Below are 144,179 nucleotides of genomic sequence, written 5' to 3'. Positions count from 1 at the left end.
GACACAAAGTTAACTTGACATTTAGCCTCAGTGCAGTAGTCCTCGAACAAATTTATTACAAATGGCACGGTAAAAGTATACAGGAATACATGAAAGGGAACTTACCTTTTCAACACAAACCAATATAAGGGAATTCCTTAACTTTTGAAACAAGTAATAACCTATTCTATACATATATCTGTTTAATAGAACACTTAAATACAAGTGTACTCACTGCACACTATTTCAGTCTTAAGTGAAGCAGTCCTCGTACACCCAGTTTTGATCTAATTAAACTGTATAATTTTCTGAAACTAAACTGAAACCACTCCATATATAACTTGTATCATAGTTTGGGGACCTTTCTGTTGAAAATGTGTCAGAATTAAATCGTATCAACTTGCATGCAAAGTGGGTTAAGGTAGTACACCCCTAATGCACTATCTCGACTTTGTAGAATATTCAAAAAGGCTAGAAACACTGTTTAGTGAAATGAAACTGAGTAGCGTGTGTTCAAACACCAGAAGGGGCAACTTTTTTTCTTTTTTCTTTTTTTTTACATTTTTTATGAATTTCTCAATTCCCTAATGGAAGAAATAAAGTTTTTCATTTTAATTATTTAATAATTGTAGGTATTTACTTGCTAAATAATGCAAAATTTAATAGCAAATATGATACCAGATATTTTCAAAGTTTAATAAAATAAAAACTACACGGTAAAATTATTTTATATTTTGCAAGACCAACCAATAGTTTAGGCAAATTTTGAAAACAACCACTCATTTTGGAAAAACTTTAGAGATATTCTAAATCAGGCTTTTTACGTAGGGAAATGGTCAAATAAGTGTTTAAAGTGGGTGGGGTTGTGGTATTTTTTATACATATTGAACACATTTCGTTTAGAAACAATCATTTTGTTCGTTCAATTCGTTACTTAAATGTAATTACTTGTTTCTTAACAATGGGCAATAGGGGGAAAAAATTCATAATGATGATATTATAGATTATTAAAAGTTCCTGCATTTCTGAAAAAGGCCCTTCTAATGGCAAAGGTTTAGTTCATAAACATGTCCATAACTCATAAATCACACGGATCACATTGTTTAAATTTTGCATATAGGGGAGACTTTTAAGGCATATAACTGTCCTATGTTGACAATTTTATAGTCCCTTACTCTGCCCATAAGGGGTGTACTACCTCAACTGGAGTGAAGGTTCCCGCACTCCAAAGCATGTTCGATCCATTGATTGGTTCATTTTTGCTGGGTTTTACTCATTATGACGACAGAGAAAGGGAAAGCGATAGAGACATCACTTCATTAGTTACTTTTTTCAGGGGTTTCATATTATGACAACAGGGAACGTGTTTTTATGTTTGACTATGATGAAACATAAGAGAAAGAACATCAAAACACTCGGCAATCTGATTAATACTCGGGGCTACGCCCCCTCGTACAAATGAGATAGCCTCGTGTTCCGATGCTCTTTCTATTACTAAACTGATTAAATATTAGTGTTTTTTTGTAATTAAGTATAATTCATTTTCGGTCACATAATACTTTTAAAGTTATCAAAAAGGTAACTAAAACAAAACAATTATCTATCCCGCTGAACAATACATCATTCAACTATTTTTAGTTCTAATGTTTATATGTGAACCCAATTGGCATACAGGTCTTTTTGGTACTTATACACAGAAACAGTTACAAAAAAAGTTTGTTTATAATTGTTTAATACATTGAAAATTTTCAATTGCAGTTTTTATAATGCATATTCCAGATTTTATTGAAGTCTAGACAGTCTTAAAGATCATTCAGCAAGACATTATTGTTGTGCTTGTGGTATAATAGTTCTTTGTATTTGGCTATTTTCTTGTTTGGTGATTCCAGTATTCCTCACTCGAATACTGTTGAATCACCCTTAGAATATGTTACCTTTTGGTTCAAATTTGTCTTTTGACGTCATTTCTGTGATATGCAGGCTGCATAACCTATGATTAACATCTTAACATGTTACTTATTTTTGATTGAAAATGTTACCGCTGTTAACCTTAGAGAGTTTTAGACTTTATGATTTTATTTAGTCTCATGTTTAGACTAATTGTACAACAGAGCGTAGCGTGTTTAAGCACACATACTGTTAAATGTAAGAAAGTATTGTTTTTCATCGTTGTCTACATTTATATATTTTTGTTGACGGTATTCCTATCTATTTCTACATAATACGTGGGTGTCACATCCCTTATCGTTATGTCTTCCTTCCCATTCTAATTTATCTTAAACCCCATTCTCCCACATATTACTACATTTGTACTTAAATTAAAGTTCCCTATCAGTTGAAAATTTAAACCTCCTATGTCCGGTTTGTCAGGTCTGTCCCTTAAGTCCTAATAATGGTCACGTTTTGAGAGTTTTAATTGAGCACTTAATTGTATGTTTAAGCAGAATGTATAAAAGCAAACACTTTTCTTGTATGTAAGAATACATACCTTAATGCATTGTCCTAATTCATATGTCCAATTTATTTTCCTATAATTGTCCGTTGGTGTCTTCTCTCCTTCCGTTTTTTTTTTGTTTGGCTATAGCCCTTTTTTAACTTGCCTTCAACTTATTTCTTGTCATATTTTTTCAATTAACATACTTAACATAATTCCTAAATTATTATTGACCCTTCCTTCCCCGTTTGTCTTCACTGCCCTTTAGATGCCAATTCCAGTCCTATTGCTTGATTTTGGATATTGTAAAGGGTTTGGGGCGTTTGCTGCTTTCCCCGTTCTTTGCTCTTCCTTGTTGATTTTTTCCTCATATATGATTTTCGCGTCAGACTTATAATTTAAACATTCCTGACCTCAATTGCATCCCCTCCATGGCAGTTCGCTTTCCCCGTTCTTTTCTCACCCCTGTTGATTTTTTCCTCATATATTACATTTGACTGCGTATTTAACAATTTTCAATTTTTTCCGTGTTGGACTTTCTTTAGGGATTCTTATTTTCTCTATTTTATACTATTTTATGCAGATAATTATCTTATAAACTATTGTTACAGTTTTAAATTGTATTGACATTGTATTGATTTAAGAAAATTGTTTTTCACTGGGTATAATAAACGATCTTTTTATTGTTATGAATGTGTCTTGCAATCTACAGATTGCTGTGAGAATTAGAAATAATATAACACATCTGATACATCAATTCTTCATATTGAATATCGCATACAAATCAGAAACATATCACTTTTGAGCTCAAAAGAAAATCAATATCAATAGTCCAATTAGTGATGAGCAATATTTTGTTTATTTGTTTTTTTTTAATCTAAAGATGTAGTTAAAGTACTTTAATTGTATGGAATAATTATGCTATTATTTTGTATTTAGGTGTGTAATCGCTGTTCACGTTATAACTTGCATCTATGGTTGATCAATAATAAATATGTTAACATAGGCCCATGTTCAGTTAGTTCGTTAAAAAGTTTTGCATGTCTCACACTCAATACATTTACCCTGTGTTTACCTATTTAAACTTTTATCCCAATATTTTTTAATCTCTGTTTTATATTTTTCTTAATAGTAAGAGTAAAGTCTCCGTTCTACCCGGGGTTTGACAAAATGGAAGATAGATAGATAGTTCAGTAAATTTTAAATAAAAATATCGACTATCTGATCGTTTATTTCTAAACATATCTCATGCACTTATTCCATTAAATTAAATGTGGTTAATGGAAATTAGGTTTACTTCCTACTGACCGGGATAACATTAAGCAAATGCCACTTAATTTTATCGTAAAAAAATAGAATAAGTTACTAAAACCGATTGTTTTGCGATTTATTTTTGAATTTCTGGTGGTCAAGTTAACGTTTGTTCAACTAACAGGCTTTCTGGACAAGTCCTCTGAAATGGTAAACGGTAAAACGTGTAATTTAACCAAAGGAAACTGGTTCGGTTGATCGACCGCCAAGTTATGACTAACAAACTTTTTAAATGCTACTTAAAAAAATCATTTTGTTAATGAATATCTATTGGAACTTTTTTTTTAAAAGATACATCATTCATTCATTTTATTATATGAAATCAAGTCACGCATAGATTAAACGATATAGTATAAATATATGGGAACCAAGACCATCATGTTCATCATACTTTTGCAATTCATTCAAAATTTCATTACAGTAAAAACTGATAATTAAGTTAGTTTTTATAACATGCTTATATCGTAAATGTCAACGGGTGAGTGTATAGATTTCCTGGTGAAAGGAGTGTCCTGGTGATAGACGTTTTCTGGTGAAATTTAAAGGAGTGGAAGGAGAGCTTAGGTTCCCCTTCGTGCATAATTAAGGACAAGGTAACGCACCTGTGCCAGATACACCCTCTGCCTGTAAGTTAAGATCGATTGGTTCCTCTTATTGTATGTCTCAAAGTTCGTGACAGGATACACTCACAGCAGTGTGATGCAAGTTGTTTGGTGTTACTGACCATAACTACTAAGTCACGACAGCCCCTAACTGAGAAGGAATACAACTGATTAATATGCCTTGTACGAAAATCATATCTACAAGCACACATGAGAATTCTAACATATTCTAACACACTATTCCCCCTATCAGAAGATAAGGCAATCAAATGCACTATTATAAATTTTGATACATGCACAGCATAACAGTAAAATGCTTATACAAATAAATCGAATGACTTTAGGTACATCACTTCTTCGCTCAATGTAGGTCTACATATTTTTTCATCAATTCCTATTTTGGTAATGTAAGAATGATTATAAATATTAATTTGTCTTACATATATAGAATAATGTTTCAAATGCTTCGAAATTAATCAATCACTCAGGTCTATTGAGCTTCGTGATTATATAAATGCGCATTTTAACAAGAATCTTAAAATTATTCTAATGCGATTACCCTAAACATTGATATCTATTTCCTAAATAATACATAATGATTATGACATTTTTTTTAAATATTTCATTACAGGTTAATATATTAATAAATAATATACTTTCTATGTAGAAAACTGTAGAATTTCAAAGACAAAGTGTTGAATCCAAAGAAGAAAACCAATTAAACTGCACAATCAATCAACACTCAGCAAAGAATCACTTTACGCATTATAAAAGATACTGTAGTTACTAATTGCATGTCACAAAAATATTACTAGCACGCAATATAATATTGAGGTAACCAATTTTTTTTAAAAGCTATGAACTTTAAGTCACCACAACTTAACCATTTTAACATGTCAAAATTGCAATTATATGTAACTATGTTCATGACAGTTTTCTTAGAAAAAAATCGTGTATGCCATTAGTTGTCAGGCAATCGTAAGCTTTTAAATCATTTCTTTTAAATATTGTCCTTGCTTTTAACACAAAAGTAATATGAACCTTCAAAACAGACAATATCTATATAGATCTATTCCACATTAATCAGATAGATTTACTGTTATTTTAATGATGTAAATATTTACATCAGGTATTATACTAGTACAATGCTCACACCTTTTATAAAGCCTAGTCAAAGGTAAAATCGTTTAGAGAAAAACAACATTTAATGGTATTGGAACGTTAATGATTGTCAGGGACAACGAGATGTAATAACGAATAAATTATGAATTATATTTATTTAAGGTTATTGTCACTATTTAAGTAATGGAAATCTACCACATCATGAGTTTTTATCTTTCAAAATTTAAAAATGCTACTCTTAAGAAGTGATACACTTGATATAAGGATTGCATGAATATTAGTCTTGAACCTTTTTTTGACTAACGCCAACGCCCCATAGCTCCGGCTTAAGCAGAGCTCAACATTTAAACATAAAATGGTAAACTTTTGAATTTAGAAACATCCGCAGAGGTGTTCATACGGCTGTTATCACTGAACCTTCAATGCGACACTTCCATGCCATTCCATGAAAAGCGGCAAATGTTCCCCAAGTAAAAGTAAGCGTGTGCCCTAAACGAAAAAACAATGGGCGAAACTAACCAAAATGGAATTTTGAAAGGGGATCAAGTTGACATGCAGAATATCATTTGCTGACAAACATAATACACTTTAAGATATCACTAAATGGCATGTTCAATAATTAGTTTGAATTGCAAAAGGAATCTGTCTGCACAGTCAAATTCTTTCCGTGTAAACACTAATGTGTGGTTTGAAATGCTGTTTTTTATAAAACGTTAACACGATGACGTTTTCTGAATATGTGCTAAACAGCATAAACTTAAAGCACTTCACAGAGACTTTTTAACATAATGGGACTGGAAATACATGTTCGGGAATAAAGTTCAGTCTGATGTAGATCTAGACCATAAACTTGTTTACAAAATATAAGATTGACACTGTTTTTGTAGAATTATTCTTTAAAAAATGACCCACAATTAAATGGCAGTTACCTGAAACTGAAACTGTTCTATTTGCTTAAACGCCTATTTCTACACATATTCAGTGGCGTTGTACAATATCACATCAGAACATTAAAAGTAATAAATCAATGTAGTTTAAGAATAATAAAACAATTAATTCTAAATCTAAATCTAGAACATGGTATCACAAATAAAAGAAAGTAATGTTATTTTAAATAATTAAAAATATGGCTATATTATTAAAGGACATAGTAAAAGAATGTAACTTTTACTTGGATAATAAATACATTGTAAAATCAGATATTCATCACAGAGTTAATGCGCAGAAAAACATTGTCTCTTAGTTTCTACACTTTACTGACTTTGACTAAAAAAGATTAAAATAGTCTCTGAAGAAATGAGTCTTCAAGTGTTTCTTGAAACTATCAACTGATGAGCATTGTCTGATATTTAATGGAAGATCATTCCAGAGTTTCGGGCCGATTGTACTGAAACTTCTGTCACTGAAAGTTTTACACTTATTAAAAGGCACTTCATAACTGTCAACTGAAAATGATGTTTATCTCAGAGAACGTTTTTGAACTTTAGGTGTAAGCAGGTCGGTCAAATAAGTTGGTGCATTTCCAACGTGACAGCTGTACATATATACAAGAATCTTGAATTGTATTCTGGCCTTGATGGCCAGCCAGTGTAGATTGTATAGCGCCTGCTTAGAACTGTCACTTTTCCTACGATTCAATACTAGTTTGGCACACATGTTTTGAATTCGCTGTAGTTTTGCAATATCACAGTTTGAAATACCATACAGAATCACGTTGCAATAGTCTAAGTGAGAAATAACGAGTGAGAGTCCAAGAGTTTCTGTTGCATCTTGTGTGCGGAATTTGCGAATATTTTTTATGCGAAAAAAGCTCAACATAGCTGTTCGACACTTTATCTTGATGTGATGTTTGAAAGTCAGATTTTCGTCCAAATATGCCCCTAAATATCTGATCGTATTTTGTCGTTTGATCTTATCACCACAGATGTTAATTTCATCTTTAGACAGTTAACGCAACTGAGGAGCACTTCCGAAAATTATGTGTCCAGTTTTTGAAGAATTCATTTTTAATTAATTACTGTTCATCCAATCATTTGCTTGTGTTGCGAACTCTTCTAGTTCCGCAATGGATTCGGCCTCGAGAGCGGGTGTAGGTTTGAAACATTTGCTGGCAGTATGATCGTCGGCGAAGCCGTACACGGAGATGGTAGGGGAAACAATGTCAAATATGGTCCCTGCATACGCGAGGTAGAGCCACGGCCCTAAACAGCTTCCTTGGGGGACACAGCACGTAAGATCACGCGCTGACGACATTAAATTGTTCACACTTACGCGACATCTCCTGGGTCGCAGGTACGAGTCCAACCAGTCGAGTGCAACTCCACAGATACCATACTGACGATTGAGAACGTCGAGAATGATGTCGTGATCGACGGTATCGAACGCTGCACTTAAGTCCAGTGCTATTAACGCAGTTACTTCTTGATTTTCCATGGCAGCAAGAATGTCATTTACAAGACGAAGTAATGCTGATTCAAACGAATGATGCTGTCGGTACGCTGATTGGTTCTTGGGAAGGAGATTATGTTCATTTGCATGTTTGTTAAGATAGAACAATGCTGCCTTTTCAATTAATTTTGACAGAAATGGTAGGTTGCTCACTGGTCTGTAGTTAGAAAAAATGAGTTGGAGTCCAAGTTTTTTCAACAATAGTCTTACTATTGCCTGTTTCCAATTTTGTGGAAAGTCACCTTGCGACAACGAAAGATTCACTAGTGTGGTAATGATGGGAAGCAGTTCAGTCACAAATGACTTCAACACTTTCGTTGGCAAAACGTCAATTTCGCATGATTTTGTTTGCATGGAATTGATTATTTTTTTCACATCATTTTCACTTAATGTTCCAAATTCCTCGAATCTTTTGGCAATGGTTCATAGTTCTTATGATGTTTAAGGTTGTCTCGTATTGTCTCAATTTTGTTCATGAAAAAATCTACAAATTTATCAGCTAAACTGTTTTCGTTTTCGACTTTCTGACGTTGAGATCAGTCACGAAATTGTAGAGTTTCTTGGAATCTCCCTTGAATGCGAGCACGTTCTGACTAAGTTTGCGTTTCTTTTCAAGATTTAGTTCATAATTGTATTTATTCCTTGCATTTTTGAAGAATTCAAAATCATTTGGATTCATGTTTTCTCCAAATGCGCTCAGATTTGCGCAGAATACTCTTTGAGTGTTTTATACTCTCAGTAAACCATGGCTTCGGATTTCGACATATAACTGTATTTTTCAATTTCAGGTGCATGTTTATCGACGATAGCTTTCATTTCGGATTCAAAAAGTTCCACATATTCAGTAATTGATTCACTTTCAATTTTTATATTTGTAATATCACTGGCAAATTCTGAGCGATCAATATCTTTAAAGTTTCTGTATATGATGGATTTGCTGATAATGTTCTCTTTTTTCACTTTTGTGACGCTTTTCACTACACGATGGTTTGAAAGAAATGGACCAGGTTCACATGAGACTAGCTCAACACCATTTGCGACCTCTGTGATCACAAGATCGAGACTTTGACCGAACACTAGTGTGGGGAAAATGTACATGTTGTTCTAATCCCATAGCGCACAAACAGTTATTAAATTCTGAAATAGCACCGGTGTCGTCGTGTATATGAAGATTGAAATCCCCCATCGTCAAGAGGTTTTGATATTTTGAAACAATGTCCTCCATAAATTCAAAGAAGTCTTTCACAAATTGCAGAGGAGTAGCTAATGATGGGGGTTTATAAATTCCTACACAATTTACGGTAATGTTTTTGAAAACCAATTGCCATATTCCGTACTCAAAAGTTTGGGTCGCGTCGGATTCCTTTTTCCGCATATTGATGGTACTTTTGCATGTCAAAGCAATACCGCCGCCGACACGATTTTTACGGTTTGCAACACTGAGTTTATAACCATTTTGGTTTAAATCTGATGTTTCAAAGTGAGATTGTTTGTCATCTGAATACCACGTTTCCGTCAAAAGCGCAAAGTCAATATTGTCCTCACGAAGCAATTGTCCGACTAGTACATCTTTGTTGACTACTGAATGGCAACTTAATGTTAAACATGTCACATTTTCTCTGAAATTACTTAGGTCATTTTGTCGTTTTGGGTATACTAGGTTTGAGATATTCACACCACATTGTTTCCTTTTGTGGTTTATTATTTTTGGATTTTTTGGTTCCAGATCTATAACTTCTAAAGTTCAAAAAACCCAAACTTTTTAATCTTGCCAAGAATTGCTGATCAGGTAAAATCCATTGTCTGGGCATTGATCTATATTTCAATAGCTCTCTTGCACTGTATGTCTTGATACCTTTGGTTTCATTCTTTGAAAAATAGACATAACTGTATCACTAAACTTTTATTTAAATTTTCTAAAAACAGCGTTTAATTTATATATCACGTAGATATGATCAAGGATTTTTTTGTTTGTTTTAAACTTTTGTTGACAAGCCAAGGTTTGTCATTTTCTTGATCAGAAATTTCTTCTACTTAGTCTATTCTAGTCTCTATTTTACTATCTACGATGTTTGTAAAATCATGTTATAACGCAACATTTCTTACGTTTATCGCCGATTCAAATATGTAATGAATGCTTTATAGTATTCCCTGTGCTCATACAATATTTCATCATAATACTTTTTCGTTTGATAGCTTTGTTTATTAAACTCACAGCTTAATGTATTTTAATGTCCCGGTTGTTGTTATTAGAAAAGTGTGGCTTATTTGAAAAATTCATTTCTCTATTTATTCTAACTTTTGATAAAATCTTACGCATCAGACAAGAATTAATCCTTTTCTCCTAATTGCGATCTTAGGACTTAAATTATTGAATGATTATTAAATGAGTTTATTCAATATGCAAAGGAAAAATAAAAGATGTTGCTATATTATGAGAAAAGCATTTGTATTACCGCACAAATTCCCGAGCGAACAAAGCATTTACTGTACATAATTGTTGTGAAAAGTCTTAATTGTTCGTTTTTAATAATTTAATAATATTTTTATAAACACTTATTTTTGATATGAAACATATGAGTTACGTTTTGTCACGATTATTGCCATAAGAGAATCATAATAAAATCTTGCTTTCTTGGTCTAAGCTATTAAAGTTACATTTACAATACAACAATACAATTCAGTCTGAGATATTAAATGTTTCTTGAATTCTAACTAGAATGCAAACTGATGCATTTAACAATTTTCCATTCATCTTTTGTCATTTTACGTGTGGACCAATGTCTGTAAGCAAGAAGTTTCTTAAACGGCTGTGAAAGTGTTGTCGATTAATTGTCATATTTAAGAACATGAATACTGTAAATCTAAAAATTAAATTTAATTAGTAGTAATCTTTCAAATGATTTTACGCGTCAGCTATAAAGTCACTGAAAGAACAATGTACTTACTCATTGAATTTGCAGGAAGCAACACATTGATGAAGAATAAAGACAGAAAAAAAGGTTCTATTTCTTCTTCTTTTTTGTTTTAATCAGTTTCAATTTGTATAAACCTCTAGCATGCTAGATAAAACATATGGAGCCATCTTTCAATCTCAAAACAAAACATATGTTTAAGGGAAAATTTCAAAATAGATACTGGCTTAATAAAGAACGCTGCAGACAATGGTAAACCACTACAGATGCCAATCTTAGACTGCACTGGTCACATAGGTAGTTGCATTCTGTACCCACCATCATCTTTGGGCTAATGATATGCTCATTTGTTAATGGTAAAATAATAGTTTACATGTTTTGAAATATTCAAGTATGAACACGTCACATTTTGATGCAATAATTGTTTAATATTCACAGTCGTTTGTTCAAATTTTGGAACAAAAGTATTTGAGCATTTCATTAATTATTGCTTTGCTGAATGCAAGCTAATTTATTCCGACCCTCGTATTCTAAAAGAATATACTTGAAAATATAATGGTTATGGTATACAGGCACTTGAGGTAATTGTTGGAGCCCCTTTATTATAAAATACTACATGGCAGTTTCAAATTATATAAACATACAAGGACTGTATTACATTATCATGTTCCTGTAAAATCACGGATATCTTATACTAAAAATACAACAATCATTAATGATCCAGACTAGCAACAAAATACAACTCTGTCTTTACCATTTCTGTATGATTTACGTGTATAAATGATATATGAATCTCAATACAATGCAGCTTATAAACAGTTTTTTTTTTTTTTTTAAATTGACAAATAAATGTGGTATTTCTTTTTCATGACCTTTAAAAATATCCTATTTTCACGTGTTGTTAAACAAAGAACAGACACAAAATTAACTTGACATATGAGGAAAATTAAATGACAATTCTTAAGAGCACATCTTAAACTAGATAGACGATATCATTTTTTTTTGTCTGATAACTAGGGCAAACATTCAAGGAACGTCCTTGAGAACGTTGTATTGAAAAATAATAGCATGAAATGCTTACAATCGAGAATCAGTACATTTTAGCTTTATTCAGTATTTTGATTTTTCAAGAAATGTGATTTATTATTAAATATGACATATGACGTAAGGTACAGTCAACCACTGCAAAGTATGATATTATGAGAATTTTGTCAGTATATCAGTATAAAATGAGTGTCAGGTACAGGCAAGTATATTTTATATAATGAGAAAATGTTTCATTATTATATCAAAAGTGTTCATTTTAGCATATGACAGAGGGAAAATTTAAACTTTGAAATTATAAGACATAAAACTAGTCATTTATATAAAATGTGTACATATAAGACGAGACACAATGAGGTAATCATTTATGCTTAGAAATTATTAGAAATATGTCTTTAAACGTAAATTACAGTCCTTTATAATTAAGGATATCATATTATGAGAAACGTGACATCATATTATTAATATGTTCATATAAGCTTCAGATACAGTCAAGCACTTCAATTGCAATGTCTCATTGATTAAGGTTATTATGAATTAGATGATTTATCTAAAGTAACGGTTAATGATTTCAATATTTCAGGTGTTAAATGTAACTTGTAATAAGTTTAATTTTATAACATTTATATAGCTAGATTACAAATCTTCCTTTTATTGGCAACCCAATGATCCACATCAAAATTGTAGAAAAATTGTATCACACGTCGATATGACCAGTAATAGTTAAACGCTTACTGATGGTGGTAATTTCCAAAAGCGTCAGTCTGTAAAATGTTGACGCGATTTGACGGAGTCTAATAATCAATGAAATGAAAGCTTTTTTACATATCCTATTTATATGTCTAGAATTAAGAGGAATCGATTTTTGTCTTTATCGATTAATGGTGCTTGGACAATTTAGCTTGAATGAGATAAAAAATATGCTAAAGATAACTATTTTCTGCCGCATATCACATCATCACCCATTTAATGAATCTAATCTAGTGAAAATCTGTTTAAGTATCGGAGGGCAATTATGGATACTCAATGTCTTTTTATATGCCGAAATTATTAAGAAATTAGATAAATTTATTTGCATTATTTACATATCTTTGTATCATTTTACTTTAGATTCTACCGGATATTTCCCCACAAATTAACATCTATACATGAAACTTATTTGTATTAAAAATATCACCGCTGTCCTCTTTGACGAGTTTTGTTTTAGAGTATTATGATTTTTTTGTTTTTGCTTATTAAGGTTTCATGCTTAGAATTTAATCTAGCAACCTTAATTGTACATTAAAACGTAGCGTATTAAAGCACCATTTCGTTTTATCTAAGAAAGCATTGTTTTGCTTCATCATCATTGTCTAAATGTATCTGTTTCATGTTGGCGTTCAAATCTTTTTGCACCTAATACGTGGGTGTCACGACCCTAACCGTTATGCCTTCCATCACTTTTTTATTTCTCTTAATCCCCATTTCCCTACATATTTCTACATTTATACTTAAACTAAAGTTTCCTATTAGTTGATAATTGGCACCGCCTATGTCATGCCTGCCACTTTAGTCCCAATTTTGTTCACGTTTGGAGAGTTTTAATTAAGCCAACTTAATTATACAATTAAGCGGAACGTATTGTATGTACGAAAACATGCCTTAATGTATTGTCATAATTCATGTCTTTTGTGTCGCCGTTCCAATTTGTTTCCTGTTGTCCGTTGGAGTCTTCTTTTCTTCCGTTTTGCCTAGTTGCCCCTTTCTAACTTGCCTTTTTCCTACCTTTTTCTCGTCACATTTTTACACTTAAAATTTAATATGAGCTACCTTATTTATTATTTATCCTTCTTCCCCGTTTGTCTGCCCTCTCATTTTGATGCCAATTCTTTTGCTTGATTTTGGATATTATATATATATATATTGAAAAGGGTGGGGGCATTTCCTTTTTGTCTCTGAACATTGCTGATTTTTATATATTTTACATATGACTGTGTATTTACATTTGTACATTTGTACTGTTAAATGCACATAAAATATTATTGACTCGCATTTATGCGTTTTCCTTTCTTTTTTATTAGTTCTGTTTTTTTTTATTCTTTATAGGTTTTCGCTCTATATAAACAATTTTTTATTGTAATGAATGTGTCTTGGAAAGCGATCTACATATTACTATGAGAGTTAGCAATAATTTAACACATCTGTCACTTTCATTCTTCATATTAATAAAATATATGATGAGTCGCATAATATTATTTTATAAAAGGAGAACTAGCTCCAAACTTATTACTTATGAGCTCAAAAATTAATATCAATAGTCCAATTAGTTATGATCAATATTTCGTATATTTGGTTTTAATTAAAATGTAAAGAGGTAGTTTAAGTACTATAATTGTATGCAATAAGTGTGTGATTATGTAGTATTAAGATGCATACTGGCTGTTAACATTATAAGTTGATTCTATGGTTGATCAATAATAATTATGTTTACATTGGCCCATGTTCGTTAAGATCGTTAACAAGGTTTGCATGCCTCTACCTCAATACATTTGCCCTGTTTTTATCTATTTAAACTTGTATCTGCCTTTCTCATCTCTGTTTTTTAATTTTTCTTAATAGTAAAAGTAAATTCTACGATCCCAGCCGGGGTTTGACAAAATGAAAGATAGAAAGATAGATTATAAATATAAAATAAGATTTAAAAACCTGAAATTGAATATAAATAAATAAGTAAATAAAATGTGAATTATCAAACATATTAAACTTACTTGCCCTAAAAGTAAGATTAATGTCTAAGACAAATGAATCTGTAAATGATCATTCTGAATTTAGTTTACTGTAATGATATGAAAAGGAGAGAGAATATCTCTCGCAAGTTAAAGTTTGCATGAAAAGAGTTGTTTGCGGCAATGATTGTTACAGTGTACTTAAAATAAAATTATGGTAATAGGAATATTTATAGATATTTGTTTTAAAGACCTTTTTTATTCATCTTCTTTTCTTTTCGCAAGAGAATCGTACATACATTTAAAAAGAAGGAAACCTTTTAAATGCAGTATTTGATACTCTTCTTTGCATTGATCAAAGAAAACTGAATTGTAACTGTTTGAATGAAAGGAGCAAAGTAAAAAAATATTTTGTGACATTAAATCTAAAAAAGATATTCTGACAATAAATCATTGTACCTGTTAAATGAAAATATTGTAGTAAAACGATTAGCATTTAGTATTTATCGTTCTTATAGTTTTTGTTTCCGTCAACTAAGAAGTGTAGAAGGCCGTGTTTATATTTAAATTTTCACATCACTTCAATCTAGCTTATCATGCAAAATGTTCAATTTTGTCTTTTTTGACTTTTTAGGGTTTCTATTTCTCTCTATTTTACATTTTTAAAGCTTTTTAATAGCTCAATAACAATAATTTGGTTTTATATTCTCGTCATTATATTTTCTCGACTTTCTGAATTCGTGCATACAACATGTTGTTATTCTTTATTTCCATACTTTGTTTTTAAAAGCATGTTTACGCGTGGATTGGATCATGAATATATTTCTTGACATGAAATCATAAATGGTTATTCTGGGTTAAGGATTCCCAGGTGATAAACTAAACTTGCAAAAGGTTGTTTCATAAGTGAATTCAGAATATCTAAATTTTCTTAAGATGGCGCTGGGGTCATGTGTAATAGTTAACTTTAACCACTGCCGTTCCTGAATTATGTGAATTTGCTTATTAAATAAAATCTGCAACATTATCTTGTTTCGGTGCTGGATGTTCTTTAATGTGTAAAATATCGTATCTGTTAATCCATGTAAATGTACGTGAGCAGAATATTCTGTCAATGTTAGTTACTATACTTAATATACAATATTAATTCGACTAATGTAGAATTTATTTATTTCGATTGTGTAGGAAGTTATGCTAGTTATAAGCTTTTAGTAGAAACCTTCACGATTCTATTCCTAGAACTTTCCAAATCTAACAATAAGTGTAAATGTTCTTGCTCAGGGAGACAACGGCTTTATCCACTGCAGGTATGAGCGTATATGACACGAGATCTTGAGATGATAAAACGATACGTTCACCACTCAGCAATACCACAACATTACTATAATTTTCCTTTTCTTGGTTATATTATACATTTAAGCAGAATGAATATAAATTTCATGGCTGTTTTGTTTGTTTAGAAATAAAACTGAAAAATAGATAACTATTACGCTTGCAATACTACAAGTATTTAGTTTCAATTGGTTAATGCACACGCAATTCCCATTTGTATCATTTGCATTTTGTTTCCAAATTAACTATAATTTATTGCTTTAAAGCTACAATTAAATTTATCTTTTGTTTGATTTATTTATGACAGTGCACAGTTCTTCAGATAAACAAATCAAAGAAGATCAAATTATTTTAGTCAGTACGCTGATCCTTTGACAAAGATTGTAGTCCCACAAAAAGCATGTATTATCTTTGGCGGTGTATCGCTTTTACATTTTTTTTCTAAATGCAATTTAAATATACCACCTCAAATAAAAAAAATCATTTCTAGATATGAAATATTTGACAGGTTTTACGACAATTTATAGATACACGCCCCTCAGATACCACGCGACATAATTTCAACTACATATCATACTTTTGAGTTTCCGTTGCCTAAAAAAATGCATAAGGTTTAAGGTACCAAACTATTGAAATTTATACATAAGAAATATAAATTTCACATTTACAGGGCGAGATATTATATCAGTTACCCGATTTGTTAAGAAACACAAGTAATGACGGTAAAATATCATTTTGTGAACTATGATTAGAAGTTTAAATAACCTTATGTGTACATGTACATGTGAGAGTTTGGTAATAAAAGAGCGGGTCATTTTGAAAAATAAAACATTAAACGTATTAAATAAATAAGAGTTACCATTATAGGTGTTTCATGACACGGAACTTGTATTTGACGCGATTTGATTTGACACATTTTGACACGGATGTTTCTAAATTGGCCCGCCCTAGGGGTCACTTGATTCATGTAGACTTATAGTTTGTTTGTTTTGGGTTTCTCGTCACATCGACACAGAGTATTAGAAATTATAGAAAAAACACATCTCTGACTAATTGTGTGAAACTATGATGCCGAGAGCTTAGATATTGGGCATGCAACCTCACTTTGTGGACCACAACATAACTCTTTGAATCATGTTCCCGGGTCATTAAGTTAATATGTTTTTGTCTTTGTTGCTGAAACTACGATTTCTAGTTGCATAAATGGCAAATATCTAAACCATGTTGTCTTTTTGTGGATAAATCGTATGCCTGTATATTTGGATTATTGCCTGGTTAAAGGATTTATAAATCATGCACTTAGGGGAAACCATGCCCTCACGTTGCAGGTCACACATCAGCATAAGGATAGTTAAGATAAAAACGTTTTCAGAAAAGTTTCTTTATTGGGTCTCTATACCAATTTAAAGATCATTTTTGATAACTGAAACAAATTAACATTCGGGCGTTCATTGCAACGCCTTTGCGGAGCACTTGTTACATATTTTGTCTAACTTACTATTCTAATTAATAAAACCAAATATATTTGGTAAACATTCAGTATCACACTCGAAAGTGATATAGGTTTGTTTGTCTGTTGGATGGTATTATATTACATCAATGCATTTGAACTATTATCATATATATTACATACATTTGAAATAAAGTCATAAGTCATTATTTTTGTAATCTATTTTGTATTTTCAGAGAAAATTTGATTTGTCTGACCAGTTAGACGATAATAAGACGAAAGAACAATTTAGCATATTAATTAAATTGAACACATTCAAATAACATTCAGCATCTTATATGTAAGACTCTACAAAAACAAAAAGTATAATACAACCAATTATATTTTTACATGTACAACAACTGATTACGTATCAACTTTCAGTTAATTATAAATGACTTACCGAAATATATTCTTCAAAAGTCTGAATCATTTCTCAAAATACAATTTGACCTATATTTTTGGCGTAAACAATAGAAATGTAGATATTAACATAACAAATTAATTATGCCCGCAATTACCTTATGTGATTGTCTTTCAAAAAGGTTATTTTATTTTTACATCAAAGTAAAATAATAAGACACACAAGGTACATATTTAAAAAAGAAATATATCAAATAACTAACTATTAAATATAGCACCATGTTTCCAATGAAAACCTTACATAGCTACAAATACATCTTAAAAAGGGACATGTGCCCTTCATTGATTTTAATTTCGAATTAACATACAAAAACAGTATTGAGAACTACAATGTAAATTCTAAAACTGTTGCCACATTGCTTCATATTTATAAATACACATTTCCTTGCTTAGTTTATAGTTTGACTTCTAACGATAAAATAATTTTCCTTTGAATATTTGCCATGAGTTTTAATTAATTGGCATAATTATTTTCTTTTACCCATGCGTACGTGACAGATTGATGTTAAAAATCACAAGCTCGGCAAGGTGAGTTTGTTAATCAAATAAAATTAAATGGCATGTGTACACTAATGTGAAAATTATAATTGGTAAACAAAATTAGTCGACATATAGAAATTTCGTTAGAGTAAAATAAGATCCTGAACTTGCTGTCGTAGTAAAGGCATATTTAGGAATACATTTTTGAGTTATCATGTTTTTCATTTTTAGTTTCTTTTATTCTGCCTATTTCATGGCTCCTTCTTTCCAAATATTTAATTACAAGTATATTTACGTAACTATTATGTATATTTTCTACCTATATAGGTGCTCATTCGTTGACTGGTTTTGACGTCGATACAAATTATAGCAAATGTATTTGTATGAAAAATATCGTCGAAACTTCTCATTACTCGCACTGTATAACAAAAAGTTAACAGCAAAATTCGTGTAATAAATCACTTGAAAAATCTGTTGAGCATTGACTAATATAATGTCCTGATTCTCATACAAGTTATTTATCATTATATAAAATCTGATTCCGTGGCTTGGAACGTTTGTGATTAATAACACTATTGACACAAGCGTAAATGTACGAGTAATCCTCATCTGTGCTTTTGAAACGGTGTTGATCCTCAATAAATGTGTGTTTCGTTGTTGAACGTGTCGAGAATGAAAACGTTTTATTGATATGATCACAACCGTGTTTAACAAAAATATAATGGCAAACGGTATGATAAATGTTAAAGCGGTGTCGATGTAAATAAATATTGTAAGCACGTGTAGCATTGACGATTTCTCTTGGACTGAACAATGGTCCCCGTGTACTTCAGCCGTCACGAAGAAGTGACTGTTAAACAATAAGCTGAAAGTCGTGACCGCCAAAGTTGCCATGTTAGCCCGGCGTTTTGTACAAAGCTCTGGTACTCTTAGTGAATGACAGACAACAAGGTATCTGAAATGATAACAATGTATGTTCATTATTTTATTGTTTCAATATATATACATAAATAACATATACAAGAAGGTATCAATATTGTTCTATTGAATATCGAATCAATTTTCAGTAAAAGTAGCTTTGTTTCGAAAACTGCAGATTACCACTTGTTAAGATTCTGGAAGAATTTATTTTAACCTGAATTAATTCCTAAATTCACACATTTTCCGTGACTTAATAAAATAGGGCTTAATTACTGTAAAATTGAAATTTTATATAATTTTTATTTTCTCAAGTATGTTGCGGAGTAGTTTATCATCTTTTTAGTTAAGATTCTGGAAGAATTTATTTTAACCTGAATTAATTCCTAAATTCACACATTTTCCGTGACTTAATAAAATAGGGCTTAATTACTGTAAAATTGAAATTTTATATAATTTTCATTTTCTCAAGTATGTTGCGGAGTAGTTTATCATCTTTTTAGAAACATGTGAAAATAAACAATCTTTATATTTATATCCTAGACACAAAAATACAGATTGCAAAAGTAATTGATAACAAACCTAATAAAAAATACATCAATTTATATATTACAAATACTGAAATACTTATGATCAATTTTTTTCAGTATACACTGTACAAACAGTCCCATTCTATATATTTGTACAGCCATATCGCCATATGTAACAAATACTTTTCTGAGATTTTCTGAGATTTTCGGGGAATACTTATTTTAAACAGCTTTTTATATATTAATACATTTGAAATGAACAGCTTAAGGATAAAAGGTAGTAATAAACTGCAAATTTAACCGGCCCAGCTGTATTTGACGGATTTAACCTTGTCATTTCTACATTTGACACAAAAATGGCTATTTAGCATCAGGGTGCTGTCCTGATATAAGTTCTTCGGTATATTCTTCGGTATATTCTTTATTATTTTGTATTAATTATGCTTTATCGTTTTGAATTTTATTTGATATGGATTGCTTATTTTTAAACTAAAATTTAAACTCTGAAAATATGATAGTATTAATATATATTTAATAATAATTGTAAATATACTGAACGTTTTGCTGTTCTCGAATGAAGAAATCGTATTCATAGAAACTAAATAGGTTAAATATGCAAATTTCTTCTGCTTGTAATTTGGTTAATCAGTATTACCGCCGATCCGAGGAAAAATGAGTTCGTCGATGAAATTAGTTTAAGCTGACCTCGGCATAATTGAAAGTGTCGTAATTTAATTTTGATATCTAATCTAAAATTAATTATATCGGGACACATTGTCATTCTTTCGTTTAAAATCAGAGACAGTTTGTTTTTACAAACAATCTTGAAGCAATTTTTTCATACTGCACAATGTTAAATGGTAATGCAAAGTATAACGTAACACATTTTTTTTCTTTTGTCTGAAAGTTATATGTTAAATTCATCTTTTGAAATTTAGATAATATTTAAAGAACTTTATGATTAAAAAGAGATTTATAGACTGATTTATATAATTATCTTTTGATTGATTCGTTGAATGCTTTAATTTTAAACTGTTTTATAGTTCATATCAATCATTATTATTCTTGTAGCTATTTATTTAAAGTAATATGCTTTTACTCTATCAGTATTCGTAAAATTTTCATATCAATTCAAATGAAAAGTTGTTCAAGCCAATTTTTACTCAAACCCGCTTGCTTTGCATGAATGCTCTCTTTCCTTAACTCATCCATAAAAATATGTAACAATATATTAAATATAGCAATAATGAACGTCTTACAACATAAAGCTTCGATACTAACCATCAAGTAAGCAAAGTAACCTTAAAAAAGAGAAAAACAGAATCCCTTAATCACGCTCAAACAGGCAAACTCGTAAATGTTTGGTTTAATTGAGCCTGTGTATGGATGGAATTGGTAATTTTCAAACTACCACTCACGCCCTATATAACATGAAAGAGGTAAAATTTTTGAATTAAGAAACATCCGCATTTTGATCGCACAGTTTTTTTAAATTGTAAGAATTACAGAAAACTCTTTAGGAAAAAAAACTATTTAATTAAGGATGTCGTTAAACATGTAAATACAAACCTGTCAATCATAATCAGCACGACGTACCAGACTGATAGAAAACTGCAGACGCTTGTAACGTAAATCATCGCCTGGCACCAGTGACCACTAAACAGGAATCCAAACGTCCCATTTCCAAGCCAACTTAGAAACAGTGACAGCAAGAAACAAGAGTCTGAGACGCTTAAAGCGGCAATATATGCACTTGATGAATGGTTTCTAAAACTTTTAAATACAAACACTCTGAATGAGAAGATATTCCCTACAATGCCGAACACGCAAATCACAGGAACTCCGTATGCAAACAGAATTTGTGTAAAATTGTCGGACGATAGAAATTGCGGTTCTCTTGAAAGGTTTGACGATATATTCATCATCAAATTTGAATATCCGAACTAATGTGCTACTTTATTTCAAATCAAAGATAAAGTGAATTTCCCAAATATTTCGTTTAAGTCATTTCTGTTATTATTTAAACAAATAACAATAAAACACTCATGGAATTTTCTGGCAATATTCCTTAGCAGAGAGCATCGTTCGTAACCCAACTAAATACCCAATAAACTGAACGTTGTCTGTTTCTCCGCTTTATATAGAGACAAATTTATCCGATATGATGTTCAGGCAAATTGCGAATTTTAGCGACAACACTGCGAAACCTAAAAGGCACGTAAACTAAAACTAGTAGTAAATTAATAAAAAAAAAGGTTTATTAAAGTTGACTTAATTCTTTAACACAAAGAAAGATCAACAATATTCCAAAGGATAAAAACATTATAAATGCTTAGAACGTTGATGGATTTGATTGTTTGTGTGTTTATGTTGCAATAATAATAATAATAATAACTTCACTACTGTTGGAATTAGACCTCATGTACCAAATATTGTACAATTTTAAACAATAACTGACACTAGAGTAGAACCACCGGCGTTCCATAAGTAAGCTGGATAGCTTCTCACATATCAGAATCAAAGTTCCTCGAAGGACTCCATTTTGGCGTATTGGTCTCGAAATTGCATCCAAATTGATGGGAAAAATGTTCTATGTGACAAAGGTTTTTTCGATGTTTGAAAAACAAGAATATTTGATAAACACTGATAGTTTTAGAAAATGTGTTTACTTTTTTCAGAATTATTTTATTAACGGTTCTACAACAGAATTGCCAAGGGCTATCATTTAAATAGATCACCATAATGTGTGTAATACCTCAAGGAATTTTACGCTATAGTTCTTTAAACGAATATCAATTTAAAAAGATCTGGCTCAGGATCGGGATCATAATCTAATTGTTCTATGAAACTAACATTGATCATATAAGGCTAAAAGAATATAGTACGTAAAACATATGAAGACTCTGATTTGCAAAGAACAACCCTATTTTGGTAAATGAATAATAAATGAAATAAAGAATAAGGAGATAAAACTAAAGATCAATTATAGTTGCAAGCTAAGTATTTGGTTCAAGAGATAAACACGCATACCGGTATCTTGTAAAACAATATTACAACATGTATTTTAATAACATTTCATACATTGGTTAACTAAAATCAAGTTTTCTTAAGTAAAAATTGAAAATGAAATCTTTTTTTTTTAATACTAATAGATAGAGATTCTTTGTGTCCTACTTTGTTTAATCTTAGTAAATACGAGTCGTACATGATAAATATATTTCATAATGTTATAAAAAATCATAACGTTAAATCAAGATGTCAGACTCACGTGACCTTTGCCCTTTTAGATTTTAATATTTAATTAAGATAAACGTTTGTTATCCAGTATTAATAAAATTGAATTTGTCTGGTTCGGCACAGCCGTGCTACTGATTTATTGAGAAAAATACACTTAACCTACTTAGTTTCATGTTATTAGTTTTTTCTCTGCCTCATAATCGTTCGTCAAATTTCATATATATGCGATTTATATATGTAATAGATAAACGATCGTTCACAAAAGTGACAAAGTAATAATAACGCCATTCCTAAAATATCTAATGTAATCATCTTTATACTGCAACATCTTTTCCACTTGCGATAATTGATCCGTTAGTAGAGCTTCTTTTTTGCTTCAAACCTCGGTTAATACATTTAATGTTGTAAATCGTCAGGACAAATTATTTTTAACAGGCAAACATCTTTTTAGTATGATCTTAAATTTATCGTAAATGTTTTCGTCATAGGTCATAACTCTTTTTCCTTTAAATGTTTTGGAAAGGTTTTGATAGTATAATGATGAACTGGGTAAAGGTACTAAGAATAAGATACTAATGAAAATGATAGAATAAAATATATATATATGAAAAACCCTTTCCCAAGCTTGTTTACCCGAGTAATGGAGGGGAGATATGTTTTTCAAGACACAAACCTTACCGATTGCCTTAAGTACAGGTTTTTCGTGCAAGTTATTGTAAAAATAAAAGAATCGTTATTAAAGGGAGATATCAGTGCTGCAATGGTCGAGTGATTTACGAGTCAGACATATAATTTAAGCATTTCTGACCGCAAATGCATCCCCTCTATGGCAATCCGCTTTCCTTTACTAACAGTTTGTCTATTAGCTTAAGCAGAATAAAACAAGCAGAATGAAATATATTCTGAGTGTTTATTACATTTAACAGACAGACATACGTGAAAGAAAATGATAATATATAGTCCTTGTATTGACATGTTTAAAATGCAAAGGACTTATATTCTTTAATAAGTGCATATGTTTTAAAGAATAAGAATAAAGTGAAGACTAAATGAAATTGAAAATGCTGTAAATTAATCATTATCGTATGGTCTTCTTTCAAATAGTATGAAAAAATTAAACAACATTACTTTAGTTTAAAAAAATGCATCACATCTAAATGAGGTCATATTTGAAAGGTTTTTGGTATGAACAGGGTCAAAACAATAGAAAAAACTTGCTATTCTTATTGTTTTTACACATTTTATTTAAAAGTAAAATATTATATATGAGCACTAGATATCAGTTAAATATACCTTTTGGCAAACACAGATCATTACTTTGATGAAACAGGAAAAGGCTTTTATTCAGTAGCCAAATTCAACACTTCTTCTTTTACAGCATAGAACCCCCAAAAACGTGTGTTTAACCTGAGTGCAATAGCTTTGTAATTTTCACCGTGTATATCCAGAAATTAACTTAGGAACGTGCAAATACCACAGGGGTTGTTCGAAAATAACACAGAATCGTGCAGTTAAGTGACTAAAAATATCACAGCGATAATTAATTTGCCAATATATTTATTGTACACCAAATTTAGAAAAAAATGTGTTGGCGTTATAAGGTTGCTGAGACATTATACTATAATTAAACTCATCAAGAACGTTGACATAAAAATGTTCATTTTTCAAGAACATTCTTGAACATGACGAACTGACTAACGTATTGATGTCGATTTTTAGTTTCGTTGATTTCTTTGAATTCAATAACGTACATGTTACTTTATGTTACTTTATGTTTTTTTTATACATTTAGTGTACTTGAGACATGTTCCAATCTACTCGTGTTATATTACACTTAAGTTAGCTGATAAGACGTGATTGAGACCATTCTTACGATGAAACACCGAATTCGGGAATGAAGCACTGGAACAACGACGGTTATCTCATTAACAGTAACTACATCCTTTTTACCCAAGTTCCTAACACATATCTTAGGTTTACAGAATTTGAAAAAATAAAGTTTCATATGTGTTAAATGTTCATGTTTATTTGACGAAGCACAAAAGTTAACTTCAAAACAGTAATCCATTTGTCTTTCTCACGAATGATCTAAGAAAGTACACATATTCCTAAAAAAATAGTAATGCTGGTTGAAGTATAATGTCGTTTCAGCCGTATGCGCTAATTCATTTTATCTAATTTGATTTAAAATAAAATACATGTGTATATTGGTTCGTTTACTTACTGTGTTATACGTTTTGGAAAAGAGCGTTGCACAAATTCAGAGTTACTTTTGCGTTTATTGCATTCCTGCGTTACTGGATATGCACGGTTATTTTGCTTTCCACTTGCACTTTCTAGTACTGTCCATGAACAGGCTCAATCAAACCGAGCCTGCGACATTTTCAATTTTGCCGTGTTGGGCTTTCTTTAGGAATTCTGTATTTATCTATTTTATGATCACATCCGTGTTATTTGTGCCGTGTGGCGGCTGTACAAAGTCTCCCCGTACATTTAATCAATGATGTTATATTTTCGATCCTTGAAGATCGTTCAGCAATACATTATTTTAGTTTTCACTTTTCGGCATTTTGTAGTTGGGTGGTTCCAATATTCCTACTTGAATAATGTTGAATCACCCTTAGGATATGTTGCCTGCTTTTTAAATTTGTCTTTTTGACGTCTTATCTGTGATACGCAGGCTTCATAACCTCTGATCCCCTTTCAAAATTCCATTTTATTTAGTTCCGCCCATTGTTTTCTCGTAAAGGGCACGCGCTTTTTATTACTTTGGGACCATACGACATTTTCAATGGAATGGCACGGAAGTGTCACATTGAAGGTTCCGTGATAACCGCCGTATGAACACATCTGCGGATGTTTCTAAATTCAAAATTTCACCATTTTCGTGTTAAATGTTGAATTCTGCTTAAGCCGGTGTTAGGGAGCGTGGACGGTTCCTTGCACGTTCCAGTACCGTCCATGATCAGGCTCAATCAAACCGAGCCTGCAACATTTTCAATTTTGCCGTGTTGGGCTTTCTTTAGGGATTCTGTTTTTATCTATTTTCTTACCATTCACTCATTGGTATTATAGCTGGTATGTATACAACACGTATTAACACTAAAGTACTTAGCAACTATTTACCACAGCCACATTTCTCTTGGTACCAGAAGTCAAAAGTTTAAAGATATCTAGGAACTTGGGAACTACTGAGAGCATTGAGTGCAACTACAGGTACTTAAATTATCTTTTGTTTGTTTGTTTCAATTTATGCCTTTTCCCAACAGTATTTAAGTTATAAATAAACTCGTTTCATCTGAATGGAAAGCAAATTGGGACAATGCTGTCTTTAATAAACTTCATGATATAAACCCATCTCTTGATGTGTCACCATCTCTGTCTTTGTCAAACCGCCATGATCAAACAGTTCTTCTTCGATGCCGAATTGGACACACTAAAGTTACCCATTCTTATCTCCTCACGAATAAAAATTCCCCCTATCTGTGTAGGTTGTAATGAAAATTTTACTGTCAAGCATTTTCTTCTGGAATGTCATGATTTTTCACAGACCCGTAACAGATTTCATAATGTAAACTCACTCAAAGAACTCTTTAGTACAATTCCATCAAAAAACATCATCGGTTATTTGAAAGAGATAAACTTGTATTCAAGGATCTGATTGGCTCTTTTTTATTATCATTTACAAAGTTTTACATAATATTTTAAGCCTATTATAGCATTCGGCACGATATGGCCATTTATGTGTTGACGTGCCGTAAAATCCAAACAAACAAACAAACAAAAATTTCAGTTATATAGGCGGGTAGTTTCCTAACCATCTTTTCTGGAGAGTAGCACCAGACTACCTTCCTCCGCGCTTACTTACCAAAGCATCTCCCGGGGATCGAACCCATGCCACAGAGGTAACTGGATTAAAAGTAATCGACTTTAACCCCACAACCACGGAGGCGGTAACTTAAATTATCTAAATGGAGAATAAGAAACAAAAAATGAGTAAATGATAGGAAAAAATCGCAAATATAGCAGCCCTAAAAAAATCCAGTGTCATACACTTGCAATGAAAATAAATTAAAACACGATATCTGCAAACAATTTTATTCGGTTTGATTTTATCTTGTGCAATTATAGATATATAAAATCTCTTCATATAGTGCTACTATTATACTGTCTCTCTTAATATTTCTGCAATATTGCAATATCCAATGATTTTTTGTGTGCGTTAACTGAAAATAGCAATTTAATATCAGGTTATTGTTTCATTTCTCTTAGCCCACATATTAACTCCAGATGTTATTTTGTTTGATATATAAACTCCAGACACTAGCTTGTTTGTAACGATCTATACTTTGAATAACTTGGTTTGCCGAAGATAGCAAGGTATGAAAAATGGGAAGAAATAAGTTTATTGGTAACATAACAAACGTATTAAATACAAAAATAAAATAAAGTAAAAACGTTCTCAAAAGAAAAAAAATTGTTCATGAGCTTGTTTTTGTCAAAACAATGTAATATTTTTAGACTTATGTCACGAATTACATCAATAGGTTCAACTCATAATTTACAAGCATTTAAAAGCAAAAAACATATTACTTTTTAATTGTTTGGTAGAATTATTTTCCATTACTTTTTTTCTTTAAACGTCTTTATCTCATTAAAGATTTTTATTCAACTTAAGTGGTTGTTGACGTAAAAGTGTCTACAAAGTACGTCAAAATTAAAGATTAAATGTGTTAAATTATATTTTATAGGAAAGCTCGCAAATATTGCGTTCAGTGACATTTGTTGCAGGGAGTATATGCTCAAAGTTCAAGGTCATTATGAACAAGGACTGCCTGATGTGTTTTGTTTTGTTTTAAATGTACTTTAAATAATTAAGTACTTTAGGTTCTTCATTTTCAATATAATTTAAAGTCAAAACTGACAAATAATTTCATTAAACATTAATGTTATTATTAATTTAGTTATAAATATTTCTATGAAATTTTGGAAATTCAATATATTTTTAAATAAATCAATCACCACAAAATAATTGTTATAAACCTATTAAAGTTTATATAAGTTTATGCAAAGCTTATAAATAAATAAAAGAAACAGCATTAATAAAAATACATAAAACATCGAACATTGAGTTAACGTAAAAAATACTTAACACATACAATCTTAATTTCTTACATAGATCAACTTGAACGCTTGAAACAAATAGATTTTTTCAAAGATAACTAAGTAATATACCGGTGCTCAGTAATAAAATGAAAATCTTAATTAAGTGTTATTCTTAGCCCGACTTTGGTCATTTTCAAAATCAGAATTATCATTATTTAAAAAGAAGAAACAGCAAAATGAAATAGAATAAAAAAGTTGAATAAAACCGGACTGGACGATCTGAAATTTTTTCACACAAGTGATGGGTCTAGACTTACATCAAATAGAACATTAATCCCGAAAAACTATATCCAGTCCGGTCATTACATGTCAAACGTCCCTTTAGATATCCATGTATGTAAACCATAATAAGATTTAAATATGCAAATTAATATATATATGTCTTTGGTTTACATTACATGTCTTTGACATAAAGTAGACTGTTATCTCATCAATTGATACTATGTTTGAATAACTTGCTTTACCTATAGATCAATCTATTAAGTCATCAACCTTATATCTTTGAAATTTTAATGTTATATTATATTGATATAATATGTAAAAATTATTTAAATATAGCTTTAAAATGGTTAAGACGTATTATTATTATTCATTTCGCTAAAAAGGAAAATAATAAATCAATATTTCTTTATATTCACTGTTTACGTTTTTTTAAAAGAATATTCACCGTAGAAATAGATTTTCTAGAATTCCCCAAAAAGGACAGCGAGGATACGACGTGACGTCACGCCCAGTTTGTCTTTTGTTATCTTTCTGAATAAACGTGACTGTATTTAAAATTCATAGAAGTCTATTTCAAATGGCATCTTTATGTTTATTTAAGAATTCTGCAAGAATTTGGTGTTTCCATGCTTCTTTTAGAAGATAGGGACCAAATATAAAAAACAATGTTAAATGTTAATTTGCAACTATGGCAACTATGCCAAGTCATACAAAAGCTTTATGTGACTTGATATATACTACAAGAATGATATTGACATATCATAGAAATCACATCTTATCCCACCATCTAAATAGTCCATATTTGTGCAACATGATATTAATTGTGATTTACCAGTGTTATGCCATTTGCTATAATGATTCATTTAAATATTTAAAATGCTTTTAATTTGAAATAGACATCCAGGTCTATTGTAAGGGTGATTTTGATTGTGTTTTTATGTTTTATGTAAATGTTAAAACAGATATATTTGTCACTGAAATACTATCTGCCAACCTACATTTAAGTATAAAAGGGACTATATTGAAGTTTTTCATTTAAGGGGAGCGAAAATACTATTCCAAGAATTCATTAGCCGTTAAGTTCGAGACCATTTATGTAATCGCAATATAACTCATTCCGTTTTTCCAGAATTATATTTTTTTAGCAAAATGACCCAAACATGTAAAGCCTTGTATGTATACAAAAATCAATTTTCTTTCAAATATAGAGTATACATCTTATCTATCTTTTGCACGTGTGTCCTTTAACAGTAAATCAGTTGATTTTTTAGAATTTTTATATTCATGATTTTAGGGTTTTGGACCTTAGTTTAGTTCCTTTTAAGAATGTTGTGACTGACAATTAACTAAACAATTAATTGCTGCAAATTATATATTTATATATTTAATTCTATCAATTCATGAGAATAAAAGGTTTTCTAAGACCATAAGTGCAGCATCTTAAAAATGACAAAATCTCAGACAGAATAGACGTCTAACTTTTGCTCCACGCTAAATAAAGCTATGCAATACATGTAAGGATTATATACATAAAAATAATATAATCACAAATAACCAAACGAAGTAAAACAATAATATAATTGTTTCGATAATGAGTTGCTTTTATTGTTATGATAAAGAACAATATGATCAAAAAAATAAATGTTAAGTATCAACTAAATTAGTCTCGAAACAAAAGAAATCATTCTTGTCATCAACTTGGAATTATTTCTATCAATCAGTCTTATTGACATAGCCTTGCATGTGGTTTTGTGTCATGTATCAATGTCTGTCACAGTTTTATTGTCTGTTTACAGAATTGGAGACTTGGAACTTGGCAACATAAATATCACCCGCTATGGTTGAAACATGTTGGCTTAATCACAACATTTGTTATTTCTTCAAAAACTTAAATATATAATGAATTTTACTAAAAAGTTTAAGATTTAAATTTATATCTATCCTTTACATTATTATTTATATTGGCAAAAGCTATCCTTTCCATTTCATGTAAGAACTATCCATAACATGCTACTAAAATGTTAGAATAGCAAAAAAACTATCCTTACAAGTACAAATGTTGCTGCAATGCAGCAATTGAGAAGCTCCGCGCAAAAATGCACTCATTATAGATACCTAACCAAATTATTCCTACACACATGTCATGTTATATTCAGTTTAAATACTATTTTAGATTTTTTTCCGAATGTTTTGTAAATCTTTTTTTGCATAATTTTACTTATCTTATGCACTGTCCATAATTAAAAAAGGGGCCAGATATTTAATATGAAAAAATGCTTTCACTGATGCCTACCTGGTAACGAAAGTAATTCCATTGAATACAAACAAGACTTGTAAATGTTATGTGACATAACTGTACTGTGTTCTGTTTGTGTCACTACTGCAGTCAGTAACATAAGATAATAAAAATATCAAAGTCTATTTTTTCATTATTATAATTGTAACAAATATACAAATAGTATCAAAAGGGACTTATATTATGATATAGTAATACAAATGTATTACATGCATTTTTTCATGCCAAATTAAAACAAAATGGTTTCTTTCAATACTGATAGAAGACTGTTACCTGAATTTAGGCAGGTATGAGGAAATTCACTATACGAGTCAAAGATATAAAAAGCTACTTGACATTGGTGATATATAAAAACCTATTGTTAATTGATTTATTGGGAGATCAATACACTTTTTTGCTGAATTGCTTTAAAACCATTAATAAAAAACAAACAATTATCATAGTATCGCAAGCAATCCATAAGTGCCCTACCGATTAGAACCCCAGCAACATTCTGAAAGCCAATGGCCATTCTCTTATGTTTCTATTTTAAGTAAATTTGTTGAAAAGCTCTTTAAAAGTGATCACAGAAAACAGTTTTTATGTACAGACAGACAGACGGACTGAAGGACACTCTAAATTTATTTTTTTAAACATCCCTTTTATCAAACTATAACATTTTTAAAAGCAGAATTCTTAAAAAGGAGATAACTCTTGAAATAAAGATGCAAGACGTCAAACATGATTTGAGTGTAAAAAGATTAATTAGTATTGAAGGGGTGTGTTGAAAAATGAATACTTATTTTTGAATTTGAAGTTAAAGAAAGTAAAAAGTATGAATAAGAAACATTCAAAGTTTTAAGGAGGAAAGATAATTCTGGAAATATGAATGCTAGATTTAAAACCCTTGTCATATTATTATGATGTGGAGGTTTGAAGAACATCCTATATGATTGAAGAAGTTGGAGTAAAAATTACCATTCTCGAAAAAAAAGTCTAAGTTCAAAAGGGCATAATTCTGAAAATGGAATTGCTAGAGTACTGAACTTTCTCACAAATGTTTAGTGGTAATAAGAAACATATTTATGAAGTTTGAAGTAGATACATTAAGAAATAAAGAAGTTATTATAAAAAAATGAAAATTCTAAGTTCAAAGGAGGAAATTCTGATAAATTTTGTGCTAGAGTTGTAAACCTTGTCACATAATGATGTGGTTGATGACTAGAATTATATTTAAAGTTTGAAGAAAATACCTTAAGAAATAAAGAACTAATAGTGAAAAACCGTAAAAACTAGAATCAGAAATTTTGAAATTCAGTCTAGTTGTTGCCATAGCAACCAGAATTTTCAACATATGAGGAAAAGAAAAGGATGTGCATAATTTCCAGACTGCAATCTACCTAAATTTCAAGTTTCATAAAAATATATTACCATTACTTTTTGCGTTATCACTGAATACAGGTTATGTGTAAAATTTACCATATTTTCAGTCTATTTGTTGCCATAGCAATTAGAATTTTCAACACAGGAACGAAAGAAAAAGACGTGCATAATCTCCATACTGCCATCTTTCCGTATATCAAGTTTCATAAAAAATATTTCCATTACTTTTTGCGTTATTGCGGGATCCAGTATTGTGGACTGACGGTTGGACAGACGGGCGAAGGGTAAACTTAAAGTCTCCTCCGGTAAACGGGTAGGGGACTATAAACAATACATCTCATGTTCAAACTGCAGTTCAAAGTTTCTGTTGTTACAAATGATGCGATCTATCTATCTATAGTTTATGCTTAATGAGGGTCCATCCGCCCGTATGGGCATAAAATGCAGCTTTCGCTGTCGAGTACGGACCCTGACATGTCACCAGTCATGCCCATGAAGAGTTTATTTTGAAGCACAAAGTGTTGATAGTTTACCTCCGTGCATCACCATTGATAACAATGAATACTAAGGTTATAATTATTTCAAAACAACCAATATATCAACAGGTTATTATTAAACATTTAGTTACATAAATATAAATTAAGAATAATTATCAAAAGCAAAATTATTAAAGTCTTTTGCCTGAAATCTTCTTTAAATTGACAAATTCAATCACTAATAGTATACTTGATATGCTGTGTGTAAATGTAATTCAAAATGTAACAAATTATAATTCCATGTACTACTTAAAAAGGGAGATAACAAATTTATAACCTAAGTGTCAAAGAACAGAACATTTATAGCTATTTATTGCTTTAGAATTCATGTACAGCAGAACTGCTTTCCGGTTCTCATTCATTAATATGAAACGCTGCGAATCACCGAAGGGGGAACCAATATAATAATCGAAAGGAGTTATTAAATCCGAATTTATTTTTAGCTGTAAATCGAAGGGATCAATTGATAAAATCAAACCCCTGTTTACTCGCAAAATACTAATTTTAACATTTTTTAACTATCTTCTTGAGTGTAAAGCAGATGTATATGTATTAACTGTACTATCACACTTTTATTGTAGAAGATAAGAAATATGAAGATATGAAGCGATAAGCTTTTTTCTCCATAACCATACATTTATAACCAATACCATTTTTACTCCTTTTTCTTATTTTTTCTTTTAAAAGAAGCATAAAATAACCCTTAAGTTACCTTATTCCGAGTCTTTCATGATTTTGTACAAGACGCACGATTAACTGTGGAATGACACGATGTACCTTCCAAGTCGTCAATTAAAATTGAAAGAATATTAAAACATTCACGTATGTCAGCTTTACAATTCAGGCCAATATAAATTTCTGGCTTTGTAGCAAAACATTCATATTTACACTTTTTCAAATGGAAAAACTGTGTTTTCTTATCTCCATATAAAAATAATGGACTGTGCAACAGCAAGCAAGTTCGTTTTAAAGAAATCTATCATTTTAAGGTTTTTCTTGTTTTCTTTTGAGATGATTTCAAAAGTACTGGTTTCAAAAACTTAAATAGACGCCTTTTATATAGTTAAGCTTGGTCAAACGCGTGCTTTTTTATTTTGGTTGCTTTGGTAACGAGTCTGATACCTTTAATGTCTTATATACTACCCAAATTTTATGTTTTATCGTTGGCCATTTCCTTACTTAAAGTTTATATATCGTTTAATCGGGATATGATTAATTAATGATTCATGCATTATGATAAACCATTACGAGCATCACTGTCTATATATAAATAAGACACATAGTGCCAGATTCTTGGCACATTACGACATTGACTGAAGCGTACCCATCCTGTCACAGTATAAAACGAATCCTACTAGTACGGACATAACGGAATTTTCGTTTCGTAACGCTTCCCCTTTACTTTCAACAACTGTGCAGATCTAAACAGACATTTGTCTAGGTAGCATTTTATTCGGCTCTCCTGTAGGTATGCAGTGCAAAGCTTACAATTCCTTCACAGTCATTTTGCGCGTGCGTAAAACCTCGCTTGTTGTATATTAAAAGCATCATCATCTTACTTAATGATTTGTGAAGGTTTTAAAACGGAATGATTATTTTGTTCACGAATTCATGAAATTTCAGCGTCGTATCATGACACCCCTTCCATTTAAGTGCAAACAGTCTCAATACACAGTCTAATTAATCTCAATTTTCATGCAGTAGTCAGTTTAATTTATGTGTAATAACCCAGGAGTAAATAGAATAAAAAGTCTCGTTTTGAAACGTTTTGATGCTGATATAATGTCTTAAAGGTCATTATATTTTCTTGTTCTCAAAGTATTGTGTTTTTTTTTTTTTTTAATTTTATTGCAACATACGTTATAAATATCCACTACATTCACACGTATTCAGCTGAAATGTACTACTGATTCTTATCAATTATATACATCATACTTTTTAGGGTGTGTTTGTCTATTTAAAAATGTATTTTTAAGTAAAATTGCCTGGTTTTGAATTCTTCACCGGTTTGGAAAGCATTTACTAAAACCTGCTGATGGTTAAAGTAATCGCATTGATAATTATGACAAAAAAAAATACCTTTTATGGACTAATCATGTTATTAGTTTTGGTATTGCATAATATAGGTTTATAAATTTGGACTTGTATACGACTGGAATTATCTTTAGACTCGCTTTTTTCCTGCACGTTTTTATTTTGTATTTATTCAATACACTTGCAAATTGTTATTAAAATTTAGGGTCATGCAAGAAATATTATTAGACAATACGTAAGACGTGTATTTTTGTGACTAAAATATTGGGTCAAATAATCTAATTTACAGTAAATATCCTTAAATGACAGACATTGTTAAAGGTTTACATTCTGTTACGGTATCAATTAGTAATATTATAACAAAAGTATGCCATTTGTGATACATTTGATTTCAGCAACATACTCAACACATCAGTGACGACAATGATAACATATAAGTTGTTTAGTCATGCAACGGTAAAGAAAAAAGATATGGAAAGTTAACCACACAACTTAAGTAAGAAATAGTATATTTGGAGGAAAGTTCTTGTCATTTATGACACGCGCATGTCGTCAAATACTTTGAACGTAAACGATCATGTTTTGTAACGTCTAATGATTGGTTGAATAAAATATGTTTAGAGTTTTAACAACTATATTTAACAAATTTTAAAGAACTCCAATTAGATGTCCCAACATTACGGAACATGGAATAAATTTTTTCGAGATTAATGTTGCATTACATGTTCGTCTCAACAAAAACTTTTTTGCAAATTTTCAGATCCTTCGCTAACCCCGATTTTTCAAAATGATTATTTTATTGCAATAAATGACTCAAAATTGAAAAGGGGTGCAACGCTTTTCACCCTAATTGGATTATGTATGGCTCAAAATTGCGATTTTTAGTTTATTTCTGAGCATATATCTTAATTATCTCTCTTATCTTCTGCATATTACAAACTTTAGCTGATTGATGTAAAAATTCAAAGTTTATGTGTTGTTCCTTTATTGCATCAGAAGTGTTTCTGTCATATCAATTAGTATGACAAAAAATAATTTCCACAACTTAAAAAGTTTATATTACTAAGGCAATTGTTTTTTGTTTTTTTTGTTTTTTTGTTTGTTTTTTGTTTTTTTAATATTTATTGTTTTGGGTAATCAAATACATAAAATCTCATTTTGAATGGTAATCACTTGTACGAATCTTTGGAAACAGAGTAATTCATTCTTTGTTTCTGTTTCTGGAATATTTATTCAAAAGTACAATTATAAATAATTAGAAAATTAACAAAACGCCATTAAACAAAGTACATATAATTAACATCTGTTTGGTTTTCATAATTGTTTTAAACCAATTAAATTGCATTGTGTTTTTCTGATGCGCAATTTTTTTTATTAAGTTCGATCCTAAACGAGGCAAAAAGGTTTATTATGCAGAGAATACCCTGTTGAAATAAAACAATGTGTTATACCGCTGTTTTGAATAATGCGTCTGTCATTTTTACATATTAAAACTTTAAAACCAAGAAACATCAATTATATAAGCAACTGTCTATGCATATTTGACATGTTAACAGTTCTTTACCACTTGCAATGCATAAAGCAGTAGCACGTTTCCCCGAGACTTTTGTTGTATAAAATCTCCATTAATTATTGTAATAGAAGTATCATCAATTATAAATGAATTAAAGGAACGTCAAGCTCCCGAAACAAATAATTGTTTCCTTCTTTAAAAAGGGCAAACATGAGTTTTGTAACATTGAAATAATGGTATTAGAGCATTTGAAGCAATTAGCGCTAAATTTGAAATACCATAAAAGGAGCAAAAATGAAATCGAAATAGTAATTTGACCTCCGTACAAAATACTTTATCTTATAACTGTACAAATTGCCAAAAGTCAGCAGAAGCAAAATATATTTCGGATAAGATGCACATTTGTAACGTTTAGAAACTATAAAAGGTTAGCAAAGATAAAAAGATTATGAAAAATGAAAATAAAAACATTTTGTATCATGAGCTATAAAGGAGCTCTATTTCGGTCTAAAAGTCTTAAACATTAACGGTTACTTTAAAATCTTAATATTTTGTTGATTAAATATAGTGAAGCACATAAAATGGAACAATATGGAAAAGATCGTTAGATACATAGAATAAAATGGAATATCGATATTTGTGCACTTCCTTTTTAAACAAATCTTTGGAAATTAATTTACACCAGCCTCCATATCTCGAAAAAAGTTCTTTGAAGTCCTTTTAATTATAGCGTTTTTATATGAAGAATATTTGTTAATATACCCGTAAAACATAAATGTATGGTTCGTGTAACTAGCTAACAAAGTATGCCCTTTTTATAAAGGTTGCTTTAAGTGTATATGTGTCTCTATAGATGATGATAAAAAATCTTAATTACTTTGTACTCAATGAAGTATTTCAAGCATGTAATTCTTTCATACTATTATGTGTATGTTTTTATAATGCAGTTTCTCCCTAAAACATATGTTAAGCTAACATTTGGTGTACTGCTTTCACGAATTATAGTCTTATGTACAAAAGGAAGAACTTTAAACAAGAGGACGGAAGTTTCTTTAACTCTTCATTATTAATGGAAGTCACGATTAAAAGTATTCATGCATAATAAATGGAAGCCCCCTCAACCAGTGTTTTAGGTCATCTGTCACTGAAAGGCAAAGTATGAACGTTTAATGACTAAATTTCATCGTGCTTTCTTATAAACTATATGTACAGGTAATAAAACAGAGCACACGTTTTCTATAAGGGAATGTTGTACAAAGTGAATACTGCTAATTTATATTTCTTCATCATTATGCATAAGTTAGTTTATGTAAGTAAGCATTTATGGAATAAGATCTGGAATTAGATTTGTCTAGTCCGGAGACTAATTAGATAAAACTTATGCTAACGTTGCAAACACTAACCTACTAATTGGTTGAATTATGTTTGAATATTTATACAGAACGAGTGTTAAGGACAAGTTATTGTAGATTAAATACAGAAATATATCTCATCAGGCAGAATACGGACGTCAAAATGAAATAATTTACTTTTTGTGGAATAACTGTGAACATTGTATTGAATAAAAGAGATTGAGTTTTTTAAAATTCAATCAGGACATCTGAATCAGATATTTGACCCAAATGCAGTAGCGTTGTTAGTTATGTTATTGTTATATTATTTAAGTTTAAGGGTACTTTCAGTACCCAGTAGCTAACTAAGAATAATTTTTATATCACATTTTTGAAACATGGATGTTCTTTTTGTTGTGTGTTACGATTAATGGACACTGATTTTAATTGTTTTAAGCATGTATGAATTTACGAGATGCCAAATTTACTTAATAATTACATCCTTACGATAAAGCGTCGATAAGGGAAGATTTTATGTGAATGAGTTTCAAATTTAATTTCTCTTCACTCAGTTGAAAGTCTTTAAGGCACGGGATAATATTTATGGACTATTGTAAGAGCCTAATCAAAGAGAATCGGAACTTTTTATTGAAGAGGATATTAAATTACACAATTGAGCTGATAAGTTCCTGTTAAAGCAAGAAATTATATTATTTGTTTTAACGGCGCTCCAACACAGTACGTCAAATGGCGCCAAAACAGGAAACATCTTGACTTTGACTAACCTCGAGGGTTACAAACCACGAGACAAAACCATCCCACCTGCTAGAGCTAAGATATACAAATACTTTCATTATTCAAACCCATTTAGTCGCCACTTTCGATAACGCAAGGATAAACGATGACTGCAATTCTTATGCCTTAACCTTTTACCCACAAGAAGCATAACTTACTGTATTGGGTAAGAATACAAATGCGAGACAAATTATTTATTAAAATACAATACTGAATATCACAATACATGTAGCATTATTAAGATAGAATATGTTCAACCAAACACTGCTGCATTTTGCATTTCATCGCGTTGTAAAGCTAATATTTAAGTTGAAAACGCGTCGAACTAGTAATCTAAGGAACGCTATCCATCCACTGTGGATTCGAACCCCGCCAGGTAAGTAAGTAAGCTATCAAGCTAGCTTATGGACCGTCGGTGGTTCTTCTATAATTCAGTAAACCTAGGAAGTCGCTATATGACATTCAAAATTGTCGGTATGACTTATCTGTTGTGTTTCAAGATATAACAAACGTGCGCGAAACGCTTGGAATATGCTTATTCAGTAGTGCATATTTAACAGAATCATATAGATACTTTGTTATAGATTAAATGGTTTTCAATTACGTTGTAGCTTTTATGATTGTCATATGAATAACGTTCGGAATAACGAGCAAACGATAACAATTGAGAAGTGGTATCATTTTTATTGATGAATATAGAGAAATACTACCTTTTAAAGAAAATTCGTTTGAACTCTTATCCTTAAAGATTAAAGGTTTGCTTTCCATACATTAATTAAGAATTCGACCTTTTGATTTAATGAAGTTAATTTTTATTAATGTATGGTAAAATAAGATATAACAAACTAAAAAAAGAAGTCAAAGCCATAGATATATCAATATTCCATAACATTTTTCCAAATATATCTTACGTTTTGCTAATAACATTCAAAGACTGCTTCATATGGCAACTTATTAGCTAAAATTTGCGACAATCTTACATACATATAAATAGAATAAATAAAATTTATCTTGGGAAAAAATTTCTTTTCAATTTAGGGATAAAAACAAAAAAAGTTTAAATTTTTACAAATTATGTTTCTTTTTAAATGTTGTTTTTTTTCTAAAAAAAAATTTTCTTTTTTTTTGATTAAATTTTTTATTTGTCCCAAAAAAATAAAAAATTTTGGAAAAAAGGGGGAAGGGAATTATTTGAATTTTACACACAAGTTATCATGACAGATCAAATGGTTCACAAATGTCGGTTACTTCGTGTCAAAAATGCACTGATCATTTATTGAGTCTGTTATTAAATACATTACCTAACGTAAAAACTTTTTTCTGCGTACTTTCTAGCTAAAGGTCTTCAGCGTACCCGTTTATATACTATGACATGACGTGAACGCTGAAGATAACCCCATAGGGAAAGTCCACCAATAATCGTGCCAGGAATCTGACACGCTCGTATTTATTCATCGAACATGCCATGAAGTAAAGTGAAGCATACCTTGATAAAACTATATATAATCTGTTGATAAGCCAAGGATGGACAAATAAAAATCTTATAACGAACATAAACTACCCAATAGTTTCCTACAGGTAAAATTTTCGGCACTTGGCCGCCATATTGCCAAAATGTTTGATCACGTGATTACGAGATTGACCTTTACGAACCCAGGTGCCTCCAATATTTTTATAAATTACTTTTTTTAAAGATATTAAAAAAGGGGATTTACTGACTTTTATATTCAATACAATCGTATTTAAGTACTAAAAAATTAATGAAAATAAATAAAAACATTTTCTTGAATAAAAGTATCGAAATCATGTCAACACAATGTTCTAAATATAGTACACGACTCTATTCAAATCTGTTCCCGCGAATGACGTCATTCGAGATCTCGCGTGGCACCTGAATGTCATGGCCAACTGTAGTCGGCGTAAATTGATATTTTACAGTTAAATAGGCAATTTTAATGACGGTATTAATATTTTGATACTTTAATTGGTATAGAATGATATTAAAATGATTGTTTTATCGTAAAATGCACAAGAATTGATTGGGTCAAGTGTATTTGCAAGTGAAAAACAAGAATAAATCAACTTATGTTATTCTGGTTAGGTTTCGTAATGGGTCTAATCCAAAACTTTAATGCCGCATCAGATGAAAAACAAAAATGTTAAAGAGCGGCTTATAAAGTTTTGGAAGCCAGAACTACGTACTTTCTCGTTACAAAAGCCCTGGATCGAGGGCAACTCACTCAATGTCAATGGTTTAAACAACCAAGCCATTGAAATTTCGCTTACCCTTTTATTGAACAGATCATGTGCAGATTAACAATGTCCCTTTAGGCTCCTTGCTTGTTTGTCTGGTTTTACTGCGTTGTGTTGGGGGATGCGTTCATTAAATGCTACTATCCTTTCTTGTTGATCTTTGGTTTCATATTTTACAAACAAACTGGTTTAAAAACACAATGCCGATAAATATATATAAAACTCGTGTCAGTATATTTGTATTCTTCACTTTCTCATAGACTATAGACAATTGAATTTCATAATATTACTAAACCATTAAGTGTCTAAACGTGAAGGAAATCTTCCATAAAAAGTCTCAAAAATTGTGGACACTTTTAAAAGAAACAAAGACACATGCCGCATTTTGTGACCTATATATTTACTGAAAATTGGGGAAAAATGTCACTTTAATTGTGTCATTAATACTGAACACACTTGCGTATTGTACAATAATTTACACTTTTGTCCATAGAATGTAAACGAAAAAAATGGAATCACTGTAATTGCAAGGAAAGAATGACCGTCAAATTAAGATAACCATGATGTCCGTTGATGTATCATACTGCTACCGTTGTTGCATGATTTCTGTGTGTAAATATTATCTCATTGAGGACAAAATATACACTTTAAACTTAATATGTTCTAGATATGTGACATGTTTAACATTGATGTTTATGTATTAAAATGATATACTTATGTATAAGTCTAATAAAATGTCTGCTCTATTCTGTTCTGTTCACGAAATCGTCAAATTTATAACATATGAATGAGAAGTTATAAATTTGCATTCAATTTAATATCCATTTTCAATATGTGTTCTGAATTCTGAATTTAAAGTAAAATATGTAAAAATATTTTGCCGTCGGCCTAAAAACTAAGCATTATACAGTTTCATTAATCTTTTTAACAGCATTATTGTAAATCTCATCAAATATTGTTCATAAATTACAATTTTTAACGGAAAACCCCACGTCAGCACTAAAGTTCGCATGCAAATGAAGACTATAATCTGCGTGTGTACGGACACGGCAAATATAAGATTTTCTTGTGAAAACATACTTAAACCGTTTTAGCTTCACGGTGCACTAGACTTGGCGTCAGAAAAAAGTAATCATCTCATCAAAAAGATTAAATTGTAAGAAAAAATCCGTTACAATGCCGAAATATACCGTTAAATAAGGACTGCTACTGATAGTCATGTTTGTTAATTTAATATTGATCTACGGATGATCTGAAGGCGAAGTTTCACATCCAAACAGAAATTGTACTTCCGATTTCGCCACAATGAGGTTGTAGATTTGATGCTTATAAAACTTATTTTGGTTGTCTGGACACCAAAATAAAATCTGGAGTCGATGTGAAATCCAATTTATTAATGAAATGTCGCTATTTCTGCTTTTATGAAATTTATTAATTGAAATTATAAGTTAAATTAAGCTCAACGTGTTAGTTTCCAATGATGTCTGAACTGAATTTCATTTCATCGAGAATATTGATTATTTTTTTTACAATATTGTAATAAAAAATAAGTTTATCTGGCAAACAAATGTGGATTATATCTATTTTAGAAGTGCGAAATGCTATTTTGCAAGAAATATTGTTCTCTTTAGCTAGTCTATAGCTTATAATAGCATTTTATTTATACAGCCTTTGTTTGTGGTTGATTGATGTATTTTCTATTCTCCTCGAATAAACAAGCATTTTTCAGACGGAACAATACCTCAAAAAAGTCCTTGTGAAGAACATCCTAAATTGTGTACTCACATAATTAGACAATTGTTTATTACAATACTTGATCTTTTACAACCTTGTTCCTGTTTAAAACTTCCTTAATAACGAAGATCACTATTATTTTATGGTACCTTCTTGTCAAGAGATGATAGTTAATTTATGGCTCTTCGTATGATGTAAAAGTGTATATATGCCGTAAAATTGTTGTAAGATAGTCTTCACGAGGAGTATGCCAGACCATCAACATGACGAGTAACGGACATTTGATATTGCGTTGTTCTCTCAGCTACAATAGAGAAAATAAGAATTCCTTAAGACAGCCAAACACGGCAAAATTGAAAATTGAAAATGTTGTAGGCTCGGTTCGATTGAGCCTGTTCATGGACGGTCCTGTCAAGTGCCAACTACCGTTTCACCCCCTAGCACCGGCTTGAACAGAATTTAACATGAACTTGTACAATTTTGAATTTTGAAACATCCGCAGATGTGTTCATATGGCGGTTATCATGGATACTTCAATGTGACACGTAAGTGTCATTCCATGAAAAGCGGCATATGGTCCCAAAGTAGAAAAATGCGTGTGCTCTAAACGAGAAAAAAAAAACAATGGACGGAACTAAATAAAATGGAATTTTGAAACGGGATCTGAGTTTATGAAGTCTGCATATCACAGAAAAGACATCAAAAGACAAATTTAAAAAGAAGGCCACATATTCTTAGGGTGATTCAACAGTATTCAAGTGAGGAATGTTGGAACCACCCAACAAGAAAATAGCCGAATAGAAAGAACTAAATTATGACAAGCAAAACAATACTGTCGTGCTGAACGATCTTTAAGGATCGGAAATATAACATCTCTGATTGAATGTACGGGGCGACTTTTAACAGCCTCCGCGCGGCACAATGCTTATGTGGCTATAAAATAGAGAAAATAAGAATCCCTGAGAATCGTCATATTGTGAAGTCGTAATACATGTAAAAGCTAAATGATTGTTGAAAATATATTATTCATGTCACTGCTTAGCTATTTCTTTGTTATTGCTACTGCTGTCCTACTGCTTCTGATGTGCTACTGCTGTGCTACTGCTGCTGCTGTGCTACTGCTACTGCTGCGCTACGGCCACTGCCAATTTCACGTTTATAATTTTGCTACTGCTACTGCCAATTTCACGTTTTGTGATTTTGCTAATGCTTCTGCTGTGCTACTGCTTTTTTCACGCTTTATAATTTTGCTACTACTCACTGCTACTGCCAACTTCACGTTTTGTTATTTTGCTACTGCTGCTGCATCTGCCAATTTCATGTTTTATATTTTTGCCTCACTGCTACTGCTACCTTCCTACCGGTTTGTATACGTCGTATGACGCGTCACAGACGACTATCTGAAAGAATACAAATGTTGTTTAAGTAATTAGAAATGTTAATGGCTCAAAGGCTATTTTCACTTGTAGATTTGTTTGTTTGTTTTTGTTTTTGTTTTTTGTTTTTGTTTTTTGTTGTTTTTTTTTTGGTATGAAATATCACTTCTGAACTGTTAACCTAAGGATGCCTGCATATCCTAATTGGAAATTTTACTCTTTTTATTTACCAACCAAGGAAAAAATAAAAACTTAATATCTAAACTAGTGCAGATATAATTTTCAAATTATATATGTTTTAAGGGAATAATAAGGTATAATATATGTATTATGGGAGGGATGGGGATATTAACAATTCTATTTTCATAGTTATCTGCCCCTGAAAACGAATTTCATTGTAAGGTCACGCATACCTATAATTAATTAATTTTTCTTCATTTTTAGTAATTGTGCAAAAATTTAAACAATTTTATGATTCTGAAATATGCTTTTCTACACTTCAATGAGTAAACATGTGGCATTTTTGGTAAAAAGGGGTAAAACTCAGAAAAATGTTTCACATTTCGTATAAATAACTATGAAACAAAATCTCTCGCATAGAAATTCAGCAAATAGTGTACTCTGACATAAAATAAACTTACGACTACGAATGTAAAATAAAATGATGTGTTCCTTGCCACAGTTTGAGTTAAATATCCTTTAAATTACCTAACAAAGCAAAAATAAAACTAAGGGGGAGATATCTTGGAGAGAATGATGGTTATCAAAATTGTTTTTCACCAATTCATTTCATGCGTAAAATACTTATTATCGAGATCTGGGAAATTCAAACTGAACATGTTTAAATCGCACAAAATGTGTATTGAAAGCTTCATTTTATAGTACATGTCAGATTAAGTTGCCGAGTACCCGCTAAACAGTTACCTCGTCTGTTACGTTCTGTTACGGCAGACGGTGTTTGATCCTTTTTTTTGCATATTGCATAGAAATCATATTTCGGAAATAAATTTAAAAAAACTAATATTTCTGTGTAGCTTTTTTCATATAGTATTAATTTACAACTTCATTCATAACGGTACATTAACGTCATCCTAAGAACGCAATTCATTCATAAAAGGCGCGTTGGAATGACGTCATTCAAAACACGCGACTTGTCTTATATGGGAATGTAATACAGGGTTTTTTCTAGCACCGGTGTTAACAGTAGATAATCCTGTCTGATATGCATGAAATTAACTTTTGTTCCTCTGTCGGATCAAACCACTGATCTCGTTAATTTTATTGTTTAATGAGACTTCTTTTTCTGGACGTTATCGGAAGCGTCGTTTCGTTAATAACGACGCTAACCCTTGTTGGTCATTGAAATATAATAATGAGCTCCGGAAATAGCTGGAAATCTTTTGGTGCAAGGACACATCTGAAGTATGTGAAAGCAGCGGAAATTCAACATTGTTTCATCCGACCACATAGTGTGCGCTGTATCGGCCGGGGTAGATCTTGATAGCATTTACGTTGTCAGGAAAAGTGGTACATTGTCAAGTACAAATTGGGTAACAATGAAAAAAGAATATAGTAAACAATAAAACAATCCAACAGAGCACATGGCAGTGAATAATGCATATTTAAGTGCATAATCAGCCAAGAATGCAAATGGACATCGTTATTATTGCATTTTCAAAAAGTACAGTTTATTTCAAGAATATTAAAAAACTTTTAGCAAGCTTATTTTACTTTAGGAAATTACCTATTGATTTTATAGGAAGGAAATTACTATTTAATAACCCTACAATAAATTATTATGTAATTGTTATGCATTGCTATATGACTTTGCATGGAAAACTAAGAACTAACATATGCAAGTTAAGCAGTTTACTTCAACCGAGTATGATTTTTAAAAGATACTTCTTGGTTTTTTGTGTTGTTGTTTTGATGATATGTTGTTTTTGCTGTTCTTTTGTTGTTGTCTTTGCTGGGAGGGATTATTAGTCACGTGTTTATATATAGAAGGAACCTACATCATGATTTAAGAGGGGTGTTTTTTTTCGTTTTTTTTTCGTTAATTACATTTAGTTTCATTCGACTTTTCCCTGTCTAGCCATTTGTTATTTTTATGATATTTATAAGACAAGACAATTAGATTAAAACGAACGTGAAGCAGCTGAAAACTCCCCGATTTAGTGAAAACATGCAAAGCAACACAGCAATTCTATTTGAAAAATGATTGTTTGAGTAAGAGAAATATTAGTGCTTTGATGGTGTTGCAAAATTCATGTGGTGATTTTTTGAAAGAAAACTATAATATGCCAAATCGGATGTTCCTTATGAGAAATGGATCAACACTAATATGAACTTACACCAAAATGTGTCTTTTTCTGTTTCTTTATTTTTTCAGTTCCAGAGCTGACTCGAAGTAGAAGACATTGATGCCAAGTTATTTTAAAATTCTTTTATACAATACAAAGTAACAGTCCAGACACAAAAATGTGTACCTATAATCTCTAATTGTGTAAGTGTGAACTTTCAAAATGTAAGACTTGACCTCTAATGAAGGCCATAGCTTTGTACGCGACACAAAGAAGTGATGTGGTAGAAATTTGTGCCAAATTGTTTTAAAATTCCTCAATGTATGACAAAGTTACTTTCCGGATACGATTGTTGTGTAAGCATTGACGGACTGTTGGACATGAGCTTTAGCCGTGACACATCGTCTTTGTGCCAAATTATTTCAAATTCCTTCAATGAATGTTAAAATCCGAACATGAATGTCCAAACACTTCTCGAGAGAAAGAGGTACTTTCAAAATATAAGTGTGACCTTGACCTTAGAGGTAGGTACGTTATTCTTTGACGCGACACATCGTCATGGCGTGGTAGACAGTTATTTTAAATTTCTTCGATGCATAACAGAGTGACAGTCCGGACACGAATGTGTGTATACCTACATGTATAAACACTAATTCTGATAATGTGAAACTTCAAAACGTTACTGTGACCTTGACCTTTGAGGTAGGGACGGTGAGGTGAAACAGTACATTTGAAATTCTGTTAACAAACATTAATACGATTGGAGCGATGTTCTTCTGCTCTTCTGCAATAATGTGAAGGCCACACAACTTTAAAGTGTTTCTCGATGCATTATGAAATAATCGTTATATAATACATCCAATTTGCAAACAAGCGTTTGACCGTAAACCGTAGAGATACAACTGCTCTTTCATTACATGCCAAAACATGAAAGGAGGACCAAAATACTTCAATCAACATTTTGAACAATATATATTCTGTACAAATCATACTTTCTGAGCCATTGAGAAACAAATGAGAATAAATAATGACTGCACAGTATAATCTTGAAGAAGTCATCAGAATAAATCACTCATTTCATGATTTTCTAATCAATTATATTGAATGGTGATAACCACAAGAGTTCGGATACTGTCCAGACAAATTTCCTTAACATAGGCTATCATATCAAATTGTTCATATGTTAAATCAATGTTGACAGAAATAAATGTACTAGAAATGACAAGAAGACAAGCAGTGCCATCAACAACATTTCGGTTCTTGTGATTTATTTCTGTTTCGTTTGTATGTGCGTTTGATGATATTTCTATATTAAGCGTCGAAGAGAGACTTGCACAGTTCACGTGAGCTGTATTTAGGGGATTTTCAGTAAGAAAAATAAACAAATAATAAATTTAAGGTTTAAGTCTTTGAAATTGTATACTGGTTACCCTCACTAGCATTATACCGGCATGACACATGGATCTATAATGAATATAATTGTTAGTTCAAGAAACCCATGCCATGCAAGATAATACTTTATCATCATATCAATCAGTCACCTGACATTTGCCTAACAATCTCAGTTGTTTATGTCATTAATGATCGCAGCATGATAGGATGTTTTATTTTCTTAATCTTTTATTCCTCCTTGGATTTAAAATAGTAACCCAATTCTCCTGGAATTTTTAAAGCATATTTTTCAAAACCAAAGAAGAACAAGAACATTTTATCAACATCTACAGGGACGGTTGAAAGGATGGTTGCAATGTGGGTACAGCCATTTTTGAAAAAAAAAATAACATCAAAACTGAGATAACCAGAAACATCTATTATTACAGGTGAAACAAAAGACATACATTTAGCCTTTAAAAACATTTTACAGCATAATTATTATGTGTTTTATTGTTTCCAGCCTCATACGATCTTCGTGTTATATCGAAAGTCCGATGAAATTATGATAAAAACCTCCGGTTAGGATTTTATGATATTTTAAAGTCACGCCAACAAATATGTGTTTTCTTCTTTAAAAAGGTCAAACATGAATTTTGTAATGCTAGAATAAAGGTTTAAAGAACGTTAGATGCTTATTACCTGAAGAAAGTAGTAATAGATGTAAAATATTTTGTCATGAAAGTAGCAAAATGTAAAACAGGGAATCAATTTACTTCGATACAAAATACTTATCACTCTAATTGTGTCAAAAACCACAGATGAAATAGATGGTTCAGGTAATTGGCCAATAATTAGTAACTTTTTGGAAACTACACTGACGGACTTTTTAAACGTTTCAGTTGGGTTTTTGTTCTGCACGTACTACACCTCTACGAAATGTGAAACAACTTCAAAATGTTTTTGAGTAAGAATGGAATAATATTCCACAACATTTAATTGCTCCAAAAATTATGGCAATGAGACAAAGGAGTCTTGCTTGCATTTAGGCTAACGTGTCATACATTAAGAGATTCTGAAATGCCTCATTAATTAGCTTAACAATAAATAAAATATAAAAAATAATGTTAATTATAAAAAGAAAACATAAAACAAACAAAAAGCCTACTCCGACGCCCTGACACATCAAAGTCAAGGAAGAGAGGGAATATGTCGGTTGTGATTTTTGTGCTGTGGATTACCGTGCGTTTCCGACTAAAGCTCAACAATAATACAGTAACATTTTAACTGAGGATTTATCTAAAAATCGAATATATGCTTTTCCCTTTAAAAAAAAAGCAACAAAAAAACAAAAAAAAAACACCAACTGATGCGTTTTCAAATTCCGCCAGTGTATGAAAGTACTATAAAAAAGCTTTCGAGAAATAAAAGTAAAAGCATTTTGTCAATTAGTAACAAATACAGTTGCTCCAGTACTTTTCTCCTACAGGCAAATGTATGAGAAGATGTCCTCAAATTAAAACAATAATTTACTGAAATAAGGCGCAATGATTTATGAACAAGAATAATTAGATATGACAAAGAATGATATGATATTGTATAAAATCAAGAGTAATGCTGATTTTCTGAGAGAAAAAGATATAGCAGGTTAGTTCTTGAAGCAATGGGATATTGTTTAAGAAATCCATAAATTCAGGAAAAAAGTTTATTTCAGATGTAACTTTGTAAGTTGTAAGCGTTGGTTGAAAGTCAAATCATGACATTATCTAAAACAAAACGATAACAAAGTAAATTACATTCATTTGCTGATTAACTGTTGAATTGAATATATCAACAACAGTAACAGGTTAATGTAGTATATGACACTAGATCGTAAGTAATATGATAATACAAGACTTAGTGCAATCTTATTTCAGACTTGTAATTTTGTAATACTTAATCGACATAGTATTTAATTTCATAATCAAAAAATGGAAAGAAAATTTTTACATTACTTATTTATGAAAATTACTTCTAGAGTTGTGCAATAAACCTTTAATCTTTATTCAGCCAATCGATATGAAATACTTAGTTTTAGCATATTAATGTTAATTTATTAGTATAGACTGTAAAAAAAGATACTTTTTGCTTATTTAAACAACTCTCGGTTTTGCTTGGTGTGAACCGTCTTCGTGTAAACTGTCTAGGGAGTGAAACGTCTGTCTACCGTTCTGCTTCCTGGAACAAAACAGTACTAGTGGCATATAAGGAACATGATTATGACATTATCAGGGTAAGAACCCACGATCCCTAGATTAAAAGAGATACATGGACATCGCTCCCCAAAATGATGAATTTAACTCGCATCATTACTAAAATAATTATATGTATCAAAACAAATTTGTTTAAGGTATAAACATGTTGAATATATCGTACATTATTGTTAATGAAAATATTAAAAATTGTTTATAATGGCAAGAGTGGTATTAAGGTATTTCTGATTTGATAAATTGATAGAAAAGTAAACATCTTTAATTATCAAATATGTTACATGTACATAATATTAACTTGATAGGATGATACCTTTATTGCTCTTTTCTAAAACTTTTGTAAGAAACAGCGTTTGTCAAGTACTGTTGAAGAATATGTCAGACCCGTCTACATCTATCTAAGTCTTGAAAGCAAGTATCATATTCTCTTGTCACATCCTACTTGAATGGCATTTATTAATATTCCCCTGTAGGTAGCCAGATGTATTTGAATCAGTGTTTTCTTGAATACAATTTTAAACATGATAAAAATACTGAGCTCTGAAAGGGAAGATTACCTGAAACAGTGCAAAAAAACAACAACAAATAATAAAAAAAATTTGAAATCTCTGTATAGTAATTTTAAGTATAATGATAACATTTAATCTTGACTGCAAATGTTTTGATTTTCAGTAAACAGTAAACAATAACTGGAATATTTATTAAATACACTTAACTACGTCTTCTGCATTGTACTTATATAATGTATATACTGATTAACAGCTTGGTCACTTTAATATTTTTGTTCTAAGACTTAAGTCTTGTCTAATCATATCTTTATAAACTTTTCGACATTAAGTTAGTATTAGTATATAAAAATTAACTTTGTTTAATAGGTTCATAAGCATAGAATTTTACTTTACAATCCATTTCTTTCTCTCACAACTGCAAAAAATGGTTACGCTGGACAACAGTCAGGTACAACAGAAACTCTTATAGAATTTTCCATTAGAACGACGTACGTAAGAATCCCGCCTTGAAATGTGTGTTTTTTAAATAAGACTAACGTATTTTATGCAAATGCAATTTTGATTTTGGGTCGAAAAGATGTAAGAAATTGATTCAATGAAAGAAGACCAATCTATAACACGGAGTTGGAACGCATATGGATCTAAAAATTGAGCATCGGAAAAAAGATATATTTCAGTTTCTGCTGCTCCAGATGTGCGCTTTAAGGTGAAAATAAGTCAATAACGAGGTAAGTTTTCAACGTTTTTAATATTTATATGGAATTTAAAACTTTTTTTAAAAACATCAACATGTGATTCGACCCACCTGGCTTTCCTCTATATTTATCCTTTTCTGATCGGATTTTATGCAGTCTTCATCGTGATAATCTTTCAGTCGTGGGTTCTGGTGTTATCAAAATATGCAGTGCGTATGAAGGAAATGTCGCTAAACGGTATACAAATAGTGTAAACAAAATCTTACCAACAAACTGCTTAACATTCAAACAAACACTTATTAAGACATTCATTGAGATTGGACTCAAAAATAAGGAACTGTTGGTTAAAATTACTCATCTGGAGCAGCAGCAATTCACATATATGTTTTACCGATGCTCAATTTTGAGATCCATATGGGGTTCCACCGCTGTGTATTATTGGAACTTACAAGCTTAATAGCGAAACATAAAACTAACAGATTATATTTTAAGGCATGTGCCGTAAAACTTGACATTTAAAAATTGTTTTTCGAGAAAATATTATTATTAATTATGTAGATAAAAACATGGGATAAAGTCGACTTCAAATTTATAATGGTTCCAGGAAATTAAGTATACGAAGTTGAACTGTTTTTTTATTTTATTCAAAAAAAGAATGGTTTGTGTCAATATGAAACAAATAATATGTAATGATTACAAATATAACTTTCTGTCAGATAGCATGAACTAATGTTCTGTAACTTGCACGCAGGAAGCAATACACATTGAAAATCTAAGGAAGTTCTGAGAAATAGTTGCAACAAAGGCAAAAACCAACTGATGCACGTGCTGATTTTGATTAAAGCAAGAACATCACATATTACAAATAGTACATAGCAGGTTTATAATGCATTGAGATCTTATAAAAATCATGATAATGAACCAAGAAATGTGAGACATAAATAGTGATCTAGTTGTTATAATTGCTCTCTTCAAATGTTTTGCCACTGATTATTTTATATATCTACGTCGAAAATTGCATTAAGTAAATTATCAAACCTCTAACAAAAGAAAGAAGATTCACAGTTTATCTTTATATGATTATATTATATTGATTAACCATTTTATGACATTTAATTTAAAAGCTGCATGAAGCTTCATGGTCACTTAGTTCACCAGTTTATTCATTTTACTTAATAAAGTTTCAAGTTTTGTCCTTCTGAAAAGCATATTGCTTCTGAACGATCTTTTAAAATCTAATTAATTTGATTGATTTTTCAATAGATGTACTGAAGTGGATATGTGGTTTATATAAACTATTTCGAATACATTTAACAATAAATAAGTCAAACATCTTTCCATTTTACAACTTTTAATTTTCATCTATATATACCGATATATGCCGATATACTTATATGACAGACATTGAAAAAAGAGCTGGATGTATAAAATGATTGTTGTTCTTCGCGCGCGTGTGTGTGTTTAATGTTTATGGTTGATTACATTTCCACCTTTATGTTGTTACATTGTAAATGACAGACAGGCGACAGCGCAATTATTGTAGCTTAAAAATCTGCAGTTTAATATATTAAACACAATAATTTTTAAATGTTATGTCTAATCTACGTGGTTGCTGCGATTTCTTAAGGGCACAATTCAGCCTGTTACATAAGTAGAATGCAATACAAAAATATTCGATTTTCAATTGAAAAAAAAAACAACAACAACAAAACATTCAATGAACTTTATTCGTTTAGTATGTTTATTTATATGAAAACGTTATAAGTAGATATTATAAAAGGAAGGAAAAGCTGAAATTAGTTGTACTGTGTAATCGCACAAAAACATAAGACATCTGTCATTCCAGCTAGGTTTTATACACGGTACCACAGAGCTTATTTTAAACACCTACATCTAATGTACAATCTTAGCTTAACGTTTGGAAGACTAGTTCAATCCGTTCCCAAACCTCCTGTATATTAGTGAATTACCATTCATAAACATTGTTTGTGAAATCACGCAGTAAATTATTAACCACAACTAAAATATCAATAGTTTTTTGATATTTGTTTGGTATGTTCGTGAGAAAACAAAAACCTTAAGCTTTTTATCAAATTTCGTGGGTACAAATACTTAATTGAAAACAAGTGATAAGCAATCGTATCATGTACTATCTGAAATTCATAAATATTTGTCTTACTTTTGATTTATGAAAATCAAATAGCTTTATTTTATGAGTTTATCGGAAAAATATATGTAGCTGAACAACGCAATATTCAACGTAGGACCCCGTTGTTAAAACCGAAAAGTTAATTGCATGTTGAAACGTTGATTAAATATATGAAAGACAAAACGTAATACATAAAAGTGTTACAAAGAAACTGCTCTTATATACTTAGAATTATATTGATTGGTAGGGCATTTCTTAGAAGTGTATTCATTACAAGGAAATTACTTTTGTACTTTCAATGATATTGAATAAATGTAAGGTTTGTAATATTTTCAACGTTTATAACAAAAAAAATATTTTAATAAAGACATTCTTGACATAAGAAGGTACTAAACTTCATAATTAGTTTACTGTGTCTGATCATGAGAGTTAATGATAGAATCATCATTTCTCACGAGCAATATCATCATTTCACACGAGCTTTATTTAACCTTCAAAGTAAAATACATGAATCATTTCAATTACAACACAATTATGGACAGAGAATGAAAGTGATGCTTCTATCATCAGTGACTGTCATTAAAATGTAAGTATGTAAAATGTGCCAAGAATTGAAAAAAAAGTGTTAACTAGAATTTTCATTGTTCATATTGTTTTCATGAAATATTTTTTTATGTTGACGAATCTCTTATTCTTATATACGTGTTATTATGTTAAAAAGAGCATTTTCCGTTGTTTTTGTTTTTTGTTTGTTTGTTTTTTTAAACAATGGTCATATCTCGTCGTGCGATATCTTCTTTGCGTGATTTTTGAAATTGAAATAAGAATTTACTTATTTTACAGAGATGTAGATTAAAAAGGCAACGCTATGTCTCGTAAAAAATATGTTGATGGTAGAACTCAGGTGCCTGTTTGTGACTGGAATAATGCACGAAGGAGCACAACATGAGCTCTGCGTCCTATTGTAAGTGCTGGAAAGTTGCCCCTTAACCTTTAATGTATTGGTGCGGCATTAAAGGGGCATAAAAAATGCAAAATACATTCCTGTTTATGTTAAATACATTTAATTACATCTCCCTTTGAATATTATCCGATGCCTTAAATCCTATTATATAAATATATATAAACAGAAATGATTAACAAACAGTGCCAAATTAATTATCTTAATCCTTCCAAACACTCACCACCATTTGATATACAAACTTTAAGTCTTTTAATCCAATTTTTAAATGTGTTTTCATAATCTTTTCTAGGTATACTGTTCAGACACTGGAAAAAAGCCGAACCGAAAATTTTTCGCATTTGATATTTTCTTACATCAATGTGTTTTTGAGCCTCCGAAATAGGAAAAAGTCACAAGGGGCAAGAAATGGCGAATAAGAAGGGTGACGAAGCTCGACAAAATTTTCCTCGCACAATGGCCGCTTTACGTGACTAGCATTGTCATGCAGCAACCTGACAGCACGGTGACCAGTTGTTAGTCGACGGGTTTGAAATATGTCTTTAATTTATGAAGGACCTTGCCTTTGTAAAACTTTGCTTTACATATATACCCTTTGGTACGCCAATTACGTCTCATCGCCAGTGATGATATTTGCGAAAGATAGATTGTTGTATTTAGGGAACTGCCCGAACAAGTTTTTGTTCTTTTGTAAGGGGTTGGGGTATCCATCTGGTGCTTAACCTTCTCATTTTAAAACACGTCTGACAATTGTATGATCGGTTCCTACAGAGATATCAGCGCATTAAGCTTTTAATAATGAATATTATATTTTGACATGACATAAATTATTTTAGATATAGACAGTACATGAGATATTATTATAGCTTTAGTGTAAAAAATATTGTTATTGTTGTTGTTGTTTTGAAATATGATATATTTTGTTTAAGGTTAACGATTAAAATATGCATGAACCTGTCGTGATATCTATAATTTAAGACATAAATGGTCTAACAGTCTTATCAAACATACCTTTCTTGACATAATTTTTGTTCAATAATAACACTTTTTAGTATTTATTACACAGATTGGAGTAATTCTTTAATGATCGCACAATTTACGTCTTTAATTGAACCAAATTCACAAATTACCAATCAAATCGATTTTTGTCTTTCTGTTTTATTATGTTTTTTTAATTGTACGATATGCAATTTGGCTTAAGTTTGAAATGGTATCAAAACTATTAACAAATAACCTTACCTTGACATAAAAGTATGATATTTGGAAAATCAAAGGTGATGCTTATACTTATAATTCATACTGTGCAATGCTGAAGTAATGAGTATCTATAAACAATTAACTAATTCGGACCAGTAAGGCGACCCCTGAATAAAACAAATGTAGAGCGAGCGGACTAAATTTGTATAATGGAAGTCTAGTTTCTTCTTAGAATGGAAAACAATGACAGTATTATGTTCTTTAGTCACGTTATTAAATAAAACGACGAGAAAGAAACACACAACGTCACAAAGTTGTTAACAGTAGAAACTTAAATGATGTTTATGTAATGGCAAAGTTAAATCGGGTAAAGAAAAATGTTCATTTAATTTAGGACTTTTTTTTTGTTTTCCGCGTGTGTGGAGAGAATTACTTACGCATTATATATACATTTTAACAATTTTTCATCATGTTTTATTTGGAATGCTCATCTTACAGCGTCAAATGACAATACTTCCTCATTTAATGATCAAATTGTCATTTCATTTCAATGCGTGATTCCATTACCGTCTATGAACATGCTCAATTAAACCGAGCCTGTAACATTTTCAATTTAATCGTTTTGTTCGTTCTTTAGAGATTCTTTATTTCTCTCTATTTTAATGGAAAAAAATGAGATGTTGTTACAGAAATAACCTGTATTAGACAATATTTATTTTTACTGATTTCACAACTTCCAAACAACTTCCAAGCGAATAATTGTGTTTAAGTTGTACATTTGTTTATTTTTTTTTTAGTTTGGGGACCTTTTTGTTGAAAATTCGCAGACTTAAATTGTATACATATATATGTACTGTATGTGCGTTAACTGTAGTACATGTATTAGATATCCGCACTCCAGTGCATGTCCATTGATTTGCTCATTTTTTTCTAAGGTTTACTTATTGTGACAACAAAGAAAGGGGTAGCGATAAAAATATTATATCAAGATACTCGTTTATTGGTTACTTTACCTTTTCTGGGGTTTCATATTGTGGGAACAGGTTTTTATTTTTGCATATGATACAAACGAGAAAGAAGATCGAAACACTCGGCAATCTAATTTATTCTCGAGAGCTACGCTATGTTATTACAATAAACAATAACAATCTCAGGTGTTCATGTCATTTATGATTGCATCATGATTAGATATTTCATTTCTTTCTCTATTGTTTTATTTATCAATGGACTTAAAATGATCTTGATGTTCAAATTAGTCGTTAAACTTAAAACAAGTCATTTAAATCTACTGAAATTGCTAAAGTACATTTCTCAAGACCAAAGGAGAACATGACCATTTGATCCACATTACGAGGACGGTTCAGGGGACAGTTGCAAAGTGGTTGCAGCCGTTTTTAAAAATCATTTAACATCATGATCTATAATTACCGCCGAAGAAAAGACATTCATTTACACTAATAGCCTTCTCATACATTTACAACATTAATTGTTATAAATTGTTAGAAATGTGTGACTTATATCAGATTCACTACAGCTCCGTGTTCAGCAATTAAAAAACGAAACTCGCACGATATTATGATTAAAACCTCCTGTTGCGATTTTATGTCATTTTAAAAGCTAAGCCAGTTAAATAATGTTTGATCCCAAACCGGGTAGGAATATGTGGAAATGAAAAGGTAGATGCTTTGGAAGCAGGTTTTTTTTATGATAAACAAGATCAACAAGGAAAGGCGGCGTTGAATGAACGCAACCATTGTCCAAGAATATGTCTAGGCTAAACACTTCTGCTCCTCTGATCTCTGACCTCGTAAATGTATTTTTTAACGGGAATGGTTTCTCTGGACGTTATTGGCAGCGTTGTTCCGTGAACCCTTGCTGACCTTTGAAATATAATATTGAGCTCCGGAAATAGCCAGAAATCTATTGGTGCAAGCTTGGACATATTTGAATTATGTAAAAGTAGCTGAAATTTAACATTGCTACATCCGACTACATGGTGTGCGCTGTCAGGAAAAGTGCTACATTTTCGAGTAAAACTTTGGTCACAATAAAAAAAGGAATATGATAGATTATCAAAGCAAATGCCAGTGAATGATGCATCCATAAGTAGTCAATCACACCTGTTTATAATTACAGAAGGAGCCAAGGTTACGTATAGACATTCTTATTATTTCATTTTCTTAATGTACAGTAAAGTCTCACAATATATGGAAGCACTAAGCAAAGTTCGTTATAAACTGCAAGTTTGACATTAGGAAATTACCCATTGGTTTTATAAGAGACGGCAAGTGTTTTTAACAATATTGTATTCTTATTTTTCTTAGAAGAGATGGTACATGTCTTTGAACAATCTTCTATTCCTGTAAGAGATAGTTAATGTCTTTCAATATGCTATTTTTATAAATAAAATCGATTTTATTTTCGTAAACTTGCGTGTCATCCAAACTAAGATAACATTAGGTCAAAAGAATTGTTACAAACGATAATGAAGCACATTTGTCCATCTTGATTGGTAAGCACCTAAATAGTTTTACAACGTGTGTAAAACAATAATAAAAGGATGTATATGTATACAGATGTTTGGAGACGCAACTGGTACCGAATATCAAGGCAATGGCTCGTTTTGGTTTGTTTGTATGTTGTTGTTGCTTTAATAACAGCAAAGTACAAACATGTCTTAATGAAATATCCGCTTTTATTTCTGTTACTAATTTATTGCCAATAAATGAACTTTGAAACACGTCGTTACTTTGTTCAAGTGTAACATTGTCAAAATACCCATACGCAAGGTAACAATAGGAAATAAATATTGAAAATAAGAGGTTATAAAAAAACGTTTAGAAGAAGGTAACGTGAGCTTATACTATTGAATTTGCTGGCGAGATTTACATTCAGATACGCTACCTCTGGGAATCATGAAAATACATTTTCACTTTAGCAAAGAGGGTAAATGAATGAAGTATTTTCCCTTGGTTGTATGGTGATATATGGTTTTATTTCTCAAATGTACGCGTAAATGCCACTAAATGGATATATGATAAATTTTACTCACATGAAGACATACATATTTCTAAACTTTTGCAAAGGGAAATATTTATGACATCATCGTAACTTTGTACATCATACACAGAATGAGTTTGAACATGTTTAATATACTGTGAATCATATATTTTGATACAGATTAAATCCCGAATGACAAGTGACAATATTGGAATGATCCTCTGTCTTTGATATAAGACACAATATGGATATTTTCTAGAAAGAGAACACGAGATTACTTAAGGTAAATTAAAGATAAAGCCTACTTACAATGAGCCGTTGTTCATATATAAATGTAAATATAGAGTAGAAATAAACAGAAATAATCTAAGAAATAATCAATTACATAAAGAATACAAAATGAAACTTTGATTTGATAAAAAGGATATACTAAAAGATTAACACAAGAACTGTCACACAATAGTTGCGAATTCTCCCGAAAAACGTTTCTCAAGCATTGCAGAAAGGTATTATGAGGAAACAAGAGAATGGAAATAACTAAGTGCTATTTATAGCAAACTTTTCACTTATGGGTCTTGGATGAGACAATTCATCTTGTTGAGGTAGGCCTTTATGCCAAGTTATTTTAAAATTATTCAGTGCATGGTAAAGTTACATTTCGATCACGAATAAGCCTCCTTCGTATTATTCGATTCATTTTTACTGCAACACAACACTCAAGTGTAGAAACATATCGCTTATCTGAAAACACTGTACATAACATGACAAAAATTCAGTAGTAAATTGTTATTTTTCTTGAAATTTCAAACATCGTTTAGGAAAGTGTCTTCGTCAAATTATTTTTTATAAATGCTATCTGTGGTTGTTATCCCCGCGAGAATACAGTGTAACCCTTTTTAATGTATCTGCAAACTCATCTTTAGAAAATGAGTACCTTCTACAGTGACCTTGGAGATCGGGACATGGGTCTTGAACACGACACGTCGTCTTTATGTCGTAGACATATATTTCATGTTATTTTTGTTGTTTAAAAATCATTCTGTACATACAAAGGTTACAGTCAAGACACAAATATGTATACCTTTAAACTCTCCTTATGAGAATGTGAAATCTTCAAACTTTAAGCGTGGCCTTGATTTTTGACAAACGGACGAACGCACGATATATGATGTGTTTGACTTTTTTGCCACATAATTATGAATGACAAAGCTTCAGTTTGGACACGAATGTATACAGTCAACTTCGAAGACTGACCTTCACCTTTTTGGTAGTGATAAGGGCCTAAAGGTATGAGCCCCTCAATAGGCACTATAATGAACTATAAAATTGACAACATAGGTCAGTTATATACCTTAACAAGAATGCAAAATGTAAACAAAGTTTACCGTATTGTTTACGAGTTATAGAGATTTTTCTTAAGTAAAACTATTAGAAGGGCTCCTTTTCAGAAATGAGAAACTCTAATTTCATAATCATTATGAAAAAATATTTTCCTAAAGAACATTTTTAACAAACAAATAATAGCATTCAGCTTACACATGACCCAGCAAAATTATTGTTTCTACTTAAAATGTTTGAAATATGTGTATAAATGTTACCCTACCCCACCATTTTAAGTCATTGTTTGATCATTTTTCTACATGGAAGGCCTTATTCAAAACTTCCCTAAAATTTACTCAAAAATCAGGGGCTGTTTTCAGAGAGTGCATAATTGTTCTTAAAAGTATATTGGTTGCGCTTGTCAAATATGAAATACTTTTACCGTCTAGTTTTTATTTTATTTGACTTTGAAACTTTAAGTTACCATATTTGATAATAAATTTGGCACAATTTAGCCAATAAATACCAATAATAATTTCATAATTAAAATGAAACACCATTTCTTCTCAAGATTGATTTGAGAGACACAAAGAATCTTCACAGAGAAAAAGAAAGAAGAAAACGTTGCATCTTCAGGGGCTTGAATCGGGGCCCTCAGTTACAATGCACACCGAGTCCAATCGTTCACTATGTTTCCCAGGCGGAGAACGCATGAAGAGATCAATTTTACAGGTGGAGAACCGATACTGTGGTAAGAAAATTGTCTTCAATTTCTTTGAAAATGCATATTTCACAAAACTTTATAGCCTATTCTGATCTCGTATGATTATTTTATCCGACAGGCATCTCAAACTCGCCAAATCTTTGTTAACTTATTAGATCATTATCGACAACTGCACAAGAAAAGTCACAAAATTGGTAAAATCGCTCTTTGATAGCCAAAAACTTGACATCCAAGCAAACTTCTAAACATTTGTATCGCTCTAAAGGTTCTTTATTAACATATCCTCATCCACCAAACGCCTGTTCTATTTCTATTCCGTATTTTTGGAGTATAATATCGTTTAAGCGAATTTTCAAAATGAACGCATGAGCCGAACTTTTCATGTAGTTTCATAGGTTTGCAAAGTGAACGCATGAGCAGGTGGTATTTTTAAAACTCCAGTTTTTCCTAATTATCTAACAAATTTAACATAATCAAACTTTAAAAATTTCAAATTTTATTTCAAATAAGTGAGAGACACTTCTTTTTACAAATTAAAATATACTTTGTACGCTGTGTGTATATATATGCTAATAAGTAAAAGTACGAGGTCTGTTGGGAAAGATCGTGTGAAATTGAAGTAATTCCTCGTTTGTAACACATATTATCAGCTTTAATGAACAACCTCTTATTGAATAACTTAAACACATGAATATTGTTTAATACATAAAACGGAAAGATAACTAAGTCTTGTCATGTTGAATAAAATCAACAACTGACGACATTAAATAATCTTACATGACACTTTGGAAAAATCCTTGATTTTTGCACGCATTGTAAATGATTGTTTTACAAAATATGTACCATGAATCCTGAATAATTGTATACAATTGTGTGTTTAATTGCGTTTATTTATACTCGCCACCGGTTGCCCATATGGGCGAGTCCTCCAGAAGAGTATTAGTCATTTTATTTTTTGGAGGATAGTGCAATACAGAAAGATGCCCCAATTCAAGAAGCTTCTCCTGGTTCTTTAGCGTTCTTTAAGTGTTTAAGCACCCATTCACGGGACCTCGATTTAAAGTCTCATCCCAAAGACTGATTAGTAATTTTAGTTGGCCAGCCCGGGAATCGAACCCACAATGTCGAGATTACAAGTCTCGCGCTCTAACCGATTGAGCTATGCGGGCTGGCTGTATACAATTACTATCATACATGCATAATATTTAACAACAAATACAACAAAGGACAAATGACAAATAATAGCGTATGTATACTCTTTTAAAGTCCCTGTACCTCAAAACTTTAATAGTCTTATATGATAAACCTGATACTCAAATAAATTATTACCAATATTACAAATCTTACATAGATATTATCGAATTTAACAAGTTCTGTAAATAAAGGGAGGTAATTAGAAACACATTTTGATAAATACTTTGCCTATTCTTCATTAAAATAAAAAGTGTATTACTTCTAAAAGAAAAACTTATAATGAACCTAAAAAATATGTGTTATTTCAACATTTTCTTGTATGTTCATTTTGTTGTAAGGAAGTTGATATATATATTATATTCTTGCTTAAAGATCCTCACCTGTATGTTTTTACCCCATGAGCATATTGCGAAAAATGGCCGTTTTCATTGAAAAGCCTCCCGTAACAAGTTCAAACTGCTATGAAACTATGAAAAATGCTTCCTTCAATACTGATGAAACTCGGCACAAATGTTGACTACACCATAGCCTCTGTAACAGCATGCTCAATCGTAAATTTCCTGTTACCATGGCAACGGGGGGACGTCTCAAAATTGACAAAAATCAATATTTTTCATTGTTTTTGTCCCATCAAAACTGATTTTAAAGTTCTGCAACTTCTCAATGAATTGAGATAGAGTAAAAGACTTTTCAGCGTCTGTTACTAGTTACCCTAAGATCGACCTGAGGCCATTTTAAGCCTGTCACATGTCCATAATTTTCTTGGCGATGAGGGGGACTCCGCCCCCCTTCAAACCCCCTCAGGCAACCCCCTGATGTAACATTTGGATGGGGGGCGGCGCCGATAAAGTGGTCACTATTTAACAACATTTCTCAAACGAAAACCAGTAATTGGGGCCTAAATAGGACATTTTTTTCACTGTTTGAGGCCTCAAAAAGTGGGGGGGGGGGCAAAAAGCCGTCGAAACACGCTTATATAAGGGAAAAGGTTAAGGATGTAACATCCTTGCGAAAGTTGTATATAAAGTCAGTTCTTATGAAAAACATATACTTAAGAAGTTGACATTATTAAACACATTATATGATATTTCTTGAGGAAAAATGTTTTGAAATTTTTATTTGAATGCAAAACTGATTTTTTTTTTACCAAAAAACAGATTTCTAATTATCTCCTTTTATTATCGGAAATTTTAAATTTTGGCAATATCCTTATCAAAAAGGTTTTCTGTAACTTTTAACATTGTTAATTCTTTATTTAAGCCAAAGATTTTTCATATAAGAACATAAAATTTTGAGTCACAGGATCTTTAAGTGTATGTTACATCTTTAATTATAACATACCATCAACCAATGATGTATTTTGCAAATATTTTACTCAAAGTTTTAGCAATGAGGATTTATTTTATTTTCACAGAACCGAACAGACCTTCATCTATTGCTTATAAGCAATTCGTCATAAAGTATGAAAATAGGAATTCTGTTTGCTCAAACATTTGGAACGAAAATTTTGGAATTTAAAGGTTCAGTGATCGATAACATGTGAGATATCCATGAAAACTGGAGTAACCAAAAAATCCGCCTGCTCATGCGTTCATTTTGCAATCTGATGAAACCACATGAAAAGTTCGGCTCATGCGTTCATTTTGAAAATTTGCTTAAACGATATTATACTCTAAAAATACGGAATAGAAATAGAACAGGCGTTTGGTGGATGAGGATATGTTAATAAAGAACCTTTAGTGCGATACAAATGTTTAGAAGTTTGCTTGGTTGTCAAGTTATTGGCTATCAAAGAGCGATTTTACCAATTTTGTGACTTTTCTTGTGCAGTTGTCGATAATGATCTAATAAGTTAACAAAGATTCGGCGAGTTTGAGATGACTGTCGGATAAAGTAATCATACGAGATCAGAATAGGCTATAAAGTTTTGTGAAATATGCATTTTCAAAGAAATTGAAGACAATTTTCTTAACACAGTATCGCTTTCCACCTGTAAAATTGATCTCTTCATGCGTTCTCCGCCTGGGAAACAAAGTGAACGATTGGACTCGGTGATGCAGTTGACAGTAGTTCTAGCCTATTTGAATACTCTGCAAAGTGGAGGTAATGCATTAGGTGGATCATTCCTTAACCGCGGCGCATTGTCGGATGTGGTAGTCATTTGTGCCAAGTTTTTTTTAAATAAATGAACAACAAAGTTACAGTCCGGACAGGATTGTGTACATCCTTGTGATCTTGACCTTAGAGGTAGGGAAATAGGTCTTTGACCTGGCAAGTCGTCTTGATTTAGTAGACATTGATGCCAAGTTATTTTAAAATTCTTTATGCAAGACAAAGTAACAGTCCGGAAACGAAAGTGTGTACCTATTATCTCCAGTTGCGTGAACTTTCAAAATGCGAGATCATGACCGTTAAAGAAAGGCCGTGGTTTCTGGACGCTACACAACGAAATGATGTGGCAGAAATGTGTGCCAAGTTAATTCAAAGTCTCTCAATGTATGATAAAATTACAGTCCGAGCACGATTGATATTTAAGTGGGGACGCACTGACGGTCGGTTTGACATGAGCTTTAGGCATAACACATCGTCTTGATGTGGTTGACATTTGTGCCAGTTTATTTTTATATATAATATTATTTAATAATATATATAATTCATGATATGTACACGGATTCTGTAAAAGTGCACGTAACCCGATTGAAAAAAAAATCTTCAAAGCTTCTTTTGAAATCATACAACAACGAGGTAGACATTTATCATACATCAATATGTCGGTCTTCTGTTAGAAAAATGTTGAACGTGTTTCCTCTAGCCTTAGAAGAACACTTCAAAAATAACAATGTCATATTAATCAGTGATAATTTGGCATTCTCAGTTGTTGATGTTCGCTTTCAGAATTTCTCATTTATTTTCTGATTTATGGCGCTATATTTTCCCCTTTACCGAAAAATATAATTTATAGGTACAATTGCTTAACATCTATGAAAAAAAGAAAAATATCTAAGATTATCTAATGCAAAACAAACTAAAATGTGTTGAAAGACCGTTTCCGTGTACTGTTTAAGAATATGTATGTCTAATATAATAAATGATTTTTAACCCTACACTTCAGTGTAAAATACTTTTGAAATAAATGTTGTTGTTTTTTTTAAATAAAACAGCGATCCGTAAATGGTTTTGTATTTGAATCTGTTGAAGGAACTGATATATGTTTAAGTGAATGAATTGATTAAATACGTCACAAAGAAAAAACGAAACGCTTTTTTAATTTCTTCGTAGTTGATTTATTAATAGAACTCCCGAAATAAATTGTATTTGTTTAATTGTTTCAATAATATATATATGTTTTGGTCATGATTGTAATATGTTTTTTTAATTGCACTCTTTTATTTTTAGTTTGAAATGCAATTTATGATATTCACACGGATTCTGTAAAATAATCTACAAAGCTTCTGAAATAATACAACAACGAGGTAGACATGTATTTTTTTCTTACGTGAGTTTAAACATTTTAATCGAGTTGTGTGCTGCTTGCTGTATTACCGAATAATGACATCAAAGTCACGTAGTAACTTCATAGTTTGCTTAATATTAAATGGAATAGAAATATACAATCCCTGGTGACAACTGAAAACATTTATATTTGTCTTAATTCTAAATTGTGAAAAACGTGATTTTTTTTTTAAAAAAGGTGTTTAATTACAAATCTATATTAAATTTCATTGTAAATTACCCGATGATTTCTTCGCATGCTATCTTCCATATTTCTGACCTATCTTACTCTTGGATGTTATAATGTTTGTAAATATTTCACTTATTTTCTCCAGAGTTTTGCTCCTGATTTACAATTTTATTAATGATATTTAAGGATAAGTTAACTTGAACTGCATACTTATAGCTATCATTAAGACATGCCTTAAATAGTTTTCAAATGACCATCATTTTACATGTCTTTATAGTTCTTATAATATTCACAATATAGAGACAAGAATCAATAGCAGACTGCAAAATCTTCTATCGAAAAAGGGAGACCAATATATAATAGACCACAGTCCATTCGCAAATAATGACACCTGACGGTAATATTCTTAAATGTACAAAGCAGAGGCATGTGAGCTATTCATCACGTTTCAAGCTCAAATCTCTTAAACGTTTGGAGTTTTAGCCTGGGCAAAATAAATACAAATAAAAAATAAGCTATAAAAAGGACAAAGGGCAATGACTAAAAATAATGAAAGGTAAATTAATAAAAAATAATAATAATCAAGAATGGCAGTTTCCCTCAATAATATCTTCCAACCTCTCGACGTTTCATGTGGATATCTTATGGTATGAAATTTATATTGATAATTTTATTTACAAGAAACAAACAAAGACAAATAAAGAGTAATTAACCAAAAACATTACGAAAGGTGTGTTTTCTTACATGGTCATTGCATTCCTCCTCTTCCTCTTCGTTCTCAATGATATTTTTTTTGCATCTATGAAGTTTCCACTGGATATCTCAAATGCGTTTTGAGTTGTGGTGGTGTTGTTAGCTTAACTACCGGATAATGGTAAAAAAAAAAACTCCGGATAAAGTATGATTCATCGGAACCATTAATCATAACAAAATAACATGACATTGCAGAGTTGGTTTTATTGAGTCTATACATGAGGGATAATGAAAAAGTGTAACAACCCTCACGGCCACTAGCACCGGATTGAGCGGTTCCCAAATTTCAGCACCTAAATTGTTGGAATCGTTGATCCCAAAGGACCAGAAAATGTAACAACACCGAAGTGAAGTACATTGAATTAAGCAACATTGAATTTACCAGAGCAGAGATCTGCCATCCCAAAATTTTGAGTGCCACTCCGAACCAAAAGTATGGAAGGAAAGGAAAAACGAACGTAGCTGACTAATATTCCATGAATACTCGTATTAACTCCCAACATTAAACATTTACCAGCATTCACTTAAAGGTCCTTAAAGAGCAAACCATGTATATGGCGGGGAAAAAAACAATAAAATACCTAAACCAAGATAGCAGTCCTTAATTTTATTTATCATTTTGTTCTGCGTGTTAAATATTGACTTGATCGTGTTTCTGTTTCCTTGTAGGAATTGACGTTTGGATATACAAATGTAGATCTATATTTTTGTAAAACAAACGTTTGAAATAGCATGCATGTAGGTGGAACTAAGAAAGAATCTATTCCTTTAACTTTACTTTTCATACAAAGAAACAAATCAGTAATTCTAACTGTTAAATTCATATAAGTCACAAGTTTTTATATATGAGAAATCAGGCAGTTAACATTTCAACCGCATAGAAAATGAAACTTTATCATCAGCATACCGCGCAATAGTGATATTCAGCCTGAATGGTGGGAAAGTACCTGCAACAAGTTAAAAAGCGAAAAGTATAAATGCTTACGAACATTTCGGTACGCTAGCGCATCAGTCGACTTCGAACATTATGTTGCGAAACGAAATGAATTTAAAAATACCTGCAAAATGAAACGAAAACAATTCGAAAAGGAAAGACGCGAAAACCTTATTGCGAGTAGTAACGATCCAAAACAATTCTGGAAAACACTGAAAAGGGCAAAACCGATAATAAAGAGTGTTACGAATTATATAAACGGGGACGAATGGTTGGATGTTTCAAAATTCAAAATTTTACTATTTCATGTTTAAATGTTGAATTCTGCTTAAGCCGGTGCTAGGGGGCGTGGACGGTAACTTGCACTTTCCAGTACCGTCCATGAACAGGCTCAATCAAACCGAGCCTGCAACATTTTCAATTTTGCCGTGTTGGGCTTTCTTTAGGGATTCTGTATTTATCTATTTTGCTTATTTCGCAATGTATTCACAACACAAGATAGCGCTGATATATTAAGGACTTCAAGCCCACCACAAATCAATAATCTTGTTGAGGAGAGAGATGCGAGTTACTTAAATACTACAATTACAAAAGAGGAAATTATGTTAAGCATTTCTTCATTGAAATCTAAAAGCGCTCCTGGAGTAGATGGCATATGTTGCGAAATTTTTAAAAGCACAGCCAATATAGTGGCAGAACATTTGGTTGGCTTATTCAATGAAATTTTCGATAGTGGACATTTTCCTAATTCATGGAGCGAAAACATAATTTCACCAATTCACTAAAAAAGATCACTGTACGACCCTAATAATTATCGCGCTATAGCCCTCTCAAATTGCATAAGCAAGATATTTGTAAATATTTTGTCAAAAAGACTAAAAACATGGTGTGACGATAATGACGTCATTGATGAATCACAGGCAGGATTTCGAAAAGGGTATTCAACCATTGACAACTTTTTTAATCTACAGTCTATTATCCAAAAGTATCTATCAGTTAAAAGGGATAGAATCTACGTGTTTTACGTAGATTTCCGTAAAGCTTTCGACAGCTGTCCACATCATCTGTTATTGTCTTGTTTACGAAGATATGGAGTTAATGGTAAATTTATGACTATCTTTCAATCCATATACGAAAAACTTAAATACTGTGTTAAAGTGAATTCTGTCCAAGGTGAAGGTAACTCGCAACAAAATGGTGGACTCACTGACTTCTTTAATTGTGACATTGGAACCAAACAGGGCTGCTCTACGACTCCGAAAATATTTGCAATGTACGTCAATGATCTCGTAAAATATATGAGATCCGGTTCTACTCATGGAATATTTCTATCCGAAGATACAGGCCAGTTGTACGCTCTTCTTTTTGCCGATGACGTTTCAACATTCGCAGATACAGCTATAAACTTACAAAATTCTGGAAACAAAGTGATCCCTCGGAAGCATTAATCACAACAAAATAACATAAGAATTGCAGACTCGGTTTGATTGAGTCTGTACATGAGGGATACTGACTATTGCAGACTCGGTTTGATTGAGTCTGTACATGAGGGATACTGACTAGGTGCAACATCCCTCACGCCCCCTAGCACCGGCTTGAGCGGTACTCAATTCTCAACACTTTATAGTGTTGGCATCAATGATCCCGAAGGACCAGAAAATATAACAACACTGAAGTGAAGTACGGGGCAACTTTTTACGGCTGCCACACGGCACTTGACACCTGCTGTTGTGAAGTACAAAATTCTGGAAACAAAGTGATCCCTCGGAAGCATTAATCACAACAAAATAACATAAGAATTGAAAGACATATAAATACCATAGAAACGTTTTGCAATAATAGTGGACTACAATTAAACACAGATAAATCTAAAGTCATGGTTTTTCGAAACGGTGGCCCATTGCGTAACTACGAACGCTGGTACTTTAATGGCATCAAAATTAGAAGTGGTATCATACTATAAATATTTGGGACTATATTTCACTCCTAAATTGTGTTGGTCTCTCACGCGAACAACTTTTGCCAAACAAGCTTCTAAAGCAGTGTATTGTATTCTGAGTCAGCAACGATACTGGTACCTTCAGCCCTAAAGACGCTTTTAAATTATTTGACACGATAGTCCGACCGATTTTGTGTTATGGGGTAGAAATTTGGGGCTATCAGTATTCAGCCATTATTAAGAAAGTGCACACAGACTTTTGCAGACGTATTTGTGGTCTAAACCAGAATGTTGCTAACTTTTTCCCGCTCCACGAATGTGGCAGGGCTCCAATTTCAGTACATTATATAACCAAATGTGTAAAATACTGGACTAAACTATTACAAATGCCAAATGAGCGTTATCCAAGACAATGTTATTTAATGCTACGCAGACTAGACGAGGCCGATAGGAAAACATGGGTAACCTGTATTAAGGATGTTTTGTTTGAATATGGGTTTGGATATGCGTGGATTGCTCAAGAAATTGGAAATCATACAAACTTTATGGCATTACTGGTTGATAGAGTCAACGATCGAGCTACGCTAAATATCCTCTCGCAAGAAGAAAACTCACCCAAAGCCAATTATTATAAGCACTTTAAATCACATCTAGATACAGAGAGATATCTGTCAATACATCTGCCATTTAAACTGAAAAGACAATTGGCGAACTTTAGATGCTCTGGTCACAATTTAATGATTGAAAAAGGACGCCACCAAAATATTGACCGACAATTCAGATATTGTCCATTTTGTCTAAATAACCATGCTCATTATGTTGAGGATGAGTATCACATGTTGCTCGCTCGTATGTAAATTATATGATGAACTGAGAACACAATGTTTTATTCAAACTTGGCTTAACTGTGAACCAAACATTGACTATTTTTATTCAATTATGTCATGTGACGATGAATTGGGCATTTTCGCTCTTGCAAACTATATATACAAAGCTTTGGAAACTAGAAATATGTTTATTAAAATTGTTGGATTATCCTTATTTAACTAACTGGAAACCGATAATATGATCTAGATGATGTTAAATGCATAACAAATTTATACAGTGAACAGTATTTAAAGAACACGAATAAGTTGTTCCTTTGCCGTGCTTTAAAACACATTCTTAAATTCAGCATTGTTAATGTTGATAATAATATTATTGTTACTCACTTATTCGTAAATAATTACCGCTTATGTATTGATCACGAATAATATTTTTTGTATATGAATTATATATTGTTGATGCATCATTTATTTTATAAATAATGAACTATTATAAAAAAATGTACAATATTATGTGTATCGTGGGCCGGAGGCCTTTAACTACAATAAAACGTATGTTATGTTATGTTATGTTATGTTATGTTATGTAATACTAAAGCTTGATAAATTTATGAAGCGAATACCGATTTAACATTTATTTTGTTCTATACAACATCAATAAAAGGTGACATTTATGTCATAGACTTTATAACTTTCCCATATGCTTTATTTTATGGTTGCCCTGTGCCCTGCTTGGTTCTTTACTTGTGAAGTAGGCTTGTGTTTCGGGATGCGTCCTGTCAACGTCACCATGTTAATATTTGGTTTGATTATGTTAGGAAACTGCATTCGTTCGCTCATTCATTCATATAAATAATGGACTGTGCAACTGTTTGTTATTTATTGAGATTTAATGTCGTGGAACCAGGTTAAAAATTATAGCACGCGTAAAACGCATCGATGTAAGAGCTGTTGTATTGCACTGTTATAAAACTTTTGGTTTGTTTTTCAATCTATCTAATCAATCTTTTTGTTGATTTTAAAAAAACTAGGAAGCAAGTTCGTTTTGAAGAAACTTATCTCTTAAAGTTTTGTATTTTTCTTTTGAGATGATTTGGATAGTGCTGTGCGGACATGGTTCCGACAGCCAAAGCGAGGTCACGTATGTGCTGTTTTATTTTGGTTAGATATGGTAATGGGACTGGTGCCTTTAATGTCTTACATACTATGTTTATGCACAAAGTTGATGTTTTATCGTTGATCATTTGCTTATCAAAAGTTATTATATCGTTTAATCGGGATATAATTAAATAATGTTAAACAATTATGAGCAACACAGTCTATATATAAATAAGACACATGGTGTCGGATTCTTGGCACACAGCTACATTGACTGAAGCGTACTCGTAATGAAATGTTTGGGTCGTAACGCGACCTCTTTAATTTCAACTACTGCGCAGATCTTAACGGACATTCGGAAAACCTCGCTTGTCTTCTTTTGTAGTTTTGTTATTATAGTGTTTAACTAAAGTAGGACGTTCATTTGTTTAAATTACTGGCTATAATTGCTTTGTTTTGGCTAGGTCCACAAGACAAGTTTTGTTAAACTACTTTTAAAACAAACAAGAATAAACTGGCTTAGCCTTTTTACATCATATGTATTTACAAAACACATATTGAGATATTTAATAAGATACTACACATAATTTCTATCCAATTTCCCCCAAAGTCATGCTTCTTAATTAAGGACAATTTTTGTGCACAATAGATTGAATGAATCGGCTTATTAATGTCGTTGACGAGGATATCAATTTTGAATTTGTATTATATTTTTGTTGAAATATACTGTAGATATGATTAAAACTCTAGAATGCTGAGCTCCAACCGACTTGTGGTAAGAATTAAACTGTTAAAATTCACAAAACAAAATACATTATAGGAAAAGTAATGATGCCAATATTGACTAAGGAAAGGCAATTGCATTTGAATTGACATAACCAGCACCGAGCAGTGAGTGAAGTTTCTTGCTCAAGAAAACAACGGCTCTCACCAGATGGGGTCTGAAAACACACGGACAACGACAGTAATATTACTAGTCTGACGCTTAACCACATGCCTCCTCCTCTTTTGGGTACCTCTACGTGGTGAGGAGGAGTAACATGTGTCCGTTATGGGGGTGCGCTGATGTGCGCCTGTATGACGGACATATGGCCAACACCCAGACTGCCTGTTTGCCGTGGGCAGCGTCCCGTAACCTAGAAAGGAGGGTCCTGGTAGTTGAAGGATACCCAGGGATCTCCAGTACTCCTAACACACTGCTTTGGCCTCTGCTTTAGGGTAGACGGGTGACCAAGTGAGCCCGGCTTTGGTCAATCGGCTGGTCATGCCTTGCCCTTGGATATATATTTCTTAAAAACTTGAAAATTTCATTGAACTTACACGGTCCCGAAATGAATACAATCCAATTCACACAAATTATTTAAAAAAAAAATCTGAGTTTAAATTTTTATTCCTACTTGTGTTTCTAGTATACCTTTAATTCCTACTGAAACTGCTATGATGGGTGCCGTTATGTTAAAACAATATTTCATATATGCATTATAAATACAGTATAACATATCCAAGAAGGCGGTGGCTAATGGGCTAATTGTGTAGGTTGTAAATATTTGCAATTTATGCGAGTATATCTCTCTGGTATCCTTGATGTGCGGAGACTGGATATCCGTCTCCATCGCACATCCCCATGTTGGAGTCCGAGGTGGCTGGGGAACCCGGGAGACGAATTTTAATACCTTTAATCATGGATATACAAACAAAAAAACGAAAATCGCAAGATGATTCAAGTGGCAACATTTCATTTGATGGAAGTTTTCCCCGTTTTCTTATAATCAAATCAAACGGATCCAAATCACTTACTGAACTTAGCCCCTTCATTATAGAAAAACAACTTTCGGCTTTAATTGGAACACCTAAATCTGTCAAGAAACTCCGCAATGGAGGACTCTTGATAGAGGTAGAGCGGAAACAACAATCGGACATTATTCTGAAATGTACCAGCTTTTTTAACATTGACATAACTGCCACACCACACCAGTCTCTAAACTCCAGCAAGGGCGTCATCAGATGTTCTGACCTTGCTGGAATGCTAGAAGCAGATATTGCTGAAGAGTTAAAATCACAGCAGGTGTCAAATGTCAAGCGCATTCAGTCTACAAGAGATGGTAAACGACTGCCAACGAATAGCCTTATTCTAACATTCTCCACACCCATTCTCCCATCATCGATTCGAGTAGGTTACCTCAACGTTCGCGTTGCGGTTTACATTCCAAATCAAATGCAATGTTACAAATGATTCAAATTTGGTCACCAGGAATCAAATTGCCTAAGGCAGACTATTTGCCACAGATGCAGCTCAAACCATGACAAAAATGAGACTTATAACGTTTCTGTTAAATGTGCAAACTATGGAGGAGAGGATTACGCCACCTCCCGGTCATGCCCCTTGTGGTTAAAGGAGAAAGAAATTCTTCGTCAGAAGTATACGCAAATATTTCCATTCAAGATGCACGAAAGCTTGTTGATTCACAAGGACCAAAACAACTGTCGTATTCAGCTGCAGTTACAAAGTCTGTTAAGATGGTTGACTCTGCAGTACAGGTCAACTTATGTCAATGCCCCCCAATTAAGTTACCATTACCTACAAAGCATACAGCTTCACAAAGTAAGCAGTCTACCTCTGTGCAGACTCAGTCACCATTAAAGTCTTCTCCAAAGAAGCAAACCGCAAACATTCAAATAGCATCTTCTGAGAAAGTTATTCAAAAACAATCGCCTAAAGAGCGAATTGTCATCACAGATCGGTTGAAAAAAGCAATGCGGAACCCGATCAACACAGAAAATCGGTTCGATCCACTTCACGACACCCAATTGATGGAGGATGAGGATCTTTACCTCTCCCCTCCTCCAACTCCGAATAGCAGAAGTCCAATAAAGTTTCCTAAATGATATAAATATTCTTTAAAATGGATAATAGAAGTCATTCTATCCTACAATGGAATTGCCGAGGTCTTAAGTCAAATTATAATGATCTACTTTTACTATTATCAAATTTCTCTCCAAATGTATTATGTCTTCAGGAGACTATGTTATCTCCTAAAGATAATATCTCTATAAAAGATTATACACTTTATAATTATATATGCACTAGTAACGCCAGAACATCAGGTGGTACAAGCATTGCTATCGCAAATTGCATTCCTCAAAAAGAATTAAAACTAAACACAAGATTACAAGCTTTAGCTGTGCAGGTGACCTTACATCGACCACTAACAATTTGTTCTTTGTACCTTCCTCCAAATTTAACGGTAACAAGTGATGAACTTGAAAGTATTGTTCGGCAATTACCATCGCCTTTCCTTTTGTTAGGCGACTTTAATGCTCACAATCCTATGTGGGGCAGTACATCTACAAATAATAAGGGTAACATAACTGAAAAATTGATAGATAACTTTCAGCTTTGTTTATTAAACAATCGGTCACCTACATATTTACATCCAGCTACAGGTACGTTTTCTTGCATCGACCTCTCGATTGTCCACTCTGCTATATACTTGGACTTCGATTGGAAAGTTTTAGATGACCAGTACGGCAGTGATCATTATCCATTGTTACTTACATCAAATGACTCTATACCAGATGAAGGACGTAAAATTTTTAAATTTAAGAAAGCAGATTGGGAAACATTTACTAGGCTCTGTTCTATTGATCTAACAAAAAATGAATTTGATTTCACCTCTGATGATATAGCTGAAACTTTCTCTTCAGCATTACATACGATTGCTTGCAAAGTTATTCCATTACAAAAAAATAATAAAAGTAACAAAATCAAAAAACCATGGTTTAACGATGAATGTAAAAAAGCCGTTCGTATACGTAAAGCTTCACTCAAAAAGTTTGAACATAGCCCTACAACAGAAAACCTTGAAAATTATAGAATATTTAGAGCCAAAGCTAGAAGATCAGTGCGTCAATCTAAACGCCAATCATGGCAATCTTATGTTTCAAATATTAACTCAAATACTCCTATTAGGAAAGTCTGGGATGCAGTACGAAAAATAAGTGGTAAGTATAAAAAGAGTCCAACTGTTCATTTAAAAACTGGTGATGGCCAATATGCCAAAACAAAAACAGATATTGCAGAAACTTTGGCTAAAACGTTTGAAAAGAACTCTTCTTCAAGCAATTATACAAATACATTTCAACAACATAAATGTAAAGCTGAGAAAGAGTATATTAAGTTTACTTCAACAAACGACGAAGACTATAATTCCCTTTTCTCTATTGGTGACTTAATTTATTCAATAAAAACTGCAAAAGATAGTGCTGCAGGCCCGGACGAAATTTACTACCAGTTTCTTAAACATTTACCACCCCAATCCTTGGACTTGCTTCTTGAATTTTTTAACAAAATTTGGGTATCTGGTGAATTTCCCAACACTTGGAAGAATGCGTTGATTATTCCTATCCCTAAACCTGGAAAAGATTCAACTGACCCTACAAATTATCGTCCAATTTCACTTACAAGTTGCCTCTGCAAAACATTCGAGAGAATGATAAATAATCGGTTAGTTTGGTATCTAGAAAATCATGGAATTATCACTAATTTTCAGTCAGGTTTTCGTAAACAGCGAAGTACAAACGATCATCTTGTACGACTTGAGACTTTTATTAGAGAAGCCTTTGTAAATAAACAACACCTGGTATCAATTTTCTTTGATCTTGAGAAGGCTTATGACACTACTTGGAAATATGGTATCCTAAAAGATCTGAAGGATGCTGGACTTAATGGCAGACTTCCTCTTTTCATTTCTGGATTTTTAAACGATAGGCACTTTAAAGTAAGACTTGGTTCAACTTTTTCTCAAGACCACCAACAAGAACAAGGTGTTCCTCAAGGAAGCATACTTTCTGTTACACTTTTTGGCCTTAAAATAAACAATATTGCTAGCGCTCTTACACCAGGCATAGATTGTTCTCTATATGTATACGATTTTCTTATCTGCTATCGATCAAAAAGTATGAGAACAATTGAACGGCAACTTCAACAAAATTTAGATAAAATTCAGAAGTGGGCAATAGAAAATGGGTTTAAATTTTCAAAGTCAAAAACTCAATGTGTTCATTTCTGCCGATTGCGAAAACAACATAATGACCCTGAACTTTACATATCTGGTTCTAAAATTCCAGTAGTTGATGAAGCTAAGTTTCTAGGAATTATATTTGATAAAAAACTTTCTTTTATACCGCATATTAAACATTTGAAAACTAAATGCCTAAAAGCTTTAAATTTACTTAAGGTTTTATCAAGTACAAATTGGGGATCAAATTCTTCCACATTACTGAAACTATACAGAAGTCTTATCCGATCAAAATTAGACTATGGTTCTGTAGTATATGGGTCTGCAAGAAAATCATATCTTCAAATGCTAGATACCATACATCACCAGGGTTTACGTTTAGCTTTAGGTGCTTTTCGCACTTCACCTGTAGAAAGTCTATATGCGGAAGCTGGGGAACCATCGCTTTATCTTCGTCGTAAAAAGCTATCACTTCAATATGCAACTAGAATTTCATCTAATAGGAAAAATCCAGCTAAAAATATTATTTTCAAACCAAGTTATACTGAAAAATTTGTTAACAAACCAAAGGAAATTAAACCATTAGGCCTTCGTTTAAAAGATGATTTAGATAAACTTAAAATTAATCCAGACAGTATCCTTCAAAATGACGATGAGGATGTTCCACCTTGGACTTATAATTCCCCGGAAATAAATATTAACCTTTCAAATATAAAAAAGGCATCAAATTCACCTGAATATTTCAAAGAGAAGTTTCTAGCAATTAAGGAAGAACATGAAGATTTTATACATATTTATACGGACGGTTCAAAAGAAGGTTGCAAAGAAGGTGCGGCTGTGTTTGAAAATAATTTTACATCTAGTATGAGGTTACCAGATAATGCATCAATTTTTACTGCTGAAGCAAAAGCTATTGATTTAGCATTGTCATACATAGCACAGCATACCCACGATAAATTTGTGATATTTTCTGACTCGCTTTCTGTTTTAATATCCATTAAAAATAAAAAATCTGACAATATCATGGTAAAGAAACTTCTTTTACGATTTCATGATATACTAAAATCAAAATATGTTAAATTATATTGGATGCCAAGCCATGTAGGAATACGAGGAAATGAAAAAGTAGATGCTTTAGCTAAACAATCATTAAATTTTCGAAACACTGACTTATTGTTACCTGCTTGTGATTTTAGACCAGCTATAAATAAACTCGTATCATCTGAATGGAAAGCAAATTGGGACAATGCCGTTTTAATAAACTTCACGATATAAACCCATCTCTTGATATGTCACCATCTCTATCTCTGTCAAACCGCCGTGATCAAACAGTTCTTCTTCGATGCCGAATTGGACACACTAAAATTACCCACTCTTATCTCCTCACAAATGACAATGCCCCTTTCTGTGTAGGTTGTAATGAAAATTTTACTGTCAAGCATTTTCTTCTTGAATGTCATGATTTTTCACAGGCCCGTAATAGATTTTATTCTGTAAATTCACTCAAAGAACTTTTTAATACAATTCCATCAAAGAACATAATTGATTATTTAAAAGAGATAAATTTGTATTCTAGGATCTAATTTGCTCATTTCTATTGTCATTTACAATGTTTTGCATAATATTTTAAGCCTATTATAGCATTCGGCACGATATGGCCAGTTATGTGTTGACGTGCCGTAAAAATCCAAACAAACAAACCACATGCCTACATTATACCAATTTCATTACCCTCCTCATTGACTTGACTACAGAGATAGTTTTTTAAGTTTTTCACACAAAAGAGTACAGGTAGTTTTATGTTAGTCCAATGTTATTTACAGATAAATAACGTTTTTATAATAGTGCCTAGTGGGCTCGTCGACAGGACTGAGATAATATTTATGGTATGCCATTTCTACATTCTCAATTGTGTTCAGTCCAACTCGCGATCGGAAGTATTGTCGTTATGAAATGCCCTAGAGTATAGTTTATCGGAAGTTTTACGATTTACTTTATTTGTATGCTTATTGTATGCTTATTTTATTCTCTTATTCATCAATATTATATTTCGTGAAAAGCTATGTGCGCAATTATTTTCAATGATTATTGTGATTTTATCATTTCTTGGGAAATAATGACCCTTCGCTGTTTAAATAAGTACATACGTAATAAACAAGACCACATATATTTGTTAAGGGATTAAGCTATCATTGCTTCTTATAATCAGATTTTGTTAAAATTCCTGTCTTTTGATATTTAAGTATAAATGCTGCACATGATCCACTTGTTAACTGAACTTATAGAAAGGGCACCGAAGGCCCTCCTGTATGAGCACAGGTGTATAATCTTATAAGGTTTTTGTCCAGCAGACATTGTCAAATAAAAATTGATTATAAGAGATGAAATATAATATAATACATGTATTTCTTGAGAGTAAATCAGGTATATATATTAATAGTATAGTATATACGTTAATATACGTACCTGAGTAAATCAAGTAAACTGTCAATCAGTGACACTAGTAGCTCGTACTCTTTAACAATTTAATAACAACCCAAAAAGACATCTGATAACTATCAGTTTAGATAATTAGCGATTGAAGATAATTTATATCGTGTTGACGTCATCAATCTGTTCTTAAATATAGTTCAATACATGTACGTATGAAATAGTTTAAATGGAATATTGAAGGTCGGCGATCACAAACTATATATTATTGTTTGATAATAGTTTGAGAGCTATTATTTCACTGATACTTAATTCCGTCTTTTCCAAACTCAGTAATTGACTAGGTTGTCTCCCATGTGGGTAGGTGTAGTTTACTTCCGGTTTAAGTTTTTACAGCGGTAAAATTAAAAGTGCTGTCATATATTGTGTTAAAAACATACAATGAGTTTGTCATCGTGTTTTACTTCCAAGGAAACAACATTTGAAGATATTCTAAACCTGAAAAAGGATGAAATTGTTTCTTATTTACGTAGTCATCAACAAAAAGTCAGTGGAAACAAACATGACATAGCCGTGCGTGCGCATAACTTTCATATGTCGACTTTTTCAAACAGAGATTGTAACAACAATTTTGATTAAAATGTGTATTGTGTTGTTAGACACTGGAAATATTCCAATTTTTGAAGATCTCAAGTGTGGTTGGTCAAGTGATAGTGCATTATTCGCAAAAGTAACTATTGTTGACATTGAAAATTATCTCATTAACAGCAGTCACAGGTCTTCAGATGCATTAAAAATGGAATGTTACAGGCAATATATTCGGGGCTTGAATTTCTACAAGGAAAAGTACATTCATAAAGTCATGATAAACAACATTTCTGAGACATGTAGACATTGCTATATTAAATCTAAATGTTTGCCATCAATGAAACAAGGTGTATATTTACAATGGATTTTGACTACTAAGGACACTCCATTCAACATTCTACAGGCCAACTGCTCTTGTCCAGCAGGGTATGTCTCATTTTTATATATAGTTACCACTGTTTCCTGTATTCTCTGAAAAAACAGGGGGGGGGGCATTAATTGCCAATTGACTCTTTTGACACAAAAAAAAAACACCGACCCTATTGAAGAACTGATATATGAAATGAGCCGTGTCACGACAAAACCAACATAGTGCGTTTGCGACTAGCATGGATCCAGACCAGTCTGCGCATCTGCGCAGTCTGATCAGGGTCCATGCTGTTCGCTTACCAATTCTATTACAAGTGAAGGAACTGACAGCGAACAGCATGGATCCTGATCAGCCTGCGCGGTTGCGCAGGCTGGTCTTAATCGATGCTGGTCGCAAACCCACTATGTTGGTTTTGTTGTGACGCGGCTCAAATATATATGATAAAAATTACAATATACATGTATATTATATATAATTGAAAATTATTATGCAATGATTAAATTTTAAGCCAGGTTTTTTATCCAGTTACTTTGGGAAAAGGACCCTGGTTAGAATTGGGAAAAACAAGCTATTTCACTGAAATTGGGAATTTTTCATTTCAAATGAAATATATACTAGATAAAGCTATTTGTCATGTAAATATTCAATAATATGTGTTTCCTTGAAAACAAACTACTTATTTATTCATTTCAGTATTTTAGATATATAGTTTCCTTGGATACCTAGTTACTAAATTCAGCAACTCACATCATGGGGAGCCGGCACAGTGTCTGGATAGCATATAAAATGCTTATTTGAACCTGTGAACACACTAAAAAAAAATTCACCATCAAATATTATTATATATATATATATATTTGATGGTGAATTTTTTTTTGTGAGTTCACAGGTTCAAATAAGCTTTTATATGCTATCCAGACGCTGTGCCGGCTCCCTATGACTCACATACTTTCAACACTTTTTTATTTTAGAGTAGTGTTTTATAATATTCATATTAACCGTAGCACTATGTCCCCGAATAGCTCAGTTTCCACAAAATATAATCTCTAAACCGCGGTTCAATTGGGAATTTTTTTTGGCAATTTGGAAAAAACTATGCTTAATTGCATTGGGAATGAGTCTGATTTTTGGCCCTACTGTACAGAAAGGCTGAAAAAAACCCTGTTAGCACATAATAAATAACGTGGAATTAATAAAATAAGTTTTTCAATAGTTTTACACTTCCACTATATTTTTAGATCAATAGCTCTGTTTAACTTAATAAATTGATTTCAAATAATGTATACATTTCAGGCTGGGAGAAGGATGTAGCCACATTGCCGGACTTCTGTTTGCCTTAGAGGCAAATCATACTGCCAGTAGTGAGGACCCTGATTCAGAAGTTGCATGTACATCCAAACCATGTGTGTGGAATCAACCTAGCAAACGTAAACATAGTCCAAAAAAAATTGAAAACATTACATTCAAAAGAATTAAATTACGAGATGAGGAAAAACCACTTCCAGTAAAACAACAAATTGTATTGCCCGATGAGCACGACTTAAGTAAATTTAGGGATAAGTTATGCTCCAGGTTAGGTAACCATACAAATGCTGCCATATTTAGTTTATTGCCATCTATTGACAATACCATACCAACCGAGAGTGACTTAAATGTATCTCTAGAAGAGACAGTTGAAACATCATTATTCATATCTCATCAAAGTGACAAATACATAAACATTATGCAAACTGTAAAAGAAAGAAATATGTCACAGGAAGAAGCTTTATCTTTTCTAGAAGATTGTGATCAGGATGTCATATATGAAATTGAAGAACGAACAAGAGGACAGAGCGACAATGATTTATGGTTGACATCAAGGAAGGCTCGAATAACAGCATCTGTATTTCATGACATCAGTACACGAAAATCCAATACACCACCTGAAAAACTGGTTGAAAGAATTCTTGGAAACTCTGGTAACAATAAATATAATGAATTTGTGCCATCTTTAAAATGGGGAAAGAAAATGGAAAATGTTGCCAAGAAGCATTACATTGCAATAAATAAACTTAAATTTAAAAGAAAAATTCAAATCCAAGAAAAAGGATTGATACTTCATAAGGATTATTCATATTTAGGAGCAAGTCCTGATGGTATTGTTGTTCACAACAGTACAAAGCATCTTATTGAGGTTAAATGCCCTTACAAGTGGAGGACAAAATCTGTAACTGAAGCCTGTAGAGATTCTGACTTCTTTTGTTTTGTTGATGAAAATAATGACATTCAATTAAAACATTCAAGCAGATACTATACCCAAATACAAGGTCAAATGGGAATCTGCTGTGTAAAATCTTGTGACTTGGTTGTTTATACAACAAAACAAACAAAAATCATTCCTGTGTCCTTTGATGAAGTGTTTTGGGAGAATCTTCTTAAGAAATTAATTGCATTTTATAAACAGTTTGTACTCCATAAACTTTCAAATTAAAGGCATGTTTATGACAGATAGACTAAGATGTTATTGGGAATCAGTGTATGGGTTTCAAATTTGTAGAATAAAAACATCCAATTTAAACATGAATTCTTATTTCAGTATTGCATACTTAATAAGGAATTTTAATGACAATGTTAAATAGAAGTTGGCAGTTAACTGGTTGAAATTATATAAATATGTATTAAACACTGTTAAAAATGTTGTGTTGTACAATTAATATATAACACAAACATATTCAAGATAATTATGACATTGTTTAATGATAAATGATCTTAAGTTTCGTTAACATATTTAAACACTAAAGTAATATATATTTGGCAATATGTTTACAGCAAACTTGAGCCGCATCATGACAAAACCAACATAGTGCGTTTGGGACCAGCATGGATCCAGACCAGCCTGTGCATCCGTGCAGTCTGATCAGGATCCATCCTGTTCGCTTACCAACTCTATTACAAGTAGAGAAACTGATAGCGAACAGCATGAATCCTGATCTGGATTCATGCTGGTCGCAAACCCATTATGTTGGTTTTGTCGTGACACGGCTCATTTGTTTTGTGGGTCTCTTAACATGTCTCAAAAATAAAATGCATTGTTTATTTTTACACATGGGCAATTTAATACTCTGTATCATAATTTATCATGTTAATGTTAAAGAACATTCAGTATTAAATGAAATGCATTGAAAAGTCTAACAAAGACATATTGGAAGAATTTTTTATTTCTTCATATTGAAATTCAATGACATTTTGAGTAAATGGCAACAGATTGTAAAAACAAAAGTGTACATTTGCACTGTTATCAAAGCATGACAAAATATAATAAGGACATATTGTTAAAAACAATTTCTAATATTGATATACATTTTCACAAAGTTGTACAACATTTTCATATTATTTTTCTGAACTTTTAGTCATTTGATGATATTATTAAATATAATGTGTAACAATTGTTTTTATATATTTGTAGAAAATCAGTATTACTTGAATCTTTAACATGTAAAATGTCATGTACATGCACTAAGTACATTGTTCAAAAATATGCTGAATGTAACCACAAGTACACTCTGTAGTGATAAATAAATTAAATTAAAACAGTTCTTTGTAGTTTTTCAATTCCTTACAACATTTGAACAAGAAAAAATTTTATGATGAAACAAATGAGTTATAAACTTTGTATGTAGAAAGGCTCATAGAATATTTTTCAGTGAATGAAATTTAAATTTAAGATAAGAAAAAGTGGTCGTATTGCTTACATTAATTCCTCAAAAAGGTACAATTTGTTAAGAAATCTTACTGCTCTAGAAAAAAAGATGAGAAAAAAATTATGATGGAGACAAAAATCTATAAAAGCTGAGATCATTTTGAAAATCAAAGTTAAATATATTTTCAAGAAAGTACATGTATTTCTCTTGCTCACAACTCATTTTACTTATGGTCAATCACATTACATATTGTTTATAACTTAAAACATTTTTTTTTGCAATAATCTCATAAGTCACCTAGTAGTGAGCTTGTTCACAATAAAAAATGGACATTAAATTTGGATCCCATTAAAGTAGAAATTTCCATAAAATATGAAAGTCAGAATAACAGTTATACATGTAGTGTTGTCCACATCTCCTCAAAAAACTAAATAATATCCATGTATCAATAAAGTTTCAAGTTTATATCTCTTACTCTGCAGGCATACTCCAGACAAAATAATGTACATGTATAAATAAAACATGTATAAGAGCTATGGAATTTTACATCTGAAGAGTTTTTTACCTACATACTGCAAAAAGTATTCTTGCATATCAGACTGGCATTTCCATTAGTTTTAAAATGTGAATTTTAAACATATGACTGCATGGAAAAATATTGACAGGATAAATACAATGGTAGTTAGAGTGATCACTTTGTTTCCAGATTTCACAGATGAAGACAATTTATCTGGCTCAGCTTCGGTTGTTATCTGGTTTGCCTTCTGCTCACCAGATAAATTCCTACGCCTTGCCTCAAACTTGCTCCATCCACAGCACTAACCTATTATTCTCTATATTATTGCAGACAAAGCTGCAACTATAAGTTTGCCATTCAGGGATCACATTAAAGCAATTTAATTTACTTCACTAATGGTGGCATTAAATTAGTTAAAGCGCTGCAAACAAAAAAGATTTCATTTGAGACCTTGTTGATAGCAAGTGGCAACACGCCCTGAAGAATTCTAAAATTTTTAATTTGCTCCATCTTCCTCTCAACATGAATTCTTGCAGATGCAATGCGCCTTGTCAAATCAACCTCTTCCTTTGAAAATTGAGATTTTGTTTTAAAGGGTGGACAATACAACTTGACACCAAGTTTTTTAAGATCTGATTTTAAATGAATGAACCCTTTATCTACCATTACAGCATCTCCCTTCTCCAACATCTGTAGCAAACTGCTTTCTCTTGTGATCTGTACATCAGAGGCAGAGCCTCCCCAAAGTTTAGACACAAAGACAGTAGCTCCAGTCATGCTGACTCCAACTAACACTTTGAATGTATTATGAGATTTATAATTTGAATAAGTAACTGATTTATTTTCCAATGAAGATGGTGTTTGAATAAAAATTTCAGTACAATCAAGAATTATCCTAGTGTCTCTAAAGTGTGTAAAACAAGATGGAATTGATTTCTGCAATACTTCTAATTTGGGCAAATACACTAATGATTGAAGATACTTGTACATAAAAACTATCCAAGAATTGAATATTTTTGAAACAGAACTACCAGATATTTTAAATCTATATTCTAGGTCTTTCACAAGTAAGCCAAGTCTAAGTCTCATCATCACTAAAAGAAATTCATCAACAGACCTCAACTTCCGTTTTTTTCCAGTGTCATTTTTAAAGGTGTTTGGTTTTGCTGAACATAACTTATCTGCACCAAATTCAATGAGGGTTAAAAATAGAGAGTTAAAAATGAGAAATGATGGTAAACCCGTGTAAAACATTATTTTTTCATCACTGTCTTGTATATCTTCAATTGTAATATCTGGTCTTTTTGTGTGTGTTGATACATCATTTTTTTCTTGACAGGCTTGCACTAATTTAGAGTGAGACACAACATCCACATTCTCGTCACTTGTGCAGATTCCACTTGCATAGCTAGGGGAAAAATCAGTAAATAACAAGAAAAGCATTGACGCAAAGCATCAAAGGGCGTCCAAGCAAGAAATGCATCAGGTGCAGATGAACTAGTAGATATATGTTGATAAACTGTTCATTGGTTTTTACCAGAATTGTATATCACTTATGAACGAAGGAACGAAAGACATTGTTCATTATTTATAAATTTGATTGGCATGCTAGAAATTAGAATATTACTTGTTATTTCTTTATGATCGTGATTATTAATAGCAACGGATATACATGTATACAATCATTTATAATCCATTTGAGTAACGCATGATCAACACCACACTTGTGTAATTGTCCCTTATTATGTTATTGCTACTAGCGAAGACCCTCTCTTAAGGTATCTGTTCACACTTAGTAACAATAAGACACTTGTTATATTACCATGTTGATCATGTTGAGCATAAATGTTTATTATACACTAATTGTAATATCTTTTTTAATAAAAAAAATACAGATTTTATGAAAATTGTTATTTGCTTTTCTTTTTTGTGTTTTATGCACTATTTTAATACTGAATTTTTTCGTTTACTATTATTTTAAGAATTCAATTGTCATAATGACCGACGATTATAAGTCAAAACTTAACTGCAAAAAGTCAGTAAATTATGGTTAATCTTTCAATATATAATATTGTTTATTCTTAAACCATATACATGTACATTTGCATTTTTCTTTATCATTTCTTAAATTATCAATCAATTGAATTATTCATAAAATCTGATTTGTAACTTTGAACAATTCTTCGGCATCTTTACTAAACACGAATAACAAATTAAATAAAATGTTTCAAAGTTGATAGTGTCATATTAATGCCATAAAAATGTACATTTTTTCTCAATTATTGTACATATTTATTGTTTTTATCTCATATAGATAAAATAAAACATGCGATGTGTGTTACCTTTTTCTCAATTATTGTACATATTTTTTGTTTTTATCTCATATAGATAAAATGAAACATGCTATTGTTGTTGTTGTTTGTTTTTTTTCGAATTGTATGTTTATGTATAATAATAATCAATAAATTTGAGAGTTGATCTATGTTTATTAGTTATTGTAACCAAACTAAGTGACAAACATTCGTTTTGGAAAAAAAGCTTATTTATCTGTAAAATATTTGTTCTGTTCTGTAACGATATCAAACATCTACTCCAAAACCGGGAGAGACCGGACAATAAACGTGTGGTACTATTCGCCGGTCGCCAAAATAGACCAGGAGAGACCGGGATTTACCGACAGGAGTACATCCATCTATAAATAGATTTTCGGAATATTTAGGTCATCAACTCATCATTCTATTTACAGCTTTCGGAATAACATACCATAATAATCCACTGTGTACTACAAAATGATAAATAGAAATACCCTGAAGAGCGCGATTTATTGACGGAAAAGGTTAATTAGATTCTAATTTGAAAATGTTTGCATTGCGAAATTCTCCAGTTCGCTATTCATTGTACAAATCGCGATTAATTAATAATCAAGCACCCTCATACCGATCGGAATGATCGGCTTTTATTATGAACAACTATAAAAGGCTCGAGAAGTTGTTTTCGCCCTTTCACAAAATCTGATTTCATTACATAAAAGGCGCCGCGCTTCGGCGCGGACGCCAATAAGATAGATTTTAGGTAAAAAAAACACTGTTCAGTGTTTTGTTTATTGATAATTTACAAAAAAATATTATAAAGACAAACTATGAGCAAATAAATACATGTATATTGAAAGGTTTCTTTTTGATGCTACTAAATTGATAAAAATCCATGTTAAGACCTTTTATGTATTAAACCATAGTTTAATGTTTTAAAACTTGATGGCCAGGCACTAATTAGCTCTTATGTTATGAAAAATTAAAATTGTTCTTTAACCACATTAAGTTAGTTCAAATGAAATGTTATTGAATATTTAAAATGTACATTTTATTCTTCTCAGAAAGTTTAAAGCTACATGCCCCCAAATGAGTGAAAAATATTTTGAAAAATCAAATTTAAGAAAAATATGTTCAAAATATAAGGAACGTATCTCTTTTGTCAAAACAATACTAAGTTTGTAGAAGCCATTGTTTACCTTAAAGTTTTATTAATATCACAAAATTTCTACAGAGTGACTAACGCAGTAGAATCTAAATTAACGTAATTTGACACTTTAAAGGCAATTTCTCAGGAAAGAAAGCATTATTATCTGGCCTATATCATTTATTTCTATTATTGATAATACATGTATTTCTAATGATTAAAAATGTTTTGTTTTTTTAAATTTTCATGAAATTTGATATCAATCTGGAGCCATGCTGCTTTAAAAAGAGAGATAATGGAAAGCAGGACATTGTTGTATTTTGTAAAGGAATAAAAATATAGTAAGTTAATAGTTAATAAATCAATTACCCATGGAACATCAAGGGATTTTCTAAAGTTGATGGCTTCTCCTCCTGATCCTGAACTTTCTTCATCTGAAAAAAAATATAGAATAATATAGGCATGAAATTTAAAACAACAGTTACAAATGTTATAAAATAGAATTTTTCCTATTAAACATACCTTCTTTATGAATATAAAGTGTATACTTTCATCACAATCAAGTTAAAATATATACATGTATTTATAAATGTAGCAGGGTAGAGTATAAGGACGCTAGTGTCCTCCTTAGGTGTGAGAGGACCATAGATCGAATCCGGGTCAGGTCTGAAATAATTTTAGTTTTAAACATTTGGCGCGACCGGTTTGACCAAACTGTTATGGGTAAGAGTTAGAGGAAGGCCTAACCCTGAAAGAATGATATCTCCCTAATAAAAATGGCAATCTCCTGGATTAGACCCCTATGTTATGTATGTATATTTCAGAAGTATAACTTGTATAAAATAGAAAACAGAATGAATCTTATTATGTATAAAAATATCTTGAGTCACTTTGATATGACCAATTAACTGCACTAGGCTAGACTATGATTTGTAATATACTAAATACCTAACCTGTGGGCTAGACTGTGATTAATAATAATTCAAAAAAGTTAATGTGGCATGTTGATATCTAGTAAACATTATTGTGTTCATAAATAAATAATAAACTGTGTTAATAAATAAATAAATATTAAACTGTTAAATGCAGTTATTTCTTACATGTCTACGGATTCTTTCTTTTTTTCCCGAGGCTGAGAGAGGTTTTTGAGCCAAGTTCACTGTAGGCACTTTGTTCCTTGTAAAGTTACATGTACCAATAAGCCATCCTCGAAATGGTCTGAGCACACCCTTGTGTACGCCGTTGGTTTCCAATTCTTTCTACTAATTGCCCTAATCCATGATCTTCTTGTACAAATATTTGAAGGAAGTTTGTGTAATGTTACTGATTTCCCATATTTTCCAGTTTTTCCTTTGAAATTGTGGCACTAGGCAAACAACAATAATATTTACCCATGGTGTGAATTCTAATTTGACAACCGGAAGTAAACAGATACCTACCCGAATGGGAGGTAACTCGTATTTGACTTAGTTTTTTAGAATCAACCCGCTTTTTAAATAGGATGACTTTTCCCTTTTCAATGTTTTCAAGTTTCCAATAACAACATCAGGTTCTATCCCATTTTTACTTTTATAGCTTTCGCAGCAGTACATTTTGCTATCATCTGATATAGTATAAAATGTGAAAAAAGATATTGTATAAATGGATTGTCTATTATTTCTACATTACTTTCTCCTAACACAGTAATGCTTGTCTGTATTAAAGAGGGCAATTGCTTTCGGTTTTATTGAAAAAAATAAGAGAGTGTATATCATGCTGTCAGACACCGAGGGGGTGGTTGGGGGGGGGGGGAAATGGTACTACTTTATATTTGTAGGGTTATTCTTGTGTAATGATTTCTATGCTGATAGATAGTATTAGATATATTTCATACAATTTTATAAGATTTAGAGAGACAGAGAGACAGACAGACAAAGATGCATTGGAAATAGTTTTAAAAGAAATTTATATTAATTTCAATTTATAAGTGCACATGAATAAAACATGCGGTTTGTATCTTAATGATTACGTTTCTCTAATTACGTGTATCATTTTTTTAATCACAGCAATTGATAATTCAATTTATATAACAAATAAGTTATGTAATAGGATTTGATTGCCATAAAGATAATCTGATTTGTTATTTTTGTTGTTTTTGTTGTTGTTGTTTTTTTTTAATTATTATTATAATTAGAATGGGGTATATCTGGAAAGTAAGTCAATAAAAAAGCTAAGTTTGAATCAGTGATACTAAGTCACTATGCAGCTGGTACCTTTAAAATGAATATATATATATATATATATATATATATATATATATATATATATATATATATATATATATATATATATATATTATATATATATATATATATATATATATATATATGTGTGTGTGTGTGTAGCTGATTAGTAAGCATTTTAGAAAATACAATATTATTTAATTATTTATTTTGTTTGTAATTTTGTTCATATTTTAAAATTTAAAGAGCCTTTGAAGAGGGAATCTCTGACAAGTTTAATACTGTAAAATCACAAACATTTAATTATGAAAAATTATGTTTAAAACGTAATACGAACCCTTGGCAAACAAATAATCATGCACTGCACAATGTTGAGAGGGTTTGTTTTTTTTTAATTGTTTGAGGAAATAATTGTCCACCTTTTTATTATGTCTAATATCGAGCTTTTTAAGGAATTCATGATCACCTAAGTTAAATACACTTGAGCGATCCGTTGCATAAGCACTACTGTCATGGACATCTGTTTTTGTTGTTAAAGATAGGTATGTAAAGCTGAGAATAAATAATTAAGCAAAGCGGTTCAATATCAAAATATGTAAAATTTTGATTTCGTAAGATTTACGTTTTATCTTTTATTCTTTTATTAGGTGCACATATGATCTATTGTTTTGATCCTAAAGTTAATATGATATACATAAGCTTTGAATATACTTCAAATGTCGTTCTGTTTCTTTATGTTTCTTAGAACAGGGTTACAGTTATCTAATGTCATCTTAAGTAAGACTATTAAGAATCATTTTCCCTAGATGTCCGACACCTTGACATTTTTCCCTTTACTAGTACCAAAATGACGATTTGCCTCTTAGAGACAGTTATTCTTAGTATGTTAACATTAGCAACATCCATTTATAGTATTTATACCATAACCTTTACCAGATTATTGTAATAAATTAGAAAACACCGTGTGTTGCTCCGAAACCTATAATATTACTTGACTATAGCAAAAGTTCCTGTTTTTTTTAACTTCAAATGTTTCTTTTAAACAGTGAAATAATTTACATAGATTAAAATTTGATCAAGAAATACATTAACGTTTCTCTGTTTTATACTTATCTAAAACTGTTAAAGAAAACAGACGGAAACAGAACTTTTTGTCAAAATTGGTAAACTGATAACTTCTTAGATGGAGAAAACAAAACAACATTTAGATAACTGAAATTGACAAGAATAAAACATCTGAGGTTCATTGTAAAGAATAAGTAACTCCCGTTATAGTTGCTGGTAAGGAGATTTGTCATGACAGGAAATAAAGTAAATGTCATGTAACATCTGCGTATAATCTAAAGTGCACCTAAAAAGGAACAGTTCTTTATTTCGGTGTGGCCAAAAATACATTTCAAAATATTTCAATACCTGTTTCACATGCAGATAACCAGTTGCACAGCATTATTCAATGATACATGATATACATTGAAGAAAACAGTTTGCATGCATTGCTTCTAAATAAAATGAGTGACAGCAATTATATAAACCCCAACCAGCAAAAATCACACCTAAAATATACCGATATGGGCGATCTTCATGAAGATGCAACATACTCAAGAATTCGCCCGATTCCTTTAGAAATATCACTAACACACAGTGTAATTATTGGCATTTCCGAGAAATGATTTATAAAGTGTCTATCATACGTTTAGATTTTTCACAATTTATCAAAACTTCTTACTTGTTTGGCACCAACGGTCAAAGCTTCATTTCTTTTTCACCTTCATTCGGAGAGTCACAAATACATACAAAGCTACCAAAATGCTTAGTTTCGCGTAAAAGCCCAAAAATACTGCTCATTTCCTACACACAAATACGGTGGCACAGAGGTGACATGTGGGTGTCTTTTTTTATCTCGTTCCCACGACATAATATCTCGTTCCCACGATATAATTATCTCGTTCCCACGACATAATATCTCGTTCCCACGACTTATTATCTCGTTCCCACGAGTTAATTATCTCGTTCCCACGAGATAATATCTCGTTCCCACGACTTCTTATCTCGTTCCCACGAGATAATATCTCGTTCCCACGAGATAATTATCTGGTGGGAACAAGATAAATTAGCCAATTAAAAGCTTTCAATGTGACAGGAAAAGGTTATTCCCCTTTTTGCGCTTCATTCGTCTTTGTAAAAACGCAACAAAAAGTTACTTCCCTTTTCCTTCTTTTAACCATTTGCTGATTATCAATATCGGGAGTTTCTTTCAAATCAGGTATTGTTAATTTATACTAGAATAGATCTAATTGCATTTGTTTAGTTAGATACAGATACATTTAGCATGCACGTTTGTAAAGTCCTCGTAACTCGGGGTTAGGGCCTTCTGCATTTGTTTAGTTAGATACAGATACATTTAGCATGCACGTTTGTAAAGTCCTCGTAACTCGGGGTTAGGGCCTTCTGGTTTTTTTTTTTTTCAGGACGAAAAATATAGAAATTAATTAGTGCAATTCCATTAATAATCAGTATTCAAAGGGCCTATTGTTAGTCAATGGTCATTGATAAAAAATATATTGCACACCAGTGCCAAGCTGTATGGCCGGTCCAGTCGCGCAATGGCACCAATAGATATCCCATTCATACGGTGGCACAGAGGTGACATGTGGGTGTACATTCATCTAGATCTTAGTCACTGAGCACTAACCAAGAAGATAAAAAGCAGAATCAGTGAATCAGTCCCCCTTGTTTATCTCTGGGAGGGTAACGAAGTAGAGTGATCCCAACAGAATAATGACAAAATAATGATCTCCGGTCATAAAATCATAATATTGAAAGGCTACAACTCACTCACACCGCCTCCGTGGTCGAGGGGTTAGAGTCGATGACTTCTAATCCAGTTACCTCTCTGGCGTGGGTTCGATCCCCGGGAGATGCTTTGGTAGTTTAGCGCGGAGGAAGGTAGTCTAGTACTGGTGTAACTCTCCAGGAACGATGGTTAGGAAACTACCCGCCTATATGACTGAAATACTGTTGAAAAAGGCGTAAAATGAAACAAACAAACAAACAAAACAAACAACTCACTCACGTGAAGCAAAGTGACCCCTTGCAAAGAATTGTGACCCCAAAGAATAACGACCCTACGACCCAATATTGTGGTGTAATTTAAAGAAATGTGGCCCATGGTCCGACCAGGGCCCGTATTCATCAAAGTTTAAAGTCTAAGTTTTAGACTTTGACTTCAAAATGCCAATATTTCATTTTACTCTGTCCTTGTTAAAACATATTAGATTACAATGAAACTTTACATGAATGTGCATTCTATGCCTGCAAACAAAAGGGCAAAATTTCTTTATGCAAAATAAATTACAAACAAAGTTATGGCAATTTGATTATTTGCTGTTCTTAAGTCAAAGTCTAAGTTTTAGACTTTAAACGTTGATGAATACGGGCCCAGATGTCTGTGTCACAACACAACTGTCAGAAAACGCACTTGGATCGTTTTCAATCAGCTCGGAAGCAAACACTGACAGTGTTTCCCTTTGATCCTAGTCCTTATTCTTAAGGTTATGGAAATGAGAGCACTGGCCCCTTTTAGATACCGCTATGGCTTAATATAGAAAAAAACCTTCAAACATTCTCTTCTGATGAACCGCTTGGTGGATCCAGGATATTCCTCGTCAAAGTTGATCTGTAGCATGTACGCAAGGTCTGTTCGTAAGTTGGTTCAAATGCGAGCACCTGACCCCTTTAAGGGGACCGCTAGAGCTAAATATAGAAGAGCATCTTCTTGCCTCGAACTGCTAAGTGGGGGTCTGTACCAGGTTTATAACGTACTAGCACAAGTTTGTTCAAATAGGAGCACCTTTTAGTTTGCTAAGATTAAAGAAAATATTAAGGTCACGTTAAAGGTCATATATCTCGAAAAAAATAAAATTGCTCTAAATCGCATATGTTATACAGCTAGTCACACTGAACACGTCAGTGAAAATTTTATCCAAATTGGTCAATAAATAAATATTTGGTGCTTAATTTAGCATTTTTAAAATGTAAATATATGAATATTCATTATTTTCAACTTTTTTTTTTTTTTTTTTTTTTTTTTGATGCGTTTATTTAAGGTCGCCGCCGGAAAGCCCATATGGGCGACCGTACACTCAAGTCGGGTCATCCTAGAGCGTCCCGCCGAGATTTTTCGTCGATTTATTTCCAGCTTTATTGGTGGAGGAAGACCCCAGGTGCCCCTCCGGGCATTATTTCAGGCACGAGCGGGCACCTGGGTACAACCACCGACCTTCCGTAAGCCAGCTGGATGGCTTCCTCACATGAAAGATTTCGACCCGAGTGAGGATCGAACCTACAGTGGTGAGGGACCTGTGATCTCAAGTCAGCGACTTTAACCACTCGGCCACGGAGGCCCCCCTATTTTCAACTATGACGTCATAGACACATTAATATTCAAACACAATTCATGAACTGTACAAGTGAATTTTAAAGATGACAGTTCATGTTTTTGATAGATATAATGTAGGGCTACATAGAAACACATTTAGTTTTCTTCATCTACCAAGTATGCTTAAGTAACAGTGATATAAAATTTGCTTTCAAAAAGAGGGCGTGGCCTAATTTATTCTTTTTCCATATTTGGAAAATTCTTAAAAGTGCTGTAATTTGGTCAGTTTTCCTTCAATTTTCAAAATTCTTTCATATTTGTATCGTGGTAATACACTTTTATCAAATCAGCTTTTTTTAAAAAAAATGACAAATATGATCTTTAAGGACGTCTTTTCCTCGTGAATTACTTGATGGACCTTCAATTAAACTTCACAGGAATGTTTCTTATGTGAATGCTGCCAAATTTGTTCAAAGAATTTGATTCTATGCAGAACTATGGTTGCCATGGCGGCCAAAGGGATTTTTGTACACCCGAACTTAACAAATCTTTTCATATTTCACTGGTCGGATTTCAACTAAACTTCACAGGAATGTTCATTGGATGACTGTCTACACAAATTGTTCAAATAATTTAATTCTATGCAGAACTCTGGTTACCATTGCATCAATAATGATTTTTGTGCACTGTACATAACTTAAAAATATTCTTCTCAAAAACTGTTCGTCAGATGTCGACTAAACTTCACAGGAATGTGCCTTGGGTGATTGTCAACCAAAGGTGTTCAAATAATTTGAGTCCATGCAGAACTCTTGTTGCCATGCAACCAAAATGACTTTTGTACACCCACACTTAAAAAATTCTTTTCCTAATGAAGCAGTGGTCCGATTTCAAGGTAACTTCACAGGAATGTTTCATGGGTGCTGCTTTACCAAACTTGTTCAAATAATTTGATCCCATGCCATGGCAACCAAAATATAAAAAAAAACTTCAGATATCTTCTTCTTATGCCCATTTGCAATTTAATTTATAATATGAAATTTCATTGGATAATAGATATTCGGCATGTCATATTTGTTATGGCCAGCGGCATTGCACTTTTCAAATGCAGTCTTGTTTAAGAGTTTAGTTCGAGTATTTTAGTCACTATTTCATGTACTTGGAAATAGATAAGCTGATCATACAAGTGTGTAACCATTAATGCTGGGTCATGCTACCTTTAGTGTCAGTCCAGATTTGCTACTTACTGTGTCACAAGTTTCTGCAATATCAAAGATAACACCGTGTCTTAATAGTAGCTTTTGTCGACAATAAAAGTAATAGTCAGCTCAAAAGGAAATAAAAAATAGCAACATGGAAGGTAATTTGTAAACTTTAGTGTCGCTAAATTTTTGTTACCTTTGGCTTTGACCATTAACTTTAGGGTCGAGAAAAGTTACATTTAGGGTATGGTGTTACCCTTAGGTTTGTAGCACCAATTCTTTGATCAGTACTCCGAATGTGTAACCACTAGACCACGCCACAAAGTGGCCGTTGAACAACAAAGAAAGGTTTAGTTAGGTCGATCGTACATATTACCATTTCGTGTCAAGTCATAATTAGCCTATATATTACTTTGCAGAAAATGGACGACTTCCTTGAGAGACGAGGGGTAGATAAAGCTGTGATTGATAAAATGCTGGAAGACAAGGTAAACAATAAAATTGAATATAATAAAATAGCTGGTAGGCTATGTAACGCTGCTGTCCGTAAACTCCATGCCAGTAGGAACAGGCTAGGACTAAATTCTGCTTTCTCTATCATGTGAGGAAACTATTCAGACACATAGATTACGGAAGGGGAAGGTCGGTGATTTTACACAGGCGACAACGTGTACCGAAGGCTGAATATGTCGCCATATGAACTTAATATGTGTCTTTGCGACTTAAAAGCCAACAAAACAAAACTCCCATTTTTTTTTGGTTCTGTTGTGTTGAAATGCGCTGAAATATTGACAAAACCATATTTAAGCGTTGCTTTTTACAGATTGATTGTGACACTGTGACTATTATGACTGATGAAGAACTGAAAAAATACTTGCCAGCTTATGGTGACCGCATAGCATTGATGGCTTTTGCAAGACGTGATATGAAAAAGTCTGGTTCAACCAAATACGATGGCACAGAAGTAAACACAGGTAAAGTGACAATTCCAAAATTCTATTTGAAAGTATACCGAAAGAGAAGGCATGGTTATTGGAGTGGGATAGGTCGGTGTTAGGTCGTCTGTACGCAGCTCCTACATCCGTCATGAGAGTATCATCATCAGTTGCACCGGAGAATGTTGTCGATGTTTCCTCATTGGATCATTCAGTGAAATTATTTTCATTTGTTTCTATACATGTCATATTATTATAGAAAATTATTTCACACTTATGTAATTGGTAATATAATTAAAGTGCTTACCACCTTTTAAAAGGCTTTTTTTTTTTTAAATTTTGCTTAAAAAACAAATTTACCTTGCTTTTGGAGGGGTTTTCCTTTTGTTCCCCCAAAAATTAAACCTTTTTTCCCTCTTTTTAAAAAAAGGGGCCCCCAACTGTTGGGTCGAAGGTTTAAGGTCGTCATTGTCAAATAAGGGGATACACAAACCTAATGTGTACTTAGTAGTCCAAACTGCCAAAAAAGAAATAGATTTTTAGCTCAACTATTCGAAGAATAAGGAGAGGTATTCTACTCGCCCTGACGTCGGCGTTGGCGTCACACTTTGGGTAAGTTTTTGTATGTAAGCTGGTATCTAAATAACTACTGAAGGGAATTGCATGAAACTTCACACACTTGTTTTAGGTGGTTAACCCACTTCTTATGCACATGTCCTATAACTCTGGTTTGCTTTATTGCTGAGTTATGCCCCTTTTTGGACATTTCTGGTTAAGTTTTTGTATGTAAGCTGGTATCTAAGTAACTATTGAAGGGAATTCATTGAAACTTCACACACTTGTACTAGGTGACTAACTCACTTCGTATGCACATGTCCCATAACTCTGAATTTCTGTTTTGCAGAGTTATGCGCCTTTATGGACTTAGAAATTCTGGTTAAGTATTTGTATGTAAGCTGGTATCCTGGTAAGCACTGAAGGGAATTGATTGAAACTTCACATACTTGTTTTAGGTGATTAACCCACTTTGTATGCACATGTCCCATAACTCTGTTTGCTTTTTTGCAGATTTATGCCTTTTTTGGACTTAGAAATATCTGGTTAAGTTTTGTTTGTAAACTGGTATATAAGTAACTACTGAAGGGAATGGAATGAAACTTCACACACATGTTTTGTAGGAGTATCTTTGGTGACGGGCACATGCCCCATTACTCTGATTTGCTTTTGCAGATTTATGCCTGTTTTTGGACTTAGAAATTTGTAGCTAAGTTTTTGTATGTAAGCTGGTATCTAACTGAAGGAAATGAAATGAAACTTCACACTATTGTTCGCTTTGCGTTTCTAAGGTGATAGTCACATGTCCATTACTCTGAAAAGCAAAGGCACATGTCCATTACTCTGATTTGCTATTCTGCAGAGTTATGTCCCTTTTGGAGTAAATGCTTGTATTATACTATCAAGCACTGAGAATAGTCGAGCGTGATGTCCCTCCGATATTTCTTGTATGCTGTATTATCTCATTATTCATTACAATTTCCTTCAGGTATATTACATATCGATTCTCACTGACATAAAGACTTACCAATTTCCTAGTATTTTAGAGAAGTTATATTTAATTAACTGGTAATTGATTATTGAAAATTTAATTTCGTGTTGATGACGCCAAGTTATCACCTGAATGGCAGCCTTCATGTTCCGTGATTTTGTCATCTTCAATCTCAGATAAGCTTATGTAATTTGGGCTTTATAAAAAAGAGAAATATTGCTAATAATAATTCAGCGCTTATTTCGTATTCAGAAGCAGAATGACTTTGATGAGGTATACCTACCAAAACCTCTTTTGCTTACAAAAAATTAAAAGATCAAGTTCATTACCAAAACAATTCCTGTAAAATGAAAGAGCTTCAGCTTAGAACCTTCAATTTTTAGCTCGACTTTTCGAAAGAAAAAAGTCGAGTTATTGTCGTAGGTTGGTCGTCTGCGTCTGCGTCTGCGTCAGCGTCTGCGTCTGCGTCCGGGTTGGTTAAGTTTTTCGTTGGTGTCCATTTTCTCAAAGACTATCAAAGGTATTCACTTGAAACTTGGAATACTTGTTCACTATCAAAAGGGGAACCCATACCAACAAGGCAGATAATCCTAAGATTATTTTTGACAGAGTTATGCCCCTTTTTAACTTAGAATTTTTTGGTCAAAGTCAAATATATCAGTTACTATCAAAGCTTTTGGCTTGAAACTTAAAATTGTTATTTATTATCAAAGACTACACCAGGTAAACCAACCCCCATAACTCTGATTTGAATTTTGACAGAATTATGCCCCTTTTCAACTTAAACTTTTTTGGTTAAAGTCAAATATCATTTTAACTATCAAAGCTTTTGGCTTGAAACATAAAATAGTTATTTATTATCAAAGACTCCACCAGGTGAACCAATCCCCATAACTCTGATTTGAATTTTGACAGAATTATGCCCCGTTTCAACTTAGAATGTTTGATTACAGTCAAATATCTTTCTTAATATCAAAGCTTTTGGCTTGAAACTTAAAATACTTATTCATTATCAATATCTGCACAAAGGGAAATAATCCCCATAACTCTAATTTGATTTCTGAAAGAGTTATGTCCCTTTTTAACTTAGAATTTTTGGTTTAAGTCAAATATCTTTCTTACTATTAAAGCTTTTGACTTACTATCAAGCACTGAGAAAAGTCGAGCACGCTGTCACGCCGACAGCTCTTGTTACATTATTGTTGTATCCAGTCTATGCTCTTGCCATTCATAAAGGTATAAGACCGTGAATTACAATGAAACAAAGTATCACATGCTTCATGCGATAATGTCAAGGGAGCAAGTAGACTTTACAGTTCATATTTCATTTAAATGCATTCATAGTTGTTATGACCGTTACCTTTCAAGCGCCATCGTTGACATTTGTCATCTTACAGTGACATCTCTTGTTTTTCATTTGTTCTGCAATTACTTAGAATAGAGCTTTATGCATTAAAACAGAACATTGCAGATGTAATATTTACATTAAGAATGTGAATGCCTAGTATGTCTTTTCGGGTGATCCGTTTTATGTAATAAAAGGACGGAGACTCTTGTTTTATAATTCATACGAATATTTTTGAATTGCAGGAAACACAGATACCGCTAAGATACGTGAGCTTATGTCCTCTGGTAAACGCGGATTGGGAAATAAAAACGCGTCACGAATGTGTCGACGCGTAGAAATGGGATGGTTTCACTTAGACGAAATAGCATTAAAATACAAGCAAGTAAGATCACAGAATGGGGGCGGCACAAGAACATTACTTTTAGAAAAAAGCTGCACCTTACCTGACATTCTATCAAAAGCAATTGAGACATTTTTTCCAAACGATGGACAGTCAAAATTTGGTAAAATATCGAGTATGAATACAGAAATGAGAGACTTTAAGGGAGATACTCTTGCAGGAAATAGAACTGTTGATGAACTTTACAAGGAAAGCAAACTAAAGAAGCTCAGAGTATATTTGTACACGAAAACAAAAAAGGGTCAAGATTCTGAAACGAATGAAGAGCCATGGGAGGAAGTCGTAGGGGCAGATGGATTAGGTGTATCAGATGAAGGAGAAGGATGTGAAGAAGAGAAAATGGAAGCTGAGGCAGAGAGTTTTCAAAATGTGGCAATGGCGAGCGTAAACAGCCCCGATTGTGAAGTATGTTCATTGAAATATGTATTAAATGATACCTTTGCAGAAATAGAGCGCGATGTTAAACACTTCTTATATAACTTCAAACCCCACTTATGTTTTCAAAGTCAGTTTCGATGCTTTTACAAGTCTAGTTTTAAAGTAAATTTTAAAATGATTGTTCATAAAATTGTAATTTTTTAAATCTGATGAAGTTGTTAGTAGCGGAGTCTGCAATGTGTATTTGGATTCTGTTAAACTTGTAGGAAGTTAGTATTAGTTCTAATTTGTAGATTTTAGGATGCATTTGCAACTGACGTCAATTATTTAAGGTCTAGACAATGGTTGATTTTTATATTGAAGTTTTTTTTATTTTTAAGAATAGTACAGTGTACACAGGTATATGCATGCATGTTAACGAGTTCTACAGTGTTAATCATTTTAGAGGCCATAAGGTCAATTTAAATGTAAATGCCTCCATGACTTTTTCCAAATATTTAAGATGTGATCTTAACATGAAATGCTTCTACCTCGGAGCTTTGGACTTCATATGTGAATCCAATTTTATGGTCACTATGTCAAAGGTCAGGTCTCCAAAACTTATTTTGTCCAAAACTAAATCTTACTCATGAAATATAACGCTTTCACCTAGGATCTTAAAACTAAACATGTGCATGGCATGCTTGCACCACAATTAGAAAAAAGTTTTCATGTTACTTTGTCAAAGGTAAAGGTATCTATCTTAGTTTTGCTTATCGGGTGAAAGTCGCCAAATGTTCGTATATTCTGCTCATTTCAATGCTGGCAAAGGCACCAGGTGAAGATTTTCTTCACTTTTAGGTTTTCGTGCAATGCTGTATGATAATGCACACTTTGTTTTACTCCGAAACGGGAACTTAAAATAAATGAATGCAGATAAAAAGATAAAAGATTATGTGTAGTTTCCTTGTTTACCGGTTTATTGGTTTTACAGGTAACTTTTCATCCCAGACATTGTCTTAGTCTTAGTCGACCTGGAGAATTAACTGTACCACACCAAAGACCTAACTCTTGGTAAGTTGTAAACCAAAAACAAAGATGCTGACATTGTATTAGTTATACAAAGTTTTTAATTGGCAGCTCAGTTAGATGATTAAGAAGTCGCAAATATGATTTCACTCCAAGACACTTTAATTAACTCATATGAGCAGAATACGCTCTTGCTGAGCTTTTAAAGTAGGCCTCCGTTTAAAATAAAAGTAAAACAAGAATATCTAGAAGTTTGGTATTTGGTATTAGCATTATGTTGGGTTCCTCTACTAAAATTGTTTTAATGATATTCCTCGGCTCAAAATTGACTCTTACGTGGGCATGGCATTTTTAGTTTAGTTTATACTAATTTATTTTAGGTCGATTGTGAAGCAAGTTCTACAACTTATATTAATTACTCTCGACACCTCATTCCTGATGGTATCCATCGCCACGAGGGTATGAGAGAGAAGCCAGTGTAGCTCCCTTTTAATGCTGTCTTTGGTATGACGCGGCCGGGGATCGAACCCACGACCTTCCGCACTCGAAGCGGACGCTCTACCACTAGGCTATCGAGGCGGAGAAATGACATGGAGAAATATAAGTCCAAAGTTATTTAAATATAAACTTTTAAAAGCTCAAGTGAGCATGAAGTGCTCATAGAAAGCTATTGTGACCCGCTTTTGTCAATCGTCGTTTGTTGTCGGTTTAGTACAAAGCCATGCCATTTGATTCAAACTTATCACAGTTTGTAAACTTACAGTTCTAAATAGTTGAAAACTTATTATCGCCTGACACATCATGGCCTAACTTTTAGAGTAGAAATCTGTTTATTTTCAGGATCCAGACAGAGATACCGGTAATAGATCTCGTCGATGCAGAAGAAGACGAAGACATGAATAGAGCGATAGATGCAAGCCTCCTCGACTTGGATGAGGAAGAGTAAGTAAAATAGAACAGAAGAAATAAATTGTGCAAAGCAAAGTTTGGCTGGCTTTCAGGCATGCTTAAAGTGTAAATTTGTTGGATAAATTTTGTAAAACAATATACAAATGTTCTTATATATATGTTCCGGATATAATTTGATCAGTGTTTTGCCATATAGACATAATTCATAGATGCTGCATTACATTTATTGTTAACGTCGCATGGGCAAAAATTCAGGTCATATTGCGACATTTCCTCCAGCTTTTGTGAGTAAGGAAGAACACAGGTGCCTCTTCCTACAAAGTTAACACAAGCGGACACTTCTAGAAAGACAGCTTGCTCGCATGTAAGATATTACATCCAGCGAGGATCTTCCCTACAGTGGTGAGAGGGAAGTAGTTTAGAGTCAGTTACCTTAACCACTCTGCTACATTGGCATCTGGCTTTAAGCCCAAATTCTTGAAGATAAGTTATCAAATAGCATTTAGGTCGCGGTCCATTTTTTAAAACCAAAGTTTCAGAGACAACCACTCCAATCGTAGGAAGACAGGTTGTTTTACATGGAACTTGTGACAGCATATAATACATAACACTACACAAAGATTCTCGTTGTGATCCAAGACATATGGTAACACAAAGGGTCGTCACACTTCCAGTACAGTTTTAGACATTTAAGTAATCACCTTTTGCAATAAATAGCAGATTCCTGTCTTTTGAGTCATTTTCAACGATGTCCGAGTGTTGAAATTTCACATAAAAAGTAAAGCATAGTTTTCACGTGAACAGAGATCAAAATTGATTAAAAATGGTATTGCTATTAAAAGGCCGGGGAATTTTTTCAAGGTCTTCAATTGTACCGGAAAGAACCGTCAACAAAAATTAGTCAGATAGGTTTTTGAGCATAATAAATAATTATGTACAACACTTAAACGGTAAGTGCCCAAGTGGAACATATACACATATGATGCACTACCACAGGTTATTCAGCAACTGGCATTGTATTGTGATGAAACTTTGTTCATTAGTGTTAATATTTTCCTTGACGGTTGTTCAATCATGGTAATTCCTACGTGTACATCGATGTGTCTTTCAGAAAAAAGGTGTCTTCCCTACATGAAGCCCTACATACTTTAAAAGGCCAAGCTGTAGATGAAAGTAAAACAACAAAACTGATAGTATTAAGAAATAATATTTTGAATAGTGCTATCAGGGCAATGGACAAGAAGACAATTAATTTAAGGGGAAAGCTGTACATAAAGTTTTCCGGAGAGATTGGAGAGGACCATGGCGGACCCCGCCGTGAATTTTTCAGGTGATTCAATTTGTTATCTACTAGAATTATGATTCACATCGGATGTTTAAGTCATAAATAGAAAATTTAAGACATGAAGTTTGGAAGAGGGTCAGGTGTGTCTTTCAGTGTATTGTCAATGCTTATTCCTGAAAATCTTTTATTCGGTTTTGATGATATTTCAGAGGAATACTCATTACTTGAAAACTACTGAATATACTTTTATTTACCAGAAATGTAATGTTGCTTGATGAAATTTACCGAATCTCTTAAATGGCTCTGAACACCAAACTCAAAACTAAACATAAACATATTTTTAGAATACAAGAATTCGTCTTTGCCACAAAGAGTCTTACGTCACAGTCGGGTGGTAAGCGAGATTACGATTGGGCAAAACGCAACATTTCCATGCAGTTTCTTTCTAGTTATTCCCCCGGATCGATAGATATGGACATATTGTTTTTGGTCTGTCTTTCAGTCTGTTTGCCACAAAAATTTAACCTTGACCATAACTTGGAGGTCTTAACACTTACAGCCTCAAAACTTCACATATGATGCACCTTGGTGAGCTCTATACCCCAGACCTACTTAGGGGTCACGGGGTCAAAGGTCAAGGTCACCATGACCCTAAATAGATAAATTTAACGTTGGTCATACCATAGACATTCTTTCATCTAAAGCCTTCTTACTTCGCATATGTATGAACAATGATGATCTATACCGGCCAGACCAACTTGGGTCACTGGGTCAAAGGGCAAGGCCATCATGACATTTTCTCCAAAAACTGTAACATTGCTTATTAAATGAAAATGCCTTCCCCTAGGATCTTTAGATTTCCTAAGTAAATGTACATAAATGGTCTACAACCACCTCTATTTTAGGTCACAAGCTCAAAGGTCAAGGTCACTATGACCCTTTTTGCTGAAATTTTAACCTTGATCATTAAATGAAATTGCTTGGACAAAGGATCGTCGATCTTCATGTACATCAATGAGACCTACACCCTTCACGTCAAAGATCAAGGTCACCATGAACTTTACAAAAATCTTTATCCTTTGTCATCAAATGATATTTTTGCCCCTAGAATCTTTAAACGTTATCTGTACATGCACCTGAATGATATATATATATTCACTATCTATTTTTGGGCCAGTGGGTCAAAGTTCAAGGTCTTGATTACATTTTCCATGCTCAACAAATTAATATGCTTCTTTGTAGGAATTTCATCAAAGTCATTATATGTACACACACTTTAATGAGGTCCTCTTCCTTGACCTGTTTTGAGGTCACTAGGTTAAAGGTGCCACCGGGGGCATTTCTCACTAGCAGTGATATTTCTCGTTTTTTGTTAGATTCTACTTCTGTTTTCATAGTAATTTTTCTCCAAATCCTAGTTCCAAGAAGTACTATAGTTATAGTCACGTATTCCAGAGGCCAATAATTTTGAGGTTTTAATAGAATATATCAACCGTGAAACCAGACGTAAGAAGATGATTTTATATAAGTCTTCTGTGAAGACTGGTTTTCATTTCCTTATTTATATTTATAAATAGTGCTCTGTTCATGACATAATGATATCTATAAACATGTATTTTGCATTTACATATTCTATATGTGAATGTACTTGTATATAATATTAGAAATTAATACTGTTTAAAGTACACTTCAAATATGCGTTAGAGAAGAAACATAAGCTCGCATACCAAGGCCCATAACTGTCTTGTATTTCGGCTGAATTATGTACTTTTTGGACTTCGTGCTATCGCCAGAGAATAATTCGTGCGCGTTTTCCCTCCAACAGCTGTTGTTGATTAACATTTTCATTAAAGTATTGATAATGAGCAGGTATATACATGTAATATATGAAAAAAAGAGAAAAAATTCACTTTAAAACTCTTTTGAGGATAAGTATGACTGTACCAATATTTTTATGTTATCAAGTTCAGTTCTATTTTACTTCCATTACAGATGAATTTCATGTACATATATTTACTTTATGTAGGCTGGTCATACACGAGTTAAAGGAATCCAGATACTTTGAAGGCCCCGAAGAAAGCAAGGTGTTCACCCACAATTTAGATCTATTAGAAAAGAGGGATTACCAAATGATTGGGAGAATTGTTGCTTTGGCCCTCCTCCAGGATGGACCGGGCCTTCACTTCCTGAATGAAATAATGTATGACCTCATGGTTGGTGAGACAGCTGCAGACCTAGAAAACAAAAAAATTAGTATGCATGGAGACCTTAACCAGCTAACTCAAGAGGTGAGTACTTCCACTTTACTTAAACTTCAATTTAAGTAAATTAAAAAATTCTAATTTAGGACAATGCTATCACTTGGTTGGCACCTATTTCTGATTTTCAGTTATATGTGCATTAATGCAGAAATCAGAAGAGTGAAAACGGCTCAGTATATATATTTTATATTAACATTTTTAATTTTCCTCAAATCTACAGTCTTTTACTATTGAAACTTAGGCCTGCTTTTACATTACTAAATTACTTTTAGAAAATAACACATTTTGCATTGATGTATCTAGATCTACTTAATTGCTCCCTGTCGGTCCTTCCTTTACCACAGTGTCAGTAGATTTAACAGACCTTGAAAATTCCAGCCTTGGTTAAGACTCCAACCCAGCACCTTTGATTTTAAAGCAAGCATACTAATGACCTTCGTGTTACAACACGAGCAGCATAGCAAGAGAGGCTGGCAAGAAAAGCTAGCCAGACAGTACAAACATTTAATGAAGTCTACCTTCCAACGTAAAGTCAGGTTTAGATTGTAATATTCTTTCTTAAAAGCTGGAAGATGTTGACACTGAAGAAAAAAGAGATCAGTTTCTGTCGGCACATGGAGACAGTCTTCTTGACATGGGATTTAGTAATCCGTATAGTATGAAAAGGGAGAATAAAGGAGAACTGATCTACAAAATAAAGAAGTTCTATCTGTTTTTCAGGTAAATCTTTTATAAAAAATATATTTTCAACTTGCAAGTCTGGAGTCTTAGTAACCTCTCTTACTAAGGGGGATTTGCTTGGGGTCGAAGTAAGGTCACTGTGATCCCTTTAACCTTGCTCATAAAATGATAGTGCCTCCACATACATTAGTGGGAACGACTTATTATCTCGTGGGAACGAGATATTATGTCGTGGGAACGAGATAATTATCTCGTGGGAACGAGATATTATGTCGTGGGAACGACTTATTATCTCGTGGGAACGAGATAATTATCTCGTGGGAACGAGATATTATCTCGTGGGAACGACTTATTATCTCGTGGGAACGAGATAAATAAAGACACCCACATGTCACCTCTGTGCCACCGTACACAAACAAGAAAGAATAACATTGATATAGAAATATTAAAAGTTTATTATTTTTAAAACACAATTTCGAGTAATTAAAAAAAAACTTACCGGGGCCATCATTCGGATATGTCCCCTGTCCTCTTTACTCCAATTACCAACATCTATATAAATTGTCTCAATTACTGTGTCGCGGTGATTCAAGACTTATGATCGGAAAAAATACGATATTTTTCGCAAAGTAAAAATAAGGTTACAGCGTTTCACAATGTTGTCGAGTTGTTACTGAGCTTCTATTGCGTTCTTTTTCATGTTTTTTTATTGCAATTGACCAGCGCACTTAATACATGCCTCCCAAGTAATGTTTAGGGGTATTTTTGAGACCCTATTTGCGATTTTTTAACTTACATGTATAGGTTTTAGCTATCAATGACGAGGCAAAACATATTTTATATAAAAAGTTCTAACTCTATAAACATTATGTAATTTTAAATACAAATGTACCAGTCATGACGGAAATACCATGTAGGTAGGCATTTCCAGTAGTTATTTGCATTAACTTCTTAAATTTTCCAACATTACATATTTACAGGGCCTTATTCAAATATTCAAAGTACGCATGCCAAGTTTCCCGCTGTCACCCAGCTTCGCTCAATCTTTACCGAAATGGGGTACGCATAAGGTATATCCGAGTCAGGATTTGTATACATGTAATATCGGGTAATTAAAGAAATTACTTCTGAAAGTGCCTACCTACTGACGTTTTGGATTAAATTTGGACCGGTAGGCGATAGTAATATAGCTGCCTTTTCTGTTTCAACTGTTTGCGTGCACTGACATTAGTTTGTTATCAAGAAAAAGATCGATTTATGTTCAAAATCGTGTTCTTACGGCCTGGTCGTGCGATGTCCGACTAAACAATAAGTGCATTGTCGCTTTAAAATTCCATCTTTGTCGTACCAACTGGTCATATATTGTACATTGTTCGAAAGAGAAATCATTTCTGAGTAGATTGCACTTCATTTGGTGAAAATTGGTTGACAATTAGTTAAAATAAGGTCTGGTGGTAGCACACAACGACTGCCTGTGGTTAAATATGCACATACTATATAAAAGTCGTGATATTCTTCAGAATTACTATCAGCAAGAACAGTGTGACGACATGATTTTATGATGCCATGAATGACAGCGCATGCTGTAACGCGACATGAAATGATGTAAAAATGATTGAAACCCATTTAAAAGGATGAAAACAATGGAAAATTTGTTTTCTATGAAAGATCAAATTATCATTCATCATGAACATCAGCTCTTATAGTATTACTCGTAGCTGGGCCTCTCGTGAGAATCTTACATTTCGTATTCACTGTGTGAAATTTGTATCGCTTTAACATACAAAACAAACACTTGTTCGTTTTTATTAAATGAGGTTTTTATTATGATTGATTTAAAATGTTATATATTTCCCTATTAAATAATCATTAAATAAAAAGACAAACATGTATATTATGTAATTGTACGTGATTTCAGTATTCAACGGGGCTTTAAGTTAACCCTCCATATAAATTATTTAATGCTTGAATCAGCTTTATCTCAATTATGCAATTGGATTGAATAATTCTCTCAATAACGCAACGTTTGAGTATTTGACTAGTGTGTTTGTCACAGATATTGGTTCGCTTCTGGGATTTTTACACGTGCTGCACTAGATTGAACTGCTGCATTTTTTAGACCTTGACATTATTAGAACTTGATGCGTCTTTAAGATTTACTGCACTACTTGAATTTGTTACGTGTTTTAGGCTTGCTGTGCTTTAGGCTTTCTGTGCCTCTTGTATTTGCTCCGCCTTTAAAACTTGCTTCGATATTTAGACTTGATGCACCTTTTGTAGGGGCTGTACTGTTTGGACTTGCTGATCTTCTTAGACTTGCTTCCTAAATGGAACATGAACCGTATAAATACGAAGTTGAGTCATTATCTTCGTATAATCTATAAAAGATTTAAGATATAGTTAGATATGAGTGCCGGTATGAATGATATGTATTATGAAATCGTTGTTTTGTCAGCATCCCCAAACAAATGAAATTTCTCAAGACAATTTCTTTTCTGTCTTTCTTTCGTCCTTTCTTTTGTACCAGTGGTGTAAACACGATGTTTTGTAGGGATAAAGTTATATAGAATGACTTAAAAACAAATCATTTTAAAATTACTGGCACGAACAAGAGAAAGTACTCGTATAAAGCGATATCAATATGTTTCAGCTTAGCTTTTCAATATGTGATATGTTTATATTAGTTACTTTAACTATCGTCCGAGTTTGGCTAATTTTCCAGTACTTTTCTTGATGTTATGACTGCATCAAAAATATATCTTATATTTCTTGAACATTTTTCTAAATTTTATAGCATTGGAATATCGTGGATCAAAGTAAAAGTTGCAAATTGCGGTTATATAAGATACAAAACTTTATACAGAAATGTATTTAAGTAATAGATAAGATACCTCAAGTCATTTGCAATATATATCATATTGATACAAATATAGCTGAAAAATCTGTTTTTAATGGAGAAAAATAATGCTATTTAAGTTTTAAACAAGATAAGAGCAAATGAACTGTACTTTAGAAGTGTATCCCTAGCATTCAAATGAATTGGGCTATAAAGAAAGTATCAAATGCTGTATCAATTAACCATAGACATATCTATATTCGTAGCAAATTTCTTCCTAATATATCTTTCATTTTTTCTAATATCCTTTAAGAATTGCTTAATATAGCATATAATTTGCGATACAGCATCATACTCTGATATTTATTGAATCAGTTATAATAATTAGCTAAGAGGAAGAATTCTAAATCAATTTATTCTAATCTTAATATGCGTTACCAGAGTGGCGTGATGAAAGATTCTCAACTACTGATAGTCATTGCCCTAGAGGTTATTACAAGTATGTCTTAATGTAATGCCAGCCAATTCGTAAGCAACAGCTCTCACCAAATAATTCAAAAAATACACATGTATAACCACTTAAATTGTTATCTTCAGGATAAGTTTATGGCAATTCAAAAGATAAAGAATATAAAAGAAAACTACTATTATGTGTGTTTGCTTAAACGTGAAACAAAATTAATTACAGCAGGAGTTCAATAAGTCGAAAGTAAATGAATTTCCGTAAAACTTCGAAACATGCGGACTTCCACTCATGTACCATACTTAATTGAAATAACAAAATTTAGAGCCGTCAACGTTTAGTGACTTATTAAATGATTAAGAAATGGAAGGGGGGGCGGGGGGCTAACTTAACCAGCTTATAGAAAATATACTCTGATTTTCTAGCGACACGATGTATCGCACAATCCACTATTACATTTACAACCATTTCAAACAGATTCCCACAAATAGAAACGCATACAAAAGCTTTTTAAGCACACGACTGTGTAATTTAAACCTGTCATACGTTGATTTCGGCAACAATCATCACGGCTAGAAAATGGCTAAAAAGTATCTCGAGATTTAAGGTGTCCACCAATAATCGAATGACTTATTTAAGGTAAATTGTATAAATAGGTTTTAAGAAACATATTTAAGGGAAAAAATTATTTTTACTTTGATATATTGAGAGAATTGATCAATCGAAGTCAATCAGAAGTTCTATTGTATGTAAAATTGCACGTTTTTTTTTTTTTTTTTTTTTTTTTGAACAGCTGTGTTACTAAATGTCTTTGCTTTTATTGTTGGACATAAAAATAATAGTAAGAAGTAACTTACTTAATACAACATCATTATTACTATAATGAGAAAAGAATAGTATTTTTTATTTAAATTCCTTTTATTAACATACAAATGATGTGATTTTGACAATATTGTTTTACAGTCCCGACAAACGGAAAACTAGCACACAATCGCTTGTTCCCTTTTAATGACATTTGATAATCTCGCTTTCAATGTGTTCCAAATATCTTTAACACTTAGCACTTATATTTTGCTGTCTCAAAGGCTTTTGTAATGTACAAGAATTATTAGATACAAAAATGATAAGACCTAATGAATGTCAAAAAGTTTGCTTTTTATCACCAAAGGAATATCATCTGGCATTGCACGTAACAGACATTCTATACATTTTGCGTTTAGTCGTTATACTTACAATGCATGCTTGATACGCAGGCTTAATAACCTCTGATCCCCTTTCAAAATTCCATTTTATTTAGTTCCGCCCATTAATTTCTCGTTTAGGGCACACGCTTTTTCTTACTTGGGGACCATACGCCGCTTTTCATGGAATGGCATGGAAGTGTCACATTGAAAGTTTCATGATAACCGCCGTTTGAACACATCTGGGGATGTTTCTAAATTCAAAATTTTACTCTTTCATGTTTAAATGTTGAATTCTGCTTAAGCCGGGGCTAGGATGCGTGGACGGTAACTTGCACTGTCCAGTACCGTCCATGAACAGGCTCAGTCAAACCGAGCCTGCAACATTTTCAATTTTGCCGTGTTGGGCTTTCTTAAGGGATTCTGTATTTAAAATTTTATCTATTTTATTTTTATATGTCAATAGTGTTACAATTTTATATTAATTTTTGTCCCTAGTGTATTATCCAAACATTATATGACCTGGATGAAAGCGAAGAAATTTGTTTATCAGTTAGGTAGTAATTCATACGATAACAATGGTGCCATTATTCCCTCATGACAATTGATTTATTTTGGTCTAGTCTATCAGGAACTTTCCCTTTATTATCACTTTCATTATCGTTTGATTTTTTGTGGTCAATGGGTTACATAATTATATTGACTTCAATTATATGCCGCATCTAGACATTTTATTTGGAATGACATTCGGACAGCAGAATTGTGACCATACTAATGATGGAAGTGAACAGATGAATTTTAATGTCGTTTAATGAGTCTACATTTACGTTTGAAGTAAAAGAAAATACGTATGTCTATTATTTAATACTAGTAAAAATTGTATTATGATTGTCGTAAAGTTGAAATGTTATGCAATATCTTCTTCGAAATTTGTGAAAACAACTAAAAATGTTTTTTTAGTTTAAGTTTATGATGACACGTGATCGTAAGATGTGTTAATTAGATAACAATGTGTATTATGCTAATTCAAAATAGTCATCTGTGTGTAAAGTGATACGGTCATTTTTAAAGCTAAAATGTCATTAGGTTCAAAGTTGTCTAATAATATATTTACAGATCGCCAAAGTCTGTCTGCCAAAGAAATCGCTCTATTTTCTTTAAATTTTGCCGAACTATTTTCCATACAATGCTAAAACCCAACTGTATGTATGAAATTTATACGTTAAATTAGCCGATTTAATGAACTCCGCCTATTTACATAATGCGCATGCGTACTAATTATTTGTAACGCTTTTCGTTTTTTTTACATTAAACACGTGCTTAAAGTAGCTGCTTTTTATTGCTATGATGATGGAAAAGGTATTTTGTTTAAAACTTTAGGATTTTAACATTCTTTTATGGAGAAATGGCAGGGAATTTGGCCAGAAGGATTAAAAACATTATCATCTTTTAATATGCATAAACAATGAATCCACAGAAACATGTTTAAATCAATAACTTAAAAACAAACTCCATTAAAAAACTTATTGATATATCAGTAATAGAACATGTGCCCATCACAAATCTTTCACAATAAATGGCAGTGTTTGTGACATTAATATTGTCAACGTGATAAAAATACATGTATTATTATAATCACCTGCAGTTAAAAAAAGAGTTAACACTATCAATATTGCACTTCGTTCGCTCGAAAATTGATTTCTTAAAGCTCTGTATATAACCTATAACCTATACTTAATCCCATTCAAGGTAAATTGCCCTGTAGGAAAAGTTTGGTGATATGGATTATAATTTTCACTTTCATGTTATAAAAATGGAGCTTAAATCTTATCATAATTATTGATTGATATCTCATATGGCGCCACTGCAAGAAGACTCTGTAATGTATATTTAAGTAAATAAAGATAATTCCAAATGAAACTAAAAGTAAATACAATTGTCATGGACATTATCGTCCGTAAGTAGATACATGAAATATATTTCATTAAGGAAAGCTTACAGGAGGACGTTTGTTTTGCATGTCCTTGTATGTATACGTGTGTGCTGGTGTTTTCCATTGACTAAAGTGCTATACTTTTGAGTTGACTCCTTACAATGCTTACTGTCAGCAGAGTTGCAATCGCACATATTATTGCTTAGAGTTCAGTTTAATTTGATAGTTTTTGTATACGTATATCATCGCTAACATATTTGACTTTGAATGCTCAGGTAAAAGTCAAAATAGCATTACATGTCGCCATAATTGTGTTCAATTTTATATTTAACAATATCAAAATAGTTATTCATTCACAAGACCAATTGAAATTTCTATAAATATTGTTGGTTAAATTAAAATTAAAAAACTTGGGTAGTCTTTTTAGCTCACCTGTCACAAAGTGGCATCGTGAGCTTTCCTGGTCGTTTTTCGTCCGGCGTCCGTCCGTAAATTTTTACTTTAAACGACATCACCCCATTAGCCGCTAAGCCATGGATGTTCCTTTGGTAGTCAACTTTAAAAAAATTCAAAGAATTATTCCAAGCAGAACTCTGTTTGCCATGGCGACCCCCCAAAAATATTTTCTTTTAGAAAACTTAAAGAGCCAGAGCTGAAATATTTGGCATGAAACATCATCTAGTCAGTGTCTACCAAGTTTATTCAAATAAATGCCCTGGGGTCAAAATCGGCAGCGCCCCGGGGGGCCATTGATTTTCCTTATTTATATATAGTAAAATCTTCTATTAAAAAAAACAAATTGCTAGAGCTTAGATTTTAGGCATGAAACATCCTCTAGGGGGTGTCTACCAAGTTTGTTCAAATAAAAGCCCTGGGGTCAACATTGACCCCTCTGAGGGGAGGGTCATTGTTTTTCCCTTAATGTATAGTAAAAACTTAAAAAATCTTCTTATATAAACCCAAAGAGCTAGAGCTTAGATATGTATCACGAAACATCTTCTAATGGATGTCTACCAAGTTTGTTAAACCTAAAGCCCCTGGTTTAAATTTGGCCTTGGCCTAGGTTCCTATATACAGGTGATCGATTTCGGAGCCATCATGGACCTCTTGTTAACAAATATTTTTCAATATCAATTGTGGATCAATCGCTATACAAATAAACGATCTTTTTAAATACATTACTACTACAGCTCAATATGTCAGCAAAAAAATTCACTTAAATGTTTGTTTTGAATACCACTGACCAATATTATGTTTAATGTCAAATGATATGTTAATGCAGAAAAAGGCAATTTTTTAAGAATGTTTATTCCAGTTTGAAAGCATAGTTTATTGTCGAAACCTGTATCAAGCAGTGTTATGGGACTTGGGCAGTACTGAGGATATTATCTTTTTAGAAAATACATTGTCCAAGGCATAAAAAGCAATTAAAAATCAGAATGCGTTCCTAAATGATAAGAGTACAATGGAGTATATATTCATTGAAAAGTGCAACCAACAATTTAAATCATAAACTTGGTTCCATCCACATCATACTAGTTAGATACATTTGAAAATATTCTGAAATATCTCAAATCCTTCTTTTGAGACACTTCTGTCAAGACAATAATGATGTTTATTCAATTCAATATCAGTGATGTAAAACGTGATTTACGCAGTATCTTTTCTGTAAAAAGTAAGTGTCTAAGTGCAAAAATGTCCACGTCGTAGACATATCCGCGGAATGGTTGGATACATTATTTTCCACATTGTTACATTACATTATAGGCGTGAATGTGTTTCTTTGTATGTGACACATATAGGTAATAAAAAACATAGCCAGGAATCATTTGCTTTGATGATAAATAATAAAGGACGCCTTATTCTGTAACAGTGCTTTAAGAGTGCATGCTATGTAAAATCAAGCTTTTTAAAATTGATTAAAAATAAATTTAAAATAACAGCAAAAACAATGTTTATGGTGAAGTCCCTGGAATACACGTTTTTATGATATTGTTATTAAAAGCTGCTAAAGCAGACGCAGTGTTTTGAAACCCCTTTTTTGCAGGTATTTTTGCCAGATAGATAAAATGTGATATTCAATGTTTAGGTTTACTGTAGGTTTTTATTTCTAAAAGAATGAATTGCTGCATTTTCTACTATTGTAAATTGGATAATTTCTCTAGAGCTATTGCTATGTTATGGCGTATATTTATTCAACAAAACATTTTTTATTTCCGCAGACTGTTTATTTTGGAAGACGTTTGACGGCAGAAACTTTTAATATAGTGTGTAGTGCTACAATATACCATACACTTACATGTGCTGATGTACGTGAAACTTCTTACATAAATGATATTTATATTTTATCATATATGTACAATATAAAGGTTTCACTTTACTAATCTATCAAAACATCACCAGGGTTTTTATAAATAATTGTTACATAGTGTTGAAGAACATATCTTTAGTACATTACAAAAACAATGTTTTATATAAGCATATTATTATTGTATACAAAACAGTATGCCGATAGCCACAGATATTTAGTGGTGCATAATTTAGTGTTGCCAAAAATTTACTTGTATTTCCAGTTAATTTCCTGGTTTTGATTTTTTACGGATAAAATGAAAGGATACAGAGAATCTTGTGGTTCATGTAGGTCTAACTTTGAATAATTGTTTGATTTAGGATCCCTAATTATTGAACGGGACATGGTGTTCGCTTTCGAGTTGGGAAATACGCAATTCAAAATTTCTCAGGGATGGCTCAGGGATGGCTTCAGTCTTTTGTTAAAAGGCCTAAAGTATCTGTATTTATTTTTTTAATGTCAATGAAAAAAGAAAATGTAGTCATGCTCTTATGTCGATTGTTGCACTTTAGCATACAATGCAGACGATTTAATCTGAAAATAATTGAAATGGGGATTCTAAGATAAAGTCCGAGTAAATTATTTTTGTATGTCATCTCACATGTGTGAAATTTAACAATTTCTGAAATTTGCCATACGTCAAAAATAAACTTAATAAACTGTATCACAAAATAATGTTATGCTTTTCAGGCGATGACTGCAGTGCTGGTAAACGATCTTAGGAATGCATAACTGTGGCTCTTGCAGCAAGAATGACAGGGAAGAGTTGAATCCTTTGGTTATTGCTAAATCAAGTAAACCAAGAATTTTCAAAAATATCAAAGTAGAAAATTCTTCTGTTTTTAGACAACGCCCCTAGTCATCCAATGTTGAAGTTATCAAATGTAAAGCTGGCCTTCTTTTCACCTAATACTACCTCCAGACTTCAACCTTTGGATCAGGGGGTTATACAAACACTCAAGTTGAAATATCGTCAGAAGCAGTTGCAACATATTCTTGTAAAAGTTGATGACAGCAACAAGGTTGGTTCACAGTTATTGAAAAAAATCTCAGTCCTAGATGCAATTTTCTGGATTGATGCAGCCTTGGAAGACATTGAAGCAAAGACTATTGTAAAATGTTTTGAACTTTCTGGTTTATCTTCCCTTCTAAATCAGTTAAGTCTGTAAACGCTGATGAAATCATGGCAGTGATGATGATGATGAAGTCCCATTGAATGTCCTGAAACTATCTCACGATTTATTTGGTTGTTAATTTAAGGACTTGATTAACTTAGATGTAACCTTAAGAACTTGCGATGATTCTAATAAAACAGACTGGGAGAGAACACAAGCTTTAGACATTCTGAAAGAATTGAGAGATGATAATATTGATGATCTTTGTGATGATGCTTTTGATGATGATGATGAAGATGATGTTGATTATGCTGATGATTTGAAAGTATGGTCAACAGGAGATGTGCATAAACATATTAACAATATAAGACAATATGCTTTGTTTCATGATCACCATGACCTGCTTGATAGTATTATGTGCGTAGGTCATATTTTCACACACATTTCTACTACAAAACAAAAACAAACACGAATTGATGACTTTTTATGAAGGTATAATTGGGATTATGAGAGTGAAATACATACATGATATAGTATACTATTTTTGTTATTATAAAACATGTTATGATATCAATGACTTTAAGTATTTATATGAAACCTTGTATTTAATCTCGATATTTTCCTGAATTCTATTGAGAGATCATTTTACTAAGGCAGTCCCTTGAGTGGTCTCTTAAAACAATTTTTACTGTACTGCCTTTAGTAATAATTACCATGATTAAGTGTTTAAATACAAGCATACACTGATAGCAAAGATCCAGCTAAAAATATTATTTTCAAACCAAGTTATGCTGAAAAATTTGTTACAAAACAAAAGGAAATTAAACCATAAGCCTTCGTTAAAAAGATGATATAGATAACTTTAAAATTAATCCAGACAGTATCCTTCAAAATGACGATGAGGATGTTCCATTTTGGAATTATATAATTCTCCGAAAATAAATATTAACCTTTTAAATATAAAAAAGTCATCAAATTAACCTGAACATTTCAAAGAGAAGTTTCTAGCAATTAAGGAAGAACATGAAGATTTTATACATATTTATACGGACAGTTCAAAAGAAGTTTGCAAAGTAGGTGCGGCTGTGTTTGAAAATAATTTTACATCTAGTATGAGGTTACCAGATAGTGCATCAAATTTTACTGCTGAAGCAAAAGTACAGATTTAGCATTGTCATACATAGAAAAGCATACCTATGATATTTTTTTTGATATTTTCTGACTAGCTTTATTTTTTAATATCCATTAAAAATTAAAAATCTGACAATATGATAAGGAAATTTTTTTACGATTTCATGAAATACTTAAAACAAAATCTGTTAAAGTATATTGGATCCCAAATCATGTAGGTATACGAGGAAAGGAGAACGTTGATGCTTTAGCTAAACAACTATTAAATTTTCATAAAACTTACTTATTTTTAACTGCTTGTGATTTTAGACCAGCTGTAAATAAACTCGTATCATCGAAATGGAAAGCAAATTTGGACAATGCCGTTTTATTTTCGATCCTTGAAGATCGTTCAGCACGACATTATTGTTGTGCTTGTGGTATTTTTAGTTTCAACTTTTCGGCATTTTCTAGTTGGGTGGTTCCAATATTCCTACTTGAATAATGTTAAATCACCCCTAGGATATGTTGCCTGCTTTTTAAATTTGTCTTTTGACGTCTTATCTGTGATACGCAGGCTTCATAACCTCTGATCTCCTTTCAAAATTCCATTTTATTTAGTTCCGCCCATTGTTTTTTCGTTTAGGGCACACGCTTTTTATTACTTGGGGACCATACGCCGCTTTTCATGGAATGGCACGGAAGTGTCACATTGAAGGTTCCATGATAACCGCCGTATGAACACATCTGCGGATGTTTCTAAATTCAAAATTTTACTATTTCATGTTTAAATGTTGAATTCTGCTTAAGCCGGTGCTAGGGGGCGTGGACGGCTCAATCAAACCGAGTCTGCAACATTTTCAATTTTGCCGTGTTGGGCTTTCTTTAGGGATTCTGTATTTATCTATTTAATAAACTTCACGATATAAACCCATCTCTTGATATGTCACCATCTCTTTATCTGTCAAACCGCCATGATCGAACAGTTCTTCTTCGATGCCGAATTGGACACATTAAAATTAACCACTTTTATTTCCTCACGAATGACAATGCCCCTTTCTGTGTAGCTTGTAATGACAATTTTACTGTTAAGCATTTTCTTCTTGAATGTCATGATTTTTCACAGGCCCGTAATAGATTTTACTGTGTAAATTCACTCAAAAAACTCTTTAATACAATTCTATAAAAAATATCATTGAATATTTGAAAGAGATAACTTGTATTCTAGGATCTAATTGGCTCATTTTTATTGTCATTTACAAAGTTTTACATAACACTTTAAGACAATTATAGCATTCGGCACGATATGGCTAGTTATGTGTTGACATGCCGTAAAAATCCAAACAAGCAAACAAGCATACACTCTATGGTGATCTGTGTCCATATTTATTGACATTAAGAATATTTAATTTATTGTACATGCTCACAGACTTGTGCTCATAAGTAAAGTAATAAATTAGATTGATTAACTTTCAAACTTTTCATGTAAATGATCTTTTAAAGTTTAGGACTGTTGATGTCATTAGACTTTCTTCTAGATAAGGAAAATATGCTTCCGAGAGAATATTCGTAGACAATACAATGCAAGCCATCCTAAATGTTTAACTACGTGTATTACAAAATAAAGGAAACAAACAATTGCAATACCTTGAATAAAGTATACAGTTTAATAATACTCTTTTTACATTAGTATAAATATAAATGTTTCATTCCTTCCTATAATTACTACAAATGCAATAAAGAAGCTTAGAAAAAATCGTGTTAGAATGTGTGTAAAATAGGTTAACTTTATGCCTTTCTATCTTTTCTTTAAATTATTCCTATAGCCTCATTTTATGTTAATACGATAAAAGGCGGTAAAATCATCAATGTATTACTATTAAAAAGACCTATATAATAACTTTAAGCGTTTTGTTGACAAGTGTTACCGTTAACCTGAATATAATTATGAATTTGTCTTTCTTTGGATTTGGAGCAGTCCATTCAAGCTTAAAGAATTAGTATATCAACATACAATCTGTTAACTACTAAAAGTGGTAGAGCCTGTCATGCTACACGACTTGCAGGATTGCCAGACTACTGATGGCAAATGCTTATCAAGTAAATTACGTTCCGGGGTAGGTGAGGTGGCTTGATTGTCGCGGCATACATCGGTGACTGCACATAATACATTGTCTTCTTATGAGCTTATTAATCTCAATATGTCATATGACCTGAACAAAGTTACAAGATCAGTCTTTTTCCCTTTTACTGTTGTCGAAAGTATTTTACATGCATTTTCAATTGTTTCGACCCTATACTTTGGAATTTACATTTTGTTTGCTAGAAATTACAAGCAAACACCGACATCATATTTATTTGGAGAAAAACAATATTATCTTGCTTTGGTACGTTGTAAACGTCTTCTTCTGTTTGGACACTTTCTTGTTTTAGACTCTTTTCTATTGGTACCATATTGACAATTGCTATAGCGACAGACAAGTATTCAGGCTTAAATAAGAAATACTTAACAGTCTGTTTGACCATTATTTTGTATCTTTGTTTTAGTAATAACATCTATTTGTGTATTGGGTCGTTGAGGACCATACTGGAAACATAATTGTTATTGATTTATTTTGATATCGCATTTTTAAAGTTCGCAAAGTGTAAATAATTATCTCATTGCGGAAATAACTACAACATATTTAATTTAATACAACAATCTTTCTGAAAGATATAATGGATTTTTTATTTCAGGGGGGATCGAGAATCTTCAAGATCACTTAGTACACCAAAAAATGACTTAATGTATTTGAGCTTTATTATCTCCGAGAAGGCATCCTTCCGCTTAATTTAATATACTCAATTAGTGATATTCAATTTCCAGACGTGCATTGAATGAAATAACTGATAAAAGGTGTTCCCATACTCTTCTCTATTATTTTTTGCAGAATTTACGTATAATATCTTTTTGGGGCTGAGGAAAAGAAATAAAAGCGTTCTTTGTCGTCATTTATTCATACGTGAAACAGAATTAGACTTTTAACAACTGCCGTAACGAGTATACAACGTAATCGAAGATGATAACAATAAGTTTTCTCGCGAGACAATATGCATTTGTCAGAGACGAGAACTCAAACTGGTTAATATAACGAAGAAAATGTATATGTGATCATAAAATGTTACCAAATAGCTAAGCTAAGAATTATCGAAATTCCAAAATTCCATTCTTGTACCAGTGACATAATATTATATTTCTGATCAATTTTGCAGATTTTCTGATTCTTTGATTAAAAGCTCTTTTCCCTATATATGTACTAATACTAAAAATCAAACAACAAAGTTCACTAATTGAAAATTTGTTAGAACTCTGAAATGTACCATAGTCATTAAAACAAGAATTTGTAACAGAGTTACCAACGTCCCCCGCCTCGGGAAGTTTTATATGAAGCATAAAATTGTGCTATTTCAAAAGATTGAGGTTATAATGGATCTCAGGACATTTACTCCAAAATTATGATCAATGCTAGATCTGCAAATGTAACAATAAATTTGTTAAAAAAATAAAATGAAACACGGAATTTAAAAATCTATCATGTTAAGCTTTGACCTCTTAGTGTGACCTTGACCTTGGAGGTAGAGAGCAGGTGTTGTGCATGACATAACGTCTTATTATTGAGACTATTTGTGCCAAGTATTTTCAAAATCCCTTGAACTATGAAGAAGTTATAGATTGGACACAAAATATACCCTTATAATAACAGACTATGTAAATCTTTGATCTCTAAGTGTGACCTTGACCTTGGAGGTAGGGACACAGATGTTACGCATGACATATCATCTAATCATTGTGACTATTTGTCCCAAGTATTTTCAAAATCCCTTAATCTATGAAGAAGTAATGGACGGGACAAAAAATATACCAAATAACAGACTCTGTTTAACCTTTGACCTCTAAGTGTGACATTTACCTTGGATGTAGGGGTGCAGGTGTTGTACCTTACATATTGTTTTATTATGGTGACTATTTGTGCCAAGTTATTTCAAAATCCCTTGAACTATGAAGAAGTTCTAGATTTGACACAAAAATATACCCTATAACAGACTATGTTAATTTTTGACCTCTAAGTGTGACCTTGACCTTGGAGGTAGGGATGCAGGTGTTGCGGCATGACACATCCTCTTATTATAAGTGACTTTTTGTGCGAAGTATTTTCAAAATCCTTGGATCTATGAAAAAGTTATGGACCGGACACGAAATATACCCTGTAACAGACTATTTAAGTATTTGACCTCCAAGTGTGACCTAGACCTTGGAGGTAGGTGACCGTTTTTTGCGCATGACACATCATTTGATTGTTGTGAACAATTATGGCAAGTATTTACAAAATCCCTTCATAGATAAGAAAGTTATGGACCGGACACGACATATACCCTCAAATAGACAATGTTGACCTGGAATGAGCAAGTACGACCTTGACCCTGGAGGTAGGGGTCTGGTTGTTGCGCATGACACATCGTCTTATTATAACAAACATTTGTGCCAAGTTATCTCAAATTCCTTTGATAAATGACCAAGTTATAAACCGGACACGAAATATACCCTGTAACAGACTATGTTAATATTTGACCTCCAAGTGTGACCTTGACCTTGAAGATAGGTGACTGGTTTTTGCGCATGACACATCGTCTGATTATTATGAATTATGGCAAGTATTTACAAAATCCCTTCATAGATAAGAAAGTTATGGACGGGACACGACATATATCCTCAAATAGACAATGTTAACCTTGAATGAGCAAGTACGACCTTGACCCTGAAGGTACGGGTCTGGTTGTTGTGCATGACACATCCTCTTGTTATAACAAACATTTGTGCCAAGTTATTTCAAATTCCTTTGATAAATGACCAAGTTATAAACCGGACACGAAATATACCCTGTAACAGACTATGTTAATATTTGACCTCCAAGTGTGACCTTGACCTTGAAGGTAGGTGACTGGTTTTTGCGCATGTCACATCGTCTGATTATTGTGAACAATTATGGCAAGTATTTACAAAATCCCTTCATAGATAAGAAAGTTATGGACCGGACACGACATATACCCTCAAATAGGCAATGTTGACCTTGAATGAGCAAGTGCGACCTTGACCCTGGAGGTAGGAGTCTGGTTGTTGCGCATGACACATCGTCTTATTATAATAAACATTTGTGCCAAGTTATTTCAAATTCCTTTCATAAATGACAAAGTTATGGACCGGACACGAAAGTGTGACGGACGGACAGACAGACAGACAGACGGACGGACGGACGGACAGACGGACGGACGGAGCCTATTTCTATATCCCCCTTTTTTCTTCGAAAAGGCGGGGGACAATTAAATAATAATGCATTATTTGGATTTGGAAGCAGCTTCAAACTGTTAAGTTAGATTAACTAAATTACTGACACTGCAAGATATACGCCTACAAAATGGAACGATATACAACTGATTTGACAGTAGCTGAAATGTGTAATAATTATACATGTATATGTATGTTATGATGATTGGTTTTGAGCCCAAGTCAGAAATAAAGTATATTTTCTGTTCTGTGTTTTTTTTCTGTTTCTGTAGTAATTTGTTGCTGCTGTGTATTATTTATCTTATTTTATGTTTTAAACTTTTATTTTTCTCATTATCTAAGAAAATATATGTAGATCTATTTCTATATTTTTGAATCAGTTGAATGTGTTACTTGAGAAAACTTTTGTTATATGGCGAAAACTAGACATTTGTAAACTTATGTATATTAACCGTTAGACCTGATTAAAACGTTTAAGAAAATATGTAGCCAATCCTTCAAAATAGTTTAACATGACATTCTTTGGCTGTGGTAATTTGATACTATTGTTCTGCCTTTATTATTTCCTTTTTCTTCGATGTTTAGATACTGTTTATAATATAAATAAGAACATGCTTCTGGTTTCTTCTAATTTTTACATGACTTTTAACAGATTTAGCCTCAGCTTTCTTATTTCCCGCACATAGTTTTCTTGATAAAATCTGATACATTCATAGCTTGCCATGGACTGTTATAAAATAGCAATGTCCTTGATGAAATGAGCTTCATGTTCAGTTCTAATGGTAAGTGTAGTATCTTCAAGCACTAAAATATTATTGACTGGCTTAATAACTAAATTGTTTACGAATGTTTATTATAATTTTGTTTTTATTTTGGAATAATATTTTGTTATATAAAAAGATTCACATATTGTTAACAATCTTACATAAACTGTTTTACTTTATTTATTAAATAAACAAAATTTTGTTTTCTTTAATTATTTCAATGTTTACATTGAACCATTAAATTAAGCCACATTTTATTTACCAGAGCACAGTTCTGCCACCGCAACGTTTAAAGTTTCACTCCGAACTAAACATTTTGGGAAGAAAGGAAAGAAGGAACGTAGCTGCCGTATATATTATAAATACTCATATTATATCCCAACATTAAACATTGACCTGCACCTTAGAGATCTTTAAAAGCAAACCCTTACTATTGCGGAAAAAAACAACACTATAATACCTTAACGAAGATAACACTCCTTAATTTTAACTATCAGTTTGTTTTGCGTGTTAAATATTGACAGTATCAATACCATTCAAACTTTATTTCCGTGTAATTATAACGTTTTCGTTTCCTGAAAATAAAAATTGATATTTATATGAAATACTTCTAAATATTCCCAGATGCTTTATTTTATGGTTCGGTGCCCTACTTGGTTCTTTACTTGTGAAGCAGGATTGTGTTAGGTGCTGTGTCCTGTCAATGTCATCATGTTGATCTTTTGTTTCATTATTTTATGAAACTGCATTCGTTCGTTCATTTATTCATATAAATAATTGACTGTGCAACTGACTGCAATGTACTGAGAATTAATATCGTGGAATCAGGCTAAAATTCAACAACTACTGTGCAGATTTAAAAACAGACATTCGCCTAGGTAGCATTTCATTCGGTTCTTCTAAAGATATGTCCTGCACAGCTGACCATTCCTTCACAGCCATTTTATACGTGCGTCAAACCTCCAATGTCTTCCATTGTAGTTTTGTTATTATAATGTTTAACGAAAGGAGGACGTTCATTTGTTTACATTTCTGGCTATAATTGCTTTGTTATGGCTAGGTCACCAGCCAAGTGTTTTTTAACTACTTTTAATACAAACAAGAATAAACTGTTATTACACGTAATTTCTATCTAGTTTTCCCCCAAAGTCTTGCTCTTAATTTAGGATGAATTTTGTGCACAATAGATTAAAAGAATCGGCTAATTTATGTCGTTGACGAAGCTATCAATTTTTAATTTGTTATATACTTTTGTTAAACTATACCGTAGAAATGATTAAAAATCTAGAATGTTCAGCTCCAACGAACTTGTGGTAAGAATAAAACTGTTAAAATTCAAAAACAAAATACATTATAGGAAAAGAAATGATATCAATATTGACAAAGAAAAAGTAATAATTGCATTTGAATTGACATATTAACATATCTCATCTATGGTATTGTGTATTTGTCCTACATAAGTTTATACAGAATTCATTTTAGTTCCATTATATAGGAAGCTAATAGCTTATAGACATACTCTCGAATCCGTTTCTGGAACCAACAAGTACTGGGCAATGAGTGCAAAGTTTCTTGCTCAAGAAAACAGCAGCCCTCACCAGACAGGGTTTAAAAACCACACGGAAAGCGACAGTAAGATTACAAGTCCGACGCTTAACATCATGCCTACATTATTTAACCAACTTCAGTGTACCCACTTCAATGACTTGACTACAGAGATAGGTTTTTAAGTTTATAAAAAAGTAAAAGTCGTTCTTTGTTAGTCCAATGTTATTTACAGTTGAATAACCTTTATATAATAGTGGCATATTTAACAACCTCGTACATGTTCACACATGGATATTGCAGGCGGCTATTTGTTTATCTGTCTGAGACAATCAGAATGTCTGTCTTAAAACGACCAGTCAATTTGTCTATTTAGATGAAGTGTCAAAGTCAGTTAAATAATGCTACTTAATGTTCATTTAAATATATTACATTTTCTGAGAACACATTATCTTTTCAGACAAAGAAGGCGCCAATGTAATTTAATTTTAAATTGCTTTTTACTTCAGAAAATCGACAGTAAATTAAAGTATCTTCTTAAAATTCCTCTGCAAATTGAATCGAATTTATAAATGTTACGAGTATTAACTTCAATAGCACTCGATGGATATTTTAAGATTAAAAAATAATTCAAGTTTACATTATTAATGTATAATCTGCGTAAGTTTCTCAGTATTTAATGCAATCACCTTTTCAGTAAAACAGCGTTCTATGCTTTACGGGGCTATTTTGCACTACCCCCTTCTTTTAATATTGACGAACGTCTTTCGACCAATTTCATTCTTTACTATACAAACACTGATTCTACAAAAATTTGAGACAGCCAGAAAATAGCATGATACTCTAAGATTAAGTTGTATGTGCATTTATGTTCTTATTCATAAAAAATATGATATTTCGTGAAAAGCTCTGTTAGCAATTATTTTTAAATGATTATCTTGATTTCGTCATTTCACGGAAATAATGATAGTTATCAGATGTCTTTTTGGGTTGTTATAAATTTAAAATATATCAAGTTACAGAAATTGAACTACCAACGGATTCGAATTTGTGGCTTTGTCTGGTGTTACATTTAGGACACACAAAAAGTCATTTTCATATGAGTAATTTAAGGATAAAATGAATATTTTGGATAATTTAATGAAAACAAAGATAAGACCTTGCTTGAAACTGATATTACAACAAAAAATTGTATTATAATGTATGATATTTTGCAAGTGGTAACATTTTAAGGTTTATCATCTAAATGTATACCTGTTAATTACCTTGTATTACCTATGTATATTAGCATCAACTCGCTTTTAAAATAGAATGCCTTTCCCATGTTCAATATTTTCGAGTTTCAAATGTAATACAAACATCAGATCCTATCCCAGTTACACTTTGATAGCTTTTGCAACGTTATTCTTTACTTTCTCCTAAAATAGTAATATCTTAAAGAAGGCAATTGTTTTGCGTTTTGTTGAAAAAAGTAAAAGACTGTATGATCATGCTGTCAGACACCGATGGAACTACATGTAATTTATATTCGTACGTCTATTCTAAAGTAATGATAACATTCAATATATTAATTTTCCTATCGGGTACATTTCATAAAATTCTATGAAACAGAGATACAGTTGAAATAATATTAAAGGTATTTTAATGATTACAAGAAAAGCATTGATGCAAAGCATCAAAGGGCGTCCAAGCAAGAAATAAGAAAGTGAAGATGAACTAGTAGACATATGATGTCAAGATATTCTTATAAACTTTTCAATGGTTAATTGGATTTCACCAAAATGAACGGACGGAAGACATTGTTCATTATGAACTTTGATTGGCAACGGATATACATGTATACAATCATTTATCATCCATACCCATGTGTAACGCATGATCAACACCACACTTGTGGAATTGTCCCTTATTATGTATTCGCTATTAGCGAAGACCCCCTCTTAAGGTATCTGTTCACACTTAGTAAAAATATGACACTGGTTATATTACCATGTCATGTTAAGCATTATTGTTTATTATACAATAATTGTAATATCTATTTTAATAACAAAAAAATTAATACAGATTTTATGAATATTGTTTTCCTCTCTCTTTTTGTGTTTTTATGTGCTATTTTAATACTGAGTTTTTTACGTTTACTATTCTTTTTTTATTAAAATTGTGAAATAAATTTTAAGAATTCAAATGTTATATTGACCGACGATTATAAGTCAAAACTTTACTGGAAAAAGTCAGTAAATTATGGTTAATCTTTCAATATATAATATTATTTATTCTTAAACCATGTACATGTACATTTGTATGTTTCTTTATCATTTTTTAAATTATCATTCAAAATCAAATAATTAATAAAATCTAATTTGTTACTTTGAATAATTCACCGGCATCTTTACTAAACACGAATAACAAATAAAATAAAATGTTTCAAAGTTAATAGAGTCATATTAAAACCATAAAAATGTACCTTTTTTCACAATTATTGTACATATTTATAGTTTATATCTCATATAGATAAAATGAAACATGCTATTGTTGTTGTTGTTGTTTTTTTCGAATTGTATGTTTATGTATAATAATAATCAATATATTTGAGAGTTGATCTATGTTTATTAATTATTGTAACCAAACTAAGTGACAAACATTCATTTTGGAAAAAAGCTTATTTATCTGTAAAATATTTGTTCTGTTCTGTAACGATATCAAACATCTACTCCAAAAACCGGGAGAGATCGGACAATAAACGTGTGATACTTTTCGCCGGTCACTAGTATCACGGTCAAAATAGACCGGGAGAGACCGGAATTACCGATAGGAGTACATCCCTCTATAAATAGATTTTCGGAATATTTAGGTCATCAACTCATCATTCTATTTTAACATACCATGATAACCCACTGTGTACTACAAAATGATAAATAAAAAACCGAAGAGACGGAAAAGGTTATTGCATTTGAAAATGAAAAGGTTATTGCATTTGGAAATGTTTGCATTGCGAAATCCTCCAGTTCGCTATTCATTGTAACATATCGCGACATTTAATTAATAATCAATCACCCTCATACCGATCGGAATGATCGGCTTTTATCATGACCGACTTAAAGGCTCGAGAAGTTGCTGTCGCCCTTTCACAAAATCTGATTTCGTTCCATAAAGGGGCGCCGCGCTTCGGCGCGGACGCCAATAACAATTATTGATTATATTAATAATTCACAGTCACGTATAAAATTCTGTCCATTCTGTCCATTTTAAAGGCCTGCGCTGTAACACTTGTAACAACCTGTAACATTTGTAACAATTATCAGGGAAGTAATTTTTTTTCTTCTAGAATTGTTCTTCTGTTGTTGTTATTTTGTTGCAAATGGGAATAAATGAAGCTAGTATGTAGCCTTTAAAAGGAAACAAGACACAATTACTATACTTTGTTTTTATTTTAGAGCAGTATTTTACCGTCATGAACTTCAAACAATATGAGTGTTTGCAAAAACGTTTGCAATGAGCAAACACGAGGTTATCAAATGCATTTTAGTCTTGTTTTCCATTATTCTATTATATATTTTAAAAACATTTGATTTAAAGATGAAATTCAAAGGTACTTTCAGATTGTTTTAAAGGAATGCAAAAATGATAGCAAAATAAATTCAATGACATTTAATGTTCCTGATCGACAAAAAAAGTAAAAGTTTAGCAGGGGGTTTTTGGCTCTTGACTTTATCACGTACAATCAAATAAGATGTTTTAATTTTCTTGCCAAATATCTGTTTAATCTTTATTTTCTCTGAACAGCTGAAATAAAATGACAATTTAATGTGTTTCAGAGTGAAACAATTTGCCAAAAGAAGTTTACGTCAGATTAAATTTCCAAAAGGTGCTTCCTTTGTGGAAGTAATGTCATTAAATATTTTATTCAAACAAAACATAGTACTAATCCTTAAAGATTTCTTTTATTTCTGCAGTGTAATTATCATAAATGATTGTTCATGAGTTACTCAGAGAAGGTTTTGCTCTATTCAATTCAAATATAGACATATTAATTAGCTATATGTAATATCATTCTATAAGAACACATGACAAAACAGCATGCTCAGACGATGATGTGTTGTTGTTGTTGTTGTTGTTGTTGTTTAAAATGGTAATGCTCATTTTTTTCTCACTGTAACAATGTTGGGTTAGTCATATGCGAAAATCCTTCCCGGGGAGACCCGCCCATGGACCAGCTCCGAATATTCTACCACATTCAATCATATTTTAAATTCTTTAACATAGTTAAACATTTTTTTACTGGAAATTGAAGTCATTTCACCCGTAACTTTATTCTAACATCATTGTTGTTGTTGTTGTTGTTGTTTAAAATGGTAATGCTCATTTTTTTCTCACTGTAACAATGTTGGGTTAGTCATATGCGAAAATCCTTCCCGGGGAGACCCGCCCATGGACCAGCTCCGAATATTCTACCACATTCAATCATATTTTAAATTCTTTAACATAGTTAAACATTTTTTTACTGGAAATTGAAGTCATTTCACCCGTAACTTTATTCTAACATCAGCCTAAGGAATTACAAGTTCATTCAAAGCGGCCAAATTTCGTCATCCTAAGCATGCCACGTGTATAGTACGCAACTCATCTGGCACCCCGTCCCAAGCCAGATGAAATTTCCGGTATGGGTAAAACTAACGGAAACACCAGTCTAATATGCAAGAAAACGGTTAATAACTCATTTATTTTTAGTCGTGATTAAGTAAATTTTACAATTAAGGTGTAGATATTTATAAATTTTGCATCTAACAAATGTTATATATCCTTTGAGGAAGGAAATGGAAACAAAACGCATAAGTTTGAACATTGCAAACTCGGTTTCAGTGAGTTTGTTCATTGGGAATAATGAAAATACAACACATTTTCTGAAGAAAAGAGAACAACGTTCCGCTTGTTATATAACAAAATAAATACTTAAATATATACGTTTTTATACATGTTGAATTATAAATGAAATAATACAGGTGATACAGACATAATTTAATAAATTATATTATTTTTCTGAAGTTGTTACTATTAAAGTAAAATAGATAAATACAGAATCCCTAAAGAAAGCCCAACACGGCAAAATTGAAAATGTTGCAGGCTCGGTTTGATTGAGCCTGTTCATTGACGGTACTGGAAAGTGCAAGTTACCGTCCACGCCCCCTAGCACCGGCTTAAGCAGAATTCAACATTTAACATGAACTGGTAAAATTTAGAATTTTGAAACATCCGCAGATGTGTTCATATGGCGGTTATCATGGAACCTTCAATGTGACACGGTAGTGCCATTCCATGAAAAGCGGCATATGGTCCCCAAGTAAAAAAATGCGTGTGCCCTAAACGAGAAAACAATGGGCGGAACTAAATAAAATGGAATTTTGAAAGGGGATCTGAGGTTATGAAGCCTGCGTATCACAGATAGGACGTCAAAAGACAAATTTAAAAAGCAGGCAACATATCCTAAGGGTAATTCAACATTATTCAAGTAGGAATATTGGAACCACCCAAATAGAAAGTGCCAAAAAGTTGAAACTAAAAATACCACAAGCACAACAATAATGTCGTGCTGATCGATCTTCAAGAATCGAAAATATAACATCATTGATTAAATGTACGAGGAGACTTTTTACAGCCGCCACACGGCACAAATAACACGGATGTGATCATAAAATAGATAAATACAGAATCCCTAAAGAAAGCCCAACATGGCAAAATTGAAAATGTTGCAGGCTCGGTTTGATTGAGCCTGTTCATGGACGGTACTGGAGAGTGCAAGTTACCGTCCACGCCCCCTAGCACCGGCTTAAGCAGAATTCAACATTTAACATGAACTGGTAAAATTTAGAATTTTGAAACATCCGCAGATGTGTTTATATGGCGGTTATCATGGAACCTTCAATGTGACACGGTAGTGCCATTCCATGAAAAGCGGCATATGGTCCCCAAGTAAAAAAATGCATGTGCCCTAAACGAGAAAACAATGGGCGGAACTAAATAAAATGGAATTTTGAAAGGGGATCTGAGGTTATGAAGCCTGCGTATCACAGATAGGACGTCAAAAGACAAATTTAAAAAGCAGGCAACATATCCTAAGGGTAATTCAACATTATTCAAGTAGGAATATTGGAACCACCCAAATAGAAAGTGCCAAAAAGTTGAAACTAAAAATACCACAAGCACAACAATAATGTCGTGCTGATCGATCTTCAAGGATCGAAAATATAACACCATTGATTAAATGTACGAGGAGACTTTTTACAGCCGCCACACGGCACAAATAACACGGATGTGATCATAAAATAGATAAATACAGAATCCCTAAAGAAAGCCCAACATGGCAAAATTGAAAATGTTGCAGGCTCGGTTTGATTGAGTCTGTTCATGGACGGTACTGGAGAGTGCAAGTTACCGTCCACGCCCCCTAGCACCGGCTTAAGCAGAATTCAACATTTAACATGAACTGGTAAAATTAAGAATTTTGAAACATCCGCAGATGTGTTCATATGGCGGTTATCATGGAACCTTCAATGTGACACGGAAGTGCCATTCCATGAAAAGCGGCATATGGTCCCCAAGTAAAAAAATGCGTGTGCCCTAAACGAGAAAACAATTGGCGGAACTAAGTGCCAAAGTTGAAACTAGAAAGACCACAAGCACAACAAAACTGTACAAAATCAATTAGTGGTAAAAAGTGCCGGTAAGTACAATCAAGCAACAAGTTAAACATCGCATCGTTAACGTCGTTAATCGAAATTATGTTTTACGTTTCAGAGAGTTATAAATGAGAAATATAAATTACAAATATCACTACCAGACAACACTTTTGTTGCGATCCATTAAATTAAATATGAAAGGGACTCTCAACTGAGGGTTTTTTGATATGACTAGAAAAATTTTCACCATATTTGTGTGTCATTTGATATAGGTCTGGACCAATAAATTGTGATAACATTTTGAGATCTATTGCTATCTATTGCTGCTATTTTATCATTTACTTGTAACAGTTTTTCGCAGCTGGACATTATGGTGTCATTTGTAACAATACAAAATATAGACAGAAGATTTTTGAACAAATTGATTTTCTTAAAGATTCATTATTTTCTTTCTTCTCAAACATTTATGTCTGTCTTGAAAAGGACAATCGTTTTGTCTTTTCCTTCTTAGCTAATGAAAGAAAATATATCAAGCTATCAGATGCCTGTGGGATAAGATACAACTTTTAGTTCATTAGGTCCATTTCTAAAGTAACATTAACTGATTTCATTACCAATGTAACTATCCATATACGTAACGTTAGATAGTTGTCAAATTTCATTTTTGCCGTATATTTTTACAATTGTAAGAAACAGAGTCACATAAGAAGTTGTATCAAATATATCTAAAGAAATTTAATGACAATAAGCTTTAATATAATTTCATAAATTATTTAAATGATTAGTTAGAATATGTTACCTCTTTTCATTTCTCTTTTTCTCAGTATAGATTTTACAGGTTTGTTAACGCCTAGTTAAGATTTGGCTACTTTAAAGATATTTAGTGTCAATTTATAGACAAATCTCTAAATATAATTGTTCATATCAATAAAAAAGTCCGAAAATAAAAAGGTCAGGTTTACATTATTTGGATTTGGTAAGAGAATACAATATAACAGTATCCACAACGTTCGAATTTTACCGAATATATTAACTGTCCAGATTTTTATAATTAAACTTTCAGTTTTCTGTTTTGCAAATACATGTACTCCTATGTCATTGGACTGATTTAGGTCTAAGCACAAATGGGTTGTTTCATATTCACCTTGTAATTATCTCACGTTATCTATATCGAAATAACAATTGATTGAAATCTATGTTTGTTGAAGCATATTTTATTGCTCATGATTTTAAAGTTATTTAAGATTTCCATTATTTAATAACATATAATATTTTACCAGAAATAAGTATATGACATTTTATTTTCATTTATGAATTTAATCATAGGCACTACTCCAAGGACTGGGGACATCAAGGGTACCATGGTCATGTAATGTAGGGTGAAATGATTTGTCTTGCTTGTTTATAACAATAGTTTTATTCAACCATTACCTTTTAGTGCAGTTTCTTACAAAACTTGTTCGCGAAAGCTATTGCTTATTTATTTCATTTGAGTGTGTAAAGTTATATAAATGAACAGTAAATATTGTATCTTATGTATAGCTACCATATTAAAAATATATTTCTTTTTTAATGAATATATATCAAAGAATGACGGATATCTTCTTTTAATAAAGATAAATAATAACATTTTCGCCCTGGATATTTGTAAAAATATGAACTTAAAACAAAATAGATTTAATTAATAGCGAAATAGTTACCATTCCCTGAAAACAATTATTTAAATTAATACAAACCAATAATTGACTTAATTGAATAAATGCAATTTATTCATATTCGATGAAGGGTATTTGCAACAGTATTTTTGTGGTAGTAAATGACTTAAAATCTTATATATCACGTGTTGAATAATTGCATACAGTTGCATGAGATCTCAAGACAACATATCCAATTAACTACCCACAAAGGATATTGTTATTAATTGTAACAGGTTATATTACAAGTAAAAATATTTCCATTCATATTACATAACGGCTTCTTATCCTCGATCTTTGAATTTGAGCAACATAATTTGACATACCTGCTAAAAAGTTAATACATTTTACATTTTTATAAAAGAAGACCTACGAGTACACAATTTGCACGTGTGTTGTTTAAATGAGACAGAAACTGGAGTTCAACTTACGTCTGGTGGTCTAAAACCATTGCAATAAAATTGCAAGTAAAGTAACGTTTAATATTTGTCTAAATAGGATTAGTTTATACTAATTACTTTAGTTCCAATGTATTTATTTACATAGGTTAATGTGTCAATTCATTATACTAAGCACATAATTCAATAAAGAAAATTGACAAATAGTCAGTAACACGTGTTTTTGAATATTCTATTGCGTTTGTAACGTTTCAGTAAGTCAAATGTCATGCGATCACCCACCATAGATTTAGCTAGCAAAGCGTTTGTAGATATACCGATTGATTATTTTATCGGGTGTTTCAGGGGATGTAAGTTCTTTTGTTGTTATTGTTTCGTTGCGAACTGATGGTACCTGTAAAAACTACTATTTTAAACTTCTAGTTGTAAAAGGAAAACGAAACAAAACTTTTATAGGTACATGATTTGTAATATAATAGTATTTTATCGTAATGAACTTCAAAAGAAATCAGCGTCATTACAGAATGTTTGCAAAGGACAATCATCCAGTTCTAAAATGCATTTTAGAGGTGTTTTTCAAGTTGATAACTTTGTAAGCCTTTAAAATTTTAATTTACCGATGCCATTGAAAGGTATTTTCAGACTGATTAAGAAGTCCACATAAAATTTGCGGTATTGTAAGAGCAATGAGCTATAATAAAGTTCATAAGTAAATGAGACAACAACTTTTACAACAAAAGACATCACTCTCTTTTCATATTGCAGGAAAAACACTTGATATAGAAATAAATGACACACACATAAAATTGCACAAGGCACTTAAATTTACAACAATCCATCCGATCGGAAATTTTTTTTTAAATGTTCTTCCTTAAAATATGTGTAATATTTATCTTCTCTAAACAGCTGAAATGAATGGACAAATTAATGTATTCTAGAATGGAAATAATTTGATAAAACAAGACTTCGAGTTTGCCAAAAGATGCTTCCTTTCATAACAATGCTGTCGAAGTTATTACATTAGATATTTGATTATGTGTTGTCGTTTTTTTTTTGTTTCTTTTTTTCTCCAAACAAAACACTGCACTAAATCTTTCTTTTAGAGAAGTCATTTTACAATCATGAACTTCATAATTTATCATCACAGTGTCTGGGAAAACTTTTGCTTAAGACAAATCTAAAGTTCTAAAAATACACTTTTGTATTTCCAGTTGGCAAACATGTATAATATATTGAAAACATTTGATATACAAATGATATTATAAGTTTCTTTTATATTAATTGAAATGATCATATACAATGTGTTGCAATACATATCTTTGTTAAAACAGTGAAGTATAATAAAATTCATGATAATATGACACAACAATGTTTACAACAAACTACATGGCTCTTTGTATACTCCACATACTAGAAATAATGATTCATATTTTCATTTCCGATGACATTGTAATGCATAAATATATCAGGAAAATTTTAATCTGCAAAATCTAATAAAGATGACAAAGAAATATCTTTTGTAAATATGTTTTAGTCTCTTAATTTCATTTCGTACAATCTAATCAGATATTTCTTTTGAAATGTAATTCTGTAATGTTAATGTTAGGAATATGTTTGTTGGGTTTTGTTGTTTTTGTTGTTGTTTTTTTTCTTCATTAACTCCATGCAGCTGAATAAATGAGATTTTAATGCCTTTTAGAGTAAATCAGTTTGCTAAAAGAATTTTATGGTTGATTAGATTGCCAAAAAAAGAGTTTCCTTTGACAATAACGCTTTCAAAGTAATGTCACATCTTATTCCAAGTGAAGTTTTTATTTCAAACAAAAACAGAGTTTGAATCGTTACAGATGTTTTATTGCTTGAGAGCAATTTTCATGAATGTTTGTTTATCTTAAATGGTTACTCAGAGAAAATTAGTTTGCAGTATGCAGCACAAACATAGACCGATACATTAGCTAAAGCTATGTTACAGTATAACATAGTTCAAAAACACATGTTGTGCTGTCAACGAAACAAATCTAGTTGAACATTGCAGACGCAATGTCGTTTACCTTGTTCGTGTGAATATTTTCCACTGACAGTTAAAGAAACGTTCCTTTTTTCTTGTTTTGTTTTGTTTTGTTTTTTTTTAAGATCAATACTTTGATAATTTATGAACTTTTAAAACTTAAAATGAAATAACCCGCCGCTGATATAAACATATAGAATAAAAAATATTGTTTCTATCTTGTAGTAAATATTAAAAAGCAATTATTGGTACGATATTTTGCTTTTATGTATTACATTCCAACATTCAGTTTGGTCACTTGACTTCGCCAGTTTGAAATTGTTATAGTCATAGTACCAATTTCTTTGATCATAGAATTTTATGTTTTGAAATCAATCGTAAAAAGTAAGTAGAAATGTTCATTACAATCCCAGTTGGCGTAACAATTGTAACAATGCTGTAACAACTATGTAACAATCTTGTAACATCTATGTAACCTTATTTATTCCGATTTCTGACCATTTTTAAGGCTTGTGCTGTAACACTTGTAACAACCTGTAACATTTGTAACAATAATGTGTGATTTTTTTATTACAATCTCAACTCTCGTAACACTTGTAACAATGCTGTAACAATTATGTAACAACCTTGTAACATTTATGTAACCTTATTAATTCTGTTTTTCGACCATTTTTAAGGCTTGTGCTGCAACACTTGTAACAACCTGTAACATTTGTAACAATTATCTGTGAAATTTTCTTTTCAGTCCAAACTCTCGTAACATTTGTAACAATGCTGTAACAATGCTGTAACAACTATTTAACATCCTTGTAACATCTATGTAACCTTATTAATTCTGTTTTTTGACCATTTTAAGGCTTGTGCTGTAACACTTGTAACAACCTGTAACATTTGTAACAATTACCTGTGATTTTTTCATTTCACTTCAAACTCTCGTAACTCATTGTTAAAGCATCACACTGTGTTGAAAACGCAATGCAAATTATCTTATTTTATATGTAACAACTTTTTGATAGACATTACATTATCTGAAAAATATGTGTTGTGTCACAGTTGATAATTAACAAAAGTCATTATACAAAAAAAATTTAGTAATGACACAGGCTATCCTAAATTATCCCAAGAGCGAGTCTTTTTTTCTTTTCTTACAATTTGAATAATTCGTGTAAAGTACTTACTTGCGAGGAAACGAAATATGAGAAGAAGAAATTATGTAGTTAGAGTTTTAATAAACTCTGACAATAATATATTAAAACTTCCAAACTTTTGTCAATAAGGTTTATATAGTTCGACAAGTAGGTCAAATGGTTTCCTACTAACTTTCTTAGAAACCTTACAAAGGTCATTATACAGACAGTAACCTGAATGTTGAACTTTTGTTACATATTTACAACGTTTGTTTGCATTTTTAAAGTGTACAAATTAAATTATTTACGATTTGTTAGAAGCAGCTTAATCTTTCTGTAGACAATACATACCTTTAAATGCAAAGATCGTGATCATTTCAATTATAATGACTTAAGCATTAAGTTCTACTCCGTGCAAAAAGATTATAGGAATGGTACATTTCGAATACAAAAACTAACGGTGTTCCGTTACGATGCCTCTGAGAAATAAATGTACAATAGAAAGTACGACAGAACGAAAGCAACGCGCGATCGTACGATGTTAGAACCAATTTCCCACATTTAACAGTTCAACAAGTTGATAATGTGTTTCCAGATTTTTATAATTCACAAAAGCAGGTGTCAAATGCTGTGTGGCAGCTGTAAAAAGTTGCCTCGTAGTTCACATCAGTTTTGTTATATTTTTCTGGTCCTTCGGGATCATTGATGCCAGCACTATTAAGTGTTGAGAATTGATTTTCACTCAAGCCGGTGCTAGGGGGCGTGAGAGATGTTGCACATTTTCATTATCCCTCATGTACAGACTCATTCAAACCGAGTCTGCAATTCTCTTGTAATTTTGTTGTAATTAATGCTTCCAAGGGATCACTTTGTTTCCAGATTTTTATAATTCACAACAGCAGGTGTCATGTTCTGTGTGGCAGCTGTAAAAAGTTGCCCCGTACTTCACTCAAGTGTTGTTATATTTTTCTGGTCCTTCGGGATCATTGATACCAGCACTATTAAGTGTTGAGAATTGAGTACCGCTCAAGTCGGTGCTAGGGGCGTGAGAGATGTTGCGCATTTTCATTATCCCTCATATACAGACTCTATCAAGCCGAGTCTGCAATTCTCTTGTAATTTTGTTGTGATTAATGCTTCCGGGGGATCACTTTGTTTCCAGATTCTTATGTTTGGAACATTAAATTATGGTTAAAATACAATAAATCACAATACAGAGAATCAGTAATTGCACGACAATGCACTCCAGAGTCATTCAATTCATGCTCGGAAAATTGTGTTTATGTATTCAATTGAAGGGTTGCAATAACATTTGAAGTTTTAGCTTTTTGTCGCTTATAACTTTATTGCTTCTAACAGTTGTTGCTTTTCTTTTTTTTTCCTTTTTTTTTGACTTCTTATGTAGTTCCCCAATTTCCTTTTTTTCATTTATATACATTACTTTTCAGATAGACATGCATGCATGAATAACGTAATAGAAAATTTATACTTTTAACGAAAGTGATATAAGATACATCCCCTGTTTTAAATCAAAATTATGAAAGTTTATGTATTGTCTTGAAAAGAATAGAAATTAATATGTCGTTTTATTCTTTCTTTTATTTTTATGCAGAACCAAATATGTTGATGATCTGTCTATAGGACGATTGGTGAATGCTTTCCTTAAAAAATATCAATGTTCATAAAATCAATTTCTCTGTGTACAAAACGACGTTAATGTGCAAATATTTATCAATAATTCCTTAAATGATTTGATATAATCTGAGAAGGCCTGCATCACTTTATGTTCTCCATCCTTAACGAGTTTAGTATCTAAATACAAAAAAGTTGTACGTGACAATCGCTTATTACTTTCTGTTCAAGCAGGGAATTATTCAAATAATTTTATTGAATGTTCTTTTTTTTTTAAATATTTATATTATTTAGATATGAAATTATTAAACTTATAATATTAAATGAAGAATATGTCATTGAACCGTCTTACTCTATATTAGTTTTTTTATATATATAAAAAATAAGATTACAGTTAAAGTTTTATTTTAGAATCATAAATAAGATGGCAAAAAGAGAATGTGGGAATCGCATCTTGATACACTCAGGTGTTTTGAATGCACGTTTTTATATAGTTTATTGTTATATGGGGATCAGCTTGGATTAAATCATAAAAAAAGCAATTACTTACCTCTAAAAAATCAAATAAACATATGCTGCACGTAGTTTTTGGTTTACTTTCTTACAAAGCATTAAAGAAAAAAATATAACAAGGTTGATTAATTAACGCTATTGATCAAGGGAATTCTTAAAAGTGCTTTCGAAATAGCTTCCGGCACACAAAATTGCGTATACGTTTTTTTAAAGACTTAAAGACATTTTATTCGATTCATAATAATGATTAAGGTCGTCCTAGATCTCGAAACCGCTTAATGGAAGGTATATCCTAGTAGCGGATAGTTTTTGTTTTCGAATTAAGAACATAAAAATATATAAATATATAAATTTATAGCGGCGGTCCACCATTTCGATTTCTGTTAACTATTTCATGTATTTTAAGAGTGATTTGAAACTATAAGTACAACTAAAGGTATCCTGTTATCTTCTGGAGAAATTCTGATTTAACTCCAAGATGTATCTAGTTCATTGCATTTTAATGAGACTCAAACCGAGTAGGTGTCGCTCACTATTTATCTGTGAGTACTTCATTTGAGAAATAATATCGGTCTTAGCGGTGTTTATCGGCTATTTAACACCGGTTTGGAGTTTTGATGCGTATGAATTGACCACGAAGGCCGTAGGCCTGAGTGGTTAATTTTTTCGCATCAAAATGACACAAACGGTGTTAATAGCCAATAAACACCGCTAAAACCGATATCATTTCGATTCTAACACGATAAAATGAGGAAGATCACTTATGTTATTTTTTCAAGCGGAAATAACTTCCGGTGCAGATTTTCGTATAAAGCTGTTCGATTTTCGCACCCTACTGTTGCTAAGAAATTTAGAAATTATTAAACAAATTAGATAATAAGAAAAACGTTATTTTATCAAGTTTTCAACCCTTAGAATGAATTGTATTGTGTTTACATCATTTATCATTCTTGTATGTATGAAATGACGTCAGGGTTTATGAATGAGTGAACTTAGGATGACGTCATTACGCTACTTACGGATTGGCGCCGTTTTGTCAAAATATTTATTAACTGATATGGGTCAAATATGTGGCGTTAGTGTATGTGAGATATTATTTCGGTAAACATTATAAGAACTGAAAATATAAATAAAAATGCTTTTTATTGTTGTTTTAAAAGACTTTGTAAACTATATAATCGAGGGAGAAAACATAACAGTCGCATATACAAGTAGTCCCTAACCCAGTTTAATGGCAGTTTAACACCGTTTTTTTTTCTTTGTCTATCGTATCAAAATCACGTGGAGTGTTAGAATTTATTGTTTCTTCATGAGATGAAAAGATTTCATTTAAGGCAGTCTGTCTAAAATGTAATTCATGACACTCATGGTAACTATAATTTGCCTTTCAAGAATCTACGACGAAAGTTATTCTGAAACTAATTTACAGCGTAGTTATGGCGCTTTATATTTTAAAAAGGACACATCTTATTATTTAATGTGTGAATTTATAGGTTTCAGTACAGAATGTTCACCTTTTCAGAAAAAGGCACTGCCTATATATTAACGAGGGTGGACTAATATGTATGTCGGAATGACATATGACCTGCATAATCCGTCAACATTTTGTGTATATATTCCAAAAAATGCTTCAAAGCATAACTCTTTCCAAGTGTACCAAATGAATACATATTCTTTTTATAGAATTAGTATGCACTTGCTACAAAATGTAAATTATGGCTGCTGAATGTTCCTTTTAAACGCCTGAAATACGGGATAGACATAAAAGCTCGAGCAAACCTTCAAACTTTGTTCAGTTTTATCCAAATTTGTTGTTTGTAGACTCTGAGGTGATGAAGTGTGATTTCAACTCTTACATGGTTACAAAAATGGACACTAGTCAATTATATGCTTTTCTGGTAGAAAACATTCTGCTGTTACTTATTCAAATTATATATAAATTCATGTTTATCATTGACAGATACTCTAGATAATAAGTTGTCGGAGAAAGTCTGTTTTGTAAAGATTGATTCTGAGAGAGAAAAAAAGCGTATAAAATTAGCCCAATAATTAGAAACAAAGTTTAGAAAATAATATTAAGGTTTTATTCTACATAGTTACACGCTGAAACAAAAGCTTATTTAACTTTTTCCGAACAGACTCAAAAATATTACAAATAAGGTAAAAGGTATTAAAACTATTTTCCGTACCGAACGTTTAATCGGTCTGAACAAGCTAATATACATGTATTTCATCTGTGCTTTTGAGGCAAAATAGTACAAATATATAGTTCCTTAATATAGTGACGCGCATTCAAAAAAGTGCACCCTTCGACCGGTATAACAGATTTATTATATCTTTATGACAACGATCCGGTACAAAAGACGAATATGTTTGGCCTATTTCTTGCATATCGCCATTATATGTGTAAAGAATAATTTGGGTCGGTCATCTTTCAGGATATACCTAAAGAAAATTGTGTAAAAAATGAAACGTCTGAAAATTTGTAATCGTGAAGTAGAGATTCTTTGAAGGGAGAAAACAAAATGTAGTTAAGTATGTTTCTTTGTTCATATTGCAATACAAATAAACCTACCCTCGCACCTTTAAAGAAAATATTTACATGCTATTTATAGAAGAAACAATAAAGTATATTAGATATATAATAGAAGAACATGCAATACGCAATACACGTGTCAAAAAAGTGTATGTCAATGACCAAAGAAACTAGAAATGTGTCCATAGGACACGGATGCCCCCACACGCCACTGTTCTGTCAATCTTATGACAGATTTGACTTATTAGGTCAAATATTTTTTTGACTACAATTGCCACAAGTTGAAAACTAAAAATCAACAAAGGGCCATAATTCTATTAAATTTGGTTGCAGCAAATATTCCTTCCTTTACTACCATCTACACATTAAGGTTGTTTATCCCTGGAGGTTTAAGCAAAATTTGCCATCCGGTTTAAGAGGAGTTGCGTTCACAAAATATCTACATAGTATATAGTGAAAAAATCAACAAAGGGCCATAATTCTGTTAAATTTGGTCGCAGCAAAAATTCCTTCCTCCTTTATTACCATCTACACATTAAGGTTGTTCATCCCTGGAGGTTTAAGCAAAATCTGCCATCCGGTTTAAGAGGAGTTGCGTTCACAAAATTTCTACATAGTATATAGTGAAAAAATCAACAAAGGGCCATAATTCTGTTAAATTTGGTCGCAGCAAAAATTCCTCCCTTTAATACCATCTACACATTAAGGTTGTTCATCCCTGGAAGTTTATGGAAAATCTGCCATTCGGTTTAAGAGAAGTTGCGTTCACAAAATTTCTACATAGTATATACTGAAAAAATCAACAAAGGGCCATAATTCTGTAAAATTTTATCGCAGCAAAAATTCCTTTACTACCATCTACTTATTAAGGTTGTTCATCCCTGGAAGTTTAAGCAAAAGCTGCCATTCGGTTTAAGAGGAGTTGCGTTTACAAGATTTCGGGACGTACGGACAGACGGACGGACGGACGTACGTACGAACAGGCAAGTTCAACGCTATATGCTCCCACTCTGTTGGGGCATAAAAAGCACCAGGTTAATCTGTGGTGTTCAACGATTGCGCTATTGATAAAACCTAGGACACGTTTGGAGTATCACAATTTTTCCGCTATGCTAGGCTATTAGCATACGTTACTAGTAAAGAGTCATGCCAGTCTTACCAGGCTCTATACTGTTTGCTTACCAATGGGCACTGCTTAAAATGGAAGCTGCACAAGTCAATTAAAACATTTAGCGGTGAGGTTATGGTTTAAATTAACAAAATCAGTTAAAAACACAAATATACCTTTGTTCCATTATGATAGAAACATTAAAAGAATATAAATACCATATTTACTTCATTTTCTTACTGTCTGTTATTCTGACATATTCTGGTGAAATATGGGGCCTGTCAAGTGCGGAGTGCATAGAACGGGTGCATAGAAAATTTATTAAATGGACATTAGGTGTAAAAATGTCTACTAGTAATGTGCGGGTTTATGGTGAGTCTGGCCGTTTCCCTTTGAAAATCGATCGAAAAGTAAAAGCAGTTAAATATTTTTTATAAAACTGAGCAGTAGAAAAAGTAATTGTATTTTAAATACTTTGCTTGATAGACTGTTAAATTTGAATGAAGATGCTATTGACAATTGGTTATTAAAAGTGTGAGATTTATTAAATGCAATTGGTTTTGGTGAAATATGGGTTTTCCCAGCATCTGTTTGTATAGAAAGATTTACGCCTATTCTGAAACCGAGAATAAGAGACATTTACATAGCAGAATGGTATATAGATATTAACACGTGTCCTTCGTTATACAAACAAACTTTTGAAATTCCCTCATATCTCATAATATTGAATAACTTGAAATACAGACGAGCAATTGCAAAGATACGTATGGGATCGCATGATTTAATGATAGAAAAGGCAAGACACTTTGAAAATGCAGTGCCGAGAGATCAGCGAAAGTGTATGCTATGTGACATGAATGACATTGAAGACGAATTCCACTTCGTTTTAACATGTAAATTATATAGAGACATCAGAAAGAAGTATATAAGTGACTATTATTGTAATCATGCAAGTGTTTACAAGTTCATTGAACTTTTAAATTCGACCAATAAAAATGTACGTATCAAGCTAGCATTATATATTCTTAAGGCTTTTAGAATCAGACAATCATTTTTTAGAGAGACCAATTAGTGTTCGAACAGTGAATGTGTACTTTTCAACATAATAGTGTCATAATAGATGACGTATTTACCAAGCTTTCTGTTTTTGTAAAAAAAATATCAATTCTCGCTGTTTATAATTGTTTGTAGCCGTTGTGTTTTGTGTTTTGTGTATAATGTATAAGTTTTTCTATTTCTGTAAATATGATTATAATTATTACGCATGCTACAAATACGTGTCATATTGTATGTAAATGTCGATGAGCTGTTAATGTGCTTAAGACTAATAAAATGTATGTTTTGTTATGTTATTCAGTAATTATTTCTGTTTTTAATCGTTTTGTTTATGTAGGCATATTTATTCAAGTATTTTTTCATAATATTAAATATTTGCTCTTTAATGATTTAAATGTGCAGATAAGATGATTAGCTTCAAAAAGTTTTGTGTACGAACTATTTGTTATAGTCATTTTGTTGTTTTTATTGTTGTTGATGATGATGAATAAAATAAATTTTAAAAAATGAACTTGATGTTCGGTTTAAACCTTTACAGGAGCAAATTAATTTTTTAAAGTTCAATTAACCAGTCAAAAAACTTACTTACCCTGTTTTTATCGCATTAAATAGTCTTAGGTTATTGACTTAAATGCATATATTGTCTAGTGTAAAAAGAGAAGGAAAGAAAATGTAAAGCAAGGTCAACAAACTCCAATATAAATTTGCTCACAAATCAGCTTGTTTGCAAATTAGTTTACATCTTTTCTTGTTAGTCGTCGCGGTCATTATAATAAAAGTTTATAGTTGAATGACATTGTAAAACGAGATTCTTTAGTGAATATGTAACTTAATTACAATCGAAATTAATCATTTAAGAAAATATCTTGAACTAGTAGTAAACATTGTTACCTTGAAATCAAATGAAGGAAATATGAAATATGGCCAAAACAAAGTATATAGAGAATAAACGCCCCTTATAACTCTTAATTTCAGATGCAAATTTCAATTGATTTTGGGAATTTAAGATCTTCAACAATATAAAGAAATGGTATGCTATTAATTTGTTAAATGTTTGTCGTTTATATCAATTATTTTACTCTTTATGTTCCTCGCGTTGGTCACTTGACAATTTATTGGAACAGAATAATAGTGCGTAATATCTTAGCAATTTTTATCATTGTAGTGTGGTAATAATTAATGACTTGATTTAAAGTCACGAGACTACAAATCGTTAGAGCCTTGAATATTGTAATTTTAGGAATTATTTGTCGTCATACCTGTTTTTCTCGGAACCAAACAAATTAATTATGTTAGAGTCATATGAACTTTTGATATTCTTATAGAAATAAATAAGTCAAAATGGCCTGATGTTTATTTATATATAATATAAAATATCAAATAAAAAGATGTTTACTTAAAAGATTCTATGAGGTATTCGAAAGTGCGAGACATTTTGTCAGTTAATTGAAAATATAACTAAAACAATTAATTATTTAATTATTTGACTCAATAGTTTTATTAAATTGGGATAGATAATCTTGCAAGTTCATAGATAAAATGATCACAACACCTGACTTGATTTTTAAACATTTAATAAGAAGCCTTCATAATACCTTTAGTAAAATATGTTTACACAAAATTAGTAACATCTGTTTTTTCTCGTTACGAATCAACAGCGTTTACGTTTACTTTCCATATACCTTCTTTTCCGTTCATTTACGCTCGAGTCG

The 144,179-nt window shown here is 32.1% G+C and overlaps 5 protein-coding genes across 5 annotated transcripts; 3 read left to right on the top strand and 2 right to left on the bottom strand.

The window, feature by feature from the left end:
• Positions 1–17,296: 17,296 nt before the first annotated feature.
• On the bottom strand, positions 17,297–21,798 carry LOC132731434 (neuropeptides capa receptor-like). The gene is made up of 2 exons (XM_060717614.1): positions 21,302–21,798; positions 17,297–19,239 (listed from the first exon to the last, which is right to left on the bottom strand). The coding sequence occupies exons 1-2, from the start codon at positions 21,655–21,657 to the stop codon at positions 18,600–18,602; spliced, it is 996 nt and encodes a 331-aa protein (XP_060573597.1). The 5' UTR covers positions 21,658–21,798; the 3' UTR covers positions 17,297–18,599.
• Positions 21,799–68,953: 47,155 nt separating this feature from the next.
• On the top strand, positions 68,954–82,470 carry LOC132731431 (uncharacterized). Its single transcript, XM_060717612.1, has 3 exons — positions 68,954–69,416; positions 78,552–78,951; positions 80,189–82,470. Exons 1-3 carry the CDS (start codon positions 68,954–68,956, stop codon positions 81,363–81,365), a joined length of 2,040 nt encoding a protein of 679 aa, XP_060573595.1. The 3' UTR covers positions 81,366–82,470.
• On the bottom strand, positions 82,280–87,934 carry LOC132731432 (uncharacterized). Its single transcript, XM_060717613.1, has 3 exons — positions 87,649–87,934; positions 86,918–86,982; positions 82,280–84,500 (listed from the first exon to the last, which is right to left on the bottom strand). The coding sequence occupies exons 2-3, from the start codon at positions 86,980–86,982 to the stop codon at positions 83,477–83,479; spliced, it is 1,089 nt and encodes a 362-aa protein (XP_060573596.1). The 5' UTR covers positions 87,649–87,934; the 3' UTR covers positions 82,280–83,476.
• A 2,944-nt stretch (positions 87,935–90,878) lies between these two features.
• On the top strand, positions 90,879–107,428 carry LOC132731430 (uncharacterized). Its single transcript, XM_060717611.1, has 10 exons — positions 90,879–91,033; positions 94,770–94,838; positions 95,174–95,324; positions 98,422–98,984; positions 99,931–100,010; positions 100,806–100,907; positions 101,986–102,204; positions 104,186–104,447; positions 104,986–105,140; positions 107,308–107,428. The coding sequence occupies exons 2-10, from the start codon at positions 94,773–94,775 to the stop codon at positions 107,426–107,428; spliced, it is 1,719 nt and encodes a 572-aa protein (XP_060573594.1). The 5' UTR covers positions 90,879–91,033; positions 94,770–94,772.
• Positions 107,429–108,366: 938 nt separating this feature from the next.
• On the top strand, positions 108,367–118,855 carry LOC132731429 (uncharacterized). Its single transcript, XM_060717610.1, has 4 exons — positions 108,367–108,436; positions 114,711–114,886; positions 115,125–115,304; positions 118,826–118,855. The coding sequence occupies exons 1-4, from the start codon at positions 108,367–108,369 to the stop codon at positions 118,853–118,855; spliced, it is 456 nt and encodes a 151-aa protein (XP_060573593.1).
• The last annotated feature ends 25,324 nt before the right edge of the window (positions 118,856–144,179 follow it).

Source organism: Ruditapes philippinarum, unplaced genomic scaffold (assembly GCF_026571515.1).
Source record: "Ruditapes philippinarum isolate M1 unplaced genomic scaffold, ASM2657151v2 ctg1586_1_1_1_1, whole genome shotgun sequence".
In the NCBI taxonomy this organism is placed as follows: Eukaryota; Metazoa; Mollusca; class Bivalvia; order Venerida; family Veneridae; genus Ruditapes; species Ruditapes philippinarum.
The sequence above is the reverse complement of the archived record's forward strand: the minus strand, read 5'-3'. Positions and strand labels throughout refer to the sequence as shown.

Coding starts and splice junctions, on each gene's coding strand:
- LOC132731434 (XM_060717614.1), bottom strand. CDS start 21,657: ATGATGAATATATCGTCAAACCTTTCAAGAGAACCGCAATTTCTATCG. Junction 19,240..21,301: donor GTGCTGATTATGATTGACAG/GTTTGTATTTAC, acceptor TTATCATTTCAG/ATACCTTGTTGTCTGTCATT.
- LOC132731431 (XM_060717612.1), top strand. CDS start 68,954: ATGCCAAATGAGCGTTATCCAAGACAATGTTATTTAATGCTACGCAGA. Junction 69,417..78,551: donor GTATCACATGTTGCTCGCTC/GTATGTAAATTA, acceptor TTTTTCAAACAG/AGATTGTAACAACAATTTTG. Junction 78,952..80,188: donor AACTGCTCTTGTCCAGCAGG/GTATGTCTCATT, acceptor TATACATTTCAG/GCTGGGAGAAGGATGTAGCC.
- LOC132731432 (XM_060717613.1), bottom strand. CDS start 86,982: ATGAAGAAAGTTCAGGATCAGGAGGAGAAGCCATCAACTTTAGAAAAT. Junction 84,501..86,917: donor AATCCCTTGATGTTCCATGG/GTAATTGATTTA, acceptor TTTTTCCCCTAG/CTATGCAAGTGGAATCTGCA.
- LOC132731430 (XM_060717611.1), top strand. CDS start 94,773: ATGGACGACTTCCTTGAGAGACGAGGGGTAGATAAAGCTGTGATTGAT. Junction 94,839..95,173: donor ATAAAATGCTGGAAGACAAG/GTAAACAATAAA, acceptor TGCTTTTTACAG/ATTGATTGTGACACTGTGAC. Junction 98,985..99,930: donor TAAACAGCCCCGATTGTGAA/GTATGTTCATTG, acceptor TTGGTTTTACAG/GTAACTTTTCATCCCAGACA.
- LOC132731429 (XM_060717610.1), top strand. CDS start 108,367: ATGCGTTACCAGAGTGGCGTGATGAAAGATTCTCAACTACTGATAGTC. Junction 108,437..114,710: donor TGCCCTAGAGGTTATTACAA/GTATGTCTTAAT, acceptor TTCTGTTTTTAG/ACAACGCCCCTAGTCATCCA. Junction 115,305..118,825: donor ATTATGCTGATGATTTGAAA/GTATGGTCAACA, acceptor TTTTTATTTCAG/GGGGGATCGAGAATCTTCAA.